Below are 142,651 nucleotides of genomic sequence, written 5' to 3'. Positions count from 1 at the left end.
GAATCTTGTAATTTATACAGATTAGAGAGAACATTAAGAAGCGATCAAGATGTTACTTCGGATTACCGGCGTTCGGTTTGCGATTTAGTGCAAACGAACATTGCATTTAAGAAGGATTTAACGCATAGATTTGTATTTTGACGCTTTCAAGAATACTTTATAGTTTTAATTATGTTATTAGATTACATCAATATTACATAGATAATAATAAATAAACTCTTAAGTCTCTAACCGTGGGTTTCTGAGACCACAATATACGTTTAAAACTATGATCTCAGTTTTATCAAAGACAGGAATGACGATGTTATAAGGTTTTGGTCTCAGAAACCTATGGTAAATCCAATCTACTTCTAAATACAACTATAACTGTTTCTCTAGGTTTATACAATTATGAATGTTATAACTAACTTGCTTTTGTCCGAGACTTGGTCCGCGCTGAATTATAATAAAACTTAGTAAGTAGCCCATATGTTCTTTCGGACTATGTTCTACATCTGTGTCGAATTTCATCAAGATCCGTTAAGCTGTTTTGAAGACACGTGGTAAGCAATTTTCATCCATCCAAAGTTTTGCATTTATAATATTAATTTGATAGCGGTCAAGACAATGTTTTCGTCATTTGTAATTGAAACACATTTGTCTAAATATATTTATCGTGAAAAAATTAACAGACGATTATAAACATATTTTTCGTGAGACATTATCATTAACTTATATGGGAACGGCTAAAACACTCACGTATATATCCGGTGTCATCACCGACTAGTTTCGAGCCCTTCGGGGGCCCTTCATCAGGGTGAGTGGGACTGGTATTATTTCGCGGACGCGGCCCGTCGCTCACTGAAGGGCTCGAAACTAGTCGGTGACGACACCGGTTATATATACGTGAGTGTTTTAGCCGTTCTTATATAAGTTACTAGTTAGTATTCATCATCATCATCAACCTGCCCTTATCCCTATGGAGGGACGGTACAGTATGTACTACTTCTCCATACATCTCTATCAGCCATCATATCTGAATTTACCCCCTTCTTACACATATCCTCTTGCACACAATCCTTTCTTTAGTATTCCCCTACCTTTACAGCCAGTATAGTACTAGTAAGTATTTATCTATATATATAAAAGAAAGTCGTGTTAGTTACACTATTTATAACTCAAGATCGGTCGAACTGATTTAGCTGAAAATTGATGGGGAGGTAGCTTAGAACTAGGAAACGGACATAGGAACTTTTTTTATCTTGTGCGCATTTTTTTTATTCCGCGCGGACGGAGTCGCGGGCAAGAGCTAGTTATTAATATTTTTTTGAATATAAAATTCTAACTTAATACAGTTTGTAAAAAGTTTTCCCGGGTGTAATCGCGTGTGACGCCTTTATTGGAATCAAATTCAAACGAGCGATGCGATCATTAGACGATCAGGAACATCAAATCTCGACTGATTTACAACATATTTTATTACGGTTTGTAGTAACTGTACCACGTTAAACTTTATTGCCCCATCTCCCACAATTTTTATTGAAGACAATAAGGGCGCCTAATAAAAAGCGAGCGATGAATTTGAAACAGGGTAACGAAGTCTCTGCGGGGTAAAAACCGTAAAATTTCATCGTAAAGCACCCTTTACAATTTTCGCTCATATAATAATAAAAGTTTAGTTGGTAGTAAGAGCGGAACTCGAAATTAAAACTCTGTTACCTTCAATATTAAGTTCAAAAGTAACGTTTCCGAAAGAGATTTTGTCAACACATGTTTTTATTTCATAAATATTAAATCTCAAATACATAATTTAGACTTCATCAAAATTTGCAACTGGATATAAAAAAATACTGCATGACAAGATTTAGCCGAAACGAAACAAACATAATTTTTACTTTAATCATTTATTTTAATATTTATAAGTACTTAAAGCACGTTTTAAAATCATTGTAGGTTGGTCTTCCACAAGATAGAGCATCTTCTGATTGAAGATGCGCGAGACTTTTTAATTTGGCTGGAAAATTGACATAAGGCCACGAGCACTTAGCGACGAGCGGATTGCCGGTGTGATGGCGAAGCGAAGTAAAAGAAGCACTACTCCGCTCCCGCTCGATTCGTACGTGTGTATTGTACAACTTACTTTTGATTACATCGCCCCGCTCCGCCTATCGCATCGCCCCGCTCGTTGCAAATTTCGTGCCCGCGGCCTTACTTGTGGCGATAAGTGGCTACCTTAATTAATCATTTATCAGTTCATTATCTGAACCGTGATCCGTAATTTATGCTCTCTTCATACATTTTATTAAAGTGCCTACGATAAATTTATCGGCAATAACACATGTTATTTCCCCGCGCGGCACACTTCGACATGGACGAGTTATATTTTAGTGCGGCCAATCGATACGTTACAGCAACGGAGACGCGTTAAATGGACCGAAATGTCCCGTTTCTACATGCTAAATATATACCAGTGGAACGTTTAAATATTCACACTACTCTAGCTAAAGGATTCTCGTCAGAATAAATTCAACATTTGCAAAATAAACTGAAAACTTTCGTTAAACAAATGAAATGTCAAATTCCTCGCCTTCCTATTTATCCTATACATTTTTTTATTGTAAACGAATTGTTAGATATAGGGAGTAATGACACGACCGTTAGCTGAGTGCAGACTCGTTTATTCGCGTACTTGTCAAACTGACAGCAGACGCAGCAGCCGTACGTCAATGCGCATAGATTATGCGCTTACATATACAACATCCCTCCCCCCCTAGATGGATGTAATATACAATATTAAACACATATACAAAACAATACATACACATAAAATAGGAAATCACAATCTTAAAATGGTTGGAATAACAATAATTTGACAAAACATTATTAACTAAAACTTTCCTCATCCAACAACACAGGGCGCCTAACCCCTCTGGTCAGTGTGACATTGGGGTGGTTCAGTGGCGGCGTGGCCGGAGGCGAACATGCCTCTTCACCCTCCCCCTGAAGCTGAGCCCCTACTGCAATGTCCTGTGCCACACCTGGCTGTTGCGAGGAAGTCTGTCCTACAGGACTACCGATTGCTATATCGTCACAATCCCAGGTGTACGAATTATACCCGTTGAAACACATTAACTGATTTTTATGTTTTTTAACTTTACATAAAGAGGTATTGTCTTGTATTACATATAATACCTTCCCGAGTCTCTTAATTACAGTCCCTCTGAGCCACGAAGACTTTTGATTATTACCCGTAACCAATTTGTATAACACTTGGTCACCCGGAGAAAAATAAATTATGTTTTTCCCCCTATGTGCGTCTATTTGCGAGCGCTGTTTGCGTTCTACAGCATCAGTGAGGCCGGCGAACGACGACGGCGGTGTTCTGGGATTCAATAAATCCAATCGCGACCTAAGTTTCCGCCCGTACACCAATTCAGCCGGGGAGAAGCCCGTGGTCGAGTGTACTGAGTTGCGATAATCAAACAGAAATTTCAACAAACGTAGTTTACTTTCTTTTGCTGTCCGGCTACTCAAAACACTACTTTTAATCCCCTTCTTTACCACCTTAACCAAACTTTCCGCTTGGCCATTACTAGCGGGATGGTAAGCTGGTGACGTTAGGTGGGTAATTCCGTTACTTGCACAGAAGCTCGAAAATTCTTGTGAAGCGAAGCAGGTCCCGTTGTCGCTTACGACCGTTTTAGGAAGTCCATAACGCGCGAAATAATCGTATAACCGTTCGATTACTGCATTGGAACTTGTACTAGTATTCGTATCGTATACCTCAACCCACTTCGTATACGCATCTACGACCACCAGGTATGAACGACCATTCAGTGGACCTAGGAAGTCAATGTGCACCCTGTAGAATGGTTGAGGCGGATATTTCCACGGCGACATTTTAGCTCGTGGCGGTGACGGCCTCAACTTGTTACACACCTCACAAGATCCTATAAATTTTTCTATTGCATCATCGATTCCCGGAAACCAAAACCTAGCCCTAGCTTCAGCCTTGGTCTTTACTATGCCCAGATGAGACGTATGTAATTCACTTAGCACTCGGTTACGTAAGGACGCAGGAATTACAACTTTATGTCCTCTCATTAAACAGCCGTTTTCTACTGACAGCTGATTACGACATAAAAAGTAAATTTTTAATTTTAAATCAGCGATTTTAATTGGCCATCCGTTTAAAACGTAATTAACGACACGACACAATATCACATCTTTAGATGTTTCGTGTCGCAGCTCGCTAACGGTTATCGGTAGCGTTCCGTCCACCACGAAACAAACATACGCGGCCCTATCATACAGCGCCGCGGCAGCGTCTGCGCACGACGCGCCCCCTGCTTCCGCGGCCCCCGCGCCGCGCTCGCCCGCCCCCACCAGGCTCGCGCGCGATAGATAATCCGCGCTGTTATCAACGCTGCGAACATATTCTATAATGAAGTTATAAGCGCTGAGAAATAATGCGTATCTTTGGAGCCTATTAGCAGACACTTCTGGAATGCCTTTATGCGGGCCAAATATGCTAATTAAAGGCTTATGATCGGTTCGCAAAACAAAAGGATCCGATCGACCGTACAAATATTGATGGAAGCGGCGCACTCCGAAGATTATAGCCGTTGCCTCTTTTTGAATCTGCGAGTATCGTTTCTCCGCCTGCGTTAGCGTGCGCGATGCAAACGAGACCGGCCGCTCGGCACCGTCCCCTCCTACTTGCGATAATATCGCGCCGAGGCCTGTGGGGGACGCATCCACAGTTAAAATAAGTTTAGCCTTTTGATCGAAGTGAGCTAGTACCGAATCCGATGCTAAACTATTTTTTATGGAAAGAAACGCGTCTGAGTGGACCTTGCACCATTTCCATTTACTATTTTTTTTCAATAATTCGTACAAGGGACTTAGTACAGTTGACGCGCCCGGTACAAAATTTCGATAGTAATTTGCTAGGCCTAAAAATGACTGAAGTTGACTTACGTTAGTCGGCCTAGGTGCATCCATTATCGCCTTAACCTTTTCCGGCGATTTCTTTAAACCATTTTTGTTGATCACATAACCCAGGTAACTGATCTCGTCTTTAAAAAATTCACACTTTTCCTTCTGCAATGTAAGGCCGGCTTCCTCGAGCCTCTGTAACACGGCACCTAGGCGACTCAAATGCTCCTCCTTATTCCGACCGGTAACGAGTATGTCGTCGAGGAGACACAATACTCCGTCTAACCCTGACAATACAGTTTCCATGGCGCGCTGGAAAATAGCTGGCGCGGAGGACAACCCAAAAACGAGACGCGTATACTGATAAAGGCCCCGATGCGTGTTGATGCACGTCAACTTCTGTGACTCCTCATCGAGACATAGTTGGTTATACGCGCTCGACAAGTCTAACTTAGTGAACTGTTCGCCGCCGTGCAACTTCGAAAACAGTTCGTTAACCGTGGGCAGAGGGTATTGCTCGACGACGAGTTGTTTGTTTATCGTCACGGCATAGTCAGCACATATCCTAACGGAACCATTTTTCTTTAAGACCGGCACGATCGGAGACGCGTAGTCAGAATGTTCTACCGGTTTTAGCACCCCTAAGTCGACTAACCTATCAATCTCCTCGGTAATTTTGTCTCGAAGCGCGAACGCTATAGGCCGGGCTTTAAAGAAAATCGGTTGCGAATTTTCTTTCAAAAATAACTTAATTTTATACATTTTAAAAGTTCCTAAAGTGTCGGAAAATGTTTTGAAATACTGAGCCTGAAGTTGTTCTATTGAAGTAGGTGACCCACAATATTTAACCGGTGCAAGTTCCAGATTGAATTTCGAAATAAAATCCCTGCCGAGAAGTGCGGGACCTCCGCCGCGTACTACGTACACGTCTATGGCGCGGGTAACCCCGCCATACGATATCGGCGACTGAGACATAACACCTAAACAATGTATCTTTTCGCCTGTGTAACCCAATAATTTTTTTTTCGATGGACACAGAGATACCTTGCTATAATGGCGTCTATAACTGGGTTCTGAAATAACTGTCACGGCAGAGCCGCTGTCGATTTCGAATTTTAACCTAACACCATGCAACTCAATATACTCCACCATGGGCTCCCCCGTGAAAGAACGGATATGATACAACTCACCGTCGTCGCTCTCGTCCGTCTCGGCTGATTCCACCTTACACAGGTTAACCTTGCATACACTTTTTACATGAACCTTTCGGTTGCACTTATTACCACTGGAATCAAAACAATGACATTCCGCACTCTTATGATTAACGTTGCCACAAGCGGGGCGCTTCGTCCTTTTACTACTGATTACACTGACACTTTGCTTTCCGTATTGTCCGATATCACCCGCAGCGTCCGTAGGTGCGATGGCGCCGACGCTGCTCGCGGCCGCTGCGCAGGCGACACTCGCCCGCGCGCATTTGATGTTCTCAGCCAGCTCCACCGCCAAGGACAAAGGCAGGCTGGCCAGATCCTTGCCATATATTTCCTCTTTCTCGATGCCGGGCAGCATGCCCATTACAAAGCGGTCCCTTACGGCTTCCTCCATGTTGCTAAAGCCACAATTCACCGTCAACCCTCTCAGCCGCGCCGCCCATTGTGTGTGCGACTCTGCAGGTTGTTGTACCGCCGTGTAAAACTTATGCCGCGCGCTGAACCCGATGTGTCTCGGAGTAAAATGCGCGTCGAGGAGGGCCAGGATGTCTTCATAGGGTAAATCTTGCAGCTCTTTCGGCAACGCCAAATCCGTTGCCAGCTTGTATGTACCCTCACTGAGCGCACTGAGCAGTATAGCGCGTCGCTTCACTCCCGCCGCATCATTTAAGTGATTTATATCGTTCGCAATAAACCACAACGTTATGCGACTTTTGTACACCTTCCACGTATGTACATTATGATCGAAACACGATAAAACACCGAAATTCGACACTGCCATTTTTAATTTTCATATGTAGGTATTTCGAATCCTCGTCGCCACTGTTAGATATAGGGAGTAATGACACGACCGTTAGCTGAGTGCAGACTCGTTTATTCGCGTACTTGTCAAACTGACAGCAGACGCAGCAGCCGTACGTCAATGCGCATAGATTATGCGCTTACATATACAACACGAATATAAAATAATGATTAATTAGAAAGCATGGAATCCAATAAACAAAAGAAATAAGATAATAAAAAGCAAACATATCGTGTTTTTTTTTATCTGAAACTATATTGAAAAGTTCTAACTTTATTTGATACTCAGCAAACAAATTCTTTGGTTACTATGAATTTATTCTATACATGTTATATTCTTGCGTTTGTTTCAAATCCGAGTTTACGGTTTTGTAGCGGAGAATATGCAGAGGCGATAAAATTTATTGTCACCAGTGCGACATCTGGTGCCACCCTTCTTAAACTGGGGTCCAAGTTAACACAACTTGACTTCCAAAGTATGTTGTGATAATACAAAGATGCTAGAATCATTTCTATTTTTAGATATATAAACTTACCAAACAATTAAAATGTGCATTTTGTTTTAATAATCCCATGTTTTTTTTAAACTTATTGTGAGATCTCACTAATTACAAATCTGCACAAAAACATATTTTTATTTCTCACATTCTTTTTGAAAACAAAGTTAAATTTAATTTAAGTTATAATAAAAAATAACAACGTATTTTTTCGTAAGTTACTGTAACATAGCAACACTTTATAACAAGTGTAGATAAAAGAAACGATGGAAGAAACGCTACAACTCATCCCTTGCACCGTATCATTGGAAGAAGAACGCAAACGTTCAGAGAGCCCACTCAATACACAGAAGAATAAAATCCCCCCCTACCCCCTACATTCGGTCGCATTGTAACTGCGTACGTAACTTCACTTATCTAAAAAACATGATGCCTTCCACCCGTGTACCAAAACTTTTCGATGTTCCTTTGTTTGGAACATTGGATTTCTTCAAAACACTTTTCCTTGAATCGGAAAATGCAAGACTCGGTGTTTCTAAATATAGTGAAAGCATCTCAAGAGATTTTTTTAAGTAGAAAGCTAAAAAATGTAGGTTAATTATATTTTTAAATACGAAACCTTCTGAAGTAAATCATAAGGTTGAAAAGAGTGTATATTTTTTGTCATACAATTTTATATACAAAATGGCTTATAAGCATTTTAATACTTTAAACAAACCGGGCAACTCTTATCAAAATTATGTACGAATTATGCGAAATAAAAGTTTTATTATCAAAAAATGTTCGCTGCTGCCGGCGACAGATAACGCAAGTCTCGATTTTGCATATTAATTGCATTTCAGCTAAAAAAATATCCAACATCGGTTCGGATTTTTTTAATGAATTATTTCATGGATATTTTTTCTAAAAAAAAAAATTAGCCGTAACTTTTAAGTACGAGTGTTAGTGCTACAACTTTCGAAAACTTAAAAAAAACTAGTTAAATTGGTTGAAACCATGACACTTTTATATCAAGTCATTAACCCTTAAAAGCAAAACTGATTTATTTTCCACACTTCGGTTTATGTTGTTTCCCAACAAGCTTAGTTTCACTTACGAAAGTAAAAGGTTGCACAATAACAATATTTCAAACCAAACTTAAAAATAGTGGTTAATACAAACTGTTTTTCTTTGTTTATTCGATATTTTTTTACTGCCAAAAGAAATTATAAATTCAAAATTCAAACATTCAAAATTCATTTATTTGCCATAAATAGGGTACAGTTATTAAGGTGTTACAGAATCGTTGAGTGCGGCCTATTTGTTAATATAATATTAACATGCAAAAATTTATAATATAAAAACCTAAATACGTTTATCAAGTAGTACAAAGGAGGTAGAGAGGTGGTCCATCGAGATTCGAACCCTGCAGCAGTTAGAAATTAAACGTAATTAACTTTTTACTTCCGCGGCCCCGGCGGCGGCACGGCGGGTGTAATTAAAACAAAACAGAAGTCAACTTTACGCCGCCCTCAGGAATTAGATGTAGCGATTTCTTGCCCTTTTTTATTTTTAAATGTTCAGCCACGTTTTGACATAAAACTCACTGTATCTCTTAATGTATTCTGCTTTTTTGGGAAAATTTTCATCACATTTTCCGAATAATTGCAAAAACACCGAGTCCTTACACACTTCAGAGAAGTCTAAGCAAAAGGAATGTTTAAATAACTACGCTTCTTTTATTTTTTTCCTATTATTTACTGATATTTTATTTGAGATGGCCTGGTTTAAAAGTCGTTGACATATTTGTGTCACGCAATTTATTTTAAAAGTTAATCTTCTTATTGCGAATCGTTTCAGTAAAAAGTTCAATTGAAGAGAAGAGGGTTTACGTATAGAAATGGATATAGAGTCCGTGTAAACGATGGCGCGGGTAAAGGTAATGGCCAGGTTATAAATCTCTTGTGTTGCGTAACAACGTCACGTAAAAAAGCACTTATCTTTCGTCCGTAAACATCGATTACATACAAACAATGCCATCTGTTGCCGACTGGAACTGACGCACTCGTATTGGTCCCAGCTAGTCCCCGGTCTTCAGTCTCCAGACTTCGGTCTTCGGTCTTTAAAATTGCTCACGTACGTGATACGCGCCCCGAATGACGCAGATGTGGCCGCGTAATTCTTTTTTTAAATTGGATAGGTTTGTTTCGAGACAATCGTAGGCTTATAGAGGGATGAATTAGTTTATTGAACTTTTTCGAACCCTACTCCTATGATATTGAATTAATTTCAAATTTAAAAAAAGAAATGTAAGCTGGTAACTGTTAACTATGACCTTAACCGAAATTATGCACCAAAATTATTAAATGTGTTCGTCAACACACTTTAAAAAAGCGATTCTATTTTTAAAATAGTATATTACAAAACAAAAATCCCTAAGGTATAAATAAAGCGGGTCGTGAGCGACAGAATCGATATACGCAAATCAGTGATAACAGCCTCTCAGTAAACTTTTACCGTCTATTTCCTCTGCGCCTTCCCGTCCCGCGCGTCCCTCGCCTCCCTTATCGGGCCCGATCTACAGATCCAATTTCCTAAAATAGGGATCGATCCGACAAATCATCTGGCCAACTCTATTATCCCCACTCGGGCCGATCGCTCGGTGACTTGCTTACTCTAAATCCAAGGCTTACTGGACAAGTGGTAAGGGACGGCACCTTCATAACTCTATGTTAAACAACACTTACGATTGGTCTATATATATGTTCTTACTTGATAAAAGAAAAATTCTAACAAAATGTGAATTAAAATTTCAGAATTTATATTCAGCTTTCAATTATAACTCTAAAAAAGCAAACGATTAAATTATTTCTGATAAATAATTTGTTCATATTATAATTGTTCTGATCGGTATACTAAAAGCTATAAAAACCGAATTATAGCTTTATGTTATTGTATATTATAGCTTATTGTTTTATAATGCGAGACGTGTGATTATAAAAATCATGACGCGTGCTTGATTTCAAATATGTAACCGAAAGTCATGAAGTGAGTCATAAATCGTAATCTAAAATCTCAGCATAGGGGGCGCTATTATCACGGAAAGTCAAATGAACGCCCGCGGCCGTGGTGACTCCGATACCCTGGAAAATAATGACGTCGTACTACGGGAGAAAGTGTATATTTTTCCCTATTTTTTTCATGTTAAATAGAAGGCTTTTGCAAGCAAATTCTGTCTTTCTGTCTGTCATCCTAGCTTTCGAAGTAGGACATTTGATGTATGGAAAACACAAAGTAAAAATACTAGGTAGTGTTAAGTTTATTTCAGCATATTTTAGTCCCATGATTCATTTATATTAATTATATTATATTAACAATCTAATACAAAGAATGTTATATTTCATATTAAATCACTCTTAGCAGAAAATGATCTTGAATAACTAGAGCTCTTATAAAATTTCATACAAAAAGCTATTGTTTACAACAAAACCAACCATAGCTCTTAAAATTAAAAAAAAACAATCCCCATTCTTCTAAAAGCCAATCTGTTTTGCCTGAAATCGGGGATATTTCGTAAAGTTCCCTATAAAACGGCCAAATAATGGACACTTAAGGCGCGTAACGCCACCGAACTCGACGCGGGGGCGATTGGAGGACACGTGACACTGCTGCCAATCGAACTGCGGATTTACCTATGTTGTAGTTAATTTCAAAATTCGATCTCTTTTCGATCCCACTAGATCAATGGAATAAAAAATTATAATTTTAAAGCTTCTATGAAATATCTTAATTCAAAGGCTTTAATAATGGTCAACTACCGCTCTACATTTTTGAAGTAAAAGCTTCTTGCAACAGTTAATTCTCAAAGAAATAATAACATTTGTAACAATATCACGAATGTTGTGATCTAGACACTCTGTTATTTAAACAAATTCCTACAATACCTGCAACACCGAATATAAGTACATAGTTCACATTACCTCTATTCCCATTTAAGTGCATAATGTGGTTGTGAAAATCTCAACGATAGGCTCATCTTCACGTGTGGGGTCGTGATGGCTTCACTCAACAGTGAGCTCAAATCCTTGATTCAACAAAGCATGTTTCGAATTACAAAGCGCGTCTACATTTTACGGAATGATACGTGATACTGTTATTGTACAATGGTCAATACATAGATACATACATATCTTTATTATGTGTTTATTATATATTTTCCTTCCCCTTGAATTAACTCTTAAACGAAGTAATTCAACTTCAATTCAGAAACATTAAAATGTAACAAGACATCCGTTTAAAGATTTCTAAATCATAAATTATATGATTACTTTCTCTATGTCGATTAATTAATTGTCTAAAGAAAACCAAAAATGTAAAAAAGTATTTCGACAAAGTGAAAACAGGCAGTTAATGCTACTCGCACCTGATCTGACTCTCAACTGATCCTAGTAGTTCTTGCACACTATATTCTCAAGCTCTATACAAGTTCACCGTCAATAACATATGCAAACGACCATGTGCGAGGTCGAATGGAATTGCAGAGAACATTAACTCCCCTCCCTTCCCCATCCCGCCCCCCACATGCCCCTCTCACAGCCACAAAATACTCAGACAGATCCTATTTACATAATAAAACAAAAAGGGGGTTAGAAGCATCGAAGTCAGGCGAACACTTACGCGTCCCCGATGTCTTGAACTTCGCGGAAACTATTTTAAAAATCACTTTGAATGTCGACATTTAGAGCCGAGGCATCTGGAATTCTTAGCAACTGTTAAAACAAGGATTTCTTTTATACAATATCTACATATATATATATATATATATATATATATATATATATATTTATATATATATTTAATACTACATATATATTATATATATATTTAATATATTTTCTTTAAAGTCTACACTTTAAAGAAAATATATTTTAAAGATGTCTTTCTACTTACAACCAATTTGCGTATAAAAATTGTAAATCTTAAAGTTAGGAGAAATGCGAATTCAAAATAAAATACATCTTGACCCGCATCTAGAACAGATGGCGTTCTTGTAATTCAAGTAACAAGAAGCGGACTTAAGGCCTCCGACACTGTAACGTAAAGATTTGTTAATTAACACTTTAATTCTAAAAGTTATTGTAATTAAATAAATACAGTAGCATCAGATTTTATACCAATGCTTCATTCGATCGGGCAAATTTATACCAGTAGAGTTTTCTTATTGCAATTTTTCTTCTCTCTCTTCATTTCTTCTCTCTATTACTTTATTCTTCGTCGTCTATTCGTATTGGTCATCTAGTTGTACTTTGCAAAGATCGTAAGAGTTGCTCATTTTCGTAATAAAGTCGTCAGGCTATAAAAGAGGTTGACACAATTAAATCCAACAATTTGACCTCTAAAAGATAGCACACGTATTGTGGCCGACATATCCCTTGTCCGGAGCAAGTCAGCTCATGCATTTTGAAAGCCGCGAGCTACGCACCCTACTCAAACTACGTTTTATCTTTATCAGCGGATTTCATGTGGAAACTTATGTTTTTTTTCTATTTCACAAAGAAAACTATAGAGAGTATTATTGTTTTTTTTTATTAAGTATATGAAAAAATGCTAGCCGACTCCATTAGTAGTTTTCAACAGAAATATATTCTGAATACCGGAGGCTCTAAAATGTTTTCCAAGGTTAAACTTTTTTTTATTGTGATTTCAGTAAGAGTCACTTAAACTTACACGTCAGTAATCTGTTCTAACAATAATAAGCATCTTACTAGGGAAAATTATTTAATACGTATAGTTAAAAATAATAGAGTTGTTTTATATTTTGAGTAACATATTAAAAATTTTGTTGTACTGAATTAAAGTAAAACATCTCTATGTGTTCACATTCTTTGGCAGACGACGGTCGGCGGTATTTGGTGTAGCGACGGTGCTCCTGAATAAATTCTTTCGACTCCATTAAAACATCACTCAAACTTGACTCGAGAGAAAAAGTGGCCGTTTTTAGATCGCTACGCTTTCCCGCCCAAAATATGTAAAGGCTTTTTTGGTCTACAAGTATTTCAGTTTGCCTGAACTACGAAAATATCCTTTCTTATTTGTTCTTGCACATTTCTGTAATCGAAGTAACAATGACATGTATTTATTTTTCATGTGTGCGTACGTGTGTGTATGTGCGTGTGTGATGAAATGATTATTTTTTAAAGTTATATATCTATACTAAATACATGGAAATAAGGGCCCAATCCAATAATTAACTATCAATAGGCATTGTAAAAATTTTTGCTGGTAGAATTGTCTTATTAATAAAAACCTAAGAGATTTTATTTAAATACAGCACTGAACAAGAATTAATACTATTTAATTATACAATTGCTACTTACTACTCGAGAAACTTTCATTAATTTCAATGAGTTGACAAGCAACTTAACTCGAATAACAAATCGCCATGTTTAAACATTTATCTTAACCAGGTCAGTTCTTCAATTGCTGGTATTAATGCTACTTATAGAGTAGTTAGGAGCTTATTCTGGCACATCTCCGCGCCGCTATCGATCGCCTGTGAATAATGCATGCGGAGTCCGTCCGTCGGTCAATTACACTCCCAACAAACGGGAAGCTATATTTAGGAACGTTTTTACACCGGCGCGAGTTTTGTTTTTGCTAGCTTTGTCTTTCCGTACAATTTCAATTTTGATGGACGTGCTGTAACCACGGTAAGGGTTCGTATAGTGTTTAGGATTTTTAGTCATTTTTAGTTTGAATGAACCTTATAAATGATATTTAATGTAGGTCACAGGCTACCTAGGGTCACAGGTGGCAGATTCTGCAAGGCTACCAGATATGGTGGTTAATTACGAATATTGAATTAGCAGTCCCTGACTACTCAGCTGTAGTATTATCAGATGCAGTAGTTCGGTATGAAGAACTTTCCTAAAAGCTGCAACATCCTAAGACCGTTTGTGACATAGCACGAAAATGCCGCCATCAAATAATCTTTCCAAACTATTAATGCACTGGCGCTTAAATTGCATTATAAGAAACCGCTATGCTATTTTCTCTAAATCAGAACTATAGAAAGTCACGCAATAAGAAGTGAATGTGACAAAGAAGAGAGAGCGACGTGTTGCTCCAAGGACAATTCAATTCAAGAAAAAGAAATTAATGAAATCAAAATGTTTGCCTTCTGATGTGACAGAATATTTCTTAAAAAAATATCGAAGAACTATTTGAACTACATAATTGTGGTATGTAACTAAGTCTGATTTGTGTGGCGTTTATTAGATTTTTAGTTCCTAACCAATAAACAATATAATACTCTTGATAACTTATTCTGCATAATGATTAGAGTATATAATATCAATCCGTTACCTGGTATTAGTACAAATTGTCGAATGCGTAGCGCCTGCAAGCGGACTGTGCATTGCTAACTAATCTAATTTAGCCGTCCGTCCGTGCGTCCGACTTTTTGATCGGGGATTTTTGAAGCACCATTTGCGTGCTTGTGCGCCCTTCACAAAATGTTAGCGAGTTGTTCAGGTTGATTCACGCTTCTGTGATTTACATCTAGTGCTTGTGTGTAACTATGACGAATAGTGGATGTGTGTGTTGTAACGTGAGCGGTGTGATTGATGTTTCTTTTTTTTTATCTTTTTTCAAACCTTTGTAAAACACGAGGAGGCTTCTCTACGTGCTGACATCTGCATACCTATTTTGTTGAGATTTGTTTTAACATTTTGTAATGCAATTTTGTACCCAATCTCACTCTGATACCGTCACATGCTTCTTTGTTTGTTTATGAGAAAATTATATAAAAGTTTGATTTAAATTTTTAAAGCTGCTTTATTTACTACGAAAATACTGTTTTAATGTTCCTCATATAGACGTTCAACGAGTATTTTTATATACTATCTTGTTGACAAACTTCGTCTCGGATTGATTAAATAGTTTGTGAGGCGACAAGTTTCAATAGATGTCAGCCAAAGTAATTCCGCGGTGTTTTGCTTCCCTTATCACTTCCATCGAGACTTCTTTGAAAGGCGGCAGGCTTCTTTCATTCGCCGCTTTTAAAGTGCAACTTTAAATGAAAACTGTAGCGACTTGTTTTGAAGGAAAATTAATTTACCAAAGACTTTGTATTTTCATGGAAATAAACTTAATCAAGTCTGAACGTAAATGTACAAGTACGTACAAGTAACTCATGTGAGTTTAATAACTTCATTTGTTTTCTGTTCTATTACGAAAACTTTTCGAAGGCTATGTTCACTAAATTTCCTTAATTTTTGAGATGTATACTCATAACTATATTTATACAAATATAAGGTGAGCGAAATCAAGTAAAATTTGTATCACAGTTAAATTTGTGATCCCTGATTCCTGAGCCCATATTGACATTTGGCTGGCATTTGCCTCGGGAAAGGACCGGAGGAACCACGGCTTCGGTCTAAATCCGGACATGCAAATATATGTTTGGTGCAAGTTATAAAATAATTATAAAAAGGCCTTTATCAGATTAATATATTGTTATAGTCTAAACTAAGTAAGATTAACAGCAGCAATAACCTAAAATTTGCGTTGATGAATATCGCGTCAGTGAGTTTATATTTAGTTCGTTAATATTTTTTTTGGACCAACAAGCTTTGAAGATTTTCTTCCATACCAAAAAAGAACAAACCTAACAAACGCCAATCACTTCGCTTAACTAGTCTCTATACAGAAGATACTCTTCTTATTTATAATAATTTATCTTTATACCGACTTATTCCGTTTTAAGTTTATAACTTGTACCACACAACAAGCACTGAGATTCACAACAGTGAAGTCCTCTCCGCACTTTACGACCGCAGCGCCACCACTTGTCATAAACGCAACCCGATACTCTCTATTTATAATTACTCTATGCCAACATAGGGACTGTTTCCATGGAATATTCAGTTGTCACATGATTCTCTTCCTTGTCATTAATCAGTTGAAATTGCTTGTGGGATCTTGTTTGAAGTTAATAGAATTGAAAATACATAATATAGTCAAACAATATCTGAACCGAGAGAAGCGCTGATGTCGCGGTTAACTTCTGTCAGAATATATCTGTAAAACCTTATTAGATATAGAAAGTTACATTAAAGAAAAAAATTACATGACAGCTATAGTATAAATAGGACCTTGTGACACTATTAGATTGACAGGGGAGTATTAGTGAACTGTCATAATTTAGTTTGATTTATGCCCACCTAGTGTTCAGTGTGCCTAGCATGAATATTTGTGACAGTTGCCTTCGTATCCTTATCGTCAATTATTTCAAAATTAGTATGAGATTATTGGTGTACTTTACACCCGATACGCTGCACAAATTTTAATAGAAATTTTGTTTATGATGATACGATAGCAATTGTCACAAATGTACTTGCTAGGCCCACATTTATCTTTATCAGTCAACACTTTTCTTTTACTTTTACTGGTCAAGTATACCTAAAATCATTATCAAAATCTTTAAATACTTTCATCATGAAATTCTTCTACATAGAATTATTTATCTGTCCCAAAAATCCTCTGCTCTATCACCCTTCATAATTTTAGTTTTCAAAATTAAAAGTTAATTTCATAGTTTCCTACTCTGTCCGCGCGGAATTAAAAAGACTTAAAAGGTAGTCTACAAGTTATTCCAGACTATGTTCTACATCTGTGCCAAATATCATTAAGATCTGTTGAGCCGTGCCGGAGATACTATCAAACAAACATCCATCTATCCACACATCCCTCCATCCAAACATTCTCATTGTAAGATTTGGTACGGCTTTAATTTCTGTACCATGGAAACTGTTACGATTGTTAAACCCTTTTTAATTAAAATCTTAGAACATCCCAAGAATAAGTAAGGAATTTCTAAAACAACATGACAACAGAGACGTGTAAATCATTGCCGGTGCTTTTTAATATCGTGCTAATGCAAGTTTGAAAAGTTTCGCAACAGCTGCTGCATGCTGCTCCAGTCGCCGCTGATTAATTAAAATTTCGATTCGTTCTTAACGAAGATATTAAAAATGGTTTCTTAATCTGTGTATTGGAAGAGAACAAAAGCAAATAAATGAACTTACAAAATATGTAGCTATTCAGAGACAAATAGGAAAAAAATGAATGTACTAAATTTAAAAAGGAACGAACTCTTAATATATTTTTGCAGAGCATTCCTTATCTAAAAATTTAAAATTTTATCAAGCAAACCACATTAAACCGCACGAAATGATTGTCGTAAAAAAATCGTGCCCGAAAACCTGAACAATACGTGATTTATGCGCCACAATATGAAAGGGCGTTGCTGAAACCGAGCCGAAATTCTGAGCGTTCATTACAACGTTTTAACGACAGAATTATATGAGATTATGAGAACATTATCAGAGCTGCATTGCTTTGTGACGGAATTAAAATTTAATATTACAAAAAAAGCCGACCCGCGACTTGGGAGATGGAGAAAGTCGGCTCGTATTATTTCAAGCGGGCATTAGAGAAGGCGGGTATATTGCCCGGGGCAATTTACGAGCAGTCCCGGGTCTTATCTGCAATATTAAAGATTTCATTAAATCATGCGTCGCCCGCAATAAAACAGTTTGATACCGTATTTATGCCACCGCCGACTCCGGTGACCAAGTTAATGATGTATACACATGTATAGTGTTGCTGTTATATTTGTATTTTGGACATTGTTTAAGATTTGAAGATTTGACGATTTATTCTTTGATGAAAATTACCATTTCTTTTGCCAAAGAATTGAAAAAGATTTGAGAACACTGATAAACTCAACAATCTGATTATTTTAGCTGCTAGATTTATATTCATACTAGCTGTCGCCCGCGACTCTGTCTGCGTGGAATAAAAAAGCTTAGTAAGTAGCCTATGTGTTCTTCCAGATTATGTTTTACATCTGTGCTAAATTTCATCAAAATCCGTTGAGTAATTCCGGAGATACCTTCAAACAAACATCCATCCATCTAAACATTCGCACTTATAATATTAATAAGATGACGTAGATATTTAATAAAGTGGTAACATATGAGAATATTTAAAGTGCATATGTTTACTTAACCATTTTAACGCATTTTTTGATAAAAGAACGAATACTTTAATAGCTATCGCTTCTGCCTGTAACTTGTTGCAATCTTTCAAATAAATTACTACAGGCTTAACACGAATGAAATCCGCGATTCCAAACGCCTAATGTCACTTCGCCCTATCACCGGGTCGTAAAGTTCAAAGTTATTCAAATGGCGACACTTGCTGAATGTAATCTTAATTTAGTCGCTGGAAACGGTCAGCTCTTAATGACGACTGCTCGCTTTGATGTATGGACATGGGTCAAGGGTCATAAATACGAGATGGCTGCCCGAAGTTAGGGCACGATTGCATTAGGGTATAACCGAGTTATGACTCTTCTCAAGTTTATATGGGGAAAGTTTGGAGGAGATTTAAAATTATTTTTTTTGGAGTATTATTCCTTATGAGAGTTAGTTTCAACTTTCTTTTTTGGGTCGTATTCTTTCTGTCTTCAAGTTTTAAAAGATTATGTAAATTGCCAGTCAAATATAAAAGAGAGATAATAATTTTAACAATGCTACTTTGGGTTTAAAAATATCACCTAGCCCACGACTCCATCCGCGTGGAAAAAAAACTTTATTAGTTGCCTGTGTGATCTTCCAAACAATGCTCTACATCTATGCCAAATTTCATCGAGATCCGTTGAGCCGTTTTGGAGATACCTTCAAACAAACATCCATCCATCTATCTAAACACTCGCATTTATAATATTAGTAAGAAGTAAGATTATCTTAACCTTTACCATAGAAAAATATTGCATTATGTACCTAAATTTGATTGAAATACAGAGTCTAGTATTATAAATTATAGGTTTAAGGTTAAATTGATAATTTGGATTATTAAATTTGTTATTAATATAATGTAGCGTCAGTCCCTAGGGGCACAGTGTCCTGCCTTTGTGATGGGCTCGGGACCCAACCACGTAATAATTACTAATAAAGCAGAGAGGGTAACAGCACAGGTGCAATCTTAGGATCTACATTAATTTTCCCGGAGAGGTGTTAATATTTTGAACACATTATATGTACTTATACTTGTATGATTAATATATTAGAATAATCAACTCTTCGATGAATCAAAATGTAAAATTTTATCTGAACAGAATTCTAGGAAACGTTCTACGAAAGTAGTCATAAATAAAGCAGCCATAACTATCAAAATTATTGTCACTTATAATGCGTAAATTTTTTATAATATTGGCGCTGTTAATCTGGGTATCTGGACCCAAATAAGTACATTCAATACAATTTATATTTTAAACAATTATAACAACTGTTTCAACTCACCTTATCAATTTGCGTACGGAAGGTGAGGTATGCCTTGCGGCCGAAACAAAATTAACCCACACCTGTCACACTCGCACACAACAAAATACACATTTGAAAGAAAGTGACAGATGCCATACCAGGGGTCTGGAATGGAAGGATTGAAGAGTAATTGGAAATACTCCGACATTGAGTCGCGGCCGATTTTCGCCCTCAAATTAAGATGGTCGCGAATGTTCCACATCCCGCCGCCTTCGGCGCTTTTGTATGAATTTAATCAAACCCATTTTCCGCCATTTCGTACGTTTAATTGGAATTTATATTAAACGAGGCGCGCTTTAGCTATTTATGGAAAATCACGGGTTAATAGGCAATACGAATGCCCAAGATTTTTCCCCAAATAGATCTGCGTATTATTTTGTCATTGATTTTTTTTTTTACAAAAAATAAGATAGTTTTTTTCCACTTTGTTAAGTATGCTATCCTATTGTACACTGCATATTAGACCAGACATTGTCAAAACAAACTTATTTAACATTTTGAACTGTATCCCAATCTGCAAAATCTCTAATACTGCGTATATAACACAGATGTATCCTTACTATTCCACTTGAAAGTAACAGAAACTCGAGCAATGGAGCGTTGCAGAAGCATCTTTCATAAGCGACATCAGATCTATTAGTTGTGAGGGCCCTTATCCCGCCGTCAAATCTCCGAGGGCCCTTGCCAACCCTTCACGTCGCCTGCAAGATAACTGCGTCCTGATGCCTTCGGCTTATGTTACTTACCGTCTCTAACTTTAAGTGCTAACTTGACATACATACTGACTTTATATGTTTAGCTATTTAATTATTATCAAGTACATAATTCTTCCAATTGACCTTTCAAGTTCAATAATTTAAAATTAAAAAAAAAACTCGAAGAAGACGAACAAAGCTGCAGAGGTGTTTAGTGGACCCCTTAGAGTAGATTTAATATACAAACTTGACACTAAAGGACTCCCTCACCGTGAATTTCTCAATCCAAAATATCTGTATAAAAGATATCGTCATCCCTTTCATTATCTTTAACAAAACAGAGATGACAATATCCTTTAAACAGATATTTTAAAGTCAGAAATCCACGGTAAGTGCGATTAACGATTCTGTATGCTATGCAGAGCTTTTGAATAGCTAAATTTAAATTAAAAATAGGATATACAGACAACCAATAAAGGCATTCATAGTCACAGTTAACCTAAATACACTCCGTGGTGGCATCAGTAAGCACATCTAAGACATGAACATGATGTAGTTAATTGAAAAGGTTGCTGCGATGCCGTTAAGTTTCATCGTCGGTCAGTTTTATGTTCACCGGGGGAGTCCCCGAGCGCGGTCGTGAGCATAATGACCAAGGTAATGCACCCCTCTGACCGTTGTTTTATTACATCGCAACTTAACATCACGGTCAATTGCTGAATGTATATTTTAAATATTCAGCTATAATGTAACTACAGTTTGAATGCTATTTCTGCAGCTGTCGATGAAAGTCTGTTAAAAGCCAAGAAAATAATGTCAATAATACTTGGTGTAAAGGTTTCATTCTTCATAGTTTTAACTGGCTGGAATTCAATTTCTTCAACAATCATCATCATCAGCTCACTATATGTCCCCACTGAAGGCTTGGAGCCTACCCCAAGTTAGGGGTGACTAGGCCATAGTCAACCACGCTTCTTACGGTGAAGGAAAACATCGTGATGCAACCTGCACATATCTGAGAAAAAATTCAATGATATGTGTAAAGTCAACCAACCCGCACTTCAACAATGCTGAAAAAAAAATCTATAACTATAGAAAATGCATTGAATCCTTTCCAGTGATATTACATTACTATAATCTTCTTTCTCTGTTTTCATTTAATTTTTTTATTTCTTTTATAAACAACACATGATTTTAAATTGCATCAGGCACGTTGTTATGTTATTTCTATTTTTACGTAAATAAAACCAGAAGTGTTCATTAGAATTAGGTTAAGAATGTATTTGCGTCGTCTTTTGATCGACACTAACGCTGGCAGTAAACAAAACGTTTGCGACCCATCTCGAGTTCATCAGGCGCTAATGCTTTTACCCACGAAGGTAGAATAGTGAGGCAGAGCAGTAGAGTACTGCTATTGTTTGCATACTTACTTTCAAAATAATACTGTTCTGTGTCAGCGTATTCATTCAAATGATAGGAGTACTGTTCTGTCCTTTTGCTCTGCTTCAATGTGCTGCTTTCGTGTGAAAAAACATAAGTGTTCTCATCGTTGATACCGTTCATGTGTGATTTTCTTTCGGCAGTAAAGATACGTCGATAAATTGCCACAGCATTTGAGAGTCTTTTTGGTAGTTAATGAAAGAATTTTACGCAGTTCAAACCTCAATCTTCAATTTTAAAACTAGCTAGTTACAACGTGGTTTGCTCGTTTGACACTACGCAGGATAAAAATAAAGTATAATAAAAAATACAAGATTTTTATACACTTTTTAGCAACATGTAGCCTAGCCTAGGCTTCGATCACCAAAAAAATTGTTTTCTACTCCAGATTCGAACCAAACGGAATATTGTCTAAGGCGGTAAATGAATGGAGAATACCCGACGTTACTATGCCCGTGTACATATGGAATAATATGTTGCTCAATAATTTTTATCGCAATAAATACCCAAGTGCGTGAGATAATAACTTGTAACTTTAACCTTGTGCTCTCAGATTTCGTATCGACGTAACAAAGTTAAACGGCCGACCTCAGGTCATCTTAGACCTTATCGCAATAAACAAATATTTCCTTTAAACGTTTTCAATACAAGTTTTTTCCTCTTTACCTCTTTCTCTATTACTAAGTGACTATCTAAGATATTAGATACTTTTCGTCTGCGTGGAATTAAAGAAACCTAATAAGTAGCCTATGTGTTCTTCCAGACTACGTTCTACAGCTGTGCCAAATTTCATAAAGATCCGTTTGGCCGTTCCGAAGAAACCTTCAAACAAACATCCATCCATCATCATATAATATTAGTATATAAATTAATATGTAACTTTCAAAATGTTTAATTCTAACTCCTATTTAAGAGTAAAACATTTGTACTACGTAGTGACATAGGAATACAAAGAAAATATAAGGAAGTTTTTTTCTTCTGGACTGACCTATTTCAGTGTATTTTGAAGTAAGGAAACATTATTGCAACGTCGAGGGAACACCAGGCACTTACGCCATAATGACATTATAAAATAAATGCATGATTTTAATCTGTGCCGTCGCCACACCACCGACTCCTCATAAACTGTTTACGACCGGCCACTTTCACTGCGGTGCAGAACATAAAATAAAGCGGAGTACATATTTCTAATAACTATGTGTTTACTACGGGTTTTCATTTAGGTATATGTCAGAGAAATATTTCTCTCACGTGGTAAACTCCAGCAAAAACAACATCGGTTGCTCCCATGGGTCAGCGGGTGCCGTACCATGACCACACAGAAGACAGGCGTAAAGTAGAAGCAATTTCCTGTTTCGTCTGATGAGTGTGCGTGTCTCTAATTTTAGTCCACTTTCCCTACCCACCTTTTTCTTATAGTAAAAGCATGGGAAAAAGAAGTGGATTTGATGGAGAAGGATCCCTTGCTCCATTAAATCCATTTCTTCATACATCCAAGCATCCGCTTAAGAAGGAGTAATGTCCTCTTCCAGTGAGTCCTTTCCATCGTCGATTAAAGGTAGGCTGCGATTGCAAATGTCTATGAACAGCAGTGGTTTCACTATTTGTGCGTGCTTTTAGTTCTTTCCATCCATCGCTCGCAATTTGTACCACACGCAAGTTAGCGACAGCTACAATGGAACTTCAGAGGCATTCCGTCCAACCCTTTGCTAATGCGATTCGCGTTTTACGACGTACAAGCGAGACGCTTCTTGATTGCGACTCATACCAGCCCTAATAACTCATGCTGAGCCTAATAACTCATGCCGGCCCATTAACGCTACAAACGCAAAGTATTGAGCCACAGTTATAAAACGATACTGCATAAAAAAATCCCGGACATTTTTAAAAAGAAAAAGCTTTGTTCGCTTTTCTATGTACCTACGCAAATTATATTGAATAGAATAGAGATGGTCAGAGCTTACGGGCCCTATTTTATCTATTATATACACTTTGGTTGAAATAAAACGCTAATATTTGGTTATTAATCCCGTTAGTCTGTTTAAAAAATTCACTAAAATACAATAATCGTAAGCCCAAATAGAGCCAACAAGCGTTTATTTTTTAAGATAACTTTTTTAATTCGTATTTTTTTTTTTAATTATAGCTGGTGGCAATAAATTTTGATATAGAAAAAAAAAACATGTTACAATCATAAAAATTTAACCTAATTCCTTAAAATTATTCCTACAATTAACACAAAATGCTATATTTCAATTAAAATTGCAGAAAGGTTTACTACATTCGTAAGATTTATTTAATTAATCTAGTTTATATTACTTCCTGTAGTAAATTCAGTAAATCTATAAATTATTTTACCACGCACGTTCTTGAGCCAAGTTTACAACTTATGACTGTTTTATAACTAATTAAGTAATCAAAATATAAAACGTTTTCACTGCAGGAAAGGAAATATTAATTTCGGTTGAATTTTAGATTATGTAAGTAAATGCTAGAAATAAATCCATATTCGGGAACATTTCTTCTTAAATAAAGCTATAATTATGTCAAAATAACAAAGAATCTAACCAATTAAAGGTGATGGAAATAATCGCATAAAAAACCACTTCTTCTTGTCTTTTTTTAAGACATTCTCTCAATTACTTACAAAAAAAAATATCAACTAAATTTATCATTGTAAATACAAAACGCAAGTAGCATTTATCCAAACGTACGTACTTATCAAACTACATTTTATTTTAAAAACCTCCTTTCTTACTAAAACTGTTAAAGATATTTACAACATTTATTATCATCTCTGAATCCGGCAAGTTTATATTAATTAGAGGAATACAGAGTTCGAGCACGTTCCACACAAAGTATATTATTTGTGTTCCTTGGGGACTCCACTATCGCCCTGCTTTATTATATCCTCACATTAGTTTGTGCCACACAGCTATCGGAATGACTTCTACTAATTGAAAGACGGTTTACTAGATCTTATAAGTGTTTGTTTCTGATCTGTCTTATTTCAGACATTTATTCTTTCTATATTTACAAATATATCGCATAATGTTACGTAAAATACGATACTGACAAGTGCGTAAAACTAAAATTCTATTTCAAAATAACAGCAATACTTGAAGTATTCACTGGAAACAAAAATGGTAGAAAACTTTCATAGAACAAAACAAAAATTCAGTACATTTAGAAAATATTACAGCTCTGACAGTCCCTTTGGATGCACTTAATTGCACCCTCCCATTTTTATGACAAAGCGGCGAGTCTGCCGACCCCAAGACATATCGTTAAACGGCGAGTCCGCGGCGTCGGAAGCGGCAAATCATTCAGACCGGTAGTGCCCGCAGACGACGCCTAAAACTACCCGCCATTCAATTAATCTCATTGTATAACACAGATTAACGTACTGACAGAGATTATAACAGATTTTTTAATATGGTGGGGTATTCAGGCAGTGATCACCTAGAACACTAAAGAAATCACCGCTGCCCATAGACATATTTAATCGTCGGACGTCGCACAGAAAGAGAATTTTTCCCCTTCCCATGCCCCCCTCCTTCGTCAAATCCATTTTACCGGCTACCTGCACCACACTAATCAGACGAAAATAATTCAGTGTCCAAACATCTCTGTGATTTATTAATCTGTGCCAAAGTGAGTCGTTTGACTGTGCAGAAAAGCGGTAAAAAGTTGAACGATAAATTGCATTCGAAGGGAAGTCGCGGCGGAATAATTGTTCCAAGGAATTCGGGTGATCTTTTGCGAGCCGCGCACAACCGCTGCGGCGTCGCTTTGTTTGGAACTTAAAACAATATCTTTGTACGGACAGTGCAGTCGAAATTTGTTTTGATAAGGAATAAAAGAAAAAATCCGGGCTGTGATGCCTTCATTAAAAGCTCGGCTGTCGCCTTCTTTGGTTTTATTTCGTCATTTAAATGACTACCTCGTGTAGTAGTTACAGTATTTTGTTACATTACGGGTTATAACTTCAATTCCTGGCTATGCTATATTTTGGTTTAAATTCGTTACTGATTTATTATTTTGTGCTAAACTTTTTGATTATCTACGAGGCAATATTTTTAACAAAATGCTTTTGAACATGATATGACGGAAAAAATCATATAACCATCAACATAAACATTAAAAACATTTTAATATAATCTCGAAATATAAATTTCGTAGAATTTAATCATTCCCTTTGCTGAAATTATTTATTGTGAGTAAATTTTTAATCATATCAATTGCTACCCCTACTAATGTTCGTTCGACAAAAAAAGTTTTCGCATATTTACAATGTATCTAGAGTACACAGTTATTTACTATATCAGTAATCTTTTATTAAATAGATAACTGTCCTCAGGTCAAACGTTCCGTAAATTCAAATGATCAAACATTACAAACTCATTTATAAACATTGGATTACTTTAATTATAATCTCTACTGCTATTTCATCTAGTTCGTGTACTCGAGAACTCAGGATTAGTTTTATTATAAACTCATTGATTCTGATTTTGGTCTATCTTGCGAGTTCTGTTCGAGAATAGTTGATAGGGGTTAGCGCGGACACGCACTCATTTATCATCATTTGCTAACTATGGCTGCACTTTGGTTTTTTCGCCGTCTGCAGCCAAGCGATATATTACTATAATAGTTTATTAACTACACTATTCTTAAATTAATACCCCTCAGGAATTAAACCTTATTTACGACGTACCAAGAACTTAGGATTAAATTGTAATGAAATAATATATTTTATAACACTTGGCTTTCCTTGAATCTTTATTTAAATTTAATAAAGTGAGATTTAAAAACTCCGAAACACTAGATCACAGTCAAATACAATAGACTTTCTCAGAAACTTAATAAACTAAACTATAATGCCTCTTAAGTAACCTTTTAAATATTGAGTATTTCTTACGTATTAAAGAGGCACAAGATAGGAGTTACTACATGCTAAATGGTCGTTGATTAATTCACATTATGTGGATTATATTCATCTTACTAATCTTACTTCTAACTAATATTATAAATGCGAATGTTTGGATGGATGGGTGGTTTGTTTGAAGGTATCACCAGAACGGCTCAACAGATCTCGATGGAGTTTAGCATAGATTTAGATTATAGACTGGAAGAACACATACACACTTACTATGTTTTTTTTACTTACGTGAGGATGGAGCAAGCGACAGCTAGTGTAGTTATAATGTAAACGTGGATAATGTATTTAGAATTAAACAAATATTGTCAACGCATCGCGGCATTATGCCAGCCACAAGCGTTGCGATATAGGAATGTGCGAATTCGATTATTTTAGGCAAGTGACGTCAGACGACAATGACACCGCTGAAAGTATGCAAGTTCAATGGAGGTCAATCTTTATCAACTTCGAAGCACAAGATATACTTATCTGTAGGAACAAAAAATCCATAAGTGAAAATTTGCAGGAAAATTAACCATATAGGTATAATTCTTAAGATATAAGTTTTGTAGTAGATATTTTCCTGATTCAGACTTCGTACATTAATATCGTTTTTCTAGCGATAAGTGTATGTCCCGACTGAAGTAATGTTTATTGAGTGCATGTATTTATAGCTGACCTTACCACTTGTTCTTACCACTGTAACATCCTGTAACCAAACAGACAAAGACGATTTTTTAACATACTAGAATTTGGAACTGGAAGTTTATTCATAAAATTTATAAATGTTCTTCTAGTTATACTCACACACAAAGTTCTGTATTAATTAGGGCAAACAAACACAAACGCACTTAGTGTAGATAACATTCCTGGGAACTACTAACTCGAGTCATTGTTAAATTGTTACATTAATCATTACAATAAATAAACAAGTAATTAATTATAAGTCGCATCATAAATTCCTTATTTATTTTAGGAACAAACAATATTGAATGATTAAATTAGATTTTGTGCATTTTCGGATTAATAATCAATTTTGTTTAAAAAAAATAATGAAAAAAAGAACTTGAGCAAATTTTGCATAGTTTTTTTTATTGTCTTGTAAAAACATTTTTTATCATTTTAAACAACTAATTTTAAATAACTAACAGTTTTTTTATCCCTCAAGTTATTAATATGAAAACTATACTATCCTATCATATTCCTTTGCCAAAATACTTATACGGGTGTACAAACATTTTTGAAGGAAGAAAGAAACGCACGTTTACAAAAATAATAGTAACTAATAAACTGCGTTTTCCTTGTTCCAAAGATAGGCTATTCACATTTCTACAGCCTTTAAATAAAATTACAAAGATATAATTTAGACATGGGCGCATCAGTTGTTTCGAGGCGTCGTCAGCATGTGGACGTGCGTAGGAGTGCTAGCGCTCGCGGCGTGCGCTTGCGCCGTCACGCGAGATCAGTTCTACCCCTATGGCCCCACCCTAGACGCGAGCCTACCGAAAGGACAGGCGCTCTCCTCCCCTGAAATTCCTCTAAAAGTGCCTATTAGCTTTTACGGAGAGACCTACGAAACAATATTTGTAAGTTTGTTACATTTAATAATTTTTTAATAATTATTGTGCGTAGAGCAGATTTTTTGCATGCTTTCTGTTACCTAGCTTATTTATTTTGTTTATCATCTAAGAAATTGTATTTTTCAAAGCGAAATTATCCGACTGTCTTTAACTATATTGCAGATTTTCAATCGCACTTAACCGCTAGTGGACCTTATCAAATTTTAACAGTTTTTTAAAGATAACAGATAAATAATCATCTTAAAAGACAACATATAAATAAACATTAATAAAGTAATATATCATTGCTCGAATATCGAACAAAAGTACTAGCATCACAAAGGTACACTAACCTAAAACGACTTGGTTACTATGAAGTCAACTATTGACTCCATGTTTAAGAACTGTTTTCAATATTTTTTATTTGTAAATGAATAAAGGAAATTAAAAAAAAATTAAGTAAGCAGAGATAATTGCAACCATCGGGTTTCATGTTTCAAAAGAGCTTTAAAATGGTTAACAAATCAAGATACTTGTAAATTTAAATAAATGTAATTATTTAGACCATGCAAATAAAGTCGGAGCATTGATTACGTTACTTACAACAAAACAACTTACTGTTTATTAACGGATAATTATTAAATAAAATAATAATGAAACGCATTACAATGTCCTAAATATTTTGTATCCCTATTATTACTAATATTTCATCCGACATCAAGCTATAAAGTAGTGATGCAACGGATGTCTGTTTCCGTTTCCGCAAGTGCGGAAGTTCCGCGTGCTTTTCAACATCCGTTTCTGCTTCTGTTTCCGCAACTTTTATAACGGAGATAAAACGGAACTTTACGACGACTGAGAGATCCAAATGCGCGGCGCGAGACGCGCAGTCCGTGCGCGGCCTTTCGGCACTTGTCGCATTTGTTTGTTTACGTACTTTTTTGTGAATTTAAGCGCGTAATATTTTCTGCTGCTGTTTGAAACAATCAGTTTCTCTTGCTGGAGTAAACTGTCTAGTTGTTGTCCATATAAAATTTGACAACTGGCAAAATGTGACTATTTCATACTTACGAGTTATTAAATGTACTTTTGAATAAGTGATAACCATGTAATATACTCGTATCATCATCATTATATAGTTAGAAATATATTTGTCGTTTGTCAACACGAGTGGTTTGGCGAACTTTAATTTGTAAATAGTGTAATTTTGTTTCCTGAAAATAAATTAAAAAAAAAACGCGTATTTTAACTTATTGCAGCGCAGTAAAAATACATACATTGAAGGCTAATGGACACCGATATCCAATGCCTTAATAAATTAAAAACGAATACAAACTGTTTTTACCGAAAAAAATATTTTTGTAAATATGTTTTTTATTATTATTTACACTTCTGTTTCCGCATCCGTTTCCGTTTCCGTTTCGGCTAAAATTTATTTTTGACATCTGTTTCCGTTTCTGGTTCCGGTAAGACACTTCCGTTGCATCACTACTATAAAGACATTAACGTGAACATCTAACGAAATGGTGAAAATGATTGCTTCACAAAATTGCTATCCGCTAAAAGATAATCCGATATCTTTTGAGCGTCCTTGAGTCTAAATGTGGATACGATCTATAAAGTTAAAACTTCATACAATTTTACCTTATAGTATACTAGTTATTTATATTAAAATAGAAACATTATAAAAACTTAATTACTTTGTAATTGCAAAGCAAAAAATGTAGTTTTTCATGAATTTCACATCATTAAACAAACTACATGACCAAAGAATATGATCTAAATCTGAATTATTCGTTAGTAAATTTTGCAACATTGATATGCGTTTATCGCTAATATGCAGAACGTTTAAATTTGCAAGCGAGATAAGGCTGGGTTCACACTGCAGCGGGCGGAAGCGCACGTGGGCGTGGGGGCGGCGCGGACGAGCGGTCACTGACTGGGGTACATCGCAACATTTAGCACACTAGTGCAAAAACTGCATAAAACATTGATAAGTTAGCAAGATTTTGGAACACATCTCCTTCCGTAGTTATATATACCAGTAGCAGAGTTAGTAAAAAGTCAGCGGGGAATGTAAATAAACTTAAAGATACCGATCAAACTTACCTATATAATATACTAAAGAAAGACAGTAAATACATAGCCACTTAGGTACAATTTGTATACAATTAGAATTTACAAATTAATAACTTTAAATTCACACATATCGTTAGTTTCTAGAGAGTTTAGAGCGTCGGTGGCTCAAGGATTAAGCACTGACTTGCAATCTGCAGGTCTAGGGTTCGAATCCCGCCATGTACCAATGTGTTTTTCGATTTTCGATTTACATATGTACATTTATCCGACGTTCTAACGGTGAAGGAAAACATCGTGATGCAACCTGCACATATCTTAGAAGAAATTCAATGATATGTGTGAAGTCAAGCAACCCGCTCTGTGCCAGCGTGTTTGACTATGGCCTAGTCACCCCTAACATGGGGTAGGCTCCGAGCCCCTCGGTGGGGACGTATAGTGAGCTAATGATGATGATGTTAGTTTCTGAGACCAAAATCTGTTTTGTCAAAAATAATGAAAGGGATGTCGATATGTTTCATTAGATATGTTTCATAGAGGGATTTTGGTCTGAGAAACCAACGATTAGACAACTAAATAGACGTTATAGCCTCATATAAGTTTAATAATTTTAATTTGAAAGTCTGTCAAATACTCTATTGTAATTCATTGAATCTTAAAACATCGATAAGATAACGATAAGAAAACAAGCAATTACAAAATGTTCACAAATATCTCGTTAGACGTTTTAGGAGCGCGTTATCAAAACGTTAAGCAAGAGTCGAGACCTCTGCGTGTACCTTACGATACGGCCACGCTATCGGGAACCGGGTCACAGACATGCTGTAGGCACACACCGCCTAAGCATTCAGCCACGATAATTTACGCGAAGTATGCAAAGATTTAGAGCATATTGACAGCACGTACTTTATAAAGTACCTAATTATCTGAACCGGGCATGGCTGTAAAAACTAATAAAGTCGGAACTATATCAAAGCATATTACAAATTTTCGTTTTAAACAAAAAAACACTAAGTTTCAATCGATGAAATCTATCTTCTATATATATAAAAGAAAGTCGTGTAAGTTACACTATTTATAACTCAAGATCGGTCGAACTGATTTAACTGAAATTTGATGGAGAGGTAGCTTAGAACTAGGAGACGGACATAGGAACTTTTTTGTCTTGTGTGCATTTTTTTTTATTCCGCGCGGACGGAGTCGCGGATAAAAGCTAGTTTTTTATAAACCCCTCAACGGCGTCCTCAAAACAAGGAATGTTTCGCCACAATTTGAACAATAGTTTAGTAACGGATACAGGAAATGTATGACCATTAATATTAGGTATTTTTTTGCTTACTAAAATACCGGAACTTGTACACGGCATCGAGGATGTAAATATAGAGATAGAGATGGCAACATTGTCTTTTATCTAATGCACTCGATTGCTTTAAATAAAATGTATTAATAATTATGAAAATTCTCTGTAAACAACTAAATCAGTTACAAAAGGTAACCATGATTTATTTTAATAAATATCTCTATATCTATAGATTAAGACGAAAAGAAGATAAAGTAACTCAGTATCAGGGCCATATTGTATGTATTAATCACTTACTTTTTGCTTGCAGGTTAACAACTACGGAGTCCTCTCGTTCAGAGCGGACATTCCAACGTTCCTGAACGCGGAGTTCCCTCTGCCGTATCCCTCAATCGCTGCGTTCTATACAAACGTGGATACGAGCGAAGTCGGCGACATATTCTACAGGGAAACAGACGAGCCCCACGTACTTATCAAAGCAGAGGAGAGTGTACAAAGCAACTTCCACGACTACTATGACTTCAAACCTAAAAGCGTTTTCATCGCAACGTGGCTGGAGGTCTCATACGCTGGCCATTCCGACCGCAAGAACAGCTTCCAAATCGCAGTGATCAGCAATGGCACTGAAAGCTTCGTGGAACTGATCTACCCGGAGCGAGACATCCAGTGGATACAGCGCGAGGCCCAGCCCAACAGTCTACCTGACGCCAAAGCGCAGGCCGGCTTCGTTGCCGAGGACGGCAGACTACTGACGCTCAGGGGATCCGGCAGCCATCAAATTAGAAACATTGTTTCGTAAGTTTTTTTTTCACACATAATTTACTATTTTTTATACCATGATAAAGAAAGATGAAATCAAGCTAAAAATTCTCACAATCTTATTATCCATAACCTTGCATACTAATTGATAATTGTAGTTTTAGACATCTTTTTTCTATTTTCATAATTTACACTACTTGTTTTCTTTTCCAAGATGGAGTAACGTCCACGAACCGGGTAAATACGTGTTCCGAGTGGGAAACATCTCTCCCGATGGCAACGTAGCTGTCCCTGACCTGTACAATCAAAGTGAAGATGAGATCGAAGAGGAATCGAAAACTTGTGCGCAGAGCGGCCCCAGCGTGTGTCACATCCAAGCGCGCTGCGTCGACTACCCTGCAGGTATATGTTGCCAATGCGAGGAAGGATTCTACGGCAATGGAAAGTCTTGTATCAAAGACGACGTACCGCTCCGAGTTCACGGAAAAGTCAACGGAATCATCAATAATGTTAATCTAAACGACGTAGACGTACAAGCTTACGTCGTAGTAGCGGACGGTAGATCTTACACGGCTCTCTCCCAAGCGCCACCTTCACTCGGCACCAGCTTACTACAACTGAGTGTAATAGGAGGAGTTATCGGCTGGCTCTTTGCGAAGCCGTCCGGTGAAGCAAAGAACGGCTATCAGTTGACCGGCGCTCTTTTTAATCACACCGCTGACATTTTCTTCCCAGAAACTGGTGATAGACTAACGGTGTACCAGGAATACTTGGGCCACGATGTGTTCGATCAGATAACTCTAGAAGCTGATGTCAGAGGCACTATACCTGTGGTAGCACCCGGAACCAAGCTTGATATTTCAGAATACGAAGAGCAATATACGCTCGTTGAATTAGGTGTCTTACGCAGTGACTCCTCTCGCACATTTACGAACAAAGTTACCGGCGAAAAGTACGAACAGAGAGTGTCACAAACCTTCACATTCAACTCTTGTCGATACCTTCCTCCGTCAGAAGATGACACGACCTCCTCGACATTGAAGGTGGCTAAAAACTATCTTGGATATGAGGCGAGAGAAAATATCGTAAGATACGGTACTAGTAATAAAATCGTACCTCTAGGTAAGGAAGACCCTTGCATTGAAGGTAAAAATAGTTGCGGTCCTCACAGCACGTGCGTGGTACAAGGCGACACTTTCGCATGCGTGTGCCAGTCGGGTTTCTCGAGCCAATATCGGGACGATTCTACAGTCGAATGCGACGACATTGACGAATGTGCGACCGGAACTCACAACTGTGACGTAAATGCCGACTGCTATAATCATGAGGGAGGCTTCCAATGCAGATGTCGGGACGGATACGACGGCAACGGCGTCTCCTGCAGTCGTGTTCTACAATGCAGGGACAGAAATTGTGACCCGAACGCTCAATGTGTAAACACGGAAAATGAAGCGAGATGCATGTGTAATCCTGGATTTACTGGAAATGGGCAGAGATGCTGGCCAACGTACGAAAATAAATGTGATAACTGCTCTCCAAACGCTTACTGCAGATTTGTAACAGAAACAAATAATTACAAATGTGAGTGCAACAATGGCTATACTGGTGATGGATACTACTGTACCTCAGACATCCCCACCAGCCCCACGACCGAACGGACAAGTGGATCTAGCTACTCTACACCTTCTACATCGAACATCCCATATAACTATCCAAGTCAAGAACCAAGTGGTTCTACATATGCATCCAGCACTACAAGTTATCAAACCCCACCGAGTTTACCCAGTTACAAGCCAACTGTCCCAGATTATCCTAGTTACCCCAATGCTTTTTTTACACCTAAACCTAGCACTACACCGTCCGAAGAAGATACACTAGATGAAAGTGAAGAGTCTGAAGTTACCGATGCGCCCACGACCAAACCGACTACGACTGTCACTGAATCGGACTACAACGAGTCAATCGTATTACCGCACTGCGATGTCTACGAATGTACCTGTCCGGCAGGGTACACCAGCTTCAAAGACGAACGGGGCAACAGCTTGTGTCGATATGACCCAGGAAGTAAGTAAAATTGATCAAAGCATTGTGTCATTTTTTCAGTTTACTATTTCTAACCAAATTTTCTTGTTTTCAGTTAAATGTTTGGGCGACTCCGACTGTCCACCGAACGCCATCTGTTCTATTCCATCTCCTGAAGCCACGGAGACGAATTACGGCCAATGTATTTGCCCCGAAGGTTATGAGGGAGACGCTTACGAGTGCATCGAAAAGACAGGCCCCACTTGTTCGTGCGGCATGAACGCACACTGCATCGACACGCCCACGGGCGAGCTCATCTGCGTCTGCGCCACCGGCTACCATGGCGACGGATACCTATGCCGACCCAATTTCAGCTGCACCAACAACTCCGACTGCGAGTACCACGCCGAGTGCCGGCCTGACCCAGGCAGCGGTGACTACGCTTGTCAGTGCATCGACGGGTACATCAAAGATCAAAACGATGCCTGCATCCCAGACGGCCAGCTGTGCAATGGCGCCGTGTGCGCCGAGCACGCCTCCTGCCTTTATGACGAGACGATCGGCGTGAGCTACTGCCACTGCGACCCGGGGTACGAGGGGGAAGGGATAGGGCAGTGCGTCCCGCAAGGCAACACGTGCGACGTTGCACACGACTGCAGCTACGACGCCGTGTGCACACTCGTCGACCAGTCGTATCAATGCGTTTGCAAAGACGGCTTCAACGGCGACGGCTACACGTGCACGCCGGAGCTCAGCTGTAGGATAAACCCGTACATGTGTGACATTCACGCCGCCTGTATTAAATCGAGCGAAGGGTACGAGTGCGCGTGCAACACGGGCTACAACGGCAACGGCACCGTATGCGAACTTAACCCCCGACAGGCCGGCAACTTCCTGGTGGCCAGCGATGGAGCATCCGTGTTCCGCGTGCCGTTCCGAGTCTCGCCGAGGGTGTTCGCAACGCCGCTGAATAGCGCAGTCTATCAGATGGCCGTTGGTATCGACGTCGACTGTCTCACTGGCAGAATATATTGGGGCGATGTCGCTGGGCATGTGATTAAGACAGCAGCCTACGATGGATCGGGCTTAGAAAACTTCTTGACGGAGGGTAAGTCTACGCTTTCTTAAATTTAAAATAATAACATTAATTAAATTTACAAAATTTTTAAGTATAATTAATATTTAGACATCAAAACTCCGGAGGGTCTGTCCGTCGATTGGGCTGCGAGGAATATATTCTGGACTGATTCGAAGAAACTGTCTATTGAAGTGGCCAATCTCGACAGGAAGACGAGAAAAGTTCTATTCTCCATGGACGGCATCGCCAACCCCAGAGGCATCGCTGTACATCCACAGAGAGGGTAAGTTTTCAGTAAAACTTACTGAAAGAAGAAAATTTATAAAAGATAGCTTTTACCCGCGACTCCGTCCGCGCGGAATAAAAAATAGAAAACGGGGTAAAAATTATCCTATGTCCTATTCCTGGTTCTAAGCTACATGCCCACCAATTTTCAGTCAAATCGATTCAGCCGTTCTTTAGTTATAAATGGTGTAACTAACACAACTTTCTTTTATATATATAGATTATAAGTACTATTAAAGTGTTTGACGATTTCTAAATTATAACGTTTCACAGAAAAATCTTTTGGTCTGATTGGAATCGCGCCGGACCAAAAATTGAGTGGGCCAACATGGATGGAACGCAACGCGGCGTGTTTCTGGACCAGACAGATGTCAAGTTGCCCAACTCGCTAGCAATCGACTGGGCTCGGGACAGACTGTGCTACGCGGACGCGGGCCTCTTCAGCATCAGGTGTGTCAGCATCGCCACCTCTGAAAGGGAGATCATCGCCGCCAACTGCTCACATCCCTTCGGTCTCGCCATCAGCGGCGACAAGTTCTACTGGACAGACTGGCGAACGTAAGTACTAATCTTCTTTTTTATAAAAATAATAAAAATTAACCAAAGTAGACAAAGATAGCAACACTCGCTTTTTATCAATGTTGCAACACTAGCGCCATTCACTCCGCAGCGCCATCACCAAAAAACAACTCTCTCACAGTTGCACACGAGTTCAACTATAAGTCCAAGCTAAGCCCTCAAACATTTACAATCATCAAAATAAGTGTAGCATTTAGGTATTTTAATAAATACACTCGCACAGAAATATCTTATGATTAATCGATTACATCGTATCTCTCCAGACTGGATATCGAATTTATAGACACAGCCACTCAAGTGAAAGGCCGGCTTCCGATAGCCGCGGCCACAAGGAGGCTGTACGGAGTCGCCGTGGCCCCTGAGGAGTGTCCCACACACACCAACGTGTGCCAATACAGGAACGGCAACTGTGGCCCAGGACAACTCTGCTTACCCGACGGCAGGGGCGGCAGGACTTGCCTCGACGGAGACAAAAATACTAATTAAGTATTGCCAGTCATTGGAACCTACCAAAGAGTAGTTTTAGTAAAATATTGTACCAATGTAAATCTGCTTTCCAAAACGAATTGACCGAAAAAATATTATATTGCAATAATTTTAATAAGTTATTTGATTTTACTTAAGTTTATAAAAAAATGCATATAAGTTTTTTATTTCAGATATTTTATTTAATAAAAAGATTAATAGTATTAAGATCTTTATTGTATTATAATAGATTTAATCAAGACACCAAAGGAATATTTATTTATTTCACATATACAATGTTTGACAAACATTTGCAAATTTTATAATTAAATCCAATTAACTACGAATCTTACTAAATATTTTTAATTTGAATGTTATCTGTATTTGTTTAATGTAAATATAATACCTATATAATCTGTATTTTTTATTTGAAGTTTTTCGCCTACACAATGAATTTAAAAATAACAAACAAAAGCATTTTACAAAAAACAGCTACTTTAACTAGCAAAAAAATTAATAAGATTCTAATAACATTCCTTCCTCTTACAAAAAGTATTTTTAGCATATAATAATGTTGCTATAATATAAATTTAAATTTTCTACTGTAACTCATGTTATGAAATCAAAAGCATAATAGACCTTGGTTTACACGCTTTTAATTATTTTTTAATGATTATTGTAATGTTTTAAAGTGCAATGTGTTAATGCACTTTGTTATATTGTTAACTAATTGTATATTATTTTGTGACTTATTAAGTTAACACACTCACATACATACAACCAGGTTTACAAATGAAATCTATCGTATGAAACAAGTTAAATGATTTTTAAGATAAATTAAATTACAAACATCTTATATATGAATGTATAAAGTGGTTTCAGCTAAAGATTTTATAAATTTGAATAATCTTATCCCCAAACATCTTCAGTGCGGCCAAACTTGAAGACGAGCGAACCCGCGAATATAAATGCGTTTTGCATAAACAAGCTAACACCCGGCCATGTGTGCTTGTTGCTCCCTGGAAAAAAAAACAATAATCTTACTAATGTTAAAAATGTTAAGATGGATGGATGTTTGTTTGAAGGTATCTCCGGAACAGCTCAGCAATCCTTGATTAAATTTGGCACAGATGTAGAACTTTGTCTGAAAGAACACAGGATACTTATAAAGTTTTTTTTTAATTCGTCGTGTACAGTCTCCCAAAAATAAATCTAAGAAAAATCATTTTGTCAATAACATTTGCAACATTGGTTAAAACTGAAACAATCCTGTCTGAATGAAGTAATACTAGTATTAACTGTCTTGTATAAAATATAATCTACATTAAATTCTCTTGATAATGAACATATTTATTTACATAAGGGTTAATACTGAACCCATATAATAGCGTCGGAAATAGGGCATAAATGTAATTGATATTTTTAAAGAAAGAAATGGTTATTGTGAGAAAACTATAAAAAACAGATATATGCTATCGCAGACTTTTATTTAGCACATTTAAAGAGCTACAATTCTTCAAGCACTAAAAGCAAAAAGGTCCCTAATTTTCACAACGCAGTTTGAAGCTAAATTCAAAATCTACTAGTCTTCTAGGTATTAAAAAAAATGGGAACCATCTACAAGCATTCCGTTTCTATTAAAATTATTTTTATCAAAATCGGAGCCCCATGGTGTGGAGCATCGCGGTAACACATAAAAAAATACAGTCTAATTGATAACCTCCTTTTGAAGTCGGCTAAAAATACAACTAAGGTTTTAAAGGCTATCTGCTGTCATGACTGAATATTGCCGATCCCTGTAGTACTTTCCTTAAAAAAAAAATAATTTTAATGAAAAACTCACCAGCATTAACATAGTTAGCAAATAAAATCCAACAGGCTGAGATGAGAGAGGCGAAACCTACAACAAAGCCCATAAACAGCCAGAGACGAGCTCCACGAGGGCCCATGCAGCCACCTGTGTATGTGTCACCACGGACCTGGAAATAGGACAAACATGTTGACAGTTCTATAAATCATCGCAAACACTAAGCCTTCACTAAATTAGACCTTAATAAGAAGTCAATCACGCTGGCCCATCACATGGTTAGTTGGTATCACATATAAATATTTAATTTATTCACAAATATTATGTGCATTATTTCTGTGTATTAAAATCAGGAATGGAACTATTAAAAGTAGATAAACAATGTTGAAAGTCTGTAATAACCTAACTTTAAAAAATGCCATTTAGTTTTCTCATTGTTGTTTCACATGTAATAATCTAAAAAGTGATTATAAAAAAAAAAATATTGTGTAAAAATCCTTATGTTTATAGGAATGTTTATTCACCTGAGCATTGGAGACAGAATTAACCATGACAAGTGAGAGTGTTGCCATAACACCGCATACATGGGCGGCATTGGGAAGATCACCGGGATACACTGACGCTGCATCAATGATGAACCACCAACCCGCAAAGAACTGTAAAACAATAAAACATACCATATTTTACATCAAACACTCACAATATATCCACAAATGCGTATATAGTGATAACAATCTGTAACATATCACCATCAATCTTACTAATATGTATTATAAATGCAAATATTTGGATGGATGGATAGATGTTTGTTTGAAGGTATCTCCAGAATGGCTCAATGGATGTCGATGAAATTTGTAAATGTAGAACATAGTCTGGAAGAATATATAGACTACTTATTAAGCTTTTTTTCTTAATTCTGTACGGACGGAATCACGGGCGACAGCTACTTCTATTATAATTATCATCTCCCTGTTCATATCAGTTGGTGTACTAGGTTTTCCTCATCCAGATTTATCTATCATTCATCACTTTAGTCATTACTCTCTTATATTCTAGTAATTGTACGCAAGCAATTTTTATAATCTGACTGTTAAAAAACTGTTCTCCGATATTTTTATTTTATACTAGCAACATACCTCGTTATGTCAGAGCAAAATTAAAAGTAGCCTATAATATAGCCTAAGCCTATTAAAAGTAGCATGCATCAACTACCATCCTGTTAAAGTCCTACCAAAATTGTTCCAGACATTACCCAGAAAAAAACATGACCTTCCAAATAGACATGCAGACAGACATAGACATTTTTTAAAATTGGGTTTTATTTATCAATAATGCAAATACATAATGTATATGAAATATGTATTTTTTTTATATAACACTCCTATTATATAAACATCTTAAAGTGTATAAATAGTAAATTGCTTAGGTTATTATTTTCTTTTTGTTTAGAACAAAAAGCTACTTAGATAAAGATAATTGAGATAAGGATGGATGATCAGATGGTTTTATGATGTACAGGAAATTTTAAGTAGATACAAGTCAAGCATATTTAATTTTATTTTTTGCTCCTTGTTGCCAATCTTTTAGCAAACAGTAACAAATTCTTAGATGAGATTTATTTTTGATATTAGAATGGTATTTTATAACAATAAAGAATGGCCAGTCATGATATCGACAAGACACTTTTAACATTCACAAGATATAACACTTCGGGATTTTATAAATGTTTTAAATAAGAAAACACAAAAAGTTAATCGCACCGATTTTGCTACGAATGATTCATGGAAATACATACCAAAACACCAGCCAAAATCGAAGCTACAGTATTTCGTTTGTCGCCCCCATCAAACCACACGCAGTTAGGTAAATTTACGTTCTCAAAGCAACTCATTTTGATTGCTACTTTAATGGAAAATATTTACTATTTAAAAATACAATCAATGGAATTTAGAAAGCAGGCAGACTGGAGAATGTATAATAAATTTGACAAATGACAATTTGATAACAAAAGTCAAGTTGACAACTTTGTGTGTTTTGTTTTAATGGCAAAAGTTTTATTATCTTTCAGCCACATTACGAAATGCTATCGCTTTTGAAATATTTGAAAAAATACAGTTTATGCAACAAATAAAATAAATAATAAAGAGCATTTTTATCAAATTTTAACTATAGATGAAGTCGGTGGCTTAGGGGTTAAATTTGTAAAGTGACTTGGACGTTGTATTGGTTCTAATGCTGATTTTGACTTAAAAAGTAAAGAATATAATATCGATATAAGTAAATAAAATTAAATATTATTTACTGTTCCATGGTTATGACTGTTGAAATCACACAAAATTGAGAGAGTTCAGCATAAAATAAGCGGTAATTCGCGGCAAGGGACATGGTAATAATTTAGAGTAAGATAGTCCCAAAAACTGCAAATACCGAGCGCAAATGACACGAAATCTCATACAAATCTTGACATATTTTTTCGATGACATTACGAAGGCGCGCGTCGCATATATTCGTGATAGGTTCTCAGTAGACCTTATACCAGGGTCCACCAACTTTAAACGAAAAACAAGAAACTTCACACAGAGACAATTTTGTTGTTGTGTTAACTGGGTTCCATAATATGAACGAGATAGAGCATATATCTATGCCGTTTTCGCTCGCGATAGTCCAAGCTATACTTGCCATATAAAAAAAATATTTCATCCTTTTATTATTATAATAAAGTATTTATAATTAAAAATAAGAAAACATGATTTAAAAAAAATCCTATTATTAATTGTCTTATTTCTTACATTTGTATTTATAAATCAAGATATACGATCACTTGTTATCTTATATCTACATCGCAAAAAAATGTAGTAATGGCAATTTTAAATCATAACCGTTAAAAAAATAAGTTTTCAAATTTGTTTCAAAACGTGTTCTCGTATGGTTCCGAAATCTTTGATATTGCATTGTATTTTGAACTAATAACGCGAGTGTTTAAGTTTTGAGATATTGACTCTGATAAGTGAAATATTGAAATATTAATAATCTAGAGGCATTTTTGATAGCCGGCGATAGCCAAATAGAACAGACGTCAGATGACATAGAATGGCAATTTGATCCACATCAAGATCAATTTGAAGATATTATTGGTGAAGCAGTTCATACCATTGATAGTGGTACGTCAGAGGCCCAGGCTTGTGCATATGTATGTGGATTTATGGTCAAAAAACGAAATATAAATTGTAATAATTGTAAGGAATTGTTTTTATCATCAGACCATAAATTTTTACACAATTTAAAGATTATGCTGAAAGCTTAAATTACGCCAGTAAAAAATTTATTCAATGTGTGGAGATAAGTGCTTCAATAATTAATAATGAACTTGAATCAAATGGATACAAAAATTATATAGTTAAAAATTTAAAATCCATCCTTACATGCATGGTGGATTTCAGCTTTTTACTTAATTGTGACAGACATTATAATGAAAATTGTGATTTCATAATAAAATCAATAATTTTTATATCTTTAAAGCGATTCTTAATTAAAAAAAATCGGGAACTAAATTTAATTAAATAAATGATGTTAAATTACTCTGTTTCATTTCATTATTCCTTTAACTAATTTAAGTTAATAACTTTTACTAACACAATATATTGGAAATAATGATTATTTCATTTTAAAATTATTCTTTCTTTAAAAAAATCTTACATTTGCCAAATTATTAAAATAATCATAATTTCCAATATAAATTTTTAACTATAAATAAATTAAAATACTAAACGTATATTCAAAATTCCCGCGTTTTATTTTTTCATATGGGCGACCATTATGGCGCTAGTAGTATAAGCGTATAGACCAAAGTTATAATACTATAGTATGTAACATGTCATTCTTCTCTCTATAGAGAGTATTATATTCTTTGCCTTATACCGAATGAGAACAAGACTAATCTGAAAAGAGTCTGTCTTTTTTGAAGATATATATGTTAAGTGAACGATGATAAAGCATGTTGTATGTTCAATGTGTATACCTCAAAAGCAGCATCCTGTGCTCGGCGTGGCTCCAGTCTGTATCAGGCTCGGCCCACAGATGCTCCGCCAGCCGACTCCAAAATAAAAATAATTATAGTTATAATAATAATAATAATAATAATCAATTTATTTGCCAGAATATGGTACAAATGGTGTTACATGGTTAGACGAACAAACATATTCTGCCACGTATGGCATGCAAATATTATATTGAATGCAAATTTAACCTTATTATATAAAATCATATTAGTAGGATTATTTTAGTCATTAATTATTTATTTATCATTAGGTCAACATTTTGTAAATTGTCAGCTAGGAAGTGTTCAACACTATAATAGCATTTATCCAACAGCAAATTAAATAATTGATTTTTAAACCGTGTAAAAGGCAATTGTACAATATTTGAGGGTAAATTATTAAATATCATGATACACATACAATAAACATTTTCCTTAAATAATTTTAGCTTTATCTGAGGTAAACGCAGTCTATTTTTATGTCTACATCGGCTATATGTACTATCGCTAAATGTTTCGAATAATTGAGGGTGTTTTTTCACAAAGATACATATTTCTAAGATGTATAGGCAGGGCAATGGTAAGATTTTATGTCTTTTAAAAAGTGGTTTGCAACTATCTAAGAAGTGAGCACCACATATTGCTCTGATACATTTTTTCTGAGCTTTGAAAACTTTATCTGCCTCTACTGAATTACCCCATATTATTATTCCGTATCTCAGAATTGATGATATGTAAGCGTGGTAGGCTATCAGTGCAGTGTTTATGTTAACTATTTGCTTTATCCTCTTTAGTACATAGACAAATCGATCTGTTTTATTGACAATTTTTCGATCTGTTTTATACAATATAGACATGTCACAAGAAAGAAGATAACTTTCTTTAGAGGGTTTTCATGACATTTTGTTATTTTTTAATGCATTTTGTTTGAGATTGTTTTTTTATGACGTCGGCTTTATTTTTTTCTTATTTTTTTTTACTTCTCGTATTTTTGGGAATTTGAAGTTCGATTATAAATTTGCTGAATACGTATGAGACCGGAAATAAGACAAATAAAGAAAAGGACTTTCCTATTTGATATGTATTTGATATGTTGTATACTTCAATTCAAAAACTAATTTAGAATGCAGCAGATAAACTCTTATCCTTCAAACAAAGAAATAAATTATCAAAATCGGTTTACAAATTGAAAATTTATGTTTGTATGTCTGACCGCAAGCGTGTTTGTTACGGGTAATCTCCGAAACGGCTGGACCGATTTTGATGGGACTGACTGGTAGGTAGGTGATGTGTTTGGGCATGATACAGGCTATTTTTTAGCGATATTATAAATATTGTAAAGATGAAAAATTTGGTGTTCATCAATTCAGCATCAGGTGTGTCAGCATCACCACCTCCGAAAGGGAGATCATCGCCGCCAACTACTCACATCCCTTCCGTCTCGCCATCAGCGGCGACAAGTTCTACTGGACAGACTGGCGAACGTAAGTACTAATCTTCTTTTTTATAAAAATAATAAAAATTTACCAAAGTAGACAAAGATAGCAACACCCGCTTTTTAGCAATGTTGCAACACTAGCGCCATTCACTCCGCAGCGCCATCACCAAAAAACAACTCTCTCACAGTTGCACACGAGTTCAACTATAAGTCCAAGCTAAGCCCTCAAACATTTACAATCATCAAAATAAGTGTAGTGTTTAGGTATTTTAATAAATACACTCGCACAGAAATATCTTATGATTAATCGATTATATCGTATCTCTCCAGACTGGATATCGAATTTATAGACACAGCGACTCAAGTGAAAGGCCGGCTTCCGATAGCCGCGGCCACAAGGAGGCTGTACGGAGTCGCCGTGGCCCCTGAGGAGTGTCCCACACACACCAACGTGTGCCAATACAGGAACGGCAACTGTGGCCCAGGACAACTCTGCTTACCCGACGGCAGGGGCGGCAGGACTTGCCTCGACGGAGACAAAAATACTAATTAAGTATTGCCAGTCATTGGAACCTACCAAAGAGTAGTTTTAGTAAAATCTTTTACTCTAACTCATGTTATGAAATCAAAAGAATAATAGACCTTGGTTTACACATTTTTAATTATTTTTTAATGATTATCATAATGTTTTATAGTGCAATGTGTTAATGCACTTTGTTATATTGTTAACTAATTGTGTATTATTAGTATATTATTTTGTGACTTATTAAGTTAACACACTCACATACACACAACCAGGTGTACAAATGAAATCCATACAAAAATAAAAGCAATCGCATGAAACAAGTTAAATGATTTTTAAACATCTTATTTATGAATATAAGTAAAAATTGAAGTATAAATTGGTTGTAGCCACAGATTTTATAAATCTGAATAATCTTATCCCCAAACATCTTCAGTGCGGCCAAACTTGAGGACGAGCGAACTCGCGAATATAAATGCGTTTTGCATGAACAAGCTCACACCGGCCCATGTGTGCTTTTTGCTCCCTAAAAAAAACCAACAACCTAATATTATAAATGCGAATGTTTAGAATTTAAATTGATGGATGTTTGTTTGAAGTCCAGAAGGAAGTGAAGAACAGTCCTTGATTAAATTTGGCACAGATGTAGAACATAGTCTGAAAGAACACATAGGATACTTATAAAGATTTTTTTTAATTAATCAAAAGCTAGCTAAAAATAAATCTAAGAAAAATCATTTCGTCAATAACTTTTGCAACATTGGTTAAAACTGAAACATCAAATCCTGGCTGAATGAAGTAATAGTAGTATTAACTGTCTTGTATAAAATACATGGAAGGCTATTTTCTGTCATGACTGAATATCGTCGATCCTGTGGTACTTTCCTCTAAAAAAAATTATTTTAATTTCAATGTAAAACTCACCAGCATTAGCATAGTTAACAAATAAGATCCCACAGGATGAGATGAGGGAGAAAAAACCTACAACAAAGCCCATAAACAGCCAGATACGAGCGCGACGAGGGCCCATGCAGCCACCTGTGTATGTGTCACCACGGACCTGGAAATAGGACAAACATGTCGTCAGCTCTATAAATCATCGCGGAGACTAAGCCTACACTAAATTAGACCTTAATAAGAAGTCAATCACTCTGGTCCATTACGGGGTTAGTTGGCTTCACAAACATATCTTAATTTTTTTCACAAATATTATGTGCATTATTATAAATAATGTTGCAAGTCTGTAATAACCTTACTTAAAACATGCCATTTAGTTTTACCATTGTTCTTGTAACAATCTATTGTAAAAAGTGATTTAAAAAAATATTACATAAATATCCTTATTTTTATAGGAATGTTTATTCACCTGAGCATTGGAGACAGAATTAACCATGACAAGTGAGAGTGTTGCCATAACACCGCATACATAAGAGGCATTGGGGAGATCACCTGGATATACTGACGCTGCATCTATGATGAACCACCAGCCCGCAAAGTACTGTAATAGTAAAGTAATCAAACATACCACAAACACTCATACTCATACTCATGTACATCAAACACTCACAAGATATCACAAAAATGGGTATATAGTGATAACAATATGTAACAATCTTACTAATATTATAAATTCAAATGTTTAGATGGATAGATGTTTGTTTGAAGGTATCTCCAGAACGGCTCAATGGATGTCTATAAAATTTGGCATAGATGTAGAACATAGTCTGGTAGAATTTATAGACAAGTAGTCTCTTATTAAGCTTTTTTTTAATTCTGCATGGACGGAATCGCGGGCGATAGCTACTTCTATTTTAAGTATCATCTCCCTGTTCATATCAGTTTGTATACTAGGTTTTTCTCATCCAGATCTATCTATCATTCATCCCTTTAGTCATTACTCTCTTCAAAGTCTCCTTGTACACAAACAACTTTTATAATCTGACTGTTAAAGGACTGTTTTCCAATATGTTAATTTTAGACTATCTACCTTGACTTCTTCAGAGCAAAATAAAAAATAGTCTATAATATAGCCTAAGCCTATTAAACTTAATAGGGGTATGAAAAATAGATGTTGGCCGATTCTCAGACCTACTGAATATGCTCACAAAATTTCATGAGAATCATTCAAGCTATTTCAGAGGAGCACGGGAATGAACATTGTGACACAAGAATTTTATGTATAAGATTAATCATTTATGCTATTAGAATGGTATATATTGTAGAATGGTGAATATAATAACAATAAGAAATGGCCAGTCATGATATTGACAAGACAGTTTTAACATTCACAAGATAAAACACTGTATTTAAACCATTTTTAGCCAGATTTCCTTTTTACAATATCTAAGACACGACACACTTTGGTATTGTGTAAATGTTTTAAATAAGAAAACACAAAAAGGTAATGGCACCCATTTTGCTACCAATGATTCATGGAAATACATACAAAAACACCAGCCAAAATCGAAGCTACAGTATTTCGTTTGTCGTCCCCATCAAACCACACGCAGTTAGGTAAATTTACGTTCTCAAAGCAACTCATTTTGATTGCTACTTTAATGGAAAATTATTTACTATTTAAAAATACAATCAACGGAATTTAGAAAGCAGGCAGACTGGAGAATGTTTTTGTAAATAAGTTTGACAAATGACAATTTTTTTTTTCGCCCTTGGCGCAGGCTATAGTCTTTCGACCATACTGCCTAGTCTTTCGTAGAATTTTTTCCTTTAATTATATATTAGGTTCATTTATGTCTTTCGTAAAACAGTAAAGTAATTAATTAGTTAATTTCAATTACTTTTCAAATCCATGTTTTAAGTTATGTCAAATCGTGACCAATGACAAGTTGATGACAAAAGTCAAGTTGACAACTTTGTGTGTTTTGTTTTAATGGCAAAAGTTTTATTATCTTTCAGCCACATTACGAAATGCTAATTTTGAAAATAATGAGATATTTGAAAAAATACAGTTTGTGCAACAAATAAAATAATAAAGAGCATTTTCTCCAATTTTAACTATAGATGAAGTCGATGGCTCAGATTTTAAGCACTTGCCTTGCAATCTGCAATCATAGATTCCAATTATACTATAGCTCTAGTAGCGACTAGTCTTGTTTTGCTTCCCTAAAAACATATGATGTAATTCCCGATTGTTTTGTGATTATAATAATAAGGTTATTAACTAAGCAATACAAGCACTTGACTTGCAATCTGGGTACGAATCCCGCCATGTACCAATGTGTTATACGATTTAAATCTGTACATTTATCCGACGTTCTTACGGTGAAGAAAAACATCGTGAAGCAACCTGCACATATCTAAGAAGAAATTTAAAGATAATATGTGTACAAATATGTGTGTGTGTTAAATATGTGTATAAGTCAAACAACCCGCACTGGGCTAGTGTGGTTGACCTAGTCACCCCTAAACTTAGGGTAGGCTCCAAGCTCCTCAGTGGGGACGTATAGTGAGCTGTAATGAGATTTCAATTGTGGTATTTAAAAAAAAATCTTTAAAAATTTCCTGATATATTCCATATTAGACCGCAAAATCCTCGTTAATTCGACGGTTTTAAGCGATTTTCAATCTTTCTTTGTGGCCAAATTAGATGATTTAATTCTACTTACATGTAGAAATAAAAGTCAAAGATCCTTAGATAAAAAAAGCAAATACTTTATTAAACATCCAGAAAAACTATATCTAAGAAAACAAAAACGAAAAAAGCGAAAAATTTTCATACATTGAAAAAAATTACATAAAACATTCATTGTATAATACTACAGTAAATTACATAAGTAATATGAAAAAGAAATTTAAATACAAAATTATAAAAATAAAATGTAATAATTGCAGTCGATAATTTATATCAAATAATAATCTCTGTCGCGTAGTTCTACAAAATAGAAAGCTACATAATCTCAATGGAAAGTCTAATTGTAGCAATATCCCTCGTTCTGATAGCACCACGTGGGCTCGAGGGATTCAGGTTTGTATCCCATGCGAACTAAACGCTCTCTGCAACAATAAAAATAATAATATTATACAGAAAATCAGCGTAACAAGTAATCAGAAGCGTACCTAGAAAAAGGGGGCTAATACACTAACCAAAAAGGCTATGCCATAGTGCACACTGCACTACACAACACTTGTACTATTATTTAGTAATAAATTTAAACACATCGAAAAAAAAAGAAAAACCTCACACCTTACGATTCTGAAAAGTCTGTGGCAGAATAAAAAACAAAGGACCTAGCACGAATTATTTTTTTATTTATTAAAAGGTACATGGTAATAAATTAGAGTAAGATTATCCCAAAAAACTGGAAACATTTTAACTTGAAACATTTGAACGTGTAAACATGAGTATTTGTTAGAACGTTCAAGTCGAAGTTATCGACAAAACTTAAATTAAAATTTATACCGAGAGTAAATGATACGAAATGTCATACAAATTTTGACATATTTTTTCGATGACATTACGAAGGCGCGCGTCTCATATATTCGTGATAGGTTCTCAGTAGACCTTATACCTAATTAGAACAAGACTAATCTGAAAAGAGTCTGTCTTTTTGAAGATATATATTTTAAGTGAAAGGTGATGAAGCATGTTGTATGTACAATGTGTATACCTCAAATGCAGCATCCTGTGCTCGGCGTGGCTCCAGTCAGTGTCGGGCTCCGCCCACAGGCGCTCCGCCAGCGCGGCGGCGCGCGGCCACAGCCGACCCTCAACACTGGCAGAGTCCGCCTGCTCCGTCCACAACGCCGCCTCCCCCCCTATATTACAACAGTGGTAGATCCCGCAACAACAATATTTGTTGAATAAAATACCACGACCACACAGAAGACACGCGTTAAGTGGACGCAAATCTACGTACAGTCTGATAAGTGTGCGTACCGAAGACCCAATTTCAGTTCACGTTCCCTTCCCACCATTTTCTTAAATAGGAGGGGGAAGTGGATTTGGTAAAGGAGGGAATGCATAAGAATGAAAATTGCCAATTACAGAACCAATTTGAAAAATTGTTTCATTGTTGGGAAGCTACACTTTTTCTAGCAACTGCTAATTTTACTGATATCATAATCGCGAATGTTTGGATGAATCGATGGATGGAACTGCTAATTTTACTGATATTATAATTGTGAATGTTTGGATGGATGGATGGATGGATGTTTGTTTGAACGTATCTCCAGAACACGACAACTGATCTTGATGAAATTATGCATGGATATAGAACATAGTCCGAAAGAACACATAGACTACTAATTAAGTATTTTTTTTAAATCCATGCGGACAAATTCACAGGCGACAGCTAGTCGTTAAAAAATTTGAAAAATCTATAAATAAAGTTTGTTTTTAAAGCGCGGAAATAAGATTTACGTACCGAGTATAAGATGTGTGTACTCCCTGGCCATGTCCTTGGGCCGGTTCTCGTACACCTTCTGCCAGCCAATGTAAGGCGAACACCAGTTGTTACCTTACACATAAATACGTAATACAAAATAAAAAAACAAGATAATTAATGTGTCCATAAAAAAACTTTCCCTGGGAGTAATTCATGAGTATAAAAGAATTTAAAAAAAAATCGACTTTATTTACGAATAAAATATGTCAAATTGTAAAAAAAAACTCACCCCAGTAGGGGCAGGGGGTAGGGGCATAGCTGCGCCCTCAGATATATAAAAATTAACTTCTAGTGCGTAAACTGAGCAACATTATAAAAATAAATAAAATCATAGTATTAAAAAAAAAACATCCTTTATATAAAACTCACCTGAACCGACCCAAGCGCCGTAACCGCAATCAAAGTACAAAGCGTCGTAGTTAGACAGAATCAATCGGTAGCCTTTTTTCAGTAGATTAGAGATCTGTGGGTCTGAACCTGTAGTCCATACCTATAATCATTACACACATTTAGGCTTTATCATAGAAAGCCTTTTAGCCTCAAACTCGTAATTAGCCTAAACCTCGTAATTATTCTAAACCTCGTAATTAGCCTCAAACTCGTAATTAGACTAAACCTCGTAATTAATCTAAACCTCATAATTAGTCTAAACCTCCTAATTAGCCTAAACCTCGTAATTAGTCTTAACCTCGTAATTAGACTAAACCTCGTAATTAGCCTAAATCTCGTAATTAGTCTTAACCTCGTAATTAGTCTTAACCTCGTAATTATTCTAAACCTCGTAATTAGCCTCAAACTCGTAATTAGACTAAACCTCGTAATTAATCTAAACCTCATAATTAGTCTAAACCTCCTAATTAGCCTAAACCTCGTAATTAGTCTTAACCTCGTAATTAGACTAAACCTCGTAATTAGCCTAAATCTCGTAATTAGTCTTAACCTCGTAATTAGTCTTAACCTCGTAATTAGACTAAACCTCGTAATTAGCCTAAATCTCGTAATTAGTCTTAACCTCGTAATTAGACTAAACCACGTAATTAGCCTAAAACTCGTAATTAGTCTTAACCTCGTAATTAGACTAAACCTCGTAATTAGACTAAACCTCGTAATTACGCTAGGACTCGTAATTAGTCTTAACCTCGTAATTAGACTAAACCTCGTAATTACGCTAGGACTCGTAATTAGTCTTAACCTCGTAATTAGACTAAACCTCGTAATTAGACTAAACCTCGTAATTACGCTAGGACTCGTAATTAGTCTTAACCTCGTAATTAGACTAAACCTCGTAATTACCCTAAAACTCGTAATAAGCCTTAACCTCGTAATCTTTACAAATAAATAATGAAGTACTTATGCCGAAAGCATTGTGGTGATTCATATTTATAGTGAAACATATTAATCAGAGGCAGTCAAAGGGTTTAAACACAACTAAACAGTGTTTAATAGTATTTTTTGAAGTACAGTCTTAGTTTTAACACCCAAATATGTATCTAAGATTTATATTTTGTCACGATATTGTTATTGAGTTTTCTGCCTTAAATCCTAACCTCAAATAGTTGAAGATAAAAAAATTAAACCTGTATAATGTAATCGTCTTTGTCCAGGAAGTTCTCAATATGGCTGTAGTCAGTCAATGTGCTGGTCCACAGCACGAGAGGCAGCCTCCTGCCGAATGCCTGGGAAAGGTAACAAATAATACATTCGCAGTCATGGATATCTTAAAAAGTATCCATTCGCTGATATTACACCTAAAAAAATTATCCAGGATCGAATGTTAATCACCGACTGTGACTCAGAGAGAAAAAGAGAGAAAGACAATGAGAGTGAATGAGTGAGAGAGAGAGAGGGAGAGAGCTATAAATGATGAGAATATATTGTATACCTTGTAAGCCTTATCCTGCGCCTTGGTCTGGAAGTAGTTCCAGAGCTTGAGGTAGCTGGCCTTGTCGAGGTCCCAGCGGTTCTGCAGCATGAAGCTGCGGATGTGCGCCGAGCTGTTCCAGCAGCGCTCGCTCACCTCGTCCCCGCCCATGTGGAACATGTCCGTAGTCTTGAACACCTCTGGACAAACATCTCGCTATTATTTATCTATTTTTAATTAAAACTTTAAGACACTTTTCCACTAAGCTAGTAACCGCACACGACTGTTTTTAACACTGTAAATGTTTATTTTTTTCCATATCAAAAATTGAACAAGAGAATTAAATTAAAACTTCCAGTTGTGTTAATATTTAATACTAGCTTTTACCCGCGACTCCGTCCGCGCGAAAAAAAAAAATAGAAAACGGGGTAAAACTTATCCTATGTCCTTTTCCTGGTTCTAAGCTACCTGCCCACCAATTTTCAGTCAAATCGATTCAGCCGTTCTTGAGTTATAAATGGTGTAACTAACACAACTTTCTTTTATATATATAGATTACAGATCTGAAACAATGATATATAGTAAAATTATATGTATAGAGTATGTTTGACTGACCTGCCATTTCTTTGTAAATGTCATACAGCACTTCATAGAGTTCCTCCTTTGTCGGGTTGAGCTGGCCGCAGGGAGGCTCCACACAATACGTGGACCAGGGTTCCGCCTACAAATATTATTTTACACACACGTATCGGCGTCCCCAGGTAGAAAGGGAGAAAGCCCTCCCCTTCTATGGAATTAATAAATTTAAAATAGATATAAGACCATATTAATTATAGCTACCGTCCCTAGACCTAGCCTTGATAATCCACTGACAATACCCATGGACACCTGAAAAGTTTTCGCGACTAGCTGCGAGCGACTGTTATTTATTAGTCGCATCAGTGGAATTAGTCTTAATTAAGGAAACATGATAGGTTTAAATTTTAAGTTTTGCTACAGCTATATCACCTTAAATAGATGTAAAAGCGACAATTTAAGGTACAATACACAATTTTACTATAAATCTAGAAGAGAGGAGGTTTATACATTTGTAAACGAGTGAACGAAAACCAGCATACCTTGAAGCAGACAGTGAGATCTGTGTCCTGCCAGCCCTCGCCGACATGCGCAGGCGCATCAAACTCAGGTATGACGCGAACTCCGCGCACCAGCCCGTACTCTACTATCTCTTTTATTATCTTCTTCGTATACACCTGGAGAAACAATCTTATAAAATTAACCTCGATTATTACTTAACTGTTTGAAGTTGGGGTAACATATACGGGATATTAATTTTTTTGTACAAGACATTTCTAACTAAGGGATGCCCTTAGTGTGAGAAGACTCTCACCTTACTGGGGCTGTAGGCTCCCAACCTGCTGAGGTTGGGTCTACTGTCCATCACAAACGGGAAGCTCTGGCTGTCAGTGATGTGCCAATGGAAGGCGTTCAGCTTCACCGTTGCAGATGCATCTGTAAGAGAGATATTTGTCGCAGAAGGTCAAAGACCACTGACCAATGGATATGGCAAAGAATGGGTTTGTTACGCTTCCCATGTTTTAAATTTTTATAAAGAGAAATTGAAATTAATAAGATATTTACAGTTAACAAAGATAACTCAAAAACTACTAAACTATATAAAAAAATATTTTTAATACCCCCCCCCCCTACCCCTATTAGCCTACATTATCGAGTGCCGACGCCCTTGAATGGAAAAATAAACAATATAAATAAATAAAAACACCGATCGTAGTTTTAAGACTATTAAAATATTTAAGTGCACATTCATAGAATGAAGTAAAATCTTACCAATGGTAGATTTGATAATATCAACGTCGATGTAGTTCCTCGCTGTGTCGAGCAAGATCCCGCGGTAAGGGTATGTCGGTTTGTCTGAGATGAACACATCTCTTACGATCTGTAATTACATCAACACATTCTATACTAAATGTAATATTTTTTCAGTTTAAAATCTATGTTCTGTTAATATTTTGCTGTGACAAAATAGTAAATAAGTTTTTTATGACAATATTTTTTTATACTATGACATAACAAACTTTTTATTTACGTATAAATTTAATAAATTTATTAAACGCATGGCTATGTTAAAATGTAAGTTGTACGAAATAGTACTTTACTATTACTAGTTGTCGCCCGCGACTCCGTCCGCTCGGAATTAAAAAAAACCTTTATTAGTAACCGATGTGTTCTTCCAGATTATGTTCTACATCTATGCCGAATTTCTTGGAGATCTGTTTAACCTTTCTGCAGATACCTTCTAACAAACATCCATCCATCCATACATTCATCCAAACATTCGCATTTATAATATTAGTATGATTAATCTATTATTTTTGCATTATAACCGTGAAAAGAGTTTCAATATATTTGACGCAAATTCCGACAGAATTGTTGAGACTAATCTTTTGTTATGTCTATCGGTGTTATTTTTTTTTATGAGATATCATTCAAAAGTAATCACATGAATAGGCCGCATATGAAAACAAGTACACATGGATTCGTATAATAAAGATGTTCATAAAATGTTCAATCTGCAATGTAATTAAAAATAACTATTCAATTAAAACGAGAGAACTCGTAAATCGTAAAATATGATAAATATACATTAAGGGACTGATAAAGTAATTATTAAGTAAATCGCAGTAAGACAATAAATCTAAATGTAACTCGCTAATAGTTAAAATAAAACAACTCGTACAATTCTCTTCATGACATATCAAAAATGGCGCCAATCTTTATTCCCGCCGAATCTGTTTTTGTCAATCACAATAAAATGTCAACGCGACCAATTTACATATAGGATTTTGTTGCTTATGCAAATTGAACGTAAAACACAACCAAATAAAGAAGTCAACGATCTCTAACCGGTTATTTTTTTGCTCATCGATATTAAAATTGTTAGTGAACTATATTTAAAAAGAGGTGTTATTTTGATTTTCTTTTAACTTCAGTATTGCCAGGTACAAAAGTAGCTGGCTGATCGGTTAATAACCATTTATTTTTACGAGAAGTATTGATACGACAAAGAGCTCGTTCGTTCTGCTTGGTAATAAACCCGTTCTCAGACTGGAACTAATATTGATATTATAAATGCGAATGTTTGGATGGATAGATGGATAGATGGATAGATGGATGGATGGATGTTTGTTTAAAGATATCTCCGGAACGGCTCAACAAATCTTGATAAAATATAGCATAGATGTAGAGCATAGTCTGGAAGAACACGTAGGCTACTTTTTAAGTTATTTTTTTAATTCCGCGCGGACGGAGTCGCGATCGACAGCTAGTAAGGTTATATACATAAAATAAAAACATCGAAAGCTGTGCTAATGTCACCTAATGTAAATAAATATATTCTAACGTCCTGACATTGGTACATGTCCGCAGTTACACGCATTGCTTATTTAAATGTCAATCTACAAAACTTAAGCAACGTTCTCACTGAAATATTAAGGCCACTTATCGCCCACGCGAGTAGGGCGTCTAATATTTCATTAAGTGTGGAAGCCCCACTAAGCTATGTACGTGATCCAGTTATAAACCGCAAATAGAAATGGCACGATATTTTCTATAATATGGTGTTAGCCTAGTAATTAAAATGTAAGACGACTCACAGTGTGTTTTTTGACCAAAAAAACAACCATCCTCTTTTTATATTTTTATTTTGTAGAATAGATCATTACAAAAGTAAGAGTAGAACTCCCGGCGATCAAATTTTATCAGGTTCAGAGATATGATTTTTTTAATTTTAATTCTATGGAAATCAGAAATTCCATGAAAACAGCTATTATAAAAAAACTATTCAATATTTCGTTCAATCTTAATTAGCCCCGTGTGAAAGTTCAAATTTTCTATTATATAGAAAAACTTGCAGGAATTAAGCCGGCTTAGGTACGGAGAAATTTAATTTTGACCTCAATTTTGAAATTATTTTTTTTCTTGATATTCTTTGGGTGGCTGGATTCAAAAACTAAACCATATTGTAGCTTAGGCTAATGTTGATATGCCCTAATATTTTGAGACGTGTAACCCGCAGGATCTGCGAGTAATGAAGATTCTAAAAATTAGGTCAGGGTTGCTACCTGCTCTTTAGATCAAAATTATTTTAGATTTAATAGATTATTTTATTAATTAAAAGATCGCATAATAGCGGCCATAATCAGCTTCGATCAAAAATAACTTCATCGTAAAATTTTGGTTTGAATTTTTTTTTTATTTATTTATTTATTTATGTTGAAAATTATGTTGTTGGATCTATTTATGTTGTTTGGTTGTTGTTTTGTGTTTAGAACTCTTTTAAATTTTGTATTAATGAAAATTACAATGAAAAATTCTACAAACATACATCCATAGAAACTTTCGCTTTTTTAATAATAGTAAGAAGGATTTATTCTTATAATTGTATTTTAAATTCGTCACAATAATTGAAAAACATTTTTCAATATGAAAATAACGGAAATTAAAAATATCTGCGTGGGAACCCTAAAACCATAGAAATAAGTACAAAACTCGAGAAGCTTGTAACTCAAAGATCCTGCACTATTAGGATTTGATTTTTTTTCGTGTTACTGGTTCTATAGGAGGCTAGTTATTTATCAAGGTTTTGAATCCAGCCCGGACAAGATATAGCTATAAAAAAATAAAACCTAAAATAACGTTTTTATTTTTTATCTCGCGTATCTTTCATACGTTACGATTCATATTTTTGTGTTATTTGTGTATGTTAAAGCCGCATAGAGGGACACTAGTAGATTTATAGAAACACATATGGAATCGAAGATTTTAATAATTTTAAATTTTTCGAATATTTACAAAAAAAATCATATCTTTTGATCAAAGCACATTTGAACATCGGGAGTTCTACTCTTACTTTTGTTATGATCTGTTCTATAAAATAAAAATATAAAAAGAGGATGGTTGTTTTTTGGGTCAAAAAACACACTGTGCGACTTATTTAATTACCTATATTTCAATAAATCGCAGTAATAACACTACATATTTGATATTTTCACTGTGAAAGTTGTTTTTTTTTTTTTTTTGAAATTATGACCGTAAATTAGCCGTTGCACGTGACTTTTTTTTAAATTTCGTCCAGGACCGTTCAGCCAGTCTGGACTTACGCGTTAACAAACATCAATAAATCAAACCTTTGTATTTATAAAATTTGTAGATTTAAGAATTTCAACATGAAATATCCAATCGTAACTTTTTTTATAAATTTAAACCTAATTTTGCCTAGAATTACAAAGCCATAAATATCTTACCAATAAATGATCACGAATATCATCGTAGACTATAAGTTGTGACAGAGTTTCCAGTCCGTGTCGCACGCCGAAGAAAGTGTTGCCAGTGATAGTAGCATTTACACGCTCACTAGACATTGACGAGATGCGTAAAGTGTAACTCTCATCCATTTCCAGTGAAAATTCTATAAACAAATTAAAAACAACAATAAAATTTATGCCCGTAACCTTAAGGAGTAATCAGAGATTACTGATTTTCATTTAGCGCCTTTAATAAGTAATTATTTGTCAAGTTCAAAACCAGGACTCCCGCAACATGGACATATGATCTGGTCAAGGTTGCGGGAGTATCCTGGATGCGGGTAGCACAGAGCCGATCGTCATGGCGATCTTTGGGGGAGGCCTATACCCAGCAGTGGGCGTCATATGACTGAAAAGAAGAAGTAGAAAAGCGGAAAAACATAAAAAAACACACATATGATGTTTTGAAGTCTTGTTGATATTTAGACTTCTGTATTAATTTCATTAGTTTTTAGTTATTATTATACATTATCGAATATTCCTGCTTTTTACTGAGCTTCTAAGGTATTGCTGCAATTTTTCAACAAAAGCAAAGTTGACACCTATTTAAAAAAAGAATTAATTACGATAGGTTAGTGTGAAATAGACTTTACTTGATTGTTCATTACCAACATAGCAATCGAATACTAAAATGTCACTGACCCGTAATATAGAATCATAGTGTTACACGATTTTAGATTATATAAACATTAACAGAAAGTTTAATATAGCTTGAAAAATAATTTATATTTCGTTTTAAACTTGACACAGGTCAAGACGTCGGTGGTGGGTAAGATTTTTATTTAGTTTTAATTTATTGTTTATATTTACAACTTGTGTTCGACAAATGTTCACTTCACGGTCGTATCCGCATAGCAAAATGCAAGGCCGTTGCAAATATCTGTCGAATACCACAACTGTGTATGAATACAAAATATTCGACACTCCTCATTAGTCACATTTTCTTATATTAATAGCTACAAAGTTAAAAAACAGGTTGAACAACAAATTTCAACTGTCGTAAACCTTTTTGAGAACACGTATCTGTTTTTTTTTTTTAATAAAAGATGGAATGACTACTTTATTATATTTGTTTTGAAAATTAAAACCTACAGTATGAAAAAAGAACCATTCTAACAGAGCCGGCGCTAGGGTAGGGCGCCGTTGGTCCACCGCCCAGGGCGCTGGAGAGAAAAGGAGCGCCACAGGTCTGCATTACAGTCTCCATAACCCTATTAGCCTTTGCCTTAAAGGGGACGAGGCATGGTAAAAAAGGGTGAAGTAGAAATCACGCCCTATATACATTCTTAAATTCAGAGATTATTTACAACCGGTTTTATAAGTATGTATTACGATGTAAATTGTTCATCGTAACTCACCTTTTATATCTGGATTTTCATTAACAATGAAAATAGTAAGCGCTTTGCCGCTCGCTTTCGCCGACATGCCAGTAGGCACCGCCAAAGACACGATCTGTCTAAACCTCTAGAAGAAAAATGTTTACATAAGAAAATAAAAATTAAACCAAGGAAAGAATCTAAAGAAACATACAAAACATGCTGTCATAAGAATATGTCTTTTTAGTTTTTCTTTAGATTCTTAGACATAGAAAATATTGGCACAATTGCAATAATTGTTACACGAAGACTAATCATACTTGTCCAGCTTCATCCAACAAGGAATCAGATCTGCCACGTTTCGGGATCTGAATGTCAATGTTGTTGATGTTGATCTTAGACAAAAAGTTGCCTAGATTTGTCTCGCCGGTGGGCCGCGGCCACAGGAGACCTGCGAACACAATCTTCATAAAAAAACAAACACAATTAAAAATTAATATAAGGCTCTTCGTACACAAGGCAACATAAATCGTATGGTTGCGTCGTGAAAATCGCGTTGCGCGCGCTCGGTACATATAAAGTTAAATAGTCGACGCTAGTCGTCTATTTAATCAGTACATGCATAGCTACAACATGTCAACTATATAGATTTAGTTCTTGAAAATCAACTTTTTCGCGATGATCTTAACAAACAGGTTGGTGCAGCGACTGGTGATCGCGACAAAAAATAAAATGTCGGCGACAGGCGCTATGTACGAACCTCCATCACATTGTATTGCGTACGTTCCTTAGCGACTAAAATCGCTGGGTTTCGAAGCCATTGCCTTGTGTACAAAGGGCCTAAGTAATATTATTAAACTAATCTAAGAAATAGCTAAAAGTGTTGAAGAATCGAAAAATCCATCTTATTACTTTCGATTTTTCTTTATCTTTGCATCTGCTCTGGTAGTGAAAACACTAAAACTGAAACACCTGCTGCTCGATTGCTAGGAGATAGTTTACCATATTCATTGCAGAACATCTTGCAAGCCTCCAGACTGAGTGCAGGCTCCTTGCTCGCAGGATCATGAAGGGACTTTACACACCTGCTGTTCTCACATTCCCACTTCCAAGGAGACTTTTCGTCTTCAGTGTTCACACTTAAAAAAATATATGAGGGAAAAATTTGTTAAATATATAAGAAAAACAGTATCGTTATCTGTTCGTCCGAAGGCAACTATCACCGCGCGGCTAGATGAAGTTTTAATTGCTGTCAATCTAATAAAGTGAATAAGTACAAAAACATATATTCAAATTACTTTATTACATCGTTTTAACTCGATGAATAAGCTAGAAAATTTAACATTGTTGTGTCTTGTTTCGATAATATCTTAATGTTGCTGATATTTTCTAATATGAACTCAGTTCAAATTCGATAAAGTAATAAATCTTAGAATGCGGTACCATCAAACGCATCAGCACGCATCAACGTCAAGTGTCATCACAAACTGCTGAATCAAATCAATAACTGACACCGCCTGGTATTCAACAATAGCAGGAATTGAACCTTACCATGAGTATCTATCACTCTCAAACTTAATAAAAGAAACAGAGATAAAATATAGAATAGAAAAGTATACAATTGCAACTTTATTTAAGTGTGGATAGTGATTATGTCGAAAAAATTGTAAAGAATGTACCATTGTCTTCAAGAAGTTGCAAGAAAATGACACAAACTGTGCAGTAAACAAACGTGAAAAGAATGTACGCACATAATATAATGTTTGTATGTTTGTATTTATTGAAATGTTTCATATTACTTAAGGTCTTTATTTTCACGATTGCGTGAGCGAAACGTAACTTCGCTTTGTTTTGTACGATTCATAGAAATGCCTACATGTACTAGTTGGTTTTTAGAACAAAACATGTCTACTATTACTTCGGCTAGAACTTTACTACCATTTCTTCGGCTAGAATTATTAATTTATGTCAGATTAGTTAATTTGTCTTTAAAAATAAATAGAAAAATCCTAATAATAAGGTAAAAAAGAAAATGTAAGAGTAAATTATGCTTTCGGCACCTCATTTATCATACGAAACGAAGAATCACAAAATGCACTAACCTAACACCAGTGGGCCTAGCACGAATATTTCAAACAATCGCCATCGTCTCGTTATCGTCAAAATTTGTATTAAGATTAGTGTAGCGCCCGTATCTTTCGTAAAGTACACCAAAAAAACGCATAATAATTTTGACATAATTAACGATATCGATAAGAAGGAGATTGTCACAAATATTCGTGCTAGGCCACAGTTATGTATCGAGGAGAGATATTTTAACCCACTGAAACTAACGATTCTATATTAAACTAGCTGTCGCCCGCGACTCCGTCCGCGCGCAGTTAAAAAAAACTTAATAGGGGTATGAAAAATAGATGTTGGCCGATTCTCAGACCTACTGAATATGCTCACAAAATTTCATGAGAATCGGTCAAGCCGTTTCGGAGGAGTTTAACCACAAACACCTCGACACGAGAATTTTATATATTAGAAGATTATGATCAACAACACTTACCATCCTATTATGACTAAGAAATAGATAATGTTGAAAAGTTGACGTCTACGAGCCCCCATGGCTGTAACAATCTGGAACAAAAACAAAAAAATAACGTTTATATAAAATATGTAAAAATTTGCATGAATGTCTGTAACTGAAATACGTTAGAAATGCTAAACAAATCCTGATCAAAGATGAGACTACCGACCAATAAGGATTGAGGACTGAAGAGGAAATGACATTGTGTCTAGAAGAATCAAAGATATGAAGGTAGAGTGGTTAACCAGATACGCCTAGAATAGAATAAATGACGGCTTAGAAGTAACACAGTCCAGAAGGGAGCGTCCTACTGTAATGATAAACATATTTGTTATGCTTATTTAGTGGTGGCTAACAACATTATCTGATTTAATTTATACTAGCGACCCGCCCCGGCTTCGCACGGGTGCAATGCAAAATATACCTACTACAGAATGTCCTTATACACAACGTTCACAGCGTTCACATTAGAAACCTTTAAATTTATCAGTGTTTCTCTACTATATTATGCATTTATTATACATACAAACCTTCCTTAAGAATCACTCTATCTATTAAAAAAAACCGCGTCAAAATCCGTTGCGTAGTTTTAAAGATCTAAGCATACATACGGACATACAGCGAAAGCGACTTTGTTTTATACTATGTATTGATATGATACCGTATCTGTATAGTGCTGTACCTAATGTAATAAATGTAAGTAGTAAGAAGGGAATGAGATCGATATGATACAAGAAAAAGTATCGATAGGTAATTATAGAACATTGATGGGCCAACAGAGGCCGACTGAAGGAGCTAACGTGACTTGACTCTGTATGCCAATGTTATATGGGTAATGGAACAGTGAATACCACACTGAGACAACTAGTATCATGATTATTCTTTTTTTTGGAACGAAGTTCCTTATCGCGCGTTGTGAAAGGGGGCTAGACGGAAAAAATTCTTACGAAAAGTTGTCACGACACTTTTTGCTATAGTAAGTATGTTAACGACGAATGAGCGCTACTTCACCATGGCAACGACGTGACAATATACAACGAAAATTCATAGAAAATAAAATGTAGTTCTTGTGAAGACTTATGTTTTTATTCATAGAATAAACATTGGTTCCTTCACTAATTAATCGAAAGGAACTTCTTTCCATCCGGGTGTCCCTTGTCACCTCTCAAGTTTTTTTTTTCTTAGAAAATTAAGTTCAAATGTGTGCTAATCTATGTGTGTGCTATTGTTCGCAATATTGGATTGACGGGTTTCGAACCTACGACCGCTAGCTAATCCGTATCAGCGTTTCATTGTTCTTCATCCTTCTCGTATATTCGATATACAGATTTAGTAGTTGTAGGCAGTTGTCGAGTTTTCTCTAAACGCGGTCTGTTTTTCCTAGGAACAATAGCTACCAACCGGGCATAGAAAACTTGCGGAGTACAAACAGAAAAGTTTCAAGTCTCAGATATGTACTGCATACATTTTTCCTTTTTTCCACATCTTTCTACACCGCAGTTATTACTCTAAATAACTGCTGCATGCTTGAAAAAATGTAATATTTTTATACGTTTCGAGTCATTTCTTCCTTTCAATTTAATATTTTCCGCATTAGTTACCTAATAAGCTTGCGAACTAATATAATCTATGCAATAAGGTTAGACCCATATTTTTTTTTGTCAAAGTTTGTGTTTTTCAAATTATGCGGCTTTGTTTGACGTTTTTCACTACGCATATCTTTTTGCTATAATATGTGCGAGACAAGGATAGTTTTCTGCTATTATCTATAAAGAGAGTAATAAGTCAAAAACTTATGTATAGGATTCCATGTAGTATATAGGAAAAAAATAAAAAGTTTGCTTTCAATCGATAACATCATCGATCAAACATAAGTACCGTACATCTAACCCAAATCGTTTTCGTTAACCTCTGACCTTTTTAAAACCTTATATTATATTTATTTTTATTCGGCCAAAGAGATTACATTAGATAGGTGTAGGTCGTAAAAACGGACAAGCCCAGGTTAAATTTATACGTGTTGTTTCAAGGCACCTTTAATATTATAGCAGCGGTGTCTTTTAAGAAAGAAGTAAAAAAACGCCAACATTCTAACCCCTTAATAATGGATGATTTACTTGATCTTATTATCTTCTCATATATTTGACATATTTTAATTTAAATCGTATTATTCTTTAATTATTAGTAAGACTTCAAACCAGAACCATTTTTATATGTAACTAGCTTTTATCCGCGTCTCCGTCCGCGCGGAATAAAAAATAGAAAACGGGGTAAAAATTATCCTATGTCCTATTCCTGGTTCTAAGCTACGTGCCCACCAATTTTCAGTCAAATCGATTCAGCCGTTCTTGAGTTATAAATAGTGTAACTAACACGACTTCCTTTTGTATATATAGATTTCATTTAAATTCTAAATTATAAGTATAAACAAAGAACGTCAAAATTAATACATGATGACCGTTAGGCCCTTCCTACTCAATGCTACCAAAATCGTCATAACTAATATTGCATGGTTGAATCGTCGACGCTAGTCGTCTATTCGGTCAGTAGAGACATAGCGACACCAAGAATAATACAAGGAAACCAAGATTAGAATGGGTTTCGATTTCAGTGACAATTATATATTGACACCTATTCTCGTCTATCGTCTATTAAATTTGGTTGATACGGGCGCTGCACAAATGTCATATTGTCGATGTCAATATGAATACTATTTCGCAATATTTCGTGCTAGGCCCCCAGTTCTTTTATCTAGCGAAAATGCTTGGATAAATTGTTGTTAAAGTACTTGCGTCCTGCCAAATCAATAAGATTGGTAAGCGTTTACGTCATTAATGTTTGATGATCAGAGTTTCACATATAAACATACGCAAATAAATTTCATGGATAAGCGAAAAAAGATAATATATTTTTGATTGCCTTCCATTACTATAAAAAAAAATTAAATCTTGTCTGAGTTTTACTAATGTAATTTGACTGTTACATATTTCGTACTTAATTGTTATTACTATTACCAATATTTCAAATAAACGAAAATTGAATATTTCTTAATATTTACTGATGCCTCAGATCTATTATTGCAAATGTTTGCTGCAATGCCTTAAAACATTTGTATTTGTTTACATACTTTATTTTTATCGGTTATTGACAGATATGAAATGCGAAGTAAATGATAGCATCTGTGGGCCTAGCAGGAATATTTATGATAATCGCCATCGTATCGTTATCGACAAATTTTGTATCAAAATGTCATATAGAGTACACCAAAAATCTCGTACTAAATTTGACATAATTGGGCGCTTGTCGCAAATATTCGTGCTAGACCCACTGAAAATAAATCGTATTTCAAATTTTGCAATAATGATGACTTTCGTTGAGAATCAATCAAACCGGTAAATTATAAGTTAAAGTCATTCGTAACATATAAATTGCGTATTCTAAATACATTTACATGTTTTCTTTTTTTTTTTACTAGAGCATTTTATAAGTTTTTATTTATTATAAGATCAAGTAAAAAGTTAGTGGCCTCATAAATAATAAAAGAAATTGAAAGTGATTCTTTTTTATCTGTGTCTAAAGCGTTTAATTTAAACATTAATATTGACAAATTAAAACGATATTCTATATTCATGATTGTAAATACATAGAGGAAAAAATATATGTATTTTAAAACGTGTTTACAACAATACGAGGAAAGGTACTTACATTGAAGGTTACAGCGTCCACTCAACGCCGCGAAGGCAAACACTGTGACTGTGACAGTTCGGACTTGGTTTGGACACGCGAAACGCGAAACGATCTCCCGCCAATCGAAACTCGTTTGACAGTAACCAGCCGCTAAGAATTAACATTTAAATACTGCAAAATTATTATTTTGTCAATAACCTCTACTAATAAATTAAAACATTAACATAATCATCAAACCCATTCGGGGTGCCTATTAAAATTGTTTTGTTTTAATTATTAACGATTTATCCATTTTTTCGACGCAAACATGGCAGATCAAGGAGGCTTGTAGGAATTTAATTTAAAAGTATATTTCAAGTATCTATAAGGCTTTTATAGGTCCATTAATCGTTTTGCAACTACCTGGCAGAACGATCTGACATTAATTTAAAAACAACATTAGACGAATACAAAAATAAGACGATTCAACAATATAACAGAGGACAAAGTCATTCTAGGGCATTTAAAGGACTTATGTTTTATGTCGATCCAGACGAAAGGGACTTTTTTAATAATATGCTTATTTTTAAGCAAAACAAATTTTAGTTGGATAGTCGGCGGCACAGTGGTTAAGCAATCGACTTTTAATCTACCATCTTTTATTTATTCCTTTCGATCCGGTTCGATTCTCGCCATAGGGGTATTTGATTTTCGAATTTCATAGAACATTTAGCCGACATCCTTACAGTCAAGGAAAATCAGCATTGTTGGACTTAGGTTTACACGCCCATACTTTACGTTAGATTAGAGTCGCTCAGCGGAAATACATATTATGACCTGACGCTATTTTATCTATAATATAGAACGTTTTTTAGAGTCGCAAGTTTAGAAGAGGAATAAAGTAATAAAAGAGAATATAAGTATTCAATTTTAGAATTAATTAAATTTAATGTATTCCTATTAATTCCTCCCAAGAAGGGTTGGCCACAGCAGGAGGTCAGGTGTAAAAAATTAAGTAAAAATTTGTTTATAAAATCTTGACCGCCGATCGTAGATGATGTTGAGTAGTGGAGAATAAATATATATACGGACTAGTATAGTACGATTATATTTATATAGGGTTGTAAATATTTTTTCTCTTAAAAATTACTTAGCACTATCGCCTGATAAGAAATACCAGCGATTGTTTTCTTCTAAATCCCTAAACCAAGGTGTGGTTTAGGGATTTAGAAGGAAACAAAAAATAGTACGGGTCGGCCAAACACCAAGGTAGTGAACTGTGAAATTAAAATTTAAGTCAAATTGACATATGTCAGGCAGACAGTTGCCTTGGTTGTCAATTTGACAAACCTTTCAATTCAAATGCCAAAGAGATTGCTTAAAAACTAAATAAGGAATAATTTTACTGTAAATTACTTACTTTTGGTGGAATACTGGAGCTATTGGTGATTTAATATGGATCCAGCACTGTTGCGCGAAAGGGAAGCTTTCAAGAAAAAGGCTCTCGCAACGCCAAGGTACGCACTACATACTTACTAATCGACCACTAGCGTTATTTTGTTCACATACGACGACAGCCACTTTCACTTTTCTCTCGCTCCCACCCGTTACATTATTACTTTATTGGCTATTGTCATTAATCTTAAAACGGAAACCCTAAGGAATTATCTAATAAAAGGTAAAACTAGATAATTTATCCTTTGATATTGAATTTGTCTTTGCTTGTCAACAAATACTTTTCTGTGACATTGACATTTTCAAATTATGAAAATATAGTCACAAAAATCTATTAAAATCTCCTTAGTAAAACTATATAGTAATATTTTAGATCTGTTTTTAAGGTAGTGTTAAAAATTTTCATGGAATAAGTGGGTTTTTCTATTGACATTTATGAAACATATTTTTTACAGCATAGAAAAGAAGAAGAGAGATGACTCCCAATTTAAAGATGAGTCTAAGAAGTCAAAATCAAAATCATCAAGCTCTGTTAATGCACAGCCTAAGATTGATGCTACAAAGTGAGTACATTTTTTAATCCACAAACAGCATTCTGTACGTATGTCACTGAAAAAACATTATTTATCTATTTTTCATCATAAAATTTAAAATATTACCATGAAAAATGTGAATGTGATCAGTGTCACCAACTTGCCTGATGAGTATACTTCAATACAAAAATTGTAGTGACCTGTCCCCAACCATACTTCGAAGTTTTAAAATGAACGGGGTTGTTAACATCATTTATTAATATGTTTCCAGCTATAAAACAATGACGGGCAGCTCTTCATATCGTTTTGGAGTGCTTGCCCGTATTGTGAGACATATGAGAGCTAGACATCAAGATGGTGACGACCATCCCTTGACACTAGATGAAGTGCTGGATGAAACCAATCAATTGGATGTTGGTAACAAAGTAAAACAGGTTAGTTTTTTGATGAAAAAAACATTTTTTTTTATTTGTTATATAAACTGAACAAACCAGACACAGAATGAATTTAAAGATATTCATCTTAGTTGCTTTTTATTTTGAGTATTTTATAATAAAATAGTAAGAATAAAAAAAAACTTATTGATACAGATAACATACATATTACGAAATTTACGCATTTTTTTCAGTGGTTACAAACAGAAGCTCTACAGAATAATCCAAAGATAGAGTGCACACCTGATGGAAAATATATTTTCAAAGCTGTCTACAAAATAAAGGACAAAAAGTCTTTGCTTAGGTACAATATTATGATTAATGAGATATGCTGCATATTTTTGATCAGTTCAAATTTTTATTATTATATTACAGGTTATTAAAACAACATGACTTAAAAGGATTAGGTGGTATTTTATTGGAAGATGTGCAGGAGTCATTGCCACATTGTGAAAGAGCACTTAAACATTTAGCTCAAGAAATCCTGTACATCACTAGGCCCACAGACAAAAAGAAGATATTGTTCTATAATGATAAAACAGCCAAATTAGATGTAAGTCTTTTTTTGGTTTCATTTTTTTTAAAAAGATTCATTTTAGAAAATTAAAAGTACAATTTTTTTTTGAGGTGGATGAAGAATTCGTTAAATTATGGCGTGCTACTGCTGTAGATGCGATGGACGACGCAAAAATAGAAGAATACTTAGAAAAACAGGGTATTAAATCTATGCAAGACCATGGACCCAGAAAACCGATAGCACCGAAAAGGAAAAAGGCCTCTCAAAAGAGAAGACAGTTTAAGAAACCTAGAGACAATGAACATTTAGCAGATGTTCTTGAGACGTATGAAGATAACACACTAACACAAAAAGGTGTATCAATAAAATAAATATTTTGATTAGTTAATATATTTTTCAATTATAGATCATATGAACCTATCCTAATTATTCCAAATAATCTTTGGGATTATGATTATAAAAAGCAAAGTATAGGGAGAAGAACCCTTTTAAAATATAATCTAAGATCCATACATAACTTATATGAGGCAAAATATACGCTGACAATCATAGACATAATGAAAAGTCAAATGTACTTTATTTTCTTGCTTAAATGGACAAGAACCCAGAGCCGTAAAAATTGCTATTAACAAAACAAGGAGTTTATGTCATTGTCAAATGTCTATTGTTTGAGATTGAATTATAAATAAAATAAGTTCTGTTTGGATAAAAGGCATAAAAGTAAAAAAATAATTAATATTTTAACGAATCAATTTAAGTTATGGCTAATTCTCAGTTCGTCGTTTCATCGAAATTGCACGATAAAAATATATGTTCTGCTTTAAGTTGTTTGCAACAAGTACGTGAAAATCTCATTCATCAATTATTATATTTTGTTTATTATACGAAGACAAACTAAATTAGACTGTTTCTATAAGAAATATAATAATAGTAATTTAAAAAAATCCTATCCAACAATTTATTTCAGAATGGTGAGTTTGTTGATATGACTTTAGCGGCCGATGGACACTTTGTGAAGGTCCACCAAGTTATAATAGCTATAGCAAGCCCTTACATCAAAGATCTTGTCGCCTCAGCAAATTGTCAGCATCCTGTTATATTTTTAAATGTAAGTTACAACCAATTTCGCGAGTCAGAACAGAATGTTGGAAACAAGTCTAGAGTTAGTCTAGTCTTGTTTGTAAGAAACGGGAATTTACCACGGTTAAGATGTTTGAGCTCCTGATATTCCGGCAAAGTTGCATGCACAATAATGACAGGCTGACTGGTCACCAGTTGCATGTCTCAAAACCACGAAAGTTGAAAGTTATAAGTTTAGTAAAGATATTTTTTTGTTATGAAATCAATGATCAGTAATTTTTTTTATGATATTTTTTGTTAATTTAACATACATTATTGTAGTTATTGAATATGATATTAATTTCATACAATTACCTTAAAGATGTTTTATCAATATTTTCAGAAAATTTCACATAGCACACTCTGTGCAATACTAGAGTATATTTATACAGGGGAAGTAATAGTATCAATGGAGAATTTAAAAGAATTAGTAGAGGCCGGTAAAGAGCTTCACATCAAAGGATTAGAAGATATGGTAAATATGTTACTAAAACTAATTACATGAAGTCAAAAGTTAACAGTTATTTGAATGATAATTAGGTTGAAGAGAACAATTGTAATCACTGATTGTTTTTAAGGCAGTTATATAGCACTAGCTTTTGCCAATGACTTTGTCTGTGCAAAATTAAAAACAAAGTGAAATTAATCCCATCTTTGTCAAGACTTTGTCCTATATCTGTGACAAATATCAATAAGATGTATTGAACTGTTGTGGAGTTTTTGAGTAAAAATGTGAATCTAACTTATCCCACGGGTACTATATACATTTCTGGGATAATAGGTGGCCTATGTGTTCTTCCAGACTATGTTCTACATCAATACCAAATTTCATGGAGATCCATGCAGTTATTCTGGAGATGCCTTCCAACAAACATCCATCCATCCAAACATTTGTAACATTGAACCGATCTACAGTTTTTGGTCCCCATATGTTGTTTTAACCAACATACTAAAGCAATATACTAAGTGTGCACTATTTATAGATGCTGAGTATAATTTTATAAAATTATAGCTTCTTTCAGACTTTAGCGCATGCAACATATGTTAACTCAAAAAACGAAACAGAGGATGAAGACAAGATTGGAATGAACGAAATATATCTTGAAACCAGCAGCATAGACAACTTTGCTACAGAGGACAAAGTGTAATAAGTTTTATTTTTAATTTAAAACACAAATTTGAAATAATTCAGAGAACATTTTCCTACCACTAAATAACTTATAGTATTGGCTATTTCAATAATTTTGTTAGCTGACCTTGAGATCAGTAATCTCTCACCACATCTCTTTACGCCTTATGTGTGGGATTGTGTTCTGAGATGCCAAGACGTTTGAATATACAATACTCTGCTTTTAATTTGACGTGTGGAATTGATGGTTTAATTTTAAGTTTTTAGACACATTATTTTTGTTTTCTTAGATTGTAATTTGAAATACATATACCATATATTTTGCTTGATTTAAATAAGTGAGTGCTAATAAATACAGACAAACCTTGATAATAGAAACTTCTATAAGCGAGAGTCATTGTCCGGTCCTGACGGACAACCTCCATAAGAAAGAAAAATATATACTGATCATATAGTTTTTGTAATTGTAGTAATATGAACATGGAAATTAAAGACATGAATGAAGATGATGACCAGGAAATATTCTTAGAGGATATGGAACAAGATGACAAAATTATCAATGAAGAAAGCCAAGATGACAATGATGACTACTTCACAGGAGATCATTCATATCGTAAGTTAATCATATTGGTTTTCTATACCACCCATAATTTTTATATGGCCATTTTAGACCATTATTTAGTTATTTCACCAACCTCTTCGTAACTGCTGCCTATATCTATATAGAAATTAAACATTTTATTTATATTACAAGGTGACAAACGAGCAAGCGGTCACATGAATTCGCCGAAATGGCGAAGCGACCGCTGCCCATAGATATTCACAATTGCAGATGCGTTGCCTAACCCCAATCAACGAAGGAGGAGACGCACAAAAAGAGAATATTTAACCTTCCTATGCATCTCCTCCATCAAATCCACATCCCCTTCCCATCATTTCCTTATAAGAAAAGGGTGGGAAGGGAAAGAGGATTAAAATTAGGCCTCCGGCACCACACTCATCAGACGAAACGTGGAATTACTTCCACTTGACTTGTGTTCTGTGTGGTCGTGGTATTTCACTGAACGAGCCGACCAATTCGTGCAACAAATGTTGTTGCTGGCTTCTACCACTGATACATTGATAGTCTTGCTGCGAGTTGCACTAGTAAAAAAGGGTAAAAAAAGATTATTTTATAATTTCAATGTTGGAATGTTATTAAGTATTTTTGTAACTATTATTGCAGATGATAAGATCGGTAAACCTGTTCTGTCTTCAGTTGGCATCTCTAAAGTAAAAATCACCAATGCTAATAAAGATACAGGTAAATTTCGTATAACATTTTCTCAACAATTTTATAGAAACATCCCTTAAGATGGTTTAAAATTATCATCATACTAGCTGTCTGCGCGGAATTAAAAAAAACTTAAGTAGCCTACGTGTTCTTTCAGACTATGTTCTACATTTGTGACTAATTTCATCAAGATCCATTGAGTTATTCTGGAGATACCTTCAAAGAAATATCCATCCATCCATCTAAACATCTATATATATAAAAGAAAGTCGTGTTAGTTACACTATTTATAACTCAAGATCGGTCGAACTGATTTAGCTGAAAATTGATGGGGAGATAGCTTAGAAATAGGAGACGGAAATAGGAACTTTTTTATCTTGTGTGCATTTTTTTTTATTCCGCGCGGAAGAAGTCGCGGGTCAAAGCTAGTTTATAATATTAAAGTAACATTAATCATAAATCATGGATTATTGAGTTTTTTTAGGTTATAATTTTTAAAATGTATTGCAGAAAGCTCTTCTCTGCAATACACAGTGTCCAATCAGGGCTCATTACAAATGATACTGAACAGATATATGTACTATTTGAAGTACACGAACCGCAATCGCTCGCGGCAATGGCGCTGCGTTGATTACTTAAAGAGTGTCCGCTGTCCCGCACATGTTGTTACTAAAGACGATGTTGTTGTACAAAGGTAAGTTGAAAACGTCACTTACTTTAATATATGGACAGGCTTTAAACTGTGATATTTTGTGCTTATTTGATTTTCACCATTTTGGGTGCTGTTGGTATAGACCAGGGATACCCAAACTATTTTTTACAAGTGACCCCCATTTCCAAAATGAACCGTTACCACAGACCTCCATTGTTTTAAGGTCAATCATTATTATTATTTATTCTGACTTAGGTCAATAGAAGAAGACAGAGTGAGATTTAGCAATGCTTTAAGTTCAATATCGACCCCTTTGGAAATCCCTGGTATAGACAAAAGATCTTGTTGAATTTTATCTTGACAGCGACATATTTTTACCTATGAGGCAGCTGCACTGTTTAATGTTGCCATTTTCATAATTACGTAAAAAATATAACGCACACAGGTGGGCACAGTTAATCGAAAAGTTAACTTCGTTAATCGTTAATTCGTTAATTAAAAAATTAACTTCGTTAATCGTTAAAGCGTTAAATTCTAGAAAATTTAACGCAAGTTAAAGTTAATCGTTAACAGTTAACCATACCAAAATTATACATACTAATTTCACACTTATTGTGGCGACACTTGTTCAAAATAGTAATTTCACTATACATTCTATAACACATTAGAGACAGGTATGAATGCATTATAGTATATTTCATTACGAGTGCGGAAAGCCTGTCATTGCAAAGAGTTCCGACAAATGTCTACCTTTCAACTAACATTCAACTAACTAAAATGTTTGAAAAATGGCGCCAACCGTAAAAGAATACAAACAGATTTTTTTTGTTTTCTTCACCAATTCTGGGTAGGCAAAGGGAACTATGCCCATTGCCCAAACCGCCAAGTCTTCAGTAGACTATTTTTATTGATATGAAATGAAAATGAAATTTAATGATATGAAATAAAATGAAACCTAACCTAATTCATTGAATAAAATAAGTAAATGTGATATTGTAACAAATTAGGAGCTTCTTTTTAGAAATATTTGCATGAATCATAAAAACTTCAATGATATTTTTTTTGTAAAAATTTCGTGGTTGGTTTTTTCTTTTTAATAGACATTATTTTGACAGTTGGGAAAGAGAACACACGAGTTTGGAAAAGCTAAAGAAAAAGCACGAGTAAAAAAATGTTTTAATTCAGTTTCTCAAAAAGGAATTGGAGGGTATTGCAGGGACGAAGAGCGTTCGGAATGTGGGCTATTACATACTCTTGCTTTTATATACTCGTAATTAAATATACTAGTTCGAACTTTCTTTTGATTTTGTCCTGTTGGTCACGTCTTTCCCGAACGCTCTGATGCATCACACTTGCACGCGAACTTCACATATATCAATTATCAACTCGTTCGTTCACCATTCGAGTCGCCGACAGTCGCCCAACATAGTTGAACTTACGAGCGTGGCGTGGCGCGTTATTTAAACAAAATGACAGCACGTCTCCAAGTTTCTAATTTAACGATTAACGGACTTTTATTAACGGAAGTTGAGTTTAACGGAAGTTAACGAAAGCGTTAACACTTTTTGAAGTTAACTTAAAAGTTAATCCGTTAAGCAAAATGTTAACTTCGTTAATTAACGATTAACGGATTAACGAGTTAATGCCCAGCTCTGATAACGCATGATGTAATGACGTGTAGGTTTATTTGCTAATGTGTTTGGATGTATTAATTTAAATAGTAAGGAATTATTACGAGAACTCGGTCGTAAGTAAATCAATTGCTTAGAGTTGCAACATGAATAAATTTCGGAAGAAGTTAGGAAATTTTGCTCACTGGTAACCCTTAACACCTGTGTCTGCGCTATATATATTGTTTTTTTTTTATTTCTAAATTAATGCGGATAATAAACATTGGTAGTTAAATTAAGTTTGTTTATATATGTGTAGAATAGCTGCACACACGCATCCATTTCACGATGAGAGAATTTTAAAGAAGTTAAGAGCGGGCGCCATATTCTCTGCTCTTGTGGAGGCTGAAAAAGAGGGAGAAAATATTCTACGCTCTAAAAGTATCGAAGGTAATAGAAGTGAATAGTATTATATATTATGTATTACACTTGTTTTATTTCTTTATACCCATAACTATGTATAAACGAACCTGGATAAGCGAGAGTCTAAGGAACCGCGACTTTTTTCTCGCTTATAAAGGTTTTTCTCTCTAACCCTAGTTTCTTGCTAGTTTCTCGGCGGAACCGGACAGATTCTCTTACACTAGTCTACAAAGTAGACTATAGTTGAAAGTTAAATAATGTCTTAAGTTCGTAAAGAGGTAGGCAGAGTTTATAGTATTTTTACGCACTGATCTAGCGCTTTGGTTAAACGTATCACATTGACATATAACGTGAATAGTACAGTTCAATGAATTTCAGATATCGGTTAATAATCTGTTATCGTATACTTTAGCGTAATAAGTCAGAGATTGACATTTGACCTTTGACATCCAAAAAATGTCAAATGATAAAGTGTTGCTGTGACATTTGTATTGATAGTATTCCTTGTCGGTTTTTTTCGGAGTTAGGATCCGTACAGACAGGCCGAGGCGAAGAGCAGAACAGATTTTCTGTTGCAAATAAAATTCAGCTTTATACAATTGTAACAAGGTTTAGTTTTACTTTGCACATCTTTTTTATTAAGAGCAAGAGTAAAAAAGACTTTAAAAGAAAAGTTTTACTTTGTTTCAATTGTGTAGTTTCTTATCTTTATATATATAAAAGAAAGTCGTGTTAGTTACACTATTTATAACTCAAGATCGGTCGAACTGATTTAGCTGAAAATTGATGGGGAGGTAGCTTAGAACTAGGAGACGGACATAGGAACTTTTTTTATCTTGTGTGCATTTTTTTTATTCCGCGCCGACGGAGTCGCGGGTAAAAGCTAGTTTATGATAAAAAATGTGCACTGCTCTCTGTCCCGGTCTGTGTGAACGGACCCTTAGGAGATATAATTTTCCATTCCAAAAAACAGAGTAAAATAAGTTGATATAAATAAATAAAAAATTTATAAAATATAATTTATTTACCCCATTATAACATTACATTAAAATATAAAAAAAAAATATCATATAAAAATATGTATCACCTTTAACTGAGCTATTCTTGAAGGCACATTTTATTTCGAGATTTGTCAACTTATCTTAAATATTAAATGTATAAAAACTCTATACTAACATTGATATAGGAATGTATTGGAATGTAAATGTAAGGTTAATTTCAATTCAAAACTTAAAATTTATAAACAAATTAACTTTCTTTAGATCCATTGTATTTCTAAATGTCGCCCGCAACACAGACAATGCAGTATTAAAAAAAGACTTAGTTGTCTATTTCACCGAGATCTGTTAAGCCTTTTTGGAAATTACTTCTTACAAACATCAATCTAAACATTAGTATTTATAAAAGATTTTATAACAGAAAATGAATTGAAATTGTATAAATAGTTAATTTATAGAAACAATTATTTTCCAAAATTTTTACAAATGTATAAACATGTTCATTTTGTTTACAAATTTTAAGTTTTGAGATTGAAATTATGTAAAAAATACATTAAAACAAATTAGTATATGAGTATTCATTATATAGATCTTCGTAATTACCACCTAAATAGTTTAGTCTAACGACAAAGAAATTATAACATTAAATACATAATATGCTTACAATTTCATACATAAACATTATGTAGTTATATAACTTAAAAAAACGACATAACCATAGATTAAAACAAATTCAGTTATTATGCTAGAATATAAGAAAAAAAATCAAAATAAATGCACTTTTAAGTACTATGTTGTAGCCAAAAATTAATTTAGTTGATTCCTTAAGAATGTTGGCAACGTAAAAGCCGCTTTGTGAATATCACTGTTGTAATATTTAAGCTTCATAGCCCTCTCCTCTTCTTTCGTGAATGTAATCTGTGGACTGTCAAATTTGACGTCTGGATCCAGAGATCCCAAGACGAAACCTATCAATCCTGAAGGGTAAGTGGGCACAGAAGTATATGCATATGCACCAACTGGGAACTGATTCCTGCAGTATTTCAATGTGTTTGTTACCAAATCAAGATCATTCCAGAATGTTCCCGCTTGTGAGCAAACAATACCGTTCGGTTTTAGTGCACTCTTCATTAGAGCAAAATAGTTCTCTTGGAAGAGACTTACTGCGGGACCCACAGGGTCACTACTATCCGTTAGGATGACGTCAAATTCGTTGCTGTGGTTCTTCATGAACTCAAAACCATCTCCAATGTGAAGAGTCAACTTTTCACTGTTGAAACCTACCGACATATAGGGCAAGTACTTTTTGGACACTTCAACAACTCTTGCATCTATTTCTACCTGAAAAGTAAATTAAAATATTTTTATTTTCAACATAGTATTTAATAGAAAAGTAGAGTTTATATAATATACTAGCTGTCGCCCGCGACTTAGTGCGCGCGGCATAAATAAACTTTATAAGTAAAGTAGCCGCCTATGTGTTCTTCCAGACTATGTTCTACAACTGTGCCAAATTTCATCAAGATTCATTGAGCTGTTCTGAAGATACATTCAAACATACATCCATCCATCTAAACATTCACATTTATAATATTAGTAAGATAAAATTTATTATTTGTTGTAAATATTGAACAATTCTAAAGAAACTGCTTTTGAACATCAATATGAGTTAAATAAATTAAATTAATAATTGTTGGGTTAGTAAATACTTCCTTATTTTAACTTTATCAGCGGACATAGCTACAAAGTCATTACATAGTTCATATTTACATTTAGCTATTTAGAAATAGATAACACTGTTATCTTTGTTTTATAATTACACAATATGCATGTTTAGTTTTTAGGATTGAAGTTTTGGCTACGAAATAATTATAGGGTAAATAATATTTTTACATAATTAAGTATATTACCTGAACAATTTCTTTAACTTTAGGATGCTTAGCAACCTCCCTTGCAACACCGCCATCTCCTCCTCCAACAATTAAAACCTTTTCAGGATTCTTGTGACTGCACAGTGCTAAAAATGATAACATTTCCTAAAACGAAAACAGGTATAAAGTTTAGAAAAACATTATTTATTAATTAATAACACTGTACCTCTTTCTACTTAATAAGTAATAAAGTAATAAAATTTATTGTAGTAAATATTATACTGTAAAATCTATTCACTATTGATTTTAACATTTTAATTATGGAAATTCATGTTACATAAGGATTTACTTAATTTTCTTAGCTATAAATCTGAAATAATGTGTGCCTAAAACAGTAGTAGAATTAGTGTACTTTGATGTGAAGATTCTGAGGGCAAAGATAATTAATTTTGTATACTTCAATTAATCAATGGATACGAAATTCCACATATCAAAGAAGGGCCCAGTAATGGATTTTCACAAGTTGATACTTCGATAATTTATTATTTACCTGATAGGAAAATTCATCTTTCTCAGTACACTGTATGATTCCATCCAAGATTAGTACACGGCCGAAACTTGTTGTATCACATACAATTATATCTTGATATGGTGATTTTTCTTGATGAAGAATTTCTTTTACTTCAAATGAGAATGTTCCTCCAGGCCACATGTCACATGATTCTGTATACCAGTTGTTCTTTAAGATATTCATTTTAAACTGTAAAAAATATGCAAATAATATTATAAATATATCTCATTGGACAGGCCATTAAGTCACGAAATATTTGATTTCTATAAAAACATGCGATTTGTTACGAAAACTTCTAAATAATTAGGACGTAAATACAGTAATAATATGTCGGGACTATATTAATGAAGATTGTTTATATTAAAATGTATAATAACGAACCAAATATTTTACCTGATTAACACAAAACTTTGTTTCCGTACACGTGGGTATAACCTTGCGCCCACAACAATTATTAAAAAATAAATGTAATAAATGAGACGCTCTATTTAATAAGACAATAATGCTATAAATTACTTGTTATCACTACTCCTGACCACTTTATTTGTTATCTTCGTTATTGGTTGGTGGTTATTGGTTGGCTATCTATTGTTATCTAATGTCAGTTGTCTAAAAATTCCCAAAGAGTACACATCAAATAGAAAAAAAAAAATACTTCTGTAATTACAAAGATTATGCCGCACTTTGACGTATCAAAATATATTTTCTCTGTCTAAAGATCTATGTTACCAGGTCGAAATTAAAAAAATATGTATTTTTTCAGTTTTTTTTCGCCCATGGCGCAGGCTATATAGTCTTTCGACCATACTGCCTAGTATTCGTAGACTTTTTCCTTTAATTATGTATATTAAGTTAATTTAGGTCATATTTTCTCTGTATTTAAATTGTCATCTAGGCGGCATGGTCGAAAGACTATAGCCTGCGCCGTGGGCGGAAAAAAAAATCAAATTGTCATTTTGACAATTTCGAAAAATTGACAACAAAAATAAACACAAATATTGATCCGATTATAATCCACATTTGTATAGTTTGTCGTAAAATTTAAGTGGTTGCGTAAATTGCAAACCGACTAAAGGGATCGTTACTGTTAAAGCAACCAAAAAATTGTTTTAATGGACGAATTTGGTATTACCGTTGAAGAATTTATAAACGCAATAAATGAATTTAAAAATGTATCAGATCAAATTAACGACGGATGGCGGATTTATGAAAACAAAAATGAAATACATAAATCGTATCTCAAAAAAGAATCATTTATTAATTTTGATTTACAAGGAGAATTAACTCTTTGTAAAGTGGAATATAATATTTTCTACAACATAAGCTATGCAGTTCCTTCGTTCAGTTTTAATGTTTGGAAGTCGAACGGTACCCTACTAACACTTGAAGAGATCAGACAACTGTCGTTCATACAGTAAGTTTTTTTTTTTACGAAAAAATTATTACACATGTGAAGTCATAACTAGCCTGTAAAACTGTAAATTATGATGAAGTTTTAAGGTTTTTATGGCAATATGATCCTTTGTCGAAAATCAACTTTTAATGAGTAGCTTTTTATTATATCAAGCAGCAAAGAAAACTAAAGAAATTGCTACTTTAAATTTACACTTTCTAATTTAAACCAGGCCTAATATTCATAAAATTAATTTATGTTATAAAAAAAAATTCATAGCAAATTTATATCGAATTCTAATCTATACACAAAAATAAGAAACTCAAACTTCTTTCTTATGTTTCAGTATAAAACGTGAGGATTTCTACTCAGTCATAACCCAACAGGAGCACCCTTTGTTTGGCCGGCCATATTTCATCATGCATCCTTGTCACACTGCCAAACTACTGGCACAGTTCAAGCTCAACTCAAGGAATATTATAGTCACATTCCTGAGTCTTATTACACCATTATTAAAACTAGAATTGCCATTAGAATATGGCCTTTAATATATTAGTAACAATGTAGACAAATTTGTAACATTTAAATGTTTAGTCAGCTTCTTTGAACTAGTTTTCATGTTGTCAATGTAAAATATTACTAAGATTTTATCTAACAAATATTACCTTTGCAATGCTTGAAATTGATTAGTGAGAATACCAAGTTAACATTTTCGTCTTAACTCATTCAGTTCCACCAACTCACTTGGTGAGTTTACTTTCATATGAAAAAAGTAGTAGCTTGTAATGTAATATAGGAACGGCTAAAACACTCACATACATATGTCCGTTGTCGGCACCGACTAGTTTCGAGCCCATCGGGGGCCCTTCGCAAGGGTAAGTGGGACTGGTATTATTTCGCGGATGTGGCCCGTCGCTCACGACGACAAGTGACCGATCATCCTGATGAAGGGCCCCCGATGGGCTCGAAACTAGTTGGTGCCGACATCGGACATATGTATGTGAGTGTTTTAGCCGTTCCTATATTAGTTTAATGATAATGTCTGACGAAAATTTGAATAATTTAATAGAATGTAATGTGTTAAGAGTAATTGAGATCTAGTCAATATTACATTCAGTTGCCTCTTTAAAAATTAAGCCATCAGAGAGGGAAAGAGAAAAAATGACTTCAAGCTTAGCACAATTCATCTTAGTGACAAGATGTTTTCGAACTAGCCAAAGCGTTTAGTAGTTATTATGTATTTTATCTATTCTATCTATACAATGTATAATCTATGCATGCTTCATTGAAAAATAAAAATACCAAATATAGGTAAAAAATAAAATACTCTTAGCTTGCTATTACTGTTTAAAACATAAATAATTACACATATTAATTATATATTCACAACTTTTTTTAAATATGCAGTTTTTTTCTTTTTTGTGAAGTATGACAGTGTTGCCAAATAGAAATCTTTATACATTTCTGCCACTGCCTACCTCTTTGCAGTGCCACATAGGCTGTATAGATGTAGCAAATGCTATGAGTTCCACAATCGTGCTCAAATCTCATTTATTTATGAATACCTACTTGTATAATCAATCTTTTTAAGTAAATTAATATTGATGTAATTAAATATATTGGATTTAAATATGTAGTTTCATTTTTTATTTAGTTGACATCATTAAGTTTTATTGATATACTATAAATTATGACCGATTATTCCTAGCGATTTCTAGGAAATGACAGCTTTTGCTTCGTTCAGATTACAACGTGCCTGTTGATGTTCCTTGACTGTTATTTCTATCTATATTATTAGTTCGAATCCACACCACCGCCACAAACCGCTACCATCAGTGCAAAACTATCGAAAATCAAATAGGCACAAAATACTACGTCTATAGCCAGTCCATTTATAGAGGTGTCAGTTCCTAAATTGTGAGTGATTCTCTATTTCCCTTTTATGGGCATAAAGGGCTCTCTTTTCTGTTTCCGAAAATGTTGACACTATTATGACGCCATTAAAGTGCGACCGACTCATCGTATTAAACACGTACTCAAATTTACCGCCATCTTTGCTTGTGAATACTTGTGTACACTAATGACCTGATATAACGTGTAACACTTTTTAATGTCTATATTCATTTATTCAAAATGAGAAGACGCGTGACATCAATTTGTAATTAATTAATCTTTGCTTATGTTATTTGGATATTTTCGATCGAATTTAACGATTGATAAATTTTTACCTACCCTGCATAAAGGCAGTTGGCATTTTTATACCAACAAAACTATCTGTGGAGTTCTTATCGCACTGGAAAGTATTCAGTATTCAATTAGTCGATTTGACTGCCAATCGAACGTAAGCCTAATTTGCATAAGTAAACGTTCCGGAAATATCCAAAGTAACCTAATTTTTGCATATTGACGTACATTTTGATATATCAGCTATTTATTAAGTGCTTCAAGATCCACCTTCACCACCAATCCTACCAATAGTAACAGTCGTAAAATAGGTTGAACATGATATAGCTATAAAAATTATCATAAACCGTGATTTGTTATGTCCATGTATATTGTATTTTTAATTGAACGTAATAAAATTATTTGCAGTTGAAACATACATTAATTGAAATGGTTAAATCTAATATATAAAATTCTCGTGTCACAGTTTTCGTCACCGTACTCCTCCGAAACGGCTTGACCGATTCTCGTGAAATTTTGTGAGCATATTCAGTAGGTCTGACGAGAATCGGTCAACATCTATTTTTCATTTTTTTTTTTAACTGCGCGCGGACGGAGTCGCGGGCGACAGCTAGTTATGGTATAAAATTCATGTTGCCAACTTATAAGTTTCGTCCTACCCTCAATAAGACTATATTTGTAACTAGCTGTCGCCCGCGACTACGTCCGCGCGAAATTAAAAAAAACTTAATATGTAGCCTATGTGTTCTTCCAGGCTATGTTCTACATCGGTGCCAAATTTCACCAAGATCCATGGGGCCGTTCCAGAAATACCATCAAACATCCATCCATCCATCCATTTATACATTCGCATTTATACATGCGTAACATTACTATATATTAATAACGAGCAAACGGGCACCTGAATTCGCTGAAATAATGAAGCGGCCATTGCCCATAAACATCCACAATTGCATGCGTTACCTATCTTTAATTGACGAAGAATGGTATGCAACGAAAGAGGTAGGTTTTTTAATATTTTATTTGTAAAGGTATTTGATGTGTCTAGGTCCATTTCAGTAAATCTAATTTCTATAATCTGCTATCATCATCATTTTGATTGTAGGCGATGTGAAGTATCAGCGGTCACTTAACATTAGGTGGTTCAACTATCGTTAACCCATTACGCATTTAACAACTGCCGTAAAAGTGACAGCTTTATCATTAAACAAACATGTTAAAAACGAAAAGGTCTAGGCCCAGCGGGCATCGTGCGCCGGTTTTATTGATATCTTATTGAACGCCGATAAGATTGCTTACGCTATCAGCTCAGTTGTTTCAACTCCTGTCGTATTTACAGACAGCTCCACGGTCACGACACGCCTTTTGTTTTTTCTGAATATCAAAATGTGCATAAAGTAAAATAGTTAACAGACCATAGACATTAAAAAAAGGAAAATGGTTTTCGGCAATAGTGTGCGTAGATTACGCGACTGTGTGTGTGCATTTTTCGTATTTATTTGCTGTTGCTGTACTGTGAGTGTTTTTTTTTTTTTTAAATAATGATTATCGTTAATGCAAATAACGCTTAGCGTATAAAATGTAAGCCATACCACTGGTAATTTATACATATTAATTAAATATAAAAAAATGTCTTTTCGCGCCAAAATTTAATTTATTTTATTCAATTGACATCAATATATAATTATAATAGTAAATAAATATAATTATAATAGTTTTTATTACGGTACTCTTGGAAATTGTCGGGCTCTACAATAATATTAAAACCTCATGTCTTAAGGTCATAAACCATTCTTGAAAATCAAATATAGGTAGATATAAATAGGATGATTTAGTGTTAAATGACCAAGATACTGATTACTTCACAAAAACGTTACCTAAAATGACCTTAGGGAAATATCAAACTCTATTACCAATTTCGTTAAATTGGAAAATTTCGTTAAAGTTTGGAAAATTGGTTAAAATTTTCATTTTTAGTCGACTTCAAAAAGAAGGAGTACCGCGCCTCTGGTAGTCCGATTTTGATAAAAATTATTTTAATCGAAAGGAAGTGCTTTGCAGATGGGTCCCATTTTTTTGATTTCTTTTTTAGTATTTTTATAAAAAAATATAGTTTCTATTTTTAATTAATTATATGTTAGTTTGTAAAGCGACACGAAAGTCTAAACAAGAAAAGAAATAGTTTTATGTTGGTTTTTAATAATTAAACATTGTTTTTAGTTTGTGCAAAGTTAAAAGGACTTTAAAAAACAAATTCATCATTCAGATAAAAATCATTATTACATTTATGATAAAACGAAGTAATCTCAACTGCAATCTTGTATCAGGGTCAACGTAAATTTGAAACTCCCGAGTGACAACCGATAAATATAATTTCGATTGACGCTTAAAATCATTTTACCTGCGCCAACGCATTTCGCTGTATAAAAATTTCAAGGCTACGAGTGTTAAACATTACATAACACATCAGTTCAGACAATAAGTAATCAAGAAAGTAATGGTGTTGAATGTGGATGGCTACAAAGGTAGAGGAAGACAGAACAAAGTGTGGCAGATTCTGTGAAAAAGGTTAGGCGTAAAAAGGGGAGATAATTACAGATATGACGGTTAATATATAGGTATATGTATGGATATTGGAATATAGTAATACAATGTCGACCCTCCGTAGAGAAAAGGGCAGTCTGCTAATGATGAGTTCAATAAATGGTAGTGAAAACTCAAGATGTAACTGAATTGAATGCAAATGAATTTATAATATTGACTGCCTTCAATAAGCAAACTTGCGATAATTTCGTACTAATGATAAGGTCGTGTAATGTTTTGTTTTTAATGGATTAGCATAAAAAAGATAGTGTAGGTAAATTAAAAATGTCGAAAACACCAAAAGTCGTTTTAATTTATCGATACGTTATCATAATTATTAAAAATTTCTATTATAAAATCGTTTAATTGACTCTCCTCATGTTTGAGATCACAGTATTTCTATATACTGGTTGCTATTCATTTTATAAGTAAAAATTATTCCATACATTTGCTTGCTTTGCTTTTCTCGGTTTTGCTATAACTATTTTGTATCATTCATTTATATTCACTTTTAAACCAAGCCAACGAAAGAAATATACGAAGAGTTCTAAGTATGTAAAGGTTTTATAATTTTCAAACACAACAAAAAAATATTGCAATGACAAGCACCAATCAAGTGCATTAACCGATTTTGTGTTATCAAAGCTTATACTTTTATATAGACATACTTAGCGCAAAATAACCTACATCTGTCTGCAAATCCTGAGTTATCGTCTGCATAAACCTAATCTCTATTTCGTATATTTCTTAATTAACGAATTTGAAAATAAAATAAAACAAACGGATTAATTTAATTATATTTGAATTACATTAAGTTGACGATTAAAATGTCGCACATGGGTCGATACGAGTAGGAAATTACATCGCTATCATAAAAACAAGGTAAGTTAAAAAACTGGAGGGCATTAACTCTTTAATTCGTTAATCATTAACAAACAAAGTTAACAATATGCTTGACGGGTTAACTACAAAAATGTTAACTATTGAAGAAGTAAACTTAATAACTAATAAGTTAACTTTTGGATTAATTATGCCCATTTATGATTAATATGTAGTATTATGTTTGGAAGCTTTCTGCGCGTCTATCAAAGGGTAACTTTTTTGCGGTAATAGGTATATCAGATCTATAGCGAGTATATATTTTATATATGTACCAGTATGTCTCTGAGAAACAAAGAAAATCGAAGTCTCAACTAGACTATTTATAGTACCTATAGCATGAGTTAGGAGCAATGGGCAATCGCTAGTTATAAAACACTTAAGAACATACGAACATGTATAACGGAACATTATCCATGATAAAACTACGATAGCGAAGTGCAAATATTCATTAAGATTAGCGACTTTTGTTACGACTTCGACATGAGTCATAAACCCGAAATTACAATGGCTTACATGATACACGAATATATCAAGAGGTTTGAATGACACAGCATATTTACCAGATCAGTCATTTCAATAAGTGGATATGATAGCCGTGTGGCTCTCATGGTATTTCGTCTTTCCTCTTTGCGTCATGTCTTTATAAGGAAATTTTAAAAAAGATTAAGACCTGAACCTCCAGTACCTCACTCGTCAGACATAATTGAAAATACTTACTACTTTGACACCTAACTTCTTTAACAGTGGTAGATCCCGCAACATCATTTTTTGTTGGGTGCACTAATAGGCCGAATGGTGCAATACCACGACCATACAGAAGACAAGCGTGAAGTGAAAGCATTTCCGCGTTTCGTCTGATGAGTGTGGTGCCGGAGGCCTAATTTAGGAAAGGATGAGAAGGCGAAGTGCATTTGGCGGAAGTGGCGACGCATAGGACGGAAAAATATTCTCTTTCTGTGCGTCCCCTTCCCGTTCGATTAAAGGTAGGCAACGCATCTTCATTTGCGGATGTCTATGAGCAATAGTAGCCTCGCTATTTCGGCGAATCCAGGTGGCCGTTTGCTCGTTTGCCATCTTTTAATATAAAAACCCTTCCTTCTATGTTTTGGCATTCAGCAACAAATGTAACTCAAAATAAAGCGGACTCTACCAGTGTTTTAGGAGTAATTGTGTATGAAGTATGGTTTATCACCGACGAGGATGAGGATGAGGATGATGATTAATAAATAAAGATGATCATCTATTGTCTACGTTCAGTAGGCAACATTTATATCATCTTAATTCACTTTATTACTTATTTGGATGGACATGTGAAAGTCATTTGAAATCATAAATTTACCTTTAACGTTTCTATAATGGCATAATATAGAATATATTGTATCATGCAAAAAAGAAACATATAAGTGTTCTGTATTGACTGGTGGGTTGTGGCAGACTTGCAACCTCTTCGTTGTTATTATGTTGTGGAAATTGTCCATCCGCGTCCCGCAGCTGCGGTCGTCCCACGCTGCAGCCGCATTGCGAACCCTTACTCAGTGTCCGCTAATTGTTGACATGGTGAACTTGACTTTGACGTATCGAAGATTACACGCGAAAAATGAGGGTAAATCTTCAATTTAGCTTATGATCATGGTCACAGTGGTCACTGAATTTTCACGCTAATTTTTTTTAAATTGTCCATACAATTTATACATGAGAATTTTGGGAAATTTAATGACTTACAGTAATTCAATTGGCACTGATTTTAAATGGTAATTGTAAGATTGCACGCCTTCATTTACCAGTAGACTGTCACTCTTCTCTTGAAGGTACCCGCGTCTAGTAAAAATTATGAATGTGAATTGTTAAATTGTACAGTAACTGCGAGTTCAATTGTGGAAGACAAAACAGATTAAAAAAATAAATAATTTATATTCGATATTTATTATCAATAGTTGTCACCCGCGAATTCTTCCGTTGTGTGTTCTTGTGTCATGTGTTCTTACAAACTACGAGTATGTTCTACATCTGTGCCAAATTTCATCAAGATTCGTTTAACCGTTCCGGAGATACCTTCAAACAAACATCCATCCATTCATCCATCTAAATTTTCGCATTTATATAATATTAGTAAGATTGTGTAATACCTAAGGAAAAAAGAGTTAAAAATATGTAGTGCCTTAACTTTGATTTCGATTTTGAATCAAATAGTTTATTAGTTTAATTTATCAGACGTAAATTCATCTCTCACATTTAGATGAAAACTTCTTACTTTCTTTAAAAAATATACTTAAATTTTAAGTAAGTATACATATTAAAAATGTGTTTTCTAATCGCAACTAAGTTATGGATAAAGTTTTATTGCACATATCCAATGATTTGATATTTCACATCGTGTTAAACGATTTAACTATTGTGTTTTAAGATCGACAGTAATCGATTTTTTTTTTCGCTCGAAGGCCCTTCATAACACTTTCCGATACTCTCACGTTAAGCTTTAATTAGTACATAGTCCTTCGTGGACCTTATAGTTATTATAGTATTCTTTTCTGTGAAAACGTAACGAGGCGTCAATTAATTTCACAAAAGTAAGGAACTGAACTTAAAACTTGAACACACTTTTCCTTCTGCGGTACAAAATCGTATGAAAACTCTACGTTTTATGGACTTTGGTAACCATGTATTATAAGAAAAAGTTTTGGTTATTTAATTTTTTTTCAACGTTACCCGATTTATTGTTTAAAAAAACGGATTAACACAGAGAATTTTAATAAACAAATCCCCACAGGATATAGAATAGAGGTTAGTCTTTCGTTATCGGACACTTTTACGGATATAATTACGTTTCTATAATTAATATTGTTATCATACGATAACAATCGCCTACGTAGGTAACTTGCCATTTTTCGCATGGCTCTATCTTTTTTAAGCAATTTGCCACGTAAAATCGAACTTTGATACTTATAAATTGATTTATTTTTTAAATTGAAAAAGTAATATACTCTCGCCGTCTTTTTAACACTCTATTTCTTTTACGTTCACCAAATTGATCTAACATTAATTTCATTCTAAATCACGTGATCCATCCATCCCTTCTTTAGGCATACTCCTAACAATGTACCACACAACCATATTCAGCAGAGGCTCATATAAATTAAATTGTGCAGTCTAACAAAGTATCAGCTGCGGCGGAGACCCGTCTGATCGAGGTGGGCGCGGTGGATGAGCGCAGTAAGAAGAAGCACAACAAGATCAAGACCTCTAAGTACACGCTGCTCATGTTTCTTCCCAAGAACTTGATGGAGCAGTTCCGCAGGGTTGTCAACTTCTACTTTCTGATCGTCACCGTCATCGCTGTTGTCATAGGTTTGTTTTACTGAATCGTAACAACCCTACGAACTAAAAATTTTGCAAATGATGTCACCAATATGCACAAGAATTAATGCTTATTAACTAATTTTTGAAGGTAAAATGCATAGGGATGTACATGAGGTAAAAATCGTATGATATTAGCCATACGTATCCTTAGGCATATTACGACGAATTCCAGGATCAGACCTCGAATTTTTGTCTAGCGTAAGTTTAGTACAGAAAAATAGATTAATGAATGTCTGTTAACACAATTTCATGTTTTTAGGAATCTTTAAACGTTGTGCTGTAACAGTTTATCATCTATATATATAAAAGAAAGTCGTGTTAGTTACACTTTATAACTCAAGATCGGTCGAACTGAAATTGATGGGGAGGTAGCTGAGAACTAGGAGACGGACATAGGAACTTTTTTATCTTTTGTGCATTTTTTTTATTCCGCGCGGACGGAGTCGCGGGTAAAAGCTAGTTTATAATAATTTAATCGCCGAGTTGATTACAATACAGTCTAATATTATCGATTTGCATAACTATTGGCTACAAACAGCTCTTTGTGAATAAGTTAATATCATGTGTACCGTGACGTGTACTTTGAAGAGGAATGATTTTTTTGCGGAATAATAGTGCGTATGTATGTGAATTTTTTTACATAATCTGGGTTAAGTTTAATGTCATTTATGGTGACAGACAGCCCCGTGTCTCCGTTGACGAGCATTGTTCCGCTGAGCTTCATGGTGTTGGTGACAGCGATGAAGCAAGGCTACGAGGACTGGCTACGGCACAAGGCCGACAACAAGGTCAACAATCAGATCGGTGAGTCTACGAAAAGAAGCGTTCCCGTTTCCGTTTCCTTTCCACCCTTTCTTTTGTCTTTCTTCTTTCAGTGCGTTATCTTCTCCATTGATTAAGAAGTAGGCAAAGCATCTGCAATTGTAGATTTCAATGGGCATTGGTCGCTATTTCGGCGAATTCAGGTGGTCACAGTGGTTACAGAGAGAACTGTGACGTCAGAAGAATTCTTTTGTATGTTTTGACGTCGTACTCTAATATTAATTCCATAAGGGTGAACGATGCTGTGTTTCTGCTGATATAGGTCCTGTCTAATGCCTTCGGAAATATGTGCTCTTTTGTTTACCACTTTTTTAACTTTTTTTTTTTTAGTTTTTAGTAATATTTTTTAATATTATAATATTTATATTTCCTAATCTTTTTTTTCAATAGGTAAAAATAAATCTTTCGAGTTACTCGTACGTAACATAAGTCAATCAAATTAAGCTTGCTCCAATTTTAATGATAAGATAAGGAGCTAAAATGCTAAATGCTTTATAATTTTCGTTATACCGTAATTGTGTAATCTGAGGGTACTTTCCCTTACTATAACGATGACGTCAATTCTAATAAATTAAATGTTAATAATTCCCAAGAAGTTCTTTCTATTCGTAACACACACTCTGTACATGTTTATGAAAAGAGGTTTCAGTAGTGGAGAGTTACCGTTATAAAGGGTGTCTCAGTAAGAGTGCACTTTTTCATTTTAAAATAAAAACAAGTATTTTATGACAGAGTTGTGATATTTTTATTGTATTGTAAAGAAGACATGTTCCGATTAAGTATGGAATAAAAAATCTGGCAAATGACCCCCACGGCTCCGATCACAGGACATTACTCTTTTCATGAATTTTTCCATGACTTTTGCACAGATATGTGTATGTATCTCACCGATCCGCGTTGGATTTCCGATCAGAGTTCAGGAATTGTTTCGGGTTTATTCGCATAAACCCGAGATTTCACAAAACCCCAAAGAAAAAAATCGCATGATCTTGGTGGCCAGTTGACATCAGAATTTCGTGAAATAATGTTTTCTGGAAATCGTTGCTGCAATAAGTCGATTGTTTCATTCGCGGTGTGGCAGGTTGCGCCGTCCTGCTGAAACCACATGTTGTCCAGATTCATACCGTTCAGTTGAGGCCACAAGGAGTCCGTTATCATATTCCTGTAACGAATGCCGTTCACAGTCACTGCAATTTCGGCCTCATTTTCAAAAAATAAGGTCCAATCACGCCGCCTAATCAAAATCTGCACCAGACAGTTACTCGTTGTGGGGTGCATTTGTTTCTCATGGATTGCATGAGAATTTTATGAGTCCCAAATTCGACAATTTTGTGTATTCACGAAGCCATTCATGGATCCATATCCTGAGAATCTCCGATGATCCGGAGAAAATGACTTTTTTCGAAAAATTGTGAAATTTAAAGTTGTTGAGAACGATGTTTTATTGATGTTTTTGGATTTTCGGCAACACTCTCGTTTACAGCAGCAATGTTTTCAGAGACCGACCGGTACGTTGACGCAAAGGATTCTTATTATCATATCAATTTTTTGACCACTCTTCGAATGGTTGACACATTAGGTGCACTTTCTCGGCTGTAATTTTCCCCGTTTTTGTAATAAGTTTTCACAATTATAACGCGTTGTTCTTTCGAAAAGCGCACCTTTTTTAATAATCGGAATAAACAGAGGTGACAACTGTAAAATTTCAGACTCGCCACATGCACGAAAAAAAAAATATTCCAATTTTAAAAAGTGCACTCTTACTGAGACACCCTATATATACAAACAATCAGACAACAAAGGAAATTGTGAAAAAAAAAACACTTGAACATCGAACCTGACCCAGTGCGAACTTTATCTAATCAGCTCATCATATCCACAGTCCTTCACGTGATTTTGAAGGCAACGAATATCTGCCGTGAAACTTAACTGTCAATAGATTTGATATATCTATTGTTCTATGATTATGTTACGTCCGATGCAATAGTCTTCTAAAAAAAATTAATATCTTAAATCAATTTTCTCCAAACAATTCATCAATGTGTGTGTTATCATATTTGACCACATTGTTCCAAGTTATAACGTTAACCATTTTGCAAAAGCTTATATTTATGTTTATTTTATACCTTTAATATTGGATTACTTCTTTGTTAACTACAACTGATATTCAACTTCATTTATCGAATAACCAAGTCGGTATTGATTTATTTGCGTTCATGTATTCTGAAGCTAAGCGAGACGTGAGGCTATGTAATTCCGATTCGAGGTTTGTTTTACAGTGGAAACAGTTCGCAATGGTGTTATCAACAAAGTGCGTAACTCCTCGATCGCGCCGGGCACGCTGGTGAGGGTGCGACGCGGGCGCGAGGTGCCCGCGGACCTCGTACTGCTGTGCGCGGCTGACGGCGGTGGCAAGTGCTACGTCACCACCGCCAATCTGGACGGCGAGACCAACCTCAAGACGCTTAGAGTGCCCCCGCCTTTGGTCGGATATACGCCTGGTATTTAGATTTTTCATACCTAAATAGATTCCATTGTTATTATACTAGTATCTCTGACTGATCCTATATCTCAGAGATTGTCTTAGATGTTTGTATAGCCAGTAAAAGTTTTTGTAATTCTCAAGTTCATGGTAAGGTTTCCCGGTATTCCTTGATATTGCGCACTTTTATTAAAGTTTCTTCTTCATTCGTTAAAAACTTAAGTATTTTACTTAACATGACTACAATTTCTTTAGATATCCTACCTCACGGTATGCGTATAGAGGTGCCGCATCCACTGGCCGATCTGTACACGTTCTACGGGCGGCTGGAGATACCCGGCCAGGACAGCCTGGCGCTCAGCACCGACAACCTCATGCTGAGGGGCTCCAGGGTCAAGAACACCGAGTGGGCGATAGGATGCGCCGTGTACACAGGTGAGTTAATGTTGCCTTCGATGTAAGATTTAATGCAAAAAAACTCAAGGCGAGGCGAGTTTTTGGCATTATGTATTTTTAATTGCTATAAATTTGTTTAACGGATACTAACCTAGTTTTCGAAATAATAATTTCGTGATAATAAACATGTAAATAATATGATAGAATTGTTTTGAGCGCATCGATTCTTGTTAAAATAAGAAACTGTTAATTTTATCTGTTTTACCAATAAAATATTGACCTTGATGACTGCTTTAGAAATACACTAAAACAAATAAAGAGCTTTCTTTTTACCTATCTAGGCTAGTCTAACCTATACTTAACCTTCGAATGTACTTAATGAATTGAGTAATTTCCGCAACACTTTTGCCTTGAAGTTATCTTCTGTGTGTTGTTTATCTTACTATCTAACATTTATCTTCCTGCTTTCCTTTTTCTATTTTGGATCGGGACGCCTTATCCATCCTTATCTTATCCCAAGCACAATATGTCTGTCTTTTGACATTGATCAATTTCGTTTTAGGAGAGGAAACAAAATTAGCTTTAAACTCGAAGTATTCTGGCAACAAATTTTCGTCATGCGAATCAGCAGTTAACAGTTTTCTGGTGCTGTTCATCTTGTTATTACTGGTTGAAATATCGATATCGATGGTATTCAAAGTGATTATCGAGAAGAGACATACCGAAAGAGACGTGTACCTAGGACCAGGTACAAAGTACCCGCCGTCAGTTGGGACTGTGCTGCAAGATTTATTCTCCTTTCTACTGCTGTACTACTATATTATACCTATGTCGCTATACGTCACCATCGAGCTGTATAAATTTATAGGTAAGGCAGCACTAATAAATAAGCATGTAAAGACAGATATTAGAGATTTAACAAAACTAGATTACATTTTCTCAGTAAAAACTTCTGACACCTGTGATACAATCTTATCGTATAAAAGTTTGATATGATGTGTCACAAATAAAAGAGAACAATGGCGTTGCGTAAACGAAAACCCATTCGGTTATCATATATTCTAGTTTTCGTAATAAATTCTATTAAAACTTTATATACACTAATAATTAATCCATTAATGCATATGCATAGTGCATTCATAGCATCGCAAGACATAATACTCAAACTCAACTAATTAACTAAAAACTAATTTATCAATGCTTGTAAGGAAACTAGCTAAAGCTTAATTCATTCCATTCAAAAATAATTCTTCAAAAGTTGTCGTTTAGGTGCATTGTACATTGGCTGGGACGAGGAACTCCGCTGTGAGGAGACAGGTCGACCTGCCATCGCAAACACTTCCGATCTCAACGAAGAGCTAGGACAGGTCGAGGTGCTATTCTCAGACAAAACAGGCACACTTACTAAGAACCTCATGGTGTTCAAAGCTTGCTCTATTGGAGGACGTGTGTACGAGGAGAAGGAGTCTAGACTTTATGATATTGAAAGATTCGATGAACCGGTTGACACGTTTCAGGTCCGTAATTTGTTTGCTACTAAACTTCTGTGCAATGCTGCGTAATAACACTATGGCATTTGTCATGTAATCGAAAGAAAAGGGTTGGCTATTTGATCTTGCTTTAGTGACAACTTTCTATTTCAGACAGATATTAAATTTTTCTTCACAATACTTGCGCTGTGCCACTCTGTGCAAATATCTAGCGAGGACATGAAGAAATTGAGCGCAAGGTTATCTGGGAATGGTAACATGCAACTTATGAATTTCTTTCGAAGGAAAAAACTAAATAGAGGGACGATAGGTAACAATGTCAACAATGAGAATGAAAACAAAGCTGGTGTCTTAAATACTACAGCATGGAACAGTCTTCTTAGAGATACTGGAAGCAAAATGGATTACCAGGCGAGCAGTCCCGACGAAAAGGCTCTAGTGGAAGCTGCCGATAGAGTTGGCGTAACATTCCTCGGTGAAGAAGGAAACAATTTGGTTATAAAAATCGGAGACGATACAGAAATGTATGAGCGCTTGCAACTTATTGAATTTACTTCAGAACGTAAAAGGATGTCGGTCATCGTTAGAGATAAAAATGGAAAGGTAAGTCAAATAATAATAAATAAACTTTATGCAAACAAGATATTAGATTTAATTAAGAAGAAAGTTACACAATGTTACAGATATGGCTGTTTTGTAAAGGTGCGGAGAGTTCAGTGTTTCCTATCTGTAAAGACACTGCAATGATCGAAGAGACAAATCGTGACATAAACGCATTTGCGAATAGAGGATTGAGGACTTTAGCGATTGCGTATAGAGAAATACCATATGAAGAATACGCCAGAGTGACGGAAGGTTAGTTTTGTAGAAATATATCCAGTATGTAATGTAGAAGTTGATCCTAGTAGTAATTACGTTTATTTGATGACAGCGATAAAGCGTTTAGATGGTAAGAGCGCGTCTGCGCTGCAGCAAGTGAACTTGCAGTACCGTGTGCTGGAGCACCAACTGACGCTGGTGGGCGCCACCGCCGTCGAGGATTGTCTGCAGGACGACGTCTCCGACACCCTGGCCTCTTTGCGCCGCGCTGGTATTAGGACTTGGGTCCTGACAGGGGACAAGGTATGACCAGATAGTCTATTAATCCGGTCTAGGGAAATACTCTGGTCAATTTCTCAGTATTGTGGCGAAAATTAGAAGTAACATTCATCATATTGAAGTTCATGTTATTGTTTTAGAGTCTAGCAATCAGCTGGCTGCAATATTAACAAGGTCGACGTCGCTCACTTTACATGTCTTGAAAACCTTTAGCACTCTTTCTATTTTTTTGCAAATTAACTACATTATTGATAAGATATAATTAATATTGATATTACTTCAGCGTCACAGATGTTTTATAATCTAAAACGGAAATTGTAAAAATTGTTTCAGCAATTAATCCAATGTTATTAAAAAAATAGACATTAAATGAACAAACAACTACTGCAATATAAAGAAGCTGATGTTTCCAAATCTGACCGTAGTCAATAATTAGGTATAAACTTTATTAAAAATTCTTTACTTTTAGGTAGAAACAGCAATAAATGTAGCCCAATCTTGCAGCCACATATCAGAGAACGACAGGCGAATGTTCCTAATCGGAGTGAAAGACGAATTAGCACTCCAGGCCCACCTCGAGGAGTGCCAGCGGACGATACTGGAGCCCAGCTACCGAGACCTCACGCTGATCGTGGACGGCACCAGCATGAGCTGTATACTGGACACTCCAGCTGCGCCCGTCTTTGTTGATGTGTCCTTGAAATGTAATGCCGTGCTGTGTTGCCGACTCTCGCCAATACAGAAAGCTAAGGTAAGATGGATTCATACTTCACGATAAAGCAAATGCCTAATATTCTAATTCCACACTTCTTATGTAATCTTTAAAATTTGTAAGTACGGGAGTACATGTATCTCGTTGAATTTGTTGCAGATAGTAAAACTGATAAAGAACAGTCCAGAGAAGCCGGTTACAGCGGCCATCGGGGACGGCGCCAACGACATCTCTATGATCCAGGAGGCACACGTCGGCTTCGGCATCTTCGGGAAAGAGGGACACCAAGCTGCTAGGTATGTAACTGTTACCAAAAACTGCATCTTAGAAGAAATCGACTAAAATATCTTCGATAACTAATTTAGGATAAAACTTTTGTGGTTCCCAGGTCTGCGGACTTTGCGTTGACCAAGTTTTCAATGGTGAAGAAGATGTTGCTTGTGATGGGGCACTGGTACTACCAGCGGCTCGCAACCCTCATACATTACTTTTTCTACAAGAATCTAGTGCTCGGGAACATTATGGTATAGTGAATAAACAATACTGCTAGAAAACTTATTTAGTAGTCTGTTCTTGTAAACTAGATTAAACGGTTTGAGGATTTGTATTTTTCACCGGACTTACTCAGTGGAGAATTTTTTTAATTTAATACTATAGGTAGATAATTAAATTTCGTGTTAAATTCTAGAAATCTATTACGAGGGTGTCAAAAAGTGTTTCAGTCGTATTCACTTCTGCAGGGGCTCTACTGTTTCTCTGATATGTTATAGATCTGTTACTTTGTCTTTGTCGTCTGAAGCTTCTATTTATTTATATGTAGACTTACTTGTACGTCTCCTCTTTCTTTTTTTCTAGTTGTTTTTCCAAGTGCACTCGGCTTTCTCGACGCAGTCCATCTACGACTCCATGTACCTGACGCTGTACAACTTGCTGTTCACCTCCGTGCCCTGCCTCGTGCTCGCCGTCACCGACCAGCGCTGGCCAAAACCATTACTTATGAAGTAATTAATTCTTACTAAGATCCCATTTCCACTGAGCGATTTGTTCCTTTTAGCGAAAATAGCTTCTCTGGAAAATGGGTATTATTTAGTGCATAACTTTGCCTTATTCAAATGGTAACTCAAATTGCCCCCGATATTATTACAAAAGCCCATAATAATTGCTTTTATCTTAACCATTTTATGAAGACAAGATTCTTTAAGAATAATTTATACCAAATACAGTTGTAATAAACATTTTTTTCTTTTTGTGATTACAATTAATTTATACTTTATATTGTTGTTTTCAGAAATCCAACATTATACAGAGAAATAAGGAAGAACAGGTTGATGTCGTGGTGGAACTTCCTCGCGTGGTTCCTGTCCTCTGTCTATCATTCTGTACTCATTTACGGCTTTTCAAAGCTAGTATTTATGAGTTCCGTCATAAATACTGATGCCAAGACTATCGATTTATGGTATGAAAAATACTCTCGATTACTTTTCCCTTCCTTAACTTATATGTCAAGGAAAAAATGGGAGGGGGTATAGGAAGCATTGAGAAAACAAATATAAGGAAAGAATATTTTTTAGTTTATACCCTACCCTTTGTCCAATGAAGGTAAGGTAAGGTTATGTATCCGTTTCAGTAGTTTTCGGATATCTTGGTGACTTGTATCGCTGCGTACAACACTATGTTAGGTATGTAAAGGTATAGCGGAGTGCGAAGGAGGGCATTGCGCAGCGCATAGGCTGCCAACATATATGAAAGGAACTATACCCATCTTATATATAAAACTAGCTTTTACCCACGACTCCGTCCGCGCGGAATAGAAAATAGAAAACGGGGTAAAATTATCCTATGTCCGTTTCCTGGTTCTAAGCTACTTGTCCACCAATTTTCAGTCGAATGGATTCAGCCGTTCTTGAGTTATAAATGGTGTAACTACCACGACTTTCTTTTATATATATAGATTCTCGTGTCACGGGGTTCGAACTTGAACTCCTCCGAAACGGCTTGACCGATTCTCATGAAATTTTGTGAGCATATTCAGTAGGTCTGAGAATCGGCCAAAATCTATTTTTCATAACCCCCCCCCATTTAGTTTTTTTTTTTTAACTGCGCGCGTACTGAGTCGCGGGCGACAGCTAGTGTTGTTATAAATGTCTATGAGTGGGGTTACCTAATGTCGTAATATTGGTGTTGCAGGTGTTTCGGAGCAGTACTATTCCACATGATGATGCTTGTGGTGACCCTGCGGTTGTGGTTGCAGGCGCGCTACCACACGCTCGTTTTCGTCCTCACGCTGCTCTTGTCTATGCTCAGTTACGTCATCTTCAACACCATCTACTCTTTGTTTTATTTGTATGTATATCAAAAAAAAATCTGGCTTGTAAAAATTTATTATCTTCACATGATTTAGAAAATTCGTACAGTATTTTCGATATGGACACCTAAAAAAAACAATGATCAAATTATTGTCATTCGACTCACAGACTATTTTTAACTACCCATAAATGTATAAAAAGATGTATGGATTTCCATTTCATTTGATTCCATTTTCATTATGCATTTAGTAGTACAGGTTTTTTATTTCCTATTTTTTTTATTAACAGTGAAATCGACGGCGACGTGTTGGGAACGTACATAAGACTTTTGAAGTCTCCATCTTTTGGTTTCCTCAACTGCTTAATGATAGTGGCAACACTCGCACCTGACTACTGCGCGCGGTATATCACTGACAGCCGCGGCTTGAGACATTTGAACGCCGGTATTGCCAGTGTACAAAGAGTGTTTTCTACTAGACTTTGAAAAAATAATTTTCAATCTTTGTTGAAAATTATTGCATTTTTCAAAGGCGGATGGATACCTTCCATTGGTGGTTCTTACCTTTCATTGGTTCTATATTAGGTATGAGTGAATTTAAATGAACCAGCATTTATTTAGTATAAGATTTAATGCACATGTGATATATAATTATAGAATTGAACATTAGGGTCCAATATAATCTTGTGTGTACTGTAATTGACAACATGGTAACTGAATGATAACTGAATTTTTATTACTTACCGTTGGTTTCTAAGAACAAAGTCTCTATAGAACATATCGTCATCCTTTCGTCATTATCTTAGATAAAACATAGACAAGACATTGATATGTCCTACATGGAGATTACATGGATTGTAAAATCTATTTAGGTATTAACTAAAAATACAGACGAATTGATAACTTCCTTCTTTTTGAAGACGGCTAAAAAAGTATAACAGCCATAGGAAATATTTAACATTAAAATAAACTACAAGTTATTACTGAACTGTACTATTTTACATGACTAGATAACAGCGATTATGTTAAACATTTTATTATATACCGCATTTTAAGACTCTCGAAAGACAGTATTACCATCAATAATCCAGTTAACTACGTAGTTCTTTTAAGATAAATTTTAAACTTGAGAATACAGCATTTATTAAAATATAGTTAAAAAAATAACTTTAAAGAACAACATTTTTTTTAGTCAATTTGCTTGTTATTATAAAGTTTGTATTAAAATCAAGTTACATTTAAATAATTTGTAGTAAACATTCATGCTATAAGTGTGAAATTTTGTTATGTAAATAAATTTAATAAAAAAATATATATTTTAATGATGTAAAAATCACATTATGAAAAAAAAATTTTTAATGTTGTCAATTGATTGTGGAACATAAACTTGGCCACATAAACCTTTCCAAGAAAAACAAGTGTGTTTTTTGTTCAGACGCCCCTCAATTTATTAATTTAAGATAAGATATAAGTATTTAGTTATAATTTATTGATTAATTATTCCTAATTTAGTACAAAGTACGCCAAACTCACAACGGGTAGATAAATTAATTTACGATATTAAAATGTAAATTACCTATTGCAAATATATTTATTGTATTTAAAATAAATGACATTATTTTGATAAAGTTTTGGTATTTTCATTTTATTAAAATTTAAATTAATTTAAAGAAAAAAAGATGCAGCCGAAACCGACGTCCATGTACATGTATTAATGTAGAAGAAGTGAGAGGTATGATATATATAGGATTAGGTAGATAATATCCGGTAAGTCAAAAAAGAAATGGCCAGAGCTGGGCATTAACTCGTTAATCCGTTAATCGTTAATTAACGAAGTTAACATTTTGCTTAACGGATTAACTTTTAGGTTAACTTCAAAAAGTGTTAACGCTTTTGTTAACTTCCGTTAAATTCTACTTCCGTTAATTAAGTCCGTTAATTGTTACAATAGACACTTATTGAAGTGTTGTCATTTTATTTAAATTATGCATCAGGCTACATTCGTGAGTTCGGCTATGTTCGGCGACCGTCGGCGAGTCGAATGGTGAACGAGAACGAGAGAGAACGAGAACGAGAGAGAACGAGAACGAGAGAGAACGAGAACGAGAGAGAACGAGAACGAGCGAGTGTGATGCATGTTGTACAATACACCGAGCGGCCGGGATAGACGTGATCAAAAGAGTACCACAGAATCCTTGTTAGAAAATAGTGACGATTTAAACAAACTTACCTCTATCAAATATTGCGAAGTTTAGGCGCTAGACACCTTCAAAGTTTAATAATTATTTCACATTTACACAAATATCTCGAAAAGTCTTTATTACATTTTATTCACATTAAAACTGGTTTTCATTTATTTAACATCACTTTTTTTAGAAAAAGACTTTGTTATAAAATCAACATAAGGTTCGAAAACACTTTACTCTTAATACAATAATTGTTATACGTGAGACGCAAAATCTATTAAAAGAGATAAACTCTGCGTTGAATTGCAATCAAAATAATCGAGATTACTCTTCAACGTCGTACCTAAAATACAACTAAACTTTGTTGCAGACAAAAATGTTTATTTTAATGTTGGAGTTTAAAGACAACAAAAAATATAAAAAAAATAGTTTATGGTCCATTTGAAAAAGCGTACAAATAGGATTTTTTTGTCATTGCGTAGATAAGAACCAAACAATGAAAAATAAATTTAAAAATTCGAAAGACGAAATGTGCACGCAATAAACGTTCCTCAAAAACAAAAGGGATTTAGGTGTTTATTACCATCGTTTGTTTTTTTGGGGCTTCTTCATAGTCAACGAAAAATAATTTTACATTTTAAAAATATGAACAAAGGATCAAATGGACAGCCGCACAGAGAATGCGATAACGAACTCGATGGATTTATGGCCCCAACCCTTCTAATGGTCGGGGATGCACGTGCGCTGCGCAAAGACAATAGCGAAGATAATTTGTTTGTTTACAAAAAAAAAGTATACGACAAAACGAGAAAGTATGAGGAAAAAGATAAAATAATTATGTTAGTGAAATAATGTTAAACTGTGTTATACTAAATTTAATATATGAAATGTTGCCACAAGTGACCTTTACAAAAAGACATCGATTTTTTTACGTATATCGTTATTTTAAAATTAATCGAATGTCGTTGAAAATAATTCAAAACCATATTCTTACTAATTAACTATAACGATTTTAAAGGTGATAAGAAAGAGAGAAGACATCACCCTTGATCGGTTGTTTTCGTTATGTCGTGTAACGTATGCTCTATACACTGAGAGTAATTTAACTTGATTTAACATATAACAATAGATCGGACGATAGATCATTAGATGATAGAAGTTATCGAAGGCATCTCAGTTGTATAGTTTGATGTGTTGAGATGTATCACTGGATCGGTTATATAGTTTATTTATCAATGTTATAATAAGTTTCCTCTGATGTTAGAAGTTTTATTAATAAATAAAAAGTACGTAAAAAATGATAACTCTGTTCGTGGGTCCTTGGCCAAAATAAAATAAAAAAATATTACCAAATTATACATAAAATTAAATGTTCAGTTGATGGAGTATGAGCAAATGAATATCCGGGTGCAAATAGTAACAGATAAATGTAAATACTGCACAAAAGTTTTGATTGTTTTCTTTTTAATATTATCACATGTCTTATTGTTTAATAGAAAATTTGTGTTGTCTAAATTTAGTTAGCTCTCTAATTCCGTGACGTCGGATTGTCGATAAAAAAATTGACTGAAAAAGTCAATTGTCCATCATTGTCAGTGTAGTATATAAGTGTGTGTAACTAGTGCATGCTATGTCATTATTATGGTACAGGCATTAGTACATCGCTCCTGTTGTCTAAATTATATTTTAGTATATTATATAACTAAACTATAGATAGGATTAGCGATCGCCCGAGATTTCGTAAGCTCAGTAAAAAAATAGCCTAAGTTCTATTGAAAGTCTCGACAAAATCGGTCCATACGATTCGGAGATTATTCGTATGGCCATTTCTCGATTGCGCCTTATACTCGTGATATAAACAGAAATTAACTTTAACTGTTAACTTTAACTTGCGTTAAATTTTCGCAAATTAAACGCTTTAACGATTAACGAAGTTAAATATTTATTTAACGAATTAACGATTAACGAAGTTAACTTTTTGATTAACTGTGCCCACCTATGGAAATGGCCCATGAGGGGATCGAACCCGCGACCTTCGCGTTATTAGCACGACGCTCTAACCAACTGAGCTAATGGGCCGACGACGTATATAAAAAAATTTAAAACAAGAATAATTTTCCAATTATTTTATTATAAATTTATTTTAGTTTTATTAAATTAATTCATTATAAATAACACGTATTATAAAGTTTCAATTATTTATAGTAAAAAACAAATTTATAATTATGCAGTTCTTCTAGTCTTGAAATATTTTACTAAGCGTATACAAAGGGTTGCATAATGTAGAAAAACTGCTTTAACCAAATAATAGAAGATTAGATCAAAATAACGACTTATAATTTCATACTGAATTTATTTATCACTTACTACCGATCGCCCGCGTCTTGTACAGAGCAAAATTAAAAAAAAGTACAATATAATGCCCGCAAATAAGTTACCTTTCGGATAGAACATACTGTCTCGTCAACATCGGTTCAGCCGTTTCGGATATAACCCAGAAATAAACGCGGCTTGCGGATAGATTTTTTTTTAAATAGATTTTTCGTAATAGGTTTAGCAATTACACCAGACACAGACAATCTAATTTTATTAATAAGTACAGATAACATAGAACATATTTAACGTATAATAATGCAATAGTAACAAAATTACATAACAACATATTAATTTTATATAACGAAATGCAAATGTTTAATGTGAAACTTTGACATTTTAAATTTGACACAAAACATCGTCGGCCCATTAGCTCAGTTGGTTAGAGCGTCGTGCTAATAACGCGAAGGTCGCGGGTTCGATCCCCTCATGGGCCATGAAATCTTTTTGTTCATTCTTTCATGAAATTAAAGGGTAAAATACACATTCCCTTTTTCACAAATTTAGTTGTTCACAAATTACTAAAATTCCATACCATATAACATTTAAAAGGTAAAAAATGAAAAACGTATTTGTTTTGATATTTTATTTCTCTTAAAATTATAACATCAAATAGACTTCTTCGAGAAGTAATCTGTTATTTTTTTACTAATTTTCTTTTTTACATCCATAGACAAATCCATAGAGGATCGTTTGCTGTCAGATTGTGAGTTGTGTGACAGCGGCATTGTATGCGGTCGAGAAAAATTTAAACTTCCATTGCCTTCATCTAATTTCTCCATTTCTTGGAACAATCGTGACGTCATATCATTCGAATCACTGGCAGCCATTTTGTTATCAGACTCCATTTTGTTATCGGTCTCCATTTTGTCATCACGTGATGTTTGATTACGTTCTTCGAAGTTTTTTTTAGCATCGACTTGTTGTTCTGAGAGTGAACATTTCTCTTGCGTATTCGTGTGAAATACAAAAGGGGAATTGAAGCATTCAGTTATTACTGAATCGCTCATATGTATGTCATCTCGAATCTCACTCTAAAACCAGACAAAAGTGTTATTTTTATGGGACATATAGTTGTTTTTTTTTAAATACAGTCGAACCTGGATAAGCGAGAGTCCAAGGGATCGCGTTATTTTCGCGTATCCAGATTTCAACGGTATAAAAAAGTTTTATTCTAAAACTTAAAAAGGTTGCCTGAAATCAAATATACCGCTTGCTCTTTTGACACGTTTTAAAAAAGTCTAATTGTTATTCGTGAACTTACTTCAGTGGAGTCAGTGGTAGTGGGCGTGGTAGTGGGTGTGGTAGTGGGTGTGGTAGTGGGCGTGGTAGTGGGCGTGGTAGTGGGCGTGGTGCTGGTAGTGGACGTGGTGGTGGACGTGGGCGTGTCTGAGTCGCCAGTGATATGCTGCAGTATGTAACGATGAAGACGGGATGGAGGCAGTTCCTCCTCGCAGAAGTCAACCAGCATTTGATACAGTTGCCCTGCACATGACACAAAATTAATTGTCAAATTTTTTATTTCGTAGCTTAACAAATAAAGAATATTTCTTTGGTCACTTTTTTAAAGACATGTTATAAATGTATATTCCTATTCTACCAATAGTGGTTCTACTAAAATTAATATTGTAATTAAGGGAGTCGCCAGCAGATGATCAGAAGGCTAGTAGTAGATTTTTTTCTTTTAATTGAATGGTAAAACTGATAAGGGATTTGTAAGCATTTTAGTACTTTATATATACCAATTTTACATATTTTGGATTCACTAGGTGGGGGGGGGGGGGGGGTCATTTGCTCTTGCTTGAGAATACAAAGAGAGGCAGTTGCCCCTCTTTTATTGAACATTGAACAACTGCTCTTGGTGTAGCCCTTGCTGTCAGTTGGTATTTAGAATTATTATCTAGATTCTAGACAATATAAATAAATCCACTTACCAACAGTAACATTATAATTGACAAGCTGAGTATAAATGGCGTGTATGTCGTCAGCGAGCTTGTTGTCCCTGAATGTGTAGTACGCGATGGGGCGCTGCGCCTGCGCACACGCCATCAGCTGCAGCAGAGACTTGAGATGTGCGGAGCCCCCGAACGCGCCGCAGCCCCAGTTACCTGTCGCCACGCCAGGGTACTTCATGTCCGATGTATCATCTGACGTGTAGAATGAAAAACCTACCCAAGCCTACAAAATATAACAATTATTGTGATTATAATGTACCGTTGTATGCGGCATTGGATCAGATGTAATAAGCAAGTAACATTACATATTTTACAACATGCTTATAGTAATTATAGAACGGTTCTTGTTATCACTAGGTAATAAATTCGACACGCAGTTTAACCGCGTAATGTTTTTTTTGTGTGACTGAGTAGTCACTGTTTTCCTTGAAGAGGCATTTACAGTCAGTTTCACCGGGCTTGAGGTGGCCGGGCGCAGATGGCGCTTAGCCAAAACCTCGTTTAAGAGTAACTAGGCTCGAGAGCTCCCTCAGGAGTCTCGGCTCGGGCTGTTACTTTATTATTATTACCGAATTGTTTATTATAAGTCCTACTATTAAAGGGGACAAAACTAAAAGTTCTAAGTAGGTGGCGCTATCGTCAAGTACCGGCTGTCTTATGTCATCTTTATATTTTTTTATAAGGAATTTGAGCGATTACAAAAATATGTATTCAATTTTTCTTATAAATAATTTATGAACTGTCTTAAAAAAACTTACTTTGTATGTAAAATAAACTATTTTTTGTATATCATACTAATATTATAAACGCGAAAGTATAGATGGATGTTTGATGAAATTTGGCAAAAATGTAGACCAAAATCTGGAAGAACGCAGACTAGGTGAAGTCTCGGGGGACAGCTAGTCTATACATTTAGTGCTGAAATCTACAGTGACCAAAAGTTTTTCCTACCCATTAAAATCGAAATGTTCCTAACATTAAATCTGAATCTGAATTACCTTGTTGAGTTCTCGTGTGATGGCTTCATGTCGGAACTCCTGGCGGCTGCTGTGGTAGAGGAGGGCATCAATGGCGAGCAGTGCTTGTCTGCGACGACCACTACAGTCCCGCGGCGCGCGCTCCGCCCACGGCCCCGCCCACTCGAACGTATGTCCATACCCCCCATACCTACTGTATCTCTCCCCACCTTACACCACACAAAAACAACTAGCATCACTTTCTCTTACCAAAATCACCAATTTGGTAGGGTTTTAGTTCATTATCTTGTAACCTTCTAATGTTATCCTGTCCTTTTTTTTTAGAGTAAAACAAAGTTCTGTGAGATTTTCATGAATGCAGATTTAATACAGTCATATTTCTTACCAATGATCATAACGGCCTCGTTGGGGCGCAGTACTTCCGTAAAGAGCATGGAGACCATCAGCTCCGGACAGATCACGAAGCGGATTTCCTCTTGCACACAGCCGTGGCCCAGCACACCTCCACCCAAATACCTGGACAAAATATATGATAAATGGATAATATAATTAAATAATATTAAATCAAACAGTCTTTTTCCTACCTCAATGATAATTGATAATTCAGATATCTATATATATAAAAGAAAGTCTTGTTAGTTACACTATTTATAACTCAAGAACGACTGAATCGATTTGACTGAAAATTGGTGGGCAGGTAGCTTAGAACCAGGAAACGGATATAGGATTATTTTTAACCCCGTTTTCTATTTATTATTCCGCGCGGACGGAGTCGCAGGTAAAAGCTAGTCTATATATATAAAAGAAAATCATGTTAGTTACACTATTTATAACTCAAGAACGGTCGAACTGATTTAGTTGAAAATTGATGGGGAGGTAGCTTAGAACTAGAAGACGGACATAGGAACTTTTTTTTATCTTGTGTGCTTTTTTTTATTCCGCGCAGACGGAGTCGCGGGTAAAAGCTAGTTAAAAATGAAAATTTCATTTTATATTGGGGCAAACTCCTGTGCTCTTCCCAGAAGGGTAGGCAGACTTACATTCGGCAAGGTCCCGACACAAATCTCTCATAAAAAACCACATACTTATTAGCAAAATCCACTTGTATAAGTCCATCTGCGTCTTCTATCGTATCAATGGGGTTGAGATGCAGCGGCAAGGCGAGGGTCTTTGTGGAGTCTCTCCAGCGAGGCAGCGCACGAGGTGGCACCGAGCGTCTGGAGTATGTCACCACACCACACGGCACTGCACTGCAACACACCGCCAGGTGTCTGCGTTATACCACCCACAATATACACCCTGTTTCCACTGAGCAAGTTGCATTTCTACTCTCAGCTAGTGGAAAGAATATCAGGGGGATTAAGGCATCTATAGCTTCTTAAGTTGTGCACATATTCAAGTGCTCCGGTAATCTCTTAGAATCTTTTTTGAACATAGAAAACTTAACTAATACACTTTTTTCTTAACTTGTTTAGTTTAATTATAACTACAGTGTAAACTCTTTATAACGAAACTCAAGGGACTAAGCATTTTTGTCGTTATAGAGAGTTATCGTTATATGGAGTGAACAAAAAAACAACCAAATTAACAAGATAACATAACATAAACAATAATACCGATAATAAATATTTACTGTCTACAAATATGAACACATTTCTTCGTAATAGAGAATGGCGTATCGCTATAAAGAGTGTTTCAATATGTGGGTTTTAACGCAAACCAACAAAGTTGGGCTCACTTCAACGTTACAGGGAGTTTATTGTTATAAAGGGTAACGTTATAAAGAGTTTACACTGTATACTATTAATCAAATACATTCAAAAGAGACTTTTTTTGGTTGTTTTTAAGGAATTTAAAAGTAATTTGATAAATATGACGTAGTTTCACCTTCTGTGTAAACTCTTCTAAAGTAATGACAGATACATTTGAGTTTTTCTATTACATCATCTGATCCCGATGTTTCATATAGCCTGAAATAATATTAAATAAATTATTTAGCTTAATAATAAATAATATATTATAATTACAGATCACATTAAAGTAAAAACTTACGTGTTGAAATTGATGAAGGGATATGTAGAATATTCCGAGTCCGGCTTCATACTGTTTCTCCGAGGGAATGTACAAAAGAATGCATTTGCCAGCAAACTGGAAATCTGTTGTTGAGATAGTGATATAGACATGTTTTTGTGTTGTCTGAGAATAAAAAGAAAATTGTTTAAACTTTCATGATACATAATAATTAATTAATTAAGAACGGCTTAATTCAGATGTGATCGTCCGGTGACGGCACCGACTAGTTTCGGGCCTATCGGGGGCACCGGACGATCACACCTGAATTAAGCCATTCTTAATTAATTTATATAAATAAAAGTTGAAAATATAAAAAAAGTGCATGCAATAATTATCTTCTTACAGTGAAGGAAAACACTGTGATACGAATTCAATTATATGTGTGAAGTCAACCCGCACATGGCCAGCGTGGTTGACTATGGCCTAGTCACCCCTAACTTAGGTTAGGCTCCGAGCCCCTCGGTGGGGACGTATAATGAGCTGATGATGAAATTGCAATAATTACAGCTTTCCAATAGGAAAGTGTACAAAATATTTATAATAGACTATTTGTTTTCTACAGTTCTACTTATTGAGGTATTAGTCAATTAACTCAACTTACTTTAATAATGGTATAGGTGCTTGTATCAATTTAGGCAAATCCAGAACTAATTTGACTATTTCAGGCAATGTCACATCAAAAAAAGATTGTGATTCCTCTTCTTCCAAGCACTGAAAATATGAACATTAAATATTAAAATTGTATAACATGTAAAAATACTGATGTTATTTACTGTGAAGTAAATAATTAATTTCAGTAGGCGCAGCGCCTTAAATGGAAATGGGCGGGACACATGATGTGCACCGATGATGCCAGGTGAATGAAGCGAGTGATGATATAGACAAGGAAGAGGCAAGAGAAAAAGAAGAAGACCCAAAGCCCAATAGACAGACGATATAGTAAAATAGCGGTAAAAGCTTGGATGAGAACAGCTGTAAACAGAGACAAGTGGAGAATCATGGAGGAGGCCTATACCCAGCAGGGGACATGACAGTCTTTTATCATGCTAACTATCTTATATCATGCTAAATAAAGGCTTATTATTATAAATAATAAAAATACCTCATTGAATAACTTATGTAGAGCTCTAAATTTCCATCTGTTTTTAAACTTTGTATTATATGCTAATATGGCATTTGCTAGTTCATGACTGTTTTTGATTGGTTTCTTTAATGTATCCACTATGATTGCCCAACGTTTTCTTAATCGAGTTTCACCTTTGTCCTGTGGTACAAAAAATATAACAAAATTACATATGAGCTCTAGGGCAAGGTTACTTCAATTTGCTGAGCTCTAAACCAACAAGCAAACAAATCTTTCCTCTTTAAATATTAGCATAGATAGAACTAGTGTACATAAAGAAATTATTTATACAGGCGAACAGTGAGGAAAACTGTTGTATCATCAAATAGATTAAAAGAAAAATTAATAGAAAGTTTTTAGTAACTTACATCGGTAACAGGGTATAAGCTGTGCTTAGAGCATGGTAACCTAACATGATGCTGGTCCCATTTGTCTTGGCCAACTTGTGGCTTCGGGGGTCTATCACCAGCCAGTACGCCATTACCCGGTATATGATACAGAACTGCATGGTTATGTCCAGGCTGCACAGGCGGGAATCCTGGATTATCCCAGGGAGATTCCGATCCGTACAGCATGGATAAAGGAGCTCCTTTCCAATAATTTCCTGATGACATCTTTAAACTTCTAGTAATAGGTTGAAAGAACTTCTTTAAATCTATAATGTGTAAAGGAAGTCTTTTTGTTTATAAACATGACTTTTCAAGAATTTTGCAACAAAAAATCAAATGTAATACTTACTATTCTTAATGATATGATTATAAAAAAGAACCAGAAACATTAATAGCATTAATTTTACTTTTAATTAAAGCAAAATAATGTGAAATGTAAAAAATTTTTTTTAATCAGTACCGTTTTAGTTGAAATTCAGTTTTATAACCTGTCATTATTTGAAATGTCAAAGATAAAGAACATCATAGAATAGTCGAATACGATTGGTTTGATGAATCTAGTAGTCTGATTAAATAGAGGGAGTCCGAGGTTCTGAAAATTACTTATTGAATATAATTTTAATAACAGCATTTTTTCTCATTTTTTTGACTTTGGTGCTTGTTGCTCATTCAAAAATAATTTTTCACCTTTACGTATGAATTTTATATTCTTTGAGACATTTTTAACCTAAAATTTATGTCAGTGAAGTAATATAATAACAACAACATTTTTCACAGTTATTCCTAAAGGCTGAGCTTGATCTGGATTCCTTATTAGCCTTATAATTTTAATTTCGAATTAAATTGTAGGCTAAACTATGTTGTTTTAATACAAATATTAAAATGAATTTGGAACTATTGGGTCGGTAATAATACTTTCTATACGTATTTCGTTTGTCATGAATACATTTTATTAATTACGTTATTTTATTTTTAGAATCATTCGGACAAAATTATCCAGAGGTAAATATTCTTAATGTCTTTCACGAAAATTCAGACGATTTGATATTGTTACAAAAACATAACCGGCCAAGTAGGCCGGTGTTTTACGTTGCTATATAATGTAAATAAATAAAAACCTGAAGAAAATTTTCTTCCACATACTAAATTTATAGAGGGAAAAGATATGAGTTGCTAAAACAAGTAAAATTTAGTTAAGATGCAGAGTTTTAGTATAATATATTTATAAAAGTTACGGTTTTATGATAGGAGTTTGATGGTGCTCTGGACTCTATATCATTGGCAGCAACGTGTGCGTTCAACCGACGGGGGACTCTGCTGGCAGTGGGCTGCAATGATGGCAGGATCTTTATCTGGGACTTCCTGACTCGAGGAATTGCTAAATCAATATCTGCACATGTTTATCCTGTTTGCAGTCTAAGCTGGTCAAGGAATTGTAAAAAAGTAAATATTTTGTCTATTGTCATGAGATATATTCAAAAATTACTTATTTTAAAAAACAATTTGAAACTTTATTGTCTTATTGTAATGTTTGCTGCTAGACATTGTTTTTTTTTTTTAATTTGAGATTTAGAAGTTAACTATATGGGTAGCTCAGTGACATATTTTTCATAATTTGATAATTACTGCTATGTACTGGCCAGCAACATTTAAGTTATAATCATATAATTTTTTTTTTTTAGCTATTGTCAGCTTCAACTGACCACAATGTGTGTATATGGGATGTTCTATCAGGTGAATGTGAACAGCGCTACAGGTTTCCAACCCCCATAGTGAGGGTACAGTTTGATCCGAGAAATGACAGGAGATTTCTTGTGTGTCCTATGAGACATGCAGCTTTGTTAGTTGATACGGAAGGTGAACATAAAATATTACCTATTGATGATGATGTAAGTATATAGTTACAGTTTTAGATAATCTTACCATCCTAATTTATTTATTTTATTTATTTATTTGGTTCATCAACAAAAGTACATGTGTTACATCAGTTTTAGACACTATTAAAAAAGATTTCAGACAACATGTAATTTCACTTACAACTTATATAAAGTATTGGGGCATAAACAATAGTGATGCAACGGAAGTGTCTTACCGGAACCAGAAACGGAAACAGATGTCAAAAATAAATTTTAGCAGAAACGGAAACGGAAGCGGATGCGGAAACAGAAGTGTAAATAATATGAAAAAAAAAACATATTTACAAATATTTATTTTTTTGGTAAAAACAGCTTGTATTCGTTTTTAATTTATTAAGGCATTGGATATCGGTGTCCTTTAGCCTTCAATGTATGTATTTTTTACTATGCTGCAATAAGTTAAAATACGTGTTGACAAACGGAGGCTTTTAAATATTAAAACTTAAAAATAAAAATATTATTAAATAATAAAAATTCACCGTAAAAGGTTTTGGCTCCCAGCCTTACCTTACCTTACAGCCCTTACCTATTTTATTTTGTAAACAGTGAATGTGTTAAGATATGATAATAATGATGATGATATATTACATGGTTATCACTTATTCAAAAGTACATTTAATAACTCGAAGTATGAAATAGTCACATTTTGCCAGTTGTCAAATTTTATATGGACAACAACTAGACAGTTAACTCCAGCAAGAGAAACTGATTGTTTCAAATAGCAGCAGAAAATATTACGCGCTTAGATTGACAAAAAAAGTACGTGAACAAACAAATGCGACAAGTGCCGAAAGGCCGCGCACGAACCGCGCTTCTCGCGCCGCGCATTTGGAACTCTCAGCCGTCGTAAAGTTCCGTTTTATCTCCGTTATAAAAGTTGCGGAAACAGAAGCAGAAACGGATGTTGAAAAGTACGCGGAACTTCCGCACTTGCGGAAACGGAAACAGACATCCGTTGCATCACTAATAAACAATCAAATAATAAAACAAAAGACTTATCTATGTTGGTAAAGCAATTTAACAAACAATATTAAAGGTCAGAGTTAATTTAAATTAAATAGTTATTTAAATGAAACCACAATTAAAAATGTGTATAACATAATTTGGCAAAACAAAACAAAATAAAATGTCTGCAACTTTACGAGGATTTGATATGCCGACGATTTTTTATTTATACATTGGTAGACTATCATGGAAAATATTGATGCTATCTTTGGTGCTATCACAACCTCGGAATTAGAGAATGGTGGCCCAAATTTGATTTATATGTTCTGTGAATGAGGACGGATTATTTATTCTTTAAAACACATTAAACCATATATTGCATATTTTTTGAAGTACATAAATTTACAAACCCAAGGCTTCCACTGCTGAAACATCTTTACAAAAATGTTGTCATCTCACTAATTTTGTTTGGAAGAAACTTACTTTCTCGTGCCTGAAAACCAACCATCCAGGTCTAAAAAAAATTCTCTTTTAAAATATCCCTCACACACTTCCTCTCGCTTTGCCAACTCTTTTACTGTCCGTGCTGTTACGCTGTGGAACTCTCTTCCGTCGTCCATACGAGAAAGTACATCGCTGCCATCCTTCAAAACAGGTCTAAAGGAACACTTTATATCACTTTGAGTTTTGCTATTAAACAAAATATGTATATATATATATATATATAAATATATATATATATACAGTCAAAATCTGTTATAACGACATCGAAGGGACTACTCATATTGAGTCGTAAAAACCGATAGTTGTAACAACCGGTGACAGGTATTAATAGGAAAGATATGTAATAACATTCAGCCAGGACCTTTGATTTTGGTCAATTTAACCGGTATGTTGTTCTAAACGATGTCGCTATAAACGGTTTTGACTGTATATACAGTCAAAATCTGTTATAACGACATCGAAGGGACTACTCATATTGAGTCGTAAAAACCGATAGTTGTAACAACCGGTGACAGGTATTAATAGGAAAGATATGTATATGACATTCAGCCAGGACCTTTGATTTTGGTCAATTTAACCGGTATGTTGTTCTAAACGATGTCGCCATAAACGGTTTTGACTGTATATATATATATATATATATATATATATATATATATATATATATATATTAAAGACTAATTACAGCTATTTAAAAATCACTAAATTTCGAAATTTGAAAAATGCTTGGAATTATTTTTTTTTTGCACAATCCTCAAAATTTTTACTTAAACTATTAGTAAGCATTGAATTTTTATATATTACAAATTTCGAAAATGGTTTTTAGTACGTAGTGTAGGTTGCAGCACACATGATATCAAAAAGATAAATGAATTAAGTGTATGATTACAAGTAATCATGGAATATAATTTTGTCACAATTTTTTTATATTAATGTAAAGATAATTGTACTTTGTAATAGAGTTTTGGAAAGCTCGAAGACTCTACTTTAAGAATATAAAATCGTTTTTTATATATGTAATATTTATTAAGTTTATTATTTAAGACGTTATTTATGACGACTTGTACACACATTTACTTATTAAATAAATAAATAAATAAATTACCCATTAAACAACCTCTCTCTATATAATGGTAAGCTGTAAGAGAACTCTTTTAGAGTTAAGCTTTCCAGTACAATACTTCATGTGTATGTACAAAGTTTAAATAAATAAAATAAATAAACTATATATAGTTGAACCTGGGCAAGAAAGAACTGAATAAACAAGAAACCTCAATAAGTTAATTATTATGCGGTCACAACAGATAATCTCTATATGCGGGAAACTCGGGTAAAAGAAACCACTATATGTGAGAAATCTATTGCCGCCACTTGGACTATCGCTTATCCAGGTTCAACTTGTTTGTTAATAAACAGGTTTTTAGTGAGTAGAAACACACTGATATTCCAACAGTTTTAACACTTTGCAAACCATGTAATAAACAAAAAAAAAAAACTCAACAAGTGTTTTTAGTTTAACCTTTTGAAGTTAATAGGACATTTTCAGCATTACTAATTTCTATAATTTTATTTAGTTGTTGAAAATTTAAGAACTATGGTGTCCTTGTAGATGTAGTAATTTCAAGTCCTTCCTAACTTTTATCATTCTCTTTACGATTATATTTTCTTTTAGGGTGATATAAATGTGATAGCATCATTTGACAGAAGAGGTGACTATGTGTACACAGGCAATGCTAAAGGCAAAATATTAATTCTAGACTCTCAGTTATTATCTGTGAAGGCAAGTTTTAAAATAACAGTTGGAACGTCTAGTACGACAGGCATTAAAAGTATTGAATTTGCACGGAGAGGAGAGTAAGTATAATTTGGTACAAACTTGAATGGACATTTATGTATTGCCAGTGTAAAGTATTAAAAAATTATTTACTTTCAGTTGTTTCCTTGTGAATACATCGGATAGGGTGATAAGAGTATATGATACAAATACGGTGATCAAATGTGGTGTGAACGGGGAACCAGAGCCTATACAGAAACTACAGGATCTTGTTAATAAGTTAGTATTTTTTTTTTAATAACTATTAAGTTGAATGGAAAGATTTTAACCCACAACAGCTGTCTGTAGACACCTTTTCTAAAAACAACATTCCTAATAGTACTAGAAATCTCAAAACATTTTAAGAATAAAGTTACGGTTTGTATTGATAAAGATTTTTTTAAGAAATATTCAACTACTGTTTAATATATCTGTAACAAATCAAGAACGACTTGGAAGAAGTGCTGTTTCTCCGGAGACGGGGAGTACATCTGTGCGGGGTCTGCCCGCCAGCACGCGCTCTACATCTGGGAGAAGTCCATCGGAAACCTTGTGAAGATCCTTCACGGCACCAAGGGTGAGCTGCTGCTGGACGTCGTCTGGCATCCCGTCAGGCCCATCATAGCCAGTATTAGTGCCGGTTAGTAACCTGTCACCTGTCATAATACTCATTCATCTGTTTTCATGTAACTTGCTGTAATAATTATTAATTCTTTTTCGAAAGTTCTTGCAACTTAAATTTTTGTCATTATTTAAAGGTGTGTTTTGAAGCAATAAAAATAGGGAAATGGCTTTTTTATTTGTAAAGAAGGAATGTGTAGGAATAAATTACTTCGTTGTTTTTTTTTTTTGGTTTAAAGCAAAGATTATCTGATGTTTGATGTTTGTTTATTTACATTAAAATATGTACAAATGTACCAGCTACTCGGCTGGCGAGTTAATTTTCGTACAGTGGGAATGTTATGTAATCTGAAGGGTTCAATTTCCAGGCGTGGTATCGATCTGGGCGCAGAACCAGGTGGAGAACTGGTCGGCCTTCGCCCCCGACTTCAAGGAACTGGACGAGAACGTGGAGTACGAGGAGCGGGAGAGCGAGTTCGATGTGGAGGATGAGGACAGATCTGTTGACCAGGCGGGGGAGAGCCGCGATGATGAGGAAGTTGAGGTGAGTGATGGCTCTCAGTATATTGGTTATTGGTGACGGTGATCCACAATAGACGTAATTTCTGTAAAATAGATTTTTCAAAGGTAGTTTTTTTTTTGTATCTCATACTTGACTGATAAGTTAATAAGTTTTTGTTTATTCCGCGCGGACGGAGTCGCGGGCGACAGCTAGTTATTTCTATTTTATGAACAAACTATGTTTTATGTGAATATTTTGGTCGTGGGAACTTGCAGGTTGATGTAACGACATGCGAGCCTGTGGCGGCCTTCTGCAGCTCGGATGAGGAAGGCGAGGATGAGAACCTGCTCTCCTTTCTGCCCATCGCACCTGAGATTGAAGATCCGGAGGTCAGTCATGATGATGAGACAGTTGTATGATAGTATTTATGTACGGTCAAAGAATTAAATTTGTGACCCCAACAAAGAATAGACGATACAAGTTATTTGCTACATAAGTTAACATGTTTCTATATTGAATAACTTCAACTGTTGAATTTTGATAAACGAAATTTCAATGAAATTGGTTGGAAATTACTTGTTTGTAATAACACGTAAATTTTGTGTATGCTTCATAGGATGGGTGGGCGGCGACTCAGGAGACGGTGACGCCCACTGAGACACCGGAGAAACTGGAGCCCGCCGCCAAAAGACCCAAGAGCAAGACATACGACATCTCACTCAAGATACCGCCTCCTGGTTAGTGTCTACAAATTATAACAAACTAGTGATAACTAAAATAAATTCCCTGTGAAGTGACACAAGTGTTAATTAAAAAAAAATACTACTACTAACTATCTTATAAATAATTGTAAATGTTTGGATGTATTATGGATGGATGGATGTTTGAATTTTAGAAGGTATCTCCAGAACGGCTGCATTGATCTTGATGAAATTTAATATAGATGTAGAACATAGTTTGGAAGAGCACATGGGTTACTAAGTTTTTTTATTAATTCCGCGCGGAGTCGCGGGCGACAGCTTGTTCAAGAAATAAAATGAAGTGATGCTTTGAACAATTATCGAATTTTCCGTGTATTGTTTCAGAGCAAACGATATCATTTGGCGGTAAGAATAAACAGACAGCTGGCAACAAGAAGGTACCGGGCAGGCCTCGGAAGTAACTATAAGTAAATAAATATTTATATATAAAGTTTGTGCATTTTTTAATCCCTTATAAATAACGTCCAAAACAGCAGTCCAAAGAAATAAGGTTAATAAGATTTAAAAAAAAATATAGCTGTTGTTATTCAGTGGCAGAAATGCTCAAGTCCTCTCATACACTAAATATTTTAGAGGATAAAGGGAAGAAAATAACCAAGGATTAAGAGAAAACATTTATTTTGCAAAAAGAAATTATTTTTCTTTAATAAAATTCGTATTTAGAGTATACAGTAAGTACTTATTGTTTGTTGTATAAATAAATCTCGCTTAGAAATTAACAAAAAAATAAAAATAATAATACATCATTTCATTCGAGACCAAAAAGACTCTCATTTTTTAACTTTTTCGATCTAGATTTATATAATATACATTGCGTCCAAACTACACGCGTCGCGTCTAACTCACCCTAAAAATATAATTATCTATGTCTATATGTACACCGCGAGCGTGTGTGTGTGTCTGTCTGTCTGTCTGTGTGTCGCTAGGCGTCCAGGTCGTCCTCGTGCTGGCTGGAGAAGTAGCTGACGAGACCTCCGAACTCGCCGCCCTCCTCCCGCGCGCCGGCCCCCGCCCCCGCCCCCGCCTCAGCCTCCGCCTCTACCTTGATGTGCTCCGGCGCCTTCAGAGGTTCCATCTTATTTACAGTTTCTATCCTCGAGAAGTCCGGCTTGGTGTCGGGCGGCGAGCTCGGCTGACTGTCCTCACCCTCCACCTCCTCCTCGGCGACTTTGGGTGATTCGTCTTTACGTATTTCTGGTGAGATGGGTGCGGGTGCGGGTGCTGGTGCGGGCTGCGGGGCTTGCGGGGGAGGTGTGGGTGCGGTGGGGCGCTGCTGCAGGTCGGCGTAGCGTGGTCCGGGCGGCGCGTGCGGGGCATGCAGCGGGGGCGCGGGGGGGTAGGGAGGTCGCGGCAGCCGCATGTGCTGCAGGAAGGGCTCCGGCTTGTCTGCGAGCGCGGGCAGGTACTGCGCCATGTTGGCGTGGATGCGCTGCAGCGGCGAGGGATGCTGCGGCCGCGCCTGCAGGTTCATCGCGGCGTCCGGGGGCTGCGCGGCAGGCGGAGCGTACGGCCCGTAGGGACCGTACTGCGGCGCGTAGGGCCCCAGGGGGTATCGCGGTCGCCTGTCCTTGTTGTCGGTGTGCTTGATCTTCGGATGATTCCGCAAGGGCTCCGGCGACGGGGGACGATGAGAGGGGGAACCCGGTGGGGTTCTGTATTCGGGTTCGGTTTTGACTTCGGCTTTGATTTGTATGGGCGGTTCGGCGGACACGGGAGGACTGGAGGAGGTCGCCGGAGTGAGGCTGGGCGGGTGTGGCGACTGGCCGGGGGAGGCGGTGCTCGCGGGGCGGGGGGCGCTGCCGGGTCGAGTCGCCACCGCGGCCTGATCGGGGATAGAGTTTGGTTGCAGTCCGGCGGCGGTAATTCCGGGAGGGCCGGGGGCGAAGGGGGGTCTGTGAACGGGTAGCGCCGTCGGCCCGATTGGACCGTGACCCTCCAGCCCTTGGGGTGCTAATCCGGGTGGTAGACTATGAGCCATTGCGCTCAAAGGACTCGGGCCCGGTCTGTGCGGGCTCGAGTCTTCGGGAGCTCGTGGACCGAGTGGATTAGCTCCGGGCGGTCCGTGACCCGGGGGACCGAGCATGCCCGGCGGTCCGTGAAGTCTAGATCCGAGAGGGCCGTGAGGGTTCGGACCTATAGAGCCGTTAGCACCGAGGCCTGGCGGACCGGGGACCGCGCCGTGCGGGTTTATGCTCGAATTGTGCGGTCCATGAAGACCACGAGGACCCATATGACCGGGACCCATCGGATGAGGTCCGGCATGAGGCATGTGAGGACGTGGACCTTGCATATTCGGTGGGATCGGTCCATGATTCGGACCGGGACCGGGCCCGTGGGAACCGAGCGATGCTCCCGGTGCCCCATGGGATGATACGGGCGAACCGTGTAAGTTTCCTGGAGCTCCCGGGGGTATTGCAGAGGAACCCGGATGGGGGTGGGGTCCGGCGGGACCGGAGCCGTAATGCAGAGGAGAGGAAACCGGTGGTCCATGAGGGCCGTGGTGAGGCGAAGAGCCGGGTGGACCGTGGTGCGGCGAGGAGACGGGTGGACCGTGATGAGGCGAGGAGCCGGGCGGGCCGTGGGCGCCGTGTGGGGGCGGCGGGACCTGGCGATGCTGTGTCGCGGGGGGGTGCATGCCGGGCGAGGGGGGATGGCCGGGGTAGGCGGGCGGCATGGCGCGCAGGTGCTGGTAGTATCCCTGCGGGTACTGAGCGCGGTTCATGCCGGGGTGAAGCTGGTACATCATGTTCTGAGAACGCGGCCCGTAGCCCGGCGAGCCGCCCGCACCGCCCGAATACATCATTGGACCCCTGGTAATAATTAACAATATTTTACTCATAGCACTTACACTCATTTTGATTTGATATCGTGTTGTTATGTTCGCGTGCGATGTGTAGTGAGGGGGGGGGATGACAGTACCTGTACTGGTGGTTGAGCATGTGTGGCATGCGTGTGATGAGGCTGGGCTCCTCCGGCGCCGGCTTGAACGGCTGCGGGGACCCCGCCACAGACAATGTGCCTGCAACACAAATATACATTATTCATAATGTTACGAGGAAAAGGCAAAAGCAAGAAGGTTTAATATAATTGTGTGAGATTGTCACCTTCTCTGGGCGGCGCCTGCTCGGGGCGGTGCATCAGCTGCATGCGGTCGTCGCCCATAGCAATGCCCCGCAGCTCCGCTCGCACCTACACATAACAATTAATGAGTAATACTATTAATGAACTTAAACAAGAGCTAAAAATGATTCATAGCTATATTTGTGTACCTGCAGCCGAGGTGTGGCGGGGAACCTCTCCCTGTAGTCGTGTGAGGCGTGGGGCGGGGGCGGGGCAGAGCCGGGTGGGGGTGGCCGCATGCCCCCCGGCCCCGCCCCCACTGGCACCGGCGGCATGTACTCCACCTTCTCCCTCTTCACTCGTCTGCTCTCCTGCAGGGCGAGACGCGCGAGTTTCTTCTCCTCTCGCTCTTTAGCCCGCTGCTCTTTTATCTTTTCCTTCTCTTCTTTCTTCTGTAAACGTTCCAAACGGCGCGCCTCCTTTTCCGCTTGCTTCGCCTCGCGCTCCTGTCGTTTTCTATCTCTTTCCACCTGAAGAATACAATGAGGTTACCATTCGAGAGATTACTATTTCTATTTTAATGTACTATTTGTATGTTACTTACTTGATTCGGTCTCATTGGCATTTCTCCAGTTTCTCTTAAATCTGTGGAAATAATCACATAAAAATTAAAAAAAAAAGTATGAAATGTTAGTAAATGAACATTGTTCAAGTCACAAATATGGATATTTTTTAAGGTGTACCTTTAATTTTAACGCCGACCAGTTTAGCAAGCGCATCATCGCTGGAGGGCGAGGACTTGCTGGCTCCGCCCCCTCCCCCTGCCCCGCCCACACCACCTCGCCCCCGCCCACCGCGTGGTCCTCTGCGAGTCACATCAAGCAATCATTTATATCTTGATTGATAAACATTTTCAAATGATTACAATTAATAGAACTATTGTAAATGTACCTGCTTCCTCGACCACCTCCCCGACCTCCCCGACCTCGCATAGTACGCGCCGCGAGGTCCGCTTGCTGAGCATCTGTCATATAACACATTTTTGATGACATTCACAACGCAAACGGTTGATAGAAACTGCTATCTTCAATACCTTATACCTCATTCTATGGCTTAAAGAGTACATTAATATTTACTCCAATATTATAATGTGATGATGAGCAGCAAGTCGGCACATACTGTAGTTACTCACCCAGCAGATGTTGGTGCAGCTGCTCCGTCTTCTCGCGTGTGACATGTTCGGGCAGCTTCTCCAGCGGCACCACTGCCGTCTTGGTGACGAGGTCGCAGAGGGCACGCCGGCGCTCCTCCTCCTCCGCGCCACCCTCGCCCTCCTCCCCTCCCTCTCCACGCGGCCTCTTGGCGCGCTCAGAGCCAGAGGAGGAGTTCTCCCACTCGTCTGTGACGCGGAACTCGTCAGAACTATCCGCCATGTGCTTGCCCGATGACTTGTGCATCTCCTGTGTATGTAAAATTACACAACAATCTATTTTTTTACATATATTACAAGGTGGCAAACGAGCAAGCTGCTACATGAATTCGCCGAAATGGCGAAGCGACCGCTGCCCATAGACATTCGCAATTGCAGATGAGTTGCCTACCCTCAATCGACGAAGGACGACGAATTTAACCTTCTTATGCATCTCCTCAATCAAATCCACCTCCCCTTCCCATCCTTTCTTTATAAGAAAAGGGTGGATAGGGAAATACTACTAAAATCAGTCCGTCATTATTTTTTCTTGACCTTAACACTATACAAATAAAACATCAATGTATTTCAACTTGTACTGACATCTTCAGACTCTGTGTTTGGCATCTCCGTGTAGTTGATCTTGCGTTGTCGTGTGCGATGTTTTGGTGACCAGTCATTAGGTCCAGGTCCGTCACTGAGGCCGCCATATGTAACTCTAGCGCGCACCACATTGCCAGCCGCATCATACTGTGTCAGCTTCGACCGACGACCATCACCTCGCTTGCGGGACTTCGGCCTGATGATACATTCATTAATACAAATTACTCTTATATACTAATTAAATCAATAAATGTATTAACATATCGTAGTTATTTAAAAAAAAAAACTTGTGAGCCGTCATGGGACGCCTGGCAGATGTGAAACATCGTGTGTTTACAAGTAATGTGCATAAAATATTAAATATTATAATTAAATAAATAATAATGATAATGATAATAATAATAATAACAATAATATATATATATATATATATATATATATGTATGTATACATATGTATACCTTAGTATAACGTGGCGACCCGTCGCCACGGCAAGCGTCGCCACGCCAACAATTCGATTTACAAGTGATCCTATAGATGTTTCACATCAAAAAATATGTGGATAATACAAGATAAGTGTTCCAGGACTATGTCAAATAAAAACCCGTAATATTATACCAATATTATAAATGCGAATGTTTAAATTGATGTATGTTTGTTTGTTATAAGGTATCTCCAGAACGGCTCAATGGATCTTGATTAAATTTGACATAAATGTATAGTCTGGAAGAACTTATAACCTACTAATTAAGATTTCTTAATTCCACGCGGACGGAGTCACATGCGACAGCTATATCACAATAAATATTGGATAACATTGTATTATTACTTTTTGGGCAATTCCTTAATATCAGCAGATTCACTGGAGCTGTCTTCGAAAACGCCTTTCTTCTTTTTCTTCACTTCAGGAGACGATTCTTCTAACTTTGTTCGTTCTGGGGAAAAAAACATCTTACTAATATTATAAATGCGAATGTTTGAAGGTTTCTCCAAAACAGCTCAAGGATCATGATAAAAATTGACACAAATGTAGAACATAGTCTGGAAGAACACATAGGCATAGTACATTTTTTTTCCGACATCTAGTATTTCATACACTTATATCAAATATGAAATTATGGAATATTTCATATTTATATAACATTCATAGTTACCTTTCTTATCATTTCTTCCCGGGCGTATGATCGGCAATGAGTCAGAAGATCTGGAATCTCGTTCAGCTGATGATGATATGTCTTCAGATGATGATTCCATGCTAGAAACAATCATAATATAAATGGCATATATATATATACTAGCTCTTACCCGCGACACCGTCCGCGCGGAATAAAAAAAAATGCACATAAGATAAAGTTCCTATGTCCGTCTTCTAGTTCTAAGCTACCTCCCCATCAATTTTTAGCTAAATCAGTTCGATCGATCTTGAGTTATAAATAGTGTAACTAACACGACTTTCTTTTATATATATAGATAGATAATATTTTCTTATAATAAATATTGGTACAAAGAACTTTAGTAGTCGATGAAAATAAATTACGACAATTCAATTAAAAATGTTAATTACGTAAAAACAAACAATTGCAAACTAAATGTTTCGAAATTAAAAATAAAAAGTATATTATGTAATGTGCCAGTAACACGTGTATTTATATAACAATATAACCTCTTTTGTCAATTCATAATTATGATGTTGACATCTTTTAGGACTCCATGCCGATTTTTGGCCTCAAACGACAAAAGGGATCTCGGTTTAATTTTTTTAATTTTTTTTTTATCTTTGTTACAAGCTAGTGCTAGCTACATAATAGCCATCTAAATTTTTGGGTACAATGTTTATATCTAAAACTTGTCTTGTGAATGCTGTGTGTATATTCTTCTGTTTTTATTGTCGTGAATTCTGTGTACGTCTGTCATCTGTAAGTTCCTCTATTTTTATTGTCTGTGTGTTATTTATATCTGTTCGTAATAAATAAATTAATTTCATTTATTACTTTTATTCACATTTTATATGCTTCAATACCAAAATAGTTGTATTTATATATCATATATATCATACAGAACTATCATCTCATAAGGAAAAGATATAAATAAAATAACTTTTATTTCAGACCAGTTACATCCATATAGTGTTAGTGCAAAAAAAAACAGCAGATCCTACGACTACGTTAGTAAAATAAGATAAATAGAATAGATAGATATATAACAGTGGTATTTCCCGTTGGGCCGTTCGACCAACCGATCAATCGGCCCAATGGGAATTTATTTTAATTCTATATACTCAATCAGTCCAATAGGAAAAAAATCTCATTGCATTGAGAAGTATGTCAATTGACTCAACGGGAAACACCTGTAACATTAATTTTTCAACAAAAAGATGAAAACATGTTTCACAGTGGAAACGCGAGGCAATATTTACCCAGTATCCTTGAAGTCTTCATCAGTCTCGTCGTCATCCTCGGAGGGTACGTCGAGGGAGTTCAGCTTGCGTGGCTTGCGACGCTGCTTCTTCTTCTGCTTCTTCTGGCTCCCCTCCCCTACCTCCCCAGCTTCACCCTGATAGTATTTTTAAAGAAGGAATGGAATCACTTCAGTTCATGTTAAATGATATAAAAAACTTAATTATAGAAGGTTTCAAATAAGAATGTGCAATCAACAATCGCTTGAAAAGTTCTTATTAAAAACTAGCTGTTGCCACCGACTTCGTCCACGCGGAATAAAAAAAAAACAGTCTAATATGTCACCTGGGATAGATTAGCTTTCCAACAGTGAAAGAATTTTTTGAAACCGTTTTATTAGTTTTAAAATTTTTCTCTATCTTACTAATATTATAAATGCGAATGTTTGGATAGATGGATGGATGTTTGTTTGAAGGTATCTCTAGAACGGCTGAATAGATCTTGATGAAATTTGGTATAAATGTAGAACATAGTCTGGAAAAACACATAAGCTACATATTAAGTTGTTTTTTAATCCAGCGCGGAGGGAGACGCGGGCGACAACTATATAAGTATAGAAAACAATTTTTTTTAAAAAGCCCGACTTTACCATATTTTGATTTGATATATAAAGTCACAATATTGCTCAGAGACAAGTACATTCGTAATTGAAATGTCTAAAAAGAAATGTTGAAAAACCTGATCCCTTGCTTCTCTCTCGGCTTTCATCTTCTCCTCCTCTGCCGCCTCTATAATGGTGGAGATGTCCTTTCCCCTGCCCTGGTTGCCTGCGCTCGTCGTAGGCTCTACGTATTCCTCCTGCGACCATTACAAATGTTGAAATAACAATTTGACTATTTTTTATGAGCTAAAGTATTGTTAAAATTGCAATGTACAGATGGCGCTGACATCGGTACAACAGTTTAAAGATATAAACAGGTTAATATATCAAAAAGTATTTTTATGGATAACTGTCTATCAAATTATTTATGTACTAACTTAACTAAGGACTCTAGAATAACGCAAAAAAAAATGTGAGCCGTCATGGGACGCCTGGCAGATGTGAAACATCGTGGGTGTACAAGTAATATGCATTAAATAATAATAATAATATTAAATATTATTAAAATAAAATATATATATAAATGTAAACCTCAGTATAGCGTGGCGACCCGTCGCCACACCGTACACTCTACTACACATAAAATATATATATATATATATATGTATATCTTATTATAGCGTGGCGACTCGTCACCACGGCAAGCGTCGCCACGCCAACAATTCGGTTTACAAGTGAGCCTATAGATGTTTTACATCAAATTATGACAGAATTAACAAGTTACTCATAAGCAAGGTATTCTATGAAACTTTCTGTATCATTAGTATGTATAAGTCTTTTCAAATATCTTGATGGTGCTTAACATCTTGCGAAGTCTTTGCAAAGGGTTTTCGCTAAGATATTTGAAGAAGAATCGCTACCTTGATGGCGGAGCTGATGAGACGGTCGTACTCCTGCGCACGATAGCTGACAGGCAGCTGGCGGCGCGCGCGCAGCCGGTACACCGCACCTGATGACGACGATGATGACCACTCGCTACCGCTGCCACTGCCATCTATAACAAACAATATATTTTTTATTCCTTAATACTGTAATAATACGTAGAGCGAAATAATCTGACCCGGACATAAGTCAAATTAAATTTTCATAGCTCACTAGCGCCCCTCTTGTCAATGTCAAATAATTGTCACAATATAACCAATACAAGTGTATCATAAAAAATAACTAGTTGCTAATTTATCTTTTGTTATACGCACATCTGACATATTCATAGAGATACATACACACACAAACAAACATACACAATACACACACACACAAAAAACGCACGCGCAGACACCCACACTAACTTGAATGCAAAAAAAAATCGAATTAAAAAAAAGAAAGTTGTTTCTTTTTTTTTTAAATTATAAATGATTGTTTTTTTCTTTCATTTTGTCACTAAATGTAAAATCAATTTAATGATAGGGGGAAGGAATTGTCCCCTGAAACACGGGGCTTTACCCTAGTTCAGGAACCAAGGCTTCCACATAATTATGTATATGAGTGTTACAATAAAGCTGTTATTATTATTATTTTATATATTTATCCTGTCTCTGTTTATGTTTGTCTGTCTGTGTTATAGTTTTTAATATCCTTGTACTGTGTGTTTACCTAATGTTGAGTACATTCCAACTGAACTCTGAATTTGTACCTAGATAAAGTTCACAACAACAAGAGCGGTAATCGAAATACGAGCAAATCACTGAATAGAACAAAATTTTATCTATGGATTTTTATGAACTTGAAAACTAATATAGATAATACTAACCAGATTTATCATCAGACTTGTGGTCGTCATGTTCCAACTTGTCGTGCTCCTGCTCAGTGTCGGAGTGCGGGTGCTCCGCGCGCCGTCTCTCGCGCTCCTCCTCCACACCAACCACCAGCTGGTCGTACTTCACCAGCTCCTCTTCCAGCGCCGATATTAATTTCTCCTGAAAATATTCACAAAATATTACATTTTATTTGCTACTTTGTGATTAACTTTTCAATAAATTTATTTGCATTAATCAGAATACAGTCAAAATCTGTTATAACGACATCGAAGGGACTACTCATATTGAGTCGTAAAAACCGATAGTTGTAACAACCGGTGACAGGTATTAATAGGAAAGATATGTAATAACATTCAGCCAGGACCTTTGATTTTGGTCAATTTAACCGGTATGTTGTTCTAAACGATGTCGCTATAAACGGTTTTGACTGTATTTATATAGGCACAGGGCTGGCGTTAGAGTAGGGCTCGTTTGGGTGACAGCCCAGGGTAGGACTGAAAGGGGATGCCCTAGGTCTGCAAACTGCAGATAGATAACAAATAATGCGTTATAAATTAGTTACGTGGTTGCATGGGGGGCAGAACCAGTCACCCTCAGGTACGAGCAGTAGTACAGGTGTGAGACAGCTGGCGTGGTAGCCGGCGTCGCAGCGGTCACACAGCAGGATCCACTCCGGCTGCTCACCACTGCCGCAACGCTTGCAGAATCCCTCATCCTTGCCTGTGCACACAGCATCTCAACACATTAATTATACTAGCTGTCGCCCGTGTCTTCGTCTGCGTGAAATTAAAAAAACAACTTAATAGACTATGTGTTCTTCCAAACTATGTTCTATATCAGTGTCAAATTCACCGAGATCCCTTAAGCCGTTTTGGAGATACGTATTAACATCCATCCATCTAAACACGACGTCACGATCTTTCAGCAATCCTTAAAACATTATAGAATTCAACAAAAAAAAAAAATATTTTGTTAAAAAATAATTACATAATTAATAAAAATACTGGTTTGATTTCTTAAAACGTTGCTGTACATTATTGTTTGAAATACTCTGTACTTGTTCTTCACGCATATATTCCATGAAATACCACACAGTTGTTATATTTCACAGGCTAACAAATCTCATTTGTCAAGAAATGTTACAATTAACTACAATATACAATTGTTGCAACATTCAGTATATTTATATTAACTTACCTTGTTGTAAGGTACGCGCTAATTTGAGAGGCTCTGTGGGCTCACCGCTCTCCAAGTCCGACTCTGGTGAGAACTCGTGATCCGATCTTGGAGCCTCCACTGGACAAAGGAACAGTTTCAATATTAATAATTACTGTAGGCACTAAATAATTATATTAGGTATGTTGTGTCACGACTTTTCGGACATTTTTGCAAAATGCAAAATCTTTTTGACATATCGATAAGTCCTTTATATAAGGGCCAAAGTAACACATTGATGATTTTTACTTTTTTTTATATTAAACGTAACCTCTTAGTTTATTAAACAATATGTATTAAACAAAATAAACATTTACACTCGTAAATATTTTGCTATTGTTGAAGTAAAAGAGCCTACGCGACCTATTTTTATATATGGTTGAAACTTTGTGAGCCTCTCCTGTAGTCAATTTGCACATTGGCCCTTATTCGTAGAAGCATTATCTTGTTAGTCTAGTGCAAAATTAAATATAAACGATTCATCATCAAAAACAAATCTTTTATTTTACTTTTAAATCAATCTTTATCATGAATAAAAACCAAAGGTAATTTGTTACAAACTTACATTCAGGTTCATCGTGATGTTCAAACAGAGGTTCGTCAGAGTCGGAGTCTGGCTCGGGGCCGGTGGAGTCTGAGCGCCAGGCGGCCGAACGCCGCGCCCGGGCTTCGCCCTCCGAGCTGCTGGCGCTCGCCTGCCACTCCTCCTCCTCCTCTTCCTTATTCTGATAGAAAAGTTAACACATAACTAGGCTGCAAATAAGAATGACTGTGATCTGGCAAAAATCGCTAATAAATTACAGATTTTAATAAAAGATTTTTTATTCTATAAGGTGGCAAACAAGCGGCCACTTAAATTCGCCAAAACAGCGACGCGAACACTGCCCTTTTTTTTTGCAATTACAGATGCGTTGCCTACTTTTAATCAACGAAGGAGGGAACGCACAGAAAGAGGATAACTTCTCTACCAAATCCACTTCCCCTTTCCATCATTTCCTTATAAGAAAGGGTGGGAAGGGAACATGAACTGAAATAAAGCCTCTCGCACGAACAAATTAGATTGGGTTAGTAATAAATATTACATATTTAAAAATATTTATTTAGTGACTTCATCTAATACTCTTCTAATTTACTAAAAAGGCAGACGTCAAATTCTATACAATGGCGGCCATTACGATAATAAACTTTTATCAGATATTTGTAAAAAAGTGTAAGAAATATTTAAGATTTTTAGCAGAATGTGCAGTTTGATATGAAATCTCTCCGAGTGTACAATATGATTAAATGTACATTTTTTTATTTGAAATGGATGTTAAATACAATTAACTTACTTTCTTCTTATGTATCATCTTGAGCTCCCTCAATGTAACCTCCTCGAGGTGCCTTCTGTCCGCTTCCTCTTTTATCTTCATCTGAGCAATCCGTCTAGATTGTCTCACAGGAGTGTCATTATCTGTCACATTTGTACTTGCTGCTGTTGTCTTCTCTTTTTCCTTCGCCTTAGGTTTCTTCTTTAATACTTTCTTTGCTGATTTTTTACCTTAAAAATACAATAGAAATGGTTTATTACATTGTTTCAAAATACTAGTTTTTGCCCGTGATTCCGTCCACGCTGAATTAAAAAAAACTAATTAAGTAGCTTATGTATTCTCCCGACTATGTTCTATATCTCTGCCAAATTTCATTGATACCTGTAAAGCTGTTTTAGAGATAAGTAAACATACATCCATCCATTAAATTGTTTAAACTTTCGTGAGACATCATAATTAATTAATTAAGAAACGGCTTAACTCACGTTTTGATCGTCCGGTCCATCTTCAGGGCGAGTGTCGCCCTGAAGATGGACCCCCGACGGGTCCGAAACTAGTCGGTGCCGCCACCGGACGATCAAACGTGAGTTAAGCCGTTTCTTAATTAATTAAATACATCCATCCATCCAAATATTAGTATGAGGACTATCGTCTATTATGAATGAATGTTGCCATTTAATAAAGTTATAATAGACTTTATTTTATTTAATTACCTAAACTATATAAAGTTTCATCTTCTGATTCACTGGAGCATTTTTCCATTATTTTAGCTTCAATTTTTTTTCTGAAAATAAAAAATACATTTGCCTTATAATGTCAAATATAAAAATCATAAAAAAATCTTAATTAGTAGCTTATGTGTTCTTCCAGGCTATGTTCTACAAGTGTCAAATTTCAGCTCGATCTATGCAGTCATTCTGTAGATATCTTCCAACAAACATCCATCCATCCATACATCCAAACATACACAATTATATTAGTAAGATGAATGTTTCTAGTACCTTGATTTAGTTACAATTTTTTTTGGTTTAAATTTTAATCTTTTCCCACTCTTGACTGGTTCTTCATCTTCACTATCACTTTGAGATTCAGATTTTGTTTTGTCGTCCATTGATTTATTCAGCAAACTTCTCTTTAGTGCTTTACTTGTCTTATTATCACTAACATCTATCTTATCACAATCCTTACTTACCTCACTAATTTGTATTTTGTTTTGAAGAAACTTTTTACCTTTTAATTTACCCTTACTTGCTTTTATTTTCTTTCTATTTGTTATTGAATGTTTGTCGTTTTCTGTATTACCGTCATTGTTTTCGATATTTTCAACGTTTTCGCTTTTGGAATGTGAGACATTATCTGACTCTGGTGTTGATTCTAAGCGTATCTTTTTGGGCGGTAAAGTATCCTCAACTTTAGTTTCTTCCCCTTCAACGTTTTCACTTTCTGCATTCTCTGATGCATTTCCATCATGATCTGATGATACGCTACTTTTTCTTTTTTCTATAATACTAGATTTACTATTCCTAGTATTTTCAGGTTCAGATATTGAGTTAACAATTCCTTTGTTATTCCTTAGTGTCCTCATTCCTTCCCTTTTTTTAACTTTCCTGATGATTTTTTTCGTTTTATTTTTACCTGAGCTTTCACAATCTGTACTTTTTTCGTGAACACTGCTATCTCTCCTTAATTCTCTTTGACTACTTGTGGCTATAGAGTTTGAACCATTTGATTTATCCAAATTTCGTACGCAATGTTTTTTAGAATCAGATTTTGATACATCTGAATTATCGTTTGATTGTTTTCTTAAAGACCTCTTTGTAACTGATGATAATCTACATTTTAATTTAGCACTTTTATTTAATTTTACCCTACTATTAGATTTCTGCACATTATTTTCATGCTCTCCATTTAAAACTTCCTCACTTGGATTGTCTACATCTGAATTTTCTTCCAATTCAGTGTTTTCTTCATGTTCTAACGCCTCAGGGTTGCCGGTATCATTGTCCCATCCCCAACCGTCACCATAAATAAACATTACTGGTTCAGATATCTCTTCACCAATAAAGTAGGAACTTTCGCAATCCTCTCCATTACCTTCCCCTTTTATAATCATAACAGGCTCCTCAATTTCTTCACCAATTTGTTCACCAACTTCTTGTTCTTCAGTTTCTTCTTTATCTGTTTCTTTTTCAGAAATATTTGACTCACATTTTTCTTCCTCCTTTTTACTATCAGTTTCATTGTTTATTGTCATATTGTCTTTTTTATCTTCAACTTTATCTACAGTATTTGTTGTAACATTACTTTCTTCAACTGTTTCCTTAACAATATCTTTTGGGGCATCATCTTTAGGGGGTTCTGGTTCTTCTTCTTTACTTGTAATATCATCTTTGCATTTCTCCACTTTGGTCTCATCACTTTCATTGCCAGATTCAGATTCAGGGCTTAAGAACTCTTCTTCATTTTCCTCAACTTCTGTTTTACTGATCTGAAAAACATAAAAAAAAAAAATCACTTTGTAGGAGAAATTTCGCCATTACGGGGACCTGCTAACAAATTTAAATAAAAAACATTCTATTTTTGTACCTTAATATAAATATATTACCTCATTATGAGTGGGAACATCAACACTGCTAGAATCTTCATTTGCTACTGGCTGACACACCTGCTCCCCACTTTTCAATTGACTTATAATTTTGACAAACTCTTCTCTATTGCTGAAAAATGAAACAATATTTAAAATGTACTGCATACCTTATTGCCTAACTGAAGTGGGTTTGTATTAACATCAATTCTGTTATAATAACCTGTAGTCCAAACCATTGACACTAATTTGGATGAGTGACATATTCAATTCATTTTTTTTTTGCCGAAATCAGTCTTATTGGCTATTTTAACTTACTAATTTTTTTTGTTAGATTTGAGCTTTAGTCAGTAAAAAATAAGTATAATTTATTCTAGATTCAAGATAGAAAATAAGATTTTAATAGCTAAATTATATGCTACTTAAAAAGTAATCTGTATTAGTATATTGTTACATACAGCATCAATCTTCCTTTAAAAGATAACATACTCATGATGACTTTGAATTATCTGATTATTCTACCCAGTTTATATGTATGTCCGACATTCAAAATACCGTTGAACCTGTATAAGAGAGAGTAAGGGACCGCAATATTTTTCTTTGGCTTGTAGAGGTTCCTTGCTTATTCAGATATCTCTCATTCAGGTTCAACAGAATTCTCATAAACACATTGACCCTTCCTATTTTTGACATCACAGTTGCATTTATTTTTAGTAACAAAAACTTAACAATACTCAATTTAAATATTATATTAAATTTCACTGCCAAAAAACTAGAACAAATATTGTTGTCTGTATTTTTTCAAAAATAATGAAAGGGACATCTCTTAAAACAAGTTCCACTGCAGTGGACTTCTCTGGTTATAGTTACCTAGCAATTAATTGCCATGTCTCCTCATCTTGATCTTCTTTGTACATGCACAGGTTGGCTTCATGGTCTATCTGCAGCCAGTAAACACAACCATATTTATCCCTGCCAATAGGATCTAATCTCAGCTCATTACTTGATAATGCATTGACAGCATTTTTAAACTTTGGATGACATGTAAACTGGTATTCGAGGAGTAACTGCAAATCAATAATTAACATTTGGGCAAAGTTTAAAAAATTAAATAATATCAAAGTACTAGTGTTGTAAATGCATGACAATAAAATAGCAAAATTCATGAATAGAAAGTAATTATGTTTATGGGTTATTACCAAAAGAAATGTCAAATAATTATGATGTTATTTTCCATTTAAAAAGTTTATCTAATCTAATTATCTATAAAAAATAAAACTTAATCGTTTTAATTACACATATGTAATAACAAACTTGTTTATATGAACTTCATTACCTTTAAAATTCTCAATTTAACCTGAGTGCTAGCTTTCTTGTAAGAAAATCTCTCAATTTCCCAGGCTTCCTGATGATATCTTTGTTGATGACAAAACTTTATGAGAGCCCTTTCCCAACGGTTAACTTGAATAGACTTGAGTGCTCTTCGTAACAACCTTACATGCAACTCCTTTAACGGATCCAACACTAAAACAAAAAACTTGCTTACATGTTTGTTTATATTTAACTCGATATTATGATATCCGCTCCATACCTTCTTGTGTATTCTCTATTAGTTCTTGCAATTTGGCTATCGTAGGTATCTCCAAACCGTACAGTTTACCGAAAACTTTCAAAAACGAGTAAATAACAGCAAAATTGGGATCAGTCGTACATGAAATTTCTCCATCAGACGCCATCGTCGACAATTATTATGCTCATTTACTAAACATCTCTGAATTATAGCAACTACCGGTACGAGATTGTCACACTTAAATCTATTGGAAATCTATAAAACATGTACATTATTCACGAAAATAGCTTCATCCTCAATTAAACTCAATGCTTCTATCCTTATTTTCTAAAATAATAAAATAAAACTCGATGACAGCCATCGCACCATAACTAATTTTTAAGTTTTTGAGGCATTATTTTTGTCAAAGGTATTTTATAAACACCAACGTAATAATTTTTTTAAAAGTGAATCTTTTATTTTGTTAGCAGTTGGTATTTTGTATAATTCCTGCGAATTATTATAGAGATCTGAAAAAATATGAAGGATTTCTTCAAAACATTTATGAATCCTAAAATAACATTTTTAATTTCCAATTTCCACAGTTAATAAGTTAACACTGACACTGCATCTGTCACACACGTAGCAGGAAAACCCCGAAGACCAGTGTGTGTGTTTGATTTCGTTTATTTGTTAATTGTGTGACTGCATTGTCTTTTATTATTAGAATATTACTCTTATACCAACCAATATGTCTTCAGTGTGTTGTGGAACCAAAAAACAGAAATTAAACAACTCGTACAGTAATAATGTTGAAAGACCTATAAATGGTTACCATGAGACTGTAGCAATTCCTGATATGTGTTACTTTTGTTTCGATGTTTTGTATTGTCAGCTGCATAGTATGGACCCACCACAAACTCCAAACTTTACTAATGAGGCCTAGTAAGTACCTATTACAATTATCTAAGTGATAAAAATGAGCTATACAAAAAAATAAGTTAGCATGTACTTTTTTAACAAAAAAACTTTTCTATTAGTATAGTTGGCTTTCTAACAAACTTTTCTAAAGAGTTTATGTCACGGATATACAAATTTTGTGTATGTGTTTCAGAATATACCTACTAATGTTAAGTATAATAATAGGTTAGTCAATTAAACAAAGGATGATTACTAACAATGAGACTTGGTTTTTACACAAGTGCTATATTATAGTATTATAATTCTTCAGAGAGAAATAACTGAATGTATAGTAACTGTTACTAATAATAATAGTTTATTTGAATAAAAAACCGTTATAATTAAAAAATATTATAAATACTATTACTAATATATTTATATTTTTTTAATAAACACTACATAGTCCTTTTATATTGGCAACAAATGAATTTAAATTTTTTAATCATATATATCAAATAAAACAACTGAGGAAGCTCTACACCTGTTATTATATAATAATAATAATAACTTTTATTTCAAGCCACAATACAATATCAAGTGGTATTTTTCATTTTGTGGTGAAATTAAAAGTGATTAAAAGAATTAAAAGCGAAGTGAAAAACACTTATGTATGTTATACAGCTGTTCATACATAGTGCATGGCATTGATCAAAGTACCAAATGTAAATAGGTGGCTCATTCAAGTATTTAAAATCATACATTAAAGCTTAATGCAGTAAGCTCTTGAAAGCTCTTAACATACTTCCATTTTAAGTGGTTTGACACTGATATTTTATATACTCTATAAAGATGACATAAAAATATTTTTAACTAGCTTTTACCCGCGACTCCGTCCGCGCGGAATAAAAAATAGAAAACGGGGTAAAAATTATTTTATGTCCTTTTCCTGGTTCTAAGCTACCTGCCCACCAATTTTCAGTCAAATCGATTCAGCCGTTCTTGAGTTATAAATAGTGTAACTAACACGAATTTCTTTTATATATAGAGATAATCATTAATTCTTAGATATTATTGAAAACATACTTAAATATATAAAAAAATCTAAGTCGGTATAAAATATCCTTATGTTTTATATTTGTAACGAAATCTTGCTTCCAGTCCTTTGTTCGTAACATGGAAAATTGGCAAGGAGCACCGTCTTCGGGGTTGCATTGGGACGTTTAATGCAATGCATTTACATTCGGGTGAGTGGACTCTGTGTGATTATAAATACAATATTTTGTACATAGATGTTCTTGGTCAATAGATAGTATATAATTAGAGCCTTTTGTAGTCAATACCAAAGTTTATATGTATTACAGAGGCCTTTATGTAGGAAAGAATATAATAAGTAAACTTGAATGGAAAGATGTTTGGTACAATATTGTAATATCAATAATTGTGTAATAACTCTAAATCTATTCACAAAAATATAGTTGTTAAGGTCTACTTTAAAAATTAGTCTAAAATCACATAAGTTTATTGTCATCCACATATCTAATAATGTCATAATTCATTGGTACAAATATAATATTTAGCTGTATTTACTCAACTAAATTATAAAAGGTAACAGCAGTTATTTTTTATGAATTACGGGGGAATATGAAGGTGACAGGAAAATAAGAGTATCAACAGGTTTTTCTGGGTGTCTTGGTCATTAGGATATGGATTCTCTCACAGTTGAATAGCGAACAGAAAGACAGTCGAACTGATGGTTTATGCCCGCAATTAATATTTAGAAATTGTTCTCTTCACCATGCATTATGTCTGGAAGAAGATTATAAGGTTTAAATTTGTGCAATGGCACCGTAAATACAGAGGAATACTGGCATTTTCCGGGTTCATAGTAATTCTTCAGTGTGAGATTGTAAGTGTTACATAACTTTAGCATTAGAACCTGAATAAGGTAAAATATTTTGATAAAGTTAAGCTTTCACAGACTCTTCAATACAGCATTTCCTGATTTTTTTTATTAATAGCAAAAAGTCATATTTTTAATTATTGTTTTTTACAGATATCATAAAAAAATTAAGATTTTCCATTTTACAATACTGACCTTATGTCCTCTTGATATTGATACAATCCAAAAATATGGCTTTTGTTTATTATTGATGAGAAAATTTGCACATTCTCTCTAATAAATTCGGACGTGGTTGGTACGCAGCCAAGACGTAACTATATATTATTTGTACCTTGTTAAACTTTTAAGAAATAAAACGTCTACCCGAAGCTTAGAATTAGAAAAGCTCTTGCGATTTTTTATTTAAATTTTAACGAATTCTGGTAATAATAGTTTGTACTTTATAAAGAACTAAACGTGATAATTTTCATAAGTATTGATTTTACGCATGACTGGCCGAAAATTCGCAAACTTCAGACAAGGTCGCGGTTAGTCGATCATAAAATAATTAAGCCGGTCTCAGCTGTTAGTCACTGGCAGTTCGTTTGGACCTAGCGGTTGTCTTTTTTATTTGAAAAAAAGCCCTTTTTAGTAATAATTTACTAAAGTAATCTTTATAAGGAAATATTTAATACTATAGTGCTTTTAACCAATTTATACGAATACTAGAGTCTATTTGATAGTTTGTATATAAAAATGGGGCAAATCAACCAGTTTGATAACTTAGGAACCGCGACAGGCGTGTTTGTATGAATAAAATAGAAACGTAATGTTTTATTTAAACTCCTTAGAAAATAACGTAAGATGTTCAACTTAACTTTGTATGATGTAATTTGAGACGCATTTTTAATACGTTCTTTTACACACGCGCACACTAACACCAACATCCAAACTAACTTTGACTCAATGCTTCAACTAATCAAATCAAAAACTAATTAAATATTATTAAAAATCCTCCCCAGGTCTTCGGGAGTACGCCATAACTAGTGCGTTAAAGGACTCGCGCTTCTCACCCATCACGCGGGAGGAGGTGCCGCGGTTGTCGGTGTCAGTGTCCATCCTGCAGCACTTCGAGGAGGCCGAGCACTACCTGGACTGGAAGCTAGGCAAGCACGGCATCCGCATCGAGTTTGTGAGCGAGCGCGGCACAAAGCGCACAGCCACATACCTACCTCAAGTTGCCACAGAGCAAGGTATGGGAACCTCCACATCCCATATTGTTTTATGGAACATGTCAAATGATATCAGTTATAAGTACAAATAGCATATAAAATTTATGTAAATAATTCCAGGTTGGGACCAAATACAAACGATCGACTCGCTCCTAAGAAAGGGGGGTTACAAGGCGGCGATCACTGCCGACCTGCGGCGCAGCATCAAGCTGACGAGATACCAGTCGGAGGAAGTGTCCGCCTCTTACGGTGATTACGTCAGCCAGCGCTGCTAGCACCCCGCCACCGGGGGGCGCTCCTACCCCTCGCCCCGCACAGACGAGCAATCGTTTACAACTGCGAGTGCAAATTACAAATATTGTGTTAATAATTTAGTATCTAAGTGTACTACATGTGTCGATCAGACGGGCCGATGTGAACACAGCGCGGTCAAAAGTACAAGAAGTCAGAATTATGCTCAAAGTGGTTCCGGCATCGACGGGAGCGGCTTGTGTTTTGTCAATATCATGTAATATTAAGCTAATATCACTGCCAACGACATTCCTTTAAGGAAGATTCGAGGTGCCATCGAACTGATTCACTGCAGTCTCCAGGGGTATGTTATTGTTTCTCTTAAACAGACGTCTGCCTTTGTCCACGCGATTATCGACTTTAAGTATTCGCAATAAAGCATCAATATTTCTCAGTGCATTTGCAGTTTTGTTATATTTGTGTACGTCAGTGGCGAATTTGTTTTGATTATATGTTCACCCGTGTGAATCATTATACTTAAAATAAGAAATTATGTTTCGAAGAACACAATAAATCAAATGCTTCTGTTATTTTAATTGTGAATTGTATGGTTCCAAAGGCAGTTGTTCCGTTTCTGTTGAAATGAAATTTGAGGTATTTCTCCATCCATTTACTCAATTGAACAGAGTTTATTAATAATAGTAAATTTATTTCTATTTAAATTCCTGGTTGTAGAGTAAAGAGATGTCTTTTATGCCAGAGAATTTTTTTTAGGTTCTGTTAAATATAATATATTTGAAGACATTGGCACGGATTTATTTTTATTAAAGGAAATTTTTAAAAGAATTTGTAGCTTTCTAATTTTGACGTGAATTCACTTTGATCAGAGTTTTGACTTTCTTTTTTTATTGTTCTATATTGTAATGTGCGTATCACAACTAAATGTTTAAGTTTAATGGAATAACTAGCATGTAACTTTTCATTTTTTTAATGGGATAAATATCTACGATAATTATATTGTTCCTTTATGTATGTTATTCATTCATCATCAGCTCACTATACGTCCCCACTGAGGGGCTCGGAACCTACCCCAAGTTAGGGGTGACTAGACCATAGTCAACCACGCTGTAACAGTGCGGGTTGACTTTCCTTCACCGTAAGAACGTCGGATAAATGTACATATGTTAATCGAAAAACACATTGATACATGGCGGGATTCGAACCCAGGACCTGCAGATTGCAAGTCAAGTGCTTAACCCCTGAGCCACCGACGCTCTCTGTATGCTGTATGTGATTAACTCCGTTTAATTTTATGTACGTATTTAAATAAATGTAAGCAGAAATTTATATTTGTTAAATTTTAATGATCAAAAAAATGTAAATCTTTATATTGGTCTGACATAAATTATTCAATTTATGTGCTAATCCATATTTTTTTATTTTTTAATGAAAAAGACAACAAAATTCGGTATATTTCTATCGTCATATATACAAGTAAGGTTTGTGATACGCACATAAAATGCAAAATAGATAGACTGCTATAGAATTTTCAAGCAGCTTTTTTTTAAATTGTGTTAATTCTGCTTGTTTTAAATATTTTTAAAATATCAAAAAGAATAGTGTGAAGAAATAATTTTCAGCATTATAATAGTATGTATAGGCATGCTAAAATAAAGAATACAAGCATTCTGTTAAAGAATACATTTATGCTAAAAAAGTAAATCTTGATAGATGTGGTTGAGTTGAAAACTTCAATTGTAATGAGTATTCTTAACAAATGGCATGTTTATATGTACTTTTATCATATTTTGTTTACTTGGGCGGATTTAGTTTAATATTATTTTGCAAATAAACTTTGTGCACAACCACTGCACTGTACAGGGTGATCTTTTATCATGTACCATAATAATAATTTAAAAAAATTGAACTTTTTTAACATGTTTTCATATAATTTAAGAATATAATTAGATCTTTAGGATTTTTTTCAAAAAAAGAATTCACTCAAGGCATAGATTATTAATAGATAATAAAGAATTGGTTAGTGAAAAAGATTAGTTTTTTTTTTCTGGTATATGGTATTCAGACCAAAGGACCTGTAATGTTGGTGTCCTAGTTTCAAAATAGCAGATCTTTTTCATAGTACTTATTCTTGTGATAACAATAATTGTTCGTGTAGAAGTAATTACGTAAGCTATAGAATTTAAAGGAAAATAATTTAAAAAAAAATGAAATAATCCTAAAAAGCCGAAAAAAAATCCTTCCTTATTATAGATAAGTCTGTCTTGTTTGATTAAAAAGCCTTTTAGCATTAATTGTGGGGAACATGATTTTTTTTATGCATAACAATTTAATATTTAATGTCACATTTATAAAGTTCTGCTATATTGAATTATAATATCATATGCCCTATTAGAGAGCTAGGTTTTTTTAAATTAAAATCTAGATATATTCAAGTGATTTTATATGTGTATGGAGGAAAAGACCGGTCGGCGGTTTGTTAATGACGATAATTATCTTTAGATCAGTACTAGATCAGAGGTTGTCAACTTTTTACTTTTTTTTAATATCTGACTAGTCTCAAAGTACTAACTCTATTATGGTAAAAATTGTTTAACACATCAGTATGTAAAGCTCATAAAATTTGGAATGACCACTAATGTAAGGCAGGTTGACCACCTCTGCATTAGAATATGTAATAATGAAATGAAAAAACTAGTAATTTAAATAAAAATTACGTTTTTTTTAAATTAAACCCTCCTTTGAGAAAAATCTTAAGCATTAATAACCTACAAATTTATTTTAATTACAATAAATATAACATAGTGAAGTAAAAAATTGTTGTGTGCGTTTTCTTTTAATATCTTGTTATTAATTTATAAAAAGATCAGTGCGGGGGGACTTATTACAATAAATAGAATTACTACTCTAGGAGTTTCTCAAATAGTTTATTTGCCTTTTACATGTCTTTAAATGTTTATTCAAAGAATATGTTCTAATATTTTGACATTAAAACCAATATAAAAAAAAAGTCTAAGTAGAGCCATACTTTTATTGATAGGTGCTAACTTTGTCCTTTAAAAAATACATAAACAATCAAAATTTATTTAATTTTTACCAAAAATATTTGCAAATCTCTCTCCTCTAATACTAAAGGGTCTGGAACATGAGTTGAATTATTAAACTTTTTACTGGACATAAAATTTAATAAAATTAATGAAAAACTAATTGCATGGAATAATGCAGTTTGATCTCGATGCACAATCTAATTAGTCATAAATTTAATAATAAAAAAAATATCGCTGTGACGCAATTTTAAAAACAAAACCGACGATGCAAAAAACATATTGCTTTTTAATTCAGTTATGTTTTTTTTTGTGAAAATATTCTATATTGCAACATAATATATAATCTATCTATCTTTCTCATGGTCATCTCTCATTTAAATTTTAACCGAGCTGTTACTTCGCAATTTGCACTTATTAACTACCGTTTTGAAGTTTATTGTATTTGATGAGAAGTGAAGCACAGTTGGTATTGGAAAATTGTTCAGGCTTCTGAAATCTCGATAATATTGCACTAAGAAATGTGTCTTTAGATTTAAGGGCGCGGTTTTGCATGTGTTCAAAACTTATTAGTTAAATATACTTCATATGATTATAGTTGTGTGTATTAGTTGTCCATTTTTTTTTTGTAATTCGTAAATAAAAATAAAAGAACTAATAATATAGGTTATACTAAATACTTATGTGTTTTATTTTTGTAATATCCAAAAGCAAAAAAGTAAGTTTTATGTATTAATGGCATATACTGTCTTGTTTAAAGGTAAGGTATAAATAAATAAATAAATTTTAAAACTATATCTATTTACATTTATAACGTTATGTATAACAGTTATAACTGAACATACTAGACCATTCCGTTTTCTTCCATGACCTTTTTTTCAATTTCCATTAGTTTTCTCTTTAGTGTAAATGTATTCCTCATTTCGTAATAAGTTAAGATTGATGAGGCTATCATTTGTATTGCTATCATGTATGTTAAAGTTGCATTGAAGGGTCTAGTTTTGATCCTCAAAAAGTTAAATATGGCTTTTGGGCCTTCAATGAGGTCTGGCACTCGGTAGGTGCCATATCGACTGGCAAGCTGGAATAAAATTTTACATAACTATTATCTCAAACTTTAGCTGGGTTGACTGCTGCACAGTCATTATGTGTTCTCCTTACTGTCGATTTACTTTCAGAAATCCACACCAAGGTAAGACGTTATTACTTTTTTAATATACAACTCACCATAAGAGCGCATGTTGGTGCAAGCAGCAATGGATATGCGGTTCCCAGTGCTACTTGTGTCACACCAGATCGAACCTCGTAACATATTGGACATGCATCTAACTTCATTAGTAACATATCTGTTGATATTATCTGTGTGAACAAATATGTTGGTTAAAATATTTTCATTTTGGCAGCATTGGTTAAAACAACATATCTATTAAGGCAACTAAACCCACAGATACCCAAAAACTTCTTATAAAAAATACAATATTGATTACTAAAACTTGATTATTATAACTGAGTTTTGTCAGTACCTTTGGTGTCATAACCCATTTTGGCTGTACTTGATAAAAAATATAATAATCATGAAATAAAAATCTCATTTTATTAGAGCTCATTACATACATGCCTGTGGAATAAAGCTGTGAGTACTCCTGGCATAACGGTTATAGGTATCACTGATGCAAAATATCCATAAGTACCAAGCTTCAGCTTATGTCGGAAATGGTTATTTATTAAGAGACCACACACGCCGTTTATTGCTCCAAGAATAGCCGGTGAGTATCTAAGCGCCCATCTGTAAACCAATACATGTTTTATTTACATCACTTTAGTAATAGTTTCAACTACAAAACGACAGCGCTTACATTTTAATTGTATGTTTTGTGTTAAATCATTTTACATCTTAGCCTGGATAATAAGTCACTTGTAAACACATTCTTTTTCCAGTTTCTTGCAGAATTGATGATTTGACAATTTTATTTCTAATAATTCAATAGTTATACAAAAAAAACCTTAGTTAATATACTTACGTATCTGAAAAAGTTTTCCAATTGCTTACTATATCCCAAATATACGTAGTAGCTTCAATTTCGGTTAGAACAACTGCATCTTCTGGAATATCCTTCGATTTTATTAAAGCCATTTTGGTATTTTACTGTCCGCTAAGATGTATCGGATTATATAGGTTAAAGGCAGTACCACAATTTCATATTAATGTATATTAATGAAAGATTACCGCATAGAACAACATAACCTCAATTTACTTATGTTGTCAGTTGTCGATATCAATTGTCAACTTTCATACTTTACGTAACATTGACATTATTGTCAATATTGCCATGTGTATACCGCACATTTTTTTAAAACAATTTTGAACATTTTGCAGTTTATAAATTGTATAGGAATTTCTTTGTGCGATTATAATATCGTTTGTTTCTAAAATATTTGGAAACGTAAATTACAATTAGTTACATCGACTTTTAAAAATTAATTTTTCACATTTAGGGTGGATTACACAGTGATGGCCCACTTAAAGGATGGCATGGCACTGTATTCCTTAATTAGTGCAAAGGAGAAAAATTGTGATGTGAATGAACTGGTGAGCTTAACTTTGTCGTACTATATTTATTTCTTGTTTTGTGTTTAAAAACAAAATAAAACACATACAACTTATAATTAAAATTATTTATTATCCTTCATCATATTTCTAGCATACTAAACGTAATAAGTGTATAATAATAAATAATTGAATAGTAATTTAGTTTTGAAATATTTTAGCAATATACATAATAATAACTTGATAATAAGTTTAATTAATTAACTAAACTAGACATGCAAAGTAGGCAAATTTATTGTTTTAGTTCCATAGTGAGTGGTTTAATGAATCTATTTCTTTGGTTCAACAAGTCACCCCAATGAAACAGAAAAACATTATTTAAATAAAAGCAGAAAAGTTAATAATAAAAACATTACCTAGCGGCTTTTCAAATAAGTGACCATAATCTCTTATTTTACAATCTTTGGCGATCTATAACAATATACGAGAATAAATATTTCAAATAGCCTAGCTATTAAATGCAATGAAGAATATTACTTTGTTTTAATCCATAGTATATCATTCAAGACACAAAAACAATCATGTCATATGATTTTAAAACATTTAACTAACTTCGAACGATTTAGAAGATTACATAAAAATCGATATATTTTCAAGAAAAGCTGCGTTTACTTCAAAATAACTTTCATACTCCATAAATGTATCATTCCAACTTTGAGCACAGCTTTTAAAATTACTATTTTAGTGTTAATTGTTCGACTTTCATATATTTAACTTTAATAAAAGCGTATAGGAAATCTGGTCTGTTATATAATGTTTGTTTGTTTAAACACCTTATTATCTAAGAGGAGAAAGCTGTCGCGTCTATTCGTATGCTCGCTAAGTTATTATCAACTAAAGCCAAACGAACAAATATTAGTGCTGCGCTCATAGCTGGAAATGAAATTTATCAATCTTTATTAGATGGTAAAAGATAGTAAGTTCTTGCTACCCAACGGTTCATGTACTTATGAATTAACATAAACAATTAGACATACATTATTTTCTTAACTATGTTTGACCTAGAAT

At 35.1% G+C, this 142,651-nt stretch overlaps 15 protein-coding genes and 2 non-coding genes across 18 annotated transcripts; 9 read left to right on the top strand and 8 right to left on the bottom strand.

The window, feature by feature from the left end:
- Positions 1–28,231: 28,231 nt before the first annotated feature.
- On the top strand, positions 28,232–37,081 carry LOC106715962 (nidogen). Its single transcript, XM_014509371.2, has 7 exons — positions 28,232–28,433; positions 32,093–32,577; positions 32,756–34,605; positions 34,679–35,671; positions 35,750–35,924; positions 36,200–36,484; positions 36,769–37,081. The coding sequence occupies exons 1-7, from the start codon at positions 28,251–28,253 to the stop codon at positions 36,989–36,991; spliced, it is 4,194 nt and encodes a 1,397-aa protein (XP_014364857.2). The 5' UTR covers positions 28,232–28,250; the 3' UTR covers positions 36,992–37,081.
- A 446-nt stretch (positions 37,082–37,527) lies between these two features.
- Positions 37,528–40,759, bottom strand: LOC106715958 (transmembrane protein 50A). The gene is made up of 4 exons (XM_045678785.1): positions 40,573–40,759; positions 39,302–39,433; positions 38,814–38,949; positions 37,528–37,989 (listed from the first exon to the last, which is right to left on the bottom strand). Exons 1-4 carry the CDS (start codon positions 40,666–40,668, stop codon positions 37,880–37,882), a joined length of 474 nt encoding a protein of 157 aa, XP_045534741.1. The 5' UTR covers positions 40,669–40,759; the 3' UTR covers positions 37,528–37,879.
- Positions 40,760–43,374: 2,615 nt separating this feature from the next.
- Positions 43,375–44,848, top strand: LOC123721126 (nidogen-like). Its single transcript, XM_045678604.1, has 3 exons — positions 43,375–43,393; positions 44,156–44,297; positions 44,582–44,848. The coding sequence occupies exons 1-3, from the start codon at positions 43,375–43,377 to the stop codon at positions 44,802–44,804; spliced, it is 384 nt and encodes a 127-aa protein (XP_045534560.1). The 3' UTR covers positions 44,805–44,848.
- A 158-nt stretch (positions 44,849–45,006) lies between these two features.
- LOC106713077 (transmembrane protein 50A) lies at positions 45,007–47,503 on the bottom strand. Its single transcript, XM_045678786.1, has 4 exons — positions 47,221–47,503; positions 46,141–46,272; positions 45,699–45,834; positions 45,007–45,300 (listed from the first exon to the last, which is right to left on the bottom strand). The coding sequence occupies exons 1-4, from the start codon at positions 47,314–47,316 to the stop codon at positions 45,191–45,193; spliced, it is 474 nt and encodes a 157-aa protein (XP_045534742.1). The 5' UTR covers positions 47,317–47,503; the 3' UTR covers positions 45,007–45,190.
- Positions 47,504–48,627: 1,124 nt separating this feature from the next.
- On the bottom strand, positions 48,628–66,481 carry LOC106715965 (chitooligosaccharidolytic beta-N-acetylglucosaminidase). 2 transcript variants are annotated; one of them, XM_014509379.2, is made up of 16 exons: positions 66,402–66,481; positions 61,295–61,365; positions 59,743–59,879; positions 59,061–59,191; positions 58,783–58,888; positions 57,365–57,528; positions 53,889–53,997; positions 53,431–53,552; positions 53,159–53,293; positions 52,656–52,761; positions 52,062–52,240; positions 51,757–51,855; positions 50,549–50,669; positions 50,159–50,251; positions 49,403–49,550; positions 48,628–48,788 (listed from the first exon to the last, which is right to left on the bottom strand). In XM_014509379.2, exons 2-16 carry the CDS (start codon positions 61,351–61,353, stop codon positions 48,704–48,706), a joined length of 1,794 nt encoding a protein of 597 aa, XP_014364865.2. In that variant the 5' UTR covers positions 61,354–61,365; positions 66,402–66,481; the 3' UTR covers positions 48,628–48,703. The 2 variants fall into 2 exon arrangements, with proteins under 2 accessions (XP_014364865.2, XP_014364864.2); XM_014509378.2 differs by lacking the exon at positions 66,402–66,481 and adding an exon at positions 65,021–65,117.
- Positions 66,316–68,291, top strand: LOC106715966 (transcription initiation factor IIE subunit beta). Its single transcript, XM_014509380.2, has 6 exons — positions 66,316–66,498; positions 66,892–66,999; positions 67,241–67,403; positions 67,598–67,707; positions 67,779–67,956; positions 68,031–68,291. Exons 1-6 carry the CDS (start codon positions 66,437–66,439, stop codon positions 68,289–68,291), a joined length of 882 nt encoding a protein of 293 aa, XP_014364866.1. The 5' UTR covers positions 66,316–66,436.
- Positions 68,292–68,602: 311 nt separating this feature from the next.
- On the top strand, positions 68,603–74,170 carry LOC106715952. Its single transcript, XM_014509361.2, has 8 exons — positions 68,603–68,758; positions 68,888–69,028; positions 69,383–69,514; positions 70,062–70,183; positions 70,639–70,781; positions 71,394–71,471; positions 71,952–72,135; positions 74,023–74,170. The coding sequence occupies exons 1-8, from the start codon at positions 68,681–68,683 to the stop codon at positions 74,168–74,170; spliced, it is 1,026 nt and encodes a 341-aa protein (XP_014364847.2). The 5' UTR covers positions 68,603–68,680.
- A 1,703-nt stretch (positions 74,171–75,873) lies between these two features.
- Positions 75,874–78,190, bottom strand: LOC106715953 (spermidine synthase). Its single transcript, XM_014509362.2, has 4 exons — positions 77,960–78,190; positions 77,546–77,755; positions 77,035–77,160; positions 75,874–76,465 (listed from the first exon to the last, which is right to left on the bottom strand). Exons 2-4 carry the CDS (start codon positions 77,747–77,749, stop codon positions 75,932–75,934), a joined length of 864 nt encoding a protein of 287 aa, XP_014364848.2. The 5' UTR covers positions 77,750–77,755; positions 77,960–78,190; the 3' UTR covers positions 75,874–75,931.
- A 343-nt stretch (positions 78,191–78,533) lies between these two features.
- On the top strand, positions 78,534–79,648 carry LOC106715960 (ubiquitin-like-conjugating enzyme ATG10). Its single transcript, XM_014509370.2, has 2 exons — positions 78,534–78,980; positions 79,306–79,648. The coding sequence occupies exons 1-2, from the start codon at positions 78,679–78,681 to the stop codon at positions 79,505–79,507; spliced, it is 504 nt and encodes a 167-aa protein (XP_014364856.1). The 5' UTR covers positions 78,534–78,678; the 3' UTR covers positions 79,508–79,648.
- Positions 79,649–82,319: 2,671 nt separating this feature from the next.
- Positions 82,320–98,133, top strand: LOC106715967 (phospholipid-transporting ATPase IF). Its single transcript, XM_014509381.2, has 17 exons — positions 82,320–82,658; positions 87,755–87,953; positions 88,644–88,769; positions 91,067–91,288; positions 91,525–91,704; positions 92,228–92,533; positions 92,935–93,182; positions 93,309–93,758; positions 93,839–94,010; positions 94,087–94,277; positions 94,723–95,004; positions 95,125–95,261; positions 95,354–95,489; positions 95,821–95,966; positions 96,254–96,421; positions 97,153–97,308; positions 97,560–98,133. The coding sequence occupies exons 1-17, from the start codon at positions 82,581–82,583 to the stop codon at positions 97,753–97,755; spliced, it is 3,393 nt and encodes a 1,130-aa protein (XP_014364867.2). The 5' UTR covers positions 82,320–82,580; the 3' UTR covers positions 97,756–98,133.
- Positions 98,134–101,460: 3,327 nt separating this feature from the next.
- Positions 101,461–101,534, bottom strand: Trnai-aau. The gene has a single exon. It is a non-coding gene; the product is annotated as a tRNA-Ile (tRNA).
- Positions 101,535–102,191: 657 nt separating this feature from the next.
- Positions 102,192–102,265, top strand: Trnai-aau. Its single transcript has one exon. It is a non-coding gene; the product is annotated as a tRNA-Ile (tRNA).
- Positions 102,266–102,436: 171 nt separating this feature from the next.
- Positions 102,437–108,726, bottom strand: LOC106715949 (poly(ADP-ribose) glycohydrolase). The gene is made up of 12 exons (XM_045678574.1): positions 108,695–108,726; positions 108,325–108,611; positions 107,936–108,097; positions 107,435–107,544; positions 106,813–106,956; positions 106,648–106,730; positions 105,846–106,005; positions 105,146–105,276; positions 104,782–104,969; positions 103,763–104,006; positions 103,093–103,313; positions 102,437–102,862 (listed from the first exon to the last, which is right to left on the bottom strand). The coding sequence occupies exons 2-12, from the start codon at positions 108,568–108,570 to the stop codon at positions 102,437–102,439; spliced, it is 2,115 nt and encodes a 704-aa protein (XP_045534530.1). The 5' UTR covers positions 108,571–108,611; positions 108,695–108,726.
- Positions 108,727–109,099: 373 nt separating this feature from the next.
- On the top strand, positions 109,100–115,813 carry LOC106715957 (retinoblastoma-binding protein 5 homolog). The gene is made up of 11 exons (XM_014509367.2): positions 109,100–109,246; positions 109,322–109,347; positions 109,594–109,788; positions 110,028–110,234; positions 113,383–113,564; positions 113,644–113,763; positions 113,970–114,163; positions 114,513–114,688; positions 114,922–115,035; positions 115,263–115,383; positions 115,732–115,813. The coding sequence occupies exons 1-11, from the start codon at positions 109,228–109,230 to the stop codon at positions 115,806–115,808; spliced, it is 1,431 nt and encodes a 476-aa protein (XP_014364853.1). The 5' UTR covers positions 109,100–109,227; the 3' UTR covers positions 115,809–115,813.
- Positions 115,814–116,069: 256 nt separating this feature from the next.
- LOC106715951 (remodeling and spacing factor 1) lies at positions 116,070–132,111 on the bottom strand. The gene is made up of 25 exons (XM_045678778.1): positions 131,774–132,111; positions 131,519–131,706; positions 131,053–131,249; positions 130,204–130,315; positions 128,600–130,086; positions 128,312–128,382; positions 127,620–127,828; positions 126,854–127,013; positions 126,271–126,369; positions 125,636–125,793; positions 125,067–125,232; positions 124,177–124,310; positions 123,394–123,513; positions 122,676–122,812; positions 121,414–121,514; positions 121,089–121,194; positions 120,260–120,455; positions 119,660–119,927; positions 119,419–119,491; positions 119,211–119,332; positions 119,072–119,112; positions 118,677–118,997; positions 118,512–118,596; positions 118,327–118,426; positions 116,070–118,217 (listed from the first exon to the last, which is right to left on the bottom strand). Exons 1-25 carry the CDS (start codon positions 131,916–131,918, stop codon positions 116,330–116,332), a joined length of 6,684 nt encoding a protein of 2,227 aa, XP_045534734.1. The 5' UTR covers positions 131,919–132,111; the 3' UTR covers positions 116,070–116,329.
- Positions 132,112–132,372: 261 nt separating this feature from the next.
- On the top strand, positions 132,373–136,777 carry LOC106715956 (uncharacterized protein CG5902). The gene is made up of 4 exons (XM_014509366.2): positions 132,373–132,676; positions 133,790–133,875; positions 135,533–135,763; positions 135,863–136,777. Exons 1-4 carry the CDS (start codon positions 132,483–132,485, stop codon positions 136,015–136,017), a joined length of 666 nt encoding a protein of 221 aa, XP_014364852.2. The 5' UTR covers positions 132,373–132,482; the 3' UTR covers positions 136,018–136,777.
- A 3,102-nt stretch (positions 136,778–139,879) lies between these two features.
- On the bottom strand, positions 139,880–141,312 carry LOC106715959. The gene is made up of 4 exons (XM_014509369.2): positions 141,057–141,312; positions 140,650–140,821; positions 140,263–140,394; positions 139,880–140,116 (listed from the first exon to the last, which is right to left on the bottom strand). The coding sequence occupies exons 1-4, from the start codon at positions 141,167–141,169 to the stop codon at positions 139,880–139,882; spliced, it is 654 nt and encodes a 217-aa protein (XP_014364855.2). The 5' UTR covers positions 141,170–141,312.
- Positions 141,313–142,651: the final 1,339 nt, after the last annotated feature.

This window comes from Papilio machaon, chromosome 7 (assembly GCF_912999745.1).
Source record: "Papilio machaon chromosome 7, ilPapMach1.1, whole genome shotgun sequence".
Classification (NCBI taxonomy): Eukaryota; Metazoa; Arthropoda; class Insecta; order Lepidoptera; family Papilionidae; genus Papilio; species Papilio machaon.
This window is presented reverse-complemented; position numbering and strand designations above follow the sequence as displayed.

Coding starts and splice junctions, on each gene's coding strand:
- LOC106715962 (XM_014509371.2), top strand. CDS start 28,251: ATGTGGACGTGCGTAGGAGTGCTAGCGCTCGCGGCGTGCGCTTGCGCC. Junction 28,434..32,092: donor AGACCTACGAAACAATATTT/GTAAGTTTGTTA, acceptor TTTTGCTTGCAG/GTTAACAACTACGGAGTCCT. Junction 35,925..36,199: donor GCTGTACATCCACAGAGAGG/GTAAGTTTTCAG, acceptor AACGTTTCACAG/AAAAATCTTTTGGTCTGATT.
- LOC106715958 (XM_045678785.1), bottom strand. CDS start 40,668: ATGAGTTGCTTTGAGAACGTAAATTTACCTAACTGCGTGTGGTTTGAT. Junction 39,434..40,572: donor CGATTTTGGCTGGTGTTTTG/GTATGTATTTCC, acceptor ATTGTTTTACAG/TTCTTTGCGGGTTGGTGGTT. Junction 38,950..39,301: donor ATTCTGTCTCCAATGCTCAG/GTGAATAAACAT, acceptor TCCTATTTCCAG/GTCCGTGGTGACACATACAC.
- LOC123721126 (XM_045678604.1), top strand. Junction 44,298..44,581: donor TACTGGACAGACTGGCGAAC/GTAAGTACTAAT, acceptor GTATCTCTCCAG/ACTGGATATCGAATTTATAG.
- LOC106713077 (XM_045678786.1), bottom strand. CDS start 47,316: ATGAGTTGCTTTGAGAACGTAAATTTACCTAACTGCGTGTGGTTTGAT. Junction 45,835..46,140: donor ATTCTGTCTCCAATGCTCAG/GTGAATAAACAT, acceptor TCCTATTTCCAG/GTCCGTGGTGACACATACAC. Junction 45,301..45,698: donor TGTTAACTATGCTAATGCTG/GTGAGTTTTACA, acceptor GGTTTTTTTTAG/GGAGCAAAAAGCACACATGG.
- LOC106715965 (XM_014509379.2), bottom strand. CDS start 61,353: ATGGGGGCTCGTAGACGTCAACTTTTCAACATTATCTATTTCTTAGTC. Junction 52,762..53,158: donor ATCTCACTGTCTGCTTCAAG/GTATGCTGGTTT, acceptor TAATATTTGTAG/GCGGAACCCTGGTCCACGTA. Junction 50,670..51,756: donor AAGACGATTACATTATACAG/GTTTAATTTTTT, acceptor TAATGATTATAG/GTATGGACTACAGGTTCAGA.
- LOC106715966 (XM_014509380.2), top strand. CDS start 66,437: ATGGATCCAGCACTGTTGCGCGAAAGGGAAGCTTTCAAGAAAAAGGCT. Junction 66,499..66,891: donor AAGGCTCTCGCAACGCCAAG/GTACGCACTACA, acceptor TATTTTTTACAG/CATAGAAAAGAAGAAGAGAG. Junction 67,708..67,778: donor GACAAAAAGTCTTTGCTTAG/GTACAATATTAT, acceptor ATTATATTACAG/GTTATTAAAACAACATGACT.
- LOC106715952 (XM_014509361.2), top strand. CDS start 68,681: ATGGCTAATTCTCAGTTCGTCGTTTCATCGAAATTGCACGATAAAAAT. Junction 69,515..70,061: donor TCAAAGGATTAGAAGATATG/GTAAATATGTTA, acceptor AGCTTCTTTCAG/ACTTTAGCGCATGCAACATA. Junction 70,782..71,393: donor CACAGGAGATCATTCATATC/GTAAGTTAATCA, acceptor CTATTATTGCAG/ATGATAAGATCGGTAAACCT.
- LOC106715953 (XM_014509362.2), bottom strand. CDS start 77,749: ATGAATATCTTAAAGAACAACTGGTATACAGAATCATGTGACATGTGG. Junction 77,161..77,545: donor AAGATGAATTTTCCTATCAG/GTAAATAATAAA, acceptor TTTTCGTTTTAG/GAAATGTTATCATTTTTAGC. Junction 76,466..77,034: donor AAGTTAAAGAAATTGTTCAG/GTAATATACTTA, acceptor TTTACTTTTCAG/GTAGAAATAGATGCAAGAGT.
- LOC106715960 (XM_014509370.2), top strand. CDS start 78,679: ATGGACGAATTTGGTATTACCGTTGAAGAATTTATAAACGCAATAAAT. Junction 78,981..79,305: donor AGACAACTGTCGTTCATACA/GTAAGTTTTTTT, acceptor CTTATGTTTCAG/TATAAAACGTGAGGATTTCT.
- LOC106715967 (XM_014509381.2), top strand. CDS start 82,581: ATGGTTTTCGGCAATAGTGTGCGTAGATTACGCGACTGTGTGTGTGCA. Junction 93,759..93,838: donor TTAGAGATAAAAATGGAAAG/GTAAGTCAAATA, acceptor ACAATGTTACAG/ATATGGCTGTTTTGTAAAGG. Junction 95,967..96,253: donor CCAAAACCATTACTTATGAA/GTAATTAATTCT, acceptor TGTTGTTTTCAG/AAATCCAACATTATACAGAG.
- LOC106715949 (XM_045678574.1), bottom strand. CDS start 108,570: ATGTCATCAGGAAATTATTGGAAAGGAGCTCCTTTATCCATGCTGTAC. Junction 106,006..106,647: donor TAGAAGAGTTTACACAGAAG/GTGAAACTACGT, acceptor GTTGCAGTGCAG/TGCCGTGTGGTGTGGTGACA. Junction 104,007..104,781: donor TCACACGAGAACTCAACAAG/GTAATTCAGATT, acceptor TATATTTTGTAG/GCTTGGGTAGGTTTTTCATT.
- LOC106715957 (XM_014509367.2), top strand. Junction 113,565..113,643: donor GAATTTGCACGGAGAGGAGA/GTAAGTATAATT, acceptor ATTTACTTTCAG/TTGTTTCCTTGTGAATACAT. Junction 115,384..115,731: donor ACTCAAGATACCGCCTCCTG/GTTAGTGTCTAC, acceptor GTATTGTTTCAG/AGCAAACGATATCATTTGGC.
- LOC106715951 (XM_045678778.1), bottom strand. CDS start 131,918: ATGGCGTCTGATGGAGAAATTTCATGTACGACTGATCCCAATTTTGCT. Junction 128,383..128,599: donor AAAATTGTAACTAAATCAAG/GTACTAGAAACA, acceptor TTTTATTTTCAG/AAAAAAAATTGAAGCTAAAA. Junction 118,427..118,511: donor GCAGGCGCCGCCCAGAGAAG/GTGACAATCTCA, acceptor TTTGTGTTGCAG/GCACATTGTCTGTGGCGGGG.
- LOC106715956 (XM_014509366.2), top strand. CDS start 132,483: ATGTCTTCAGTGTGTTGTGGAACCAAAAAACAGAAATTAAACAACTCG. Junction 132,677..133,789: donor AACTTTACTAATGAGGCCTA/GTAAGTACCTAT, acceptor TCTTGCTTCCAG/TCCTTTGTTCGTAACATGGA. Junction 133,876..135,532: donor TGCAATGCATTTACATTCGG/GTGAGTGGACTC, acceptor AATCCTCCCCAG/GTCTTCGGGAGTACGCCATA.
- LOC106715959 (XM_014509369.2), bottom strand. CDS start 141,169: ATGGCTTTAATAAAATCGAAGGATATTCCAGAAGATGCAGTTGTTCTA. Junction 140,822..141,056: donor TGGAAAACTTTTTCAGATAC/GTAAGTATATTA, acceptor ATTGGTTTACAG/ATGGGCGCTTAGATACTCAC. Junction 140,395..140,649: donor CAGCTTTATTCCACAGGCAT/GTATGTAATGAG, acceptor TTGTTCACACAG/ATAATATCAACAGATATGTT.